The sequence below is a fragment of the Apteryx mantelli genome, chromosome 5 (genome assembly GCF_036417845.1).
Source record: "Apteryx mantelli isolate bAptMan1 chromosome 5, bAptMan1.hap1, whole genome shotgun sequence".
Lineage (NCBI taxonomy): Eukaryota > Metazoa > Chordata > Aves > Apterygiformes > Apterygidae > Apteryx > Apteryx mantelli.
Window position 1 is genome coordinate 67110950 of NC_089982.1, and position 118376 is coordinate 67229325.

Consider the following 118376-nt stretch of genomic DNA (forward strand, 5'->3'; position numbering starts at 1 on the left):
TACATTCAATGCACGAGGATGGGCAAGATGAGTGTTCATGACAAAGTATAAAGCCATATACTGTCCTCAAAACAGTTAAAAGATATACTGTTTAAGAGTTTAAAAAAGCATTTTTAGAAACCTTGTATTTCCAAAATTCCTCATTACAGAAAATTCAAATCTTGTTAGAAAAGTAGAGTTCAATGTCCTTGTGCATTAAGCCATATTATGAAAATATGTAAGTGTTTTTCATCTTTATTTTTAAGAAATCTGTTCCTGCATTACTAGCAAATCTTCATGTAACCTATCCATGGAGCCAATACCCTCTTAATATGCAGTATACACAGTTACAAACAATTTTAAAAGTTATGTTACAAAATATACAGTACTTCCTTTTTACATTTTTATAGATAAACATTGCACAGTTTTCAAATATGTAATACATAACACAATCACATGAGCCTTTTTCTGTATAACTTATGAAAAAATCTGTACACTCAAATAATTATAAATAAAGCGTAAATATATTTAAGAGTATGGGGGAAAATACACCAGGGCCTGTTGTGCTGTCAAGTGTTAAACAAAAGCCTGTGTTGGAATCTGCCTAAAACAATAGCACAATATGGCCTGAAGCTCGTAAGCAGTCAGAGAGGAGAGTGAGAACTGAATATAGCATAGGGAAACGCTACAATGAGGAATCACAAAGTACTGATATGTCTGAATATAATTATGGCCCTGATTCTTTTTAAGACCTGCTTTTTCTCTGATGGTTTGATGAAAGTTGTTATCACTGTGCTTTATGGCTTTACTTCAAGATACAAAATAATATACAAGTTGTTTAAGAAATGATTAAAAGTAGATTAAAATGTTCCCTATTTCAATGGATGGTTAATGGAAGTATGAGATAACTTTGAAAGAATTCTGGATATTTTTTTCATGCCTGAAGAAACAGAGCATAGGAAATGCAAGCTGGCATTTAAAGAAACAGATTGTGAAAGCATCCAGAATTGTAAGAATAAAACTAAGAACAACTATTGAAGATAATAAAATTCCACTTAAAAAATCAGATACTGACAAAATTCTGTTTGAACTATATGAAGGAAAAGGAAATAATTTTAAAAAGAACAGTTTGGCATAACTCTGCTCTCTGCTACTAAACCCAAGGAGAGCAGAACTACACCAAAACTAAGTGCTTATGGAAATTCACTCTGGTTATAAAGCATTTTGTCACTGGCTCGCAACTATAGAAAAAGTCAGAATCTCAGTATGAATACAATTTACAAACAGATTTTAGGCAACTTAGTTTGCCAGTTTAAATGTCAGTTTAAAAAAGTAAATGCACTGATTTTCACTTCTAAAATGTACATATTTACCTGACAGCTGAATTCTGCCTACTGAATTCTAGAGCTTTGCAGAAAACAAACGACTATTCAGAAGTAACTGTATTCTAGCAGCACTGAGTGGCTATACTAAACTAAGGGTCTTGTCAGCATTTCCATTTTGAATTTCGTCTACAACTCAGCCATGTAAACTGTCTCTAAATGAAACTTGACTTATGTCCAATCACCTGATTTTTTTTCTGAAGTGGTTGGACCCCAGATATTATCTCATACTTACTCATGTCTAAGCTATTGAAGTCCAGCAGAAGTATTAATGCTGCTTTGAAATGCTCTTTTTCTGATGCTGAAATGACACATTTTGTCTTTCTGTGATTCAGAGCAGCCTCACAAGCACTTACTAAAACATTGGTAACAGTAAGATTTAAGTGCAGGTGACTTCCCAGCAAGTTGTATATGATTACACTACCTATGGATTTTCATTTGGGATTTGGATTGCTACACAAAATTGCTAGTAAAATTCACATTATCCCCAAGGAGGGTGGTTCAGAGCATACAATGAAGGTGCAGAGTGAACACTCCATTCTCTCCAGTAAATGTTACCACGTAGGCCCCATGCTTGCCACAATGCTGCTCTCCAGGTTCCCTCTTTTGCAGCTCCAAAGCCAGTCTCCACCACTACTCTCAAAGGCCATTTTGTGGCTCAGCGAAATGGAGCCACAGCTGCACACACATCTCTCAGCTTCAGCCCTGGTTTGGGTGGCTTTCTCCTCCTTCACTCCAGCCGCTGGACCCCATTCCTTCACTGTTCCTCCACCTGTGCCATGACGGGTCCTTTGGGGTTACATGGGGAACAGATTGGGGAGGACTATCTAGAGAAAGGAACGGCCACAGAACAGTGTCCCAAGTCCACCAAGCCCTTCAGCGGTCACCTGGTGTCTGCAAACCCAGTGTGTAGCCTTCAGCAGGCAAAGGGATCAGCAATTACATTTTGGCCTTCAGCTTGAGACAAAAGATGACTACTCCCATCCCCAGGGTTAAACGAGACAGAGAGGGCTCAAAATGGACTTATGCATACCTTCATGCCATAGCAGGACTCCCAGAGCTTCTGAAGGATGTCCCAGCATTTCTTTTTCATTCACACATAAAGAATAGATACTGTCCAAACTAGGACTACTATTTTCCTTTTGATCACTGCAAATAGGCAAATGAAAATATTTGGATTCTTTTTGTTTGTTTTTTTTTCTTTTCCAGAGCCTTATGGGTAACATAAAGTGACTTTTGCTGAATAATCAAACAGGTCAGGGAAGCTATTCAATAAGCATATTTTGGTTTTTTGGTTTTTTGTTTTATTTAAGTTTGAATTGCTCACCACTCCTTTCATCCCTCTGTTCATGGGACTACATAGGGTTTCTTTAGTTTGCTACTGATAGCATTGGATGAATGTACCACACAATGGATCCTCTATAAGCAAATCTGTCCCTAGCTTTTCACCTGATTTTCTGGGGACTCTGTCAAGCTTGTTTGACTCCATTCGTTGACGAGTGATATACCACTGGCTGCTGAAACCTAACAAAATGTTCACTCTGTCCTCAGTGCATTGTCCAAGCTGGTTTTCAAGAGCCTTATTGTCCTATGCTGTATCCCTGCTATTATGAGTTGATCCACTACTATAAGGCTGTGTTATTTGTGCCTGTTTTGTCAACACAAGCCGTAGGTGGTGCCCTTCTTACACCTCTTTCTTCATCAGCCATTGCAATGGTGTTTTCATAAACCTCCATAGTTTTTAGCTGCTTATCTTTGGCACCCTCCTGTTCTGTGTTGACTTTGCAGCACTTGCAGAAGCCACAACAGTGTTTCCCACAAAAGGAGAGCGTAGACATAATCATATTGTCCCAGGGCTCGAGGGAGTGCATCCAGACCGGTAGGAAATCCCAGTTTTGGAGCTTCTCAGGCAGTGAGTGTGGCTTCCTCGACTGCATAACGTTAATTACAACCACAGCAATACAGAGAGCAAGCAGGGGAAGGCAAACACCCAAAAGGACTGGCCAGCCTGCCAGGGACAGACCAAATACAAACAAAGGCAAAAGAAAGAAGCAGATGAGAAGATAAAATATAGCAAACCATCTGTACTTGGCTGTTATGTTTCCCAAGCTCTTGCTCATGCGGATTGGCAGCCGTGTAAAAGGCAGCGGGTAAAACAGAATAATCCCAGAGACATTGAAGAAAAAGTGGCACAGGGCAATCTGGAAACAAAAACATTAGAGAAGCTCAATAGCTGAAATGCCTTTAAAAACTCCTACCCACATAATAATAACTTCCAGCGGTACTAAGACTCCATAGTTTTCCTTCCCTTGCTCCTCTCTTTGTTTGTTCCCATCTTCAATGCTATTTCACTGCAAGGCCTTTCCTAGTATGGATCAAAGACTCAGCAATACATCCTCCATAGTACAGATCCACTGCCTGCAAACAGGACACAGCATTTGGAAAGAAGGCAAGCCTAGAGAGGACAACATATCTCCTGGGACTGCAGAAGTTTTAAAATGCATCTTTCAACTGCAAGAGAAGGAGTTCATCAGAAAGAAAGCTGACAAACCAAACAACTATGAGGAAACATGCCTGTTGTTAGTAAGGCATGAGAACTGTTTGTTACTGAGTTCTGCATCAATAAGTTTTCCACCAAAAGATGGGAAGTGTAAATGAGATATTGTGTTCAGGCCATTGAGAAATTGCTAACGATACAAACCTGGATTTTCCAAAAATGAGCTAAAAGTTTATATGGCACTGAGGATATTCTTGGGATGTGAGTTTTTCTGTGACTTTTAATAAACACCTGATTAATATACTTCAAAATTCTTTATAAAAAAATAAGTGTGAAGAGACACCTACTTCCTCAAGCTTTCAGAAGTCACTCAGGAAAAATAAGCATGTGTGAACAAAACAGTAAGTTCCCTGCTCCAATTATCTTATTTTCCTTCCATAATTGTTATCAAACTAAAGCAAACATGAAAGTATACAGTTTTGATTTTTAAAGTACATTATAAAAATAGCTACTTATCACAAAATCTGAGCTTGATCAAGATAATACTTTCTCATGATTACATCTGTTTTATCTTGCCTGAGGACAATAAAATCACTACTATAATTTTCTTTCTGCTTTTCCATGTATGTCAATAGCTTTCATTGAGGCTAGTAAAAAAAGTATGCACTCTATTCATAAAGAACACTAAATTATCTTCACTCTTTGATGTAGAGGGTTCATTCAAACATTGCCTTCTACCTGGAATGTTCTTTAGAGAAGATAAATGGGTGCCCAAGGCCAAGCTGCCTACTTTTCTGAGCCAACAAGGAATTCAAAGAAACCTACTCAGATTAGAATTACAGTGAGAAATTAGATGTTCCCATTCTCACTGAAACATCTTGCCATCTTGTAGGTTTACAATCTTCACCTAAATGACCAGAGTCCCTGTACACAGCACAAACAGCATTAGGATACTGAGAAGGGAACTTACAGAAATTAGCAACCCAAACAGAGGATTTACTAAGAGAGTTGTCAGAGATGTGGGCACTAAATTCTGCATTGCAAAGACCCCATGCTCAGGGGTCAAGTGGCCAACCTTGACCAATTTCTGAATGAATTCATTCAATTCAAGCCAAATTTATGAAAGTAAGATTTTGCTATATATCAACATTCTGGGAAGGTTTAATACAACCTTTTTGCTCTAGTTGTTAGAATCAGTGAGTTGTCATTAACAGTACACACAAAATCAAGCACAATATCCATGTTCCGATATGGGATATTTGCACTAGAGCTAATTTTATCAGGTTTTCATTCAGAAAGGTCACAATTTCTAAATGAAGTCAAGGAAGCATTGGTTTATACTGACCTGTAATGAATATTTTAATGTACTTCCTGGACTTGCTAAAGCTGCAAGTATAGCTGTTGTGGTTGTACCAATGTTAGCTCCTAAGGTAAGGGGATAAGAACGCTCGATGCTTATAACACCAATGCCTAGGAGAAAATAAAAAAGTTTGAGTGGTTCTGGAATGATAAAGAAGATAAAACACAAGGATAAAGAATACAATATTGACAGACAACTTACCAACAAGAGGTGTAATAGCAGATGTGAAAACAGAACTACTTTGGACAATGAAGGTCATACCAGCCCCTGCAAGCATAGCCAGGTATCCAGCTAGCCAAGTAAATGGAAATGGGAAATCTAAAAAAACAGAGGGAGGACGTTATCTTTAGAAGATATTTAGAAGATATAACATAGCAATGAAAACACTATTAAGCATTTAAAATGTAAATATATTGTTTGTATATTTTCTCATACACCAAGATTTTGGTTCACAGTTGGTTCTACTGCTCTAAACATACCCTGTTCTTTGTAGTCTCTCCCCAGACTTCCACCACTGGACACACTTTGACATGACTTTGGCTTGGCACACCTTTGTCCTCACCCAGTGTAGCATTTATGTTCTAATACAATTAAAAAATGGAAATGTTTCCATGGAGCTCAACACAATGGCTTCTAAGTGTCTGGAGTGTCTTAGTTTTGGCAACCATGCATTCGCTACATAAATCTGATCTTCAGAAAACACTGAAAACCCATCCTGCAAAAATCAGCTTATTTGTCCTAACTAGTTTCAGGTTGATCACCTCCTAAAAATTCACTTGTTACTCTTGCAAAAAAAGACTAAGCAAACTGCTTAGAGAAACTTGATGGTCTGCAGATTTATGAGTGAGCTAAGATGTCAGGACTTAATCAGCTGGGAAGACAAAGAGGAACACTGATTAGATCACAAATAAATAGTAGCTGGCAACTGATTACTTTCTACCCCTCTTTTCTGATTCAGTCAGTGATCTTTGCCCAGAACAAGAGAAGACAGAATGGGGACCACTTTGCTGCCTTCCCCATTTCTGTAAGCCCTCTCTTTTACCACACTCAGAATATGCCAGGACTGCTTTTCCCTGCTGCAGGTTCTAACCTCTCCCTTCATTCAAGGAGAATGAAGAAGAGGCAGCTGAGTGAAAAAAAGTGTTTGCACGAAATGATTCCAGTGTGGAAAATCACCTGAATAACATAGACACACATAGGAAGTACCACTATTCAGTCAAAAAAGGGCTCTTTTGGCTGCCCTATCTTACTGAAGAGTGTTAAAGAATGAAATAGAGCAAGTAAAGGAAATTAGACCATTAATCACTAAGAACTTTTTTTTTCAGCTTACTCTAGAGGAAACATCTAGGCCTTGTGCCAGAGCAGGCAATCACAGTCTCAGCACTTCAGCACTATCTTTTGAGGACGTGAACATTACATTTCTAACAGCTAATGATTATACATAAAGAAACAGAGCCTGGACTTTGGTCTCTGTTGCTGTTAATCTGCTCCCGTTCAGAAGCAAGCTGTTAACTAATAGATTTTAAAAAGAAAGGAAATAACATGCTAAGGAGAAGAAATGTTTGGAGAGGAGGGGTATATTTTGATTTAATACTGCTTTCCTCAAACTATGCTATAATATCTGCCAGCACACATGATACCAATAAATGTGCTCAGTGTCCTTGTCATTCCTGAACACAATCTTCAGGGAAAGCAGATAATTACCAGTGTTGATTGTCTTCTTGATAACGCTCGCCACCTGTCCTTTAAGCACAGAGTTTAATAGCTTAACGATCATCACCAAACAGGAGCACAGAACAAGCAGGGACAAAGCCAGAAGGATGAGACCAATGGCAAGATCAGGCAGGTTTGCTTCTGCAAAGAGATGCCGGCCTAAAAAAGAAAAGGAAAAGGAATCAGCCTTAGCCACAGTCCTGCTTCTGACCCCAAGCCCATCTGTGGTTTTCACGCACTCCCCTAAGAAAATGGGTCCAAAGCACACATGGCTCGAGGAGATGATGAAAGGAGTGAAAATGCTGCCTCCCTGGCTGCATAAAAGCTATGTCTGAGAGGGGCAACAGGGGCTCTTGTATAAATATAAAATTATAAAATATGCTTATAAAATACACAGTGGTCACATGCGTAGGACAGGCAGAAGCTGGGTGACCTCGCACAGCTTTGTGCAAGGCAGGGGAATACAAAGATGCGAGGAAATCTTGGTGCACTCCCAGCTGGGTTGGTGGATCAGCTCTTCCCCAGAGACAGCTGCGCACCTGCAAATGGCTGCTGAAAGTCCTCAACAGCACACATGGGGATAGAGATATCCAAGAAACCACTACAGCAAAATAACCATAGCACCAAGTCACCTGAACAGCAAGAGCGACATGATACTGAAAACCTCATTTACTGACACCAGGGAGCATGGAAAGAGATCCATGTGCAGCTAGATACAGTGATGGTCCCAGTAACTCCAGCTGTATAACTATAACAGAGCACAGGCTACTCTGACTGCACCCACAGTTGTCCCACATATAAATATACAAGCGTATACCCGTGAAATGGTCTGTTAATACCATTAAAAAATTACATAACTCAGTAAAGACACTACCAAAGGAGAAGTAGTTCTACTACTTACATTTACTAATATAGTCCGTTTCAGATACATTTTTGATGGTCCACGTCAAGTTTCCTTCAGCCCAGCAAAGTTCAGGAGATGTGCAGTTTTCTGAAGGTGGAATTGTGACATTCTGCAAGGTCTAAAGATTGCCAGACAAAGCAGATAGTTCAGTCAGCTACATCCCCTCACTAAAAGCTCATGCAAAGTTCTCCTAGGTTTTTCCTGCAATCAAGCATTCATTAACTGAAGACAGATTTGTAAGCAGGAGTGTAACTTGATGGCAACACTTTAATGACAAGGCAAATTTTTTTGTGTTCTTAAAAAAATGGTAGTTCTGTTATTCAAGTCCACATAACATTTAAAGATCAAAATACCCCCTAAATCTGCTACCTCATAACAACCATAGCACCAAGTCATCAGTAGCTAAGAACCTCCATTACTGATGTCAAGATTCATGGAAAGAGATTCATGTTGGGTTGCAGCTGGAGGACAAGCGGCATTCCCGTTCCAACCACTGCTTTCCGGGGTTGAAGAGACTTCTACCTCTTCACTGTGTTCTTCTCTGCAGTTAATGGTCTAGTGAGGCCTGCACAGGACAGGGATTCCAAAGGCTACAATACTAGTCCAACCTCTCTTACAAGCTGGTTACAATGCCTTTCTTGCCTCAATTTTCCTACCTGTAGAAATGAAGGTGGTGCTACTGCTTTCCTTTCTAAATCTTAAATGATATTTAAAAGCCAATTACAATTATTATGATTAGCATTAGTAGAACTGAGGCAAACCTGAGTTCCCATTCATACCACAAAATGCTCTTGCTAATAAGAGCCCTAGCTCACAGCCCAGACACATGATGTTATGACACTGGGTCCATAAGTCCTTACACGGATTAAGAAACCAGGGAACAGTTTGCTGACTGGACTGCACTCCCATACAACAACGGTTACCAGCCAAATGTACTGTGGACCACACTGCTGAACAGGAGTTTTAAGGAGTTTTAAGATGAATTTCATTTATTCTCTTTTCCAGAAATGGGATAAAAGAAATCGTATTCTGTCTCTGGGCACTGCCTGCGGAGAGCCACATGCACTTTCCTCCTCTAGCTGATGCAGAATGATCCAAAACAGACAAATCCAGGTGCAGAACCAGTGTCCCCCACATCTTCAGTGAGGAGCATAGTCACTGGCCTACCCGAGCACCTCAGCCTTTACAAATAAAACACAAAATTGCTTCTTGCTGTCTTGAAATTCTTCCAGATACTTTAGTTTCAAAGCAAGTCAAAATGTTTATTCCTATACTAATAAAAAAAGGGGGGGGGCACAAATTTCTCCCTGTCATAAGTCTGTTCAATCACCCCACCAAGTTCAATTCAAAATTGTAGGAGTTTCATGTGTTCTTGTAATTTGTCTATGTGCATGGGCAGCAGTTACATAGCCACAGTACAAACACATACAGAAAAACTGTATTGCACCTACACTTTCTGTGCAGTTGCTTATCTTCTAAGAGCAGGGAGACTATAGAAGGAGCGAGGCTCAGACCTCACTGAGAGTTAGGCTACGCCTGCCCAGGCAGTGCAGCACAGAGGTAGCCAAAGTGCTAGCTGGGTAACTGCAAGCAGTACATCTGCGTAAGCACGCTGCTTCACCCGAGAGGAAATACTCAGCTCCTCAGCCGGGTAACCTGAGCAGAGCTCCATATTAGTGCAGCTCCACTCCTGGCACTCTCCCAAGCTAGTGTTTCACTGGCCATCCAGATCGTCATTCAATAGGAGTTGGGCTCCTCTAAAAACCCAAGCACTTAATTTTAATCTCTCAGCTGCATGCCCCTAAGTATCTTCTGTCTTGGGACTTTAGGAATTACTTTTATATGCATAATAACAAGTGGAACAGTCTCGTTAGCGATCCAAGGGCTATTTAATGCTCTAATTGTTAGTTAGCAGAAGAACACAAACCAAACACTTAGCTCCATAGTCTACCAAAATATTCATTAATGTCAATCTGAGCGACAGATGCCTTCAAGCTACAGTGTTGCTTGGGTGAAGAGCAACAGGATTTAGCACCACAGAAGCTTTGCCTGAGGGCAGTTTTCCAAGAAAGATGAAATAACCAAGCGCCAGCAGATCACCCTAACACACATAAACCTAAAGCTGGTTAGATCAGATAGATAAATAGTGGGTGAAAAAAGGTTTTATTGTGACCATATTGCAGAATTTTTCCACTTTCAGGGAGTCAGTAGGAGTATCAGGGTTTAAAGGCATTTGGATTTGAAAGGAATGAAAGACTTTGTTCCAAACTGCCAGTTCTGATAAGCAAGGGGCTGCACGGTAATAAAAGCAACCAGGTCATGCTCACCATTGGCATGACATGCTTCGTTTAAGTGGAGCAAAAACTATATTAAATTGTTTTCATTCTTTTTCTGCTGCAAAAGAAATGCTCATTTAAAAATCTAATTTCACAATCCTATAATAAGGACTGTCAACTACAGATCAGTAATATATTTCCTGAGGAGCCTAACAACTAATTTAACATAATACTCACCGTATTGGTTTCAGTTACGCACCAAATCTTTACCAGGCTTTTGTTTTTTGCGGCTTCATCATTTGTAGCAATTGCATTTATTACTGATTTATCAAGCTAAAGGAGGGGGAAAAAAAGAATCATTATTCTAACTTGCATCACGTATTTCTGTTCACCTCTACTCAAATAACTCCCTTTGGAAGCAAGATGCCTGCTCAACCATGCCAGGTCTGCATGACCATCTCTGATGCTGGACCTGCTACCCAACAGGGAGGGGATTTACTCACGGAGAAAGGTACAGCTCTGCACACACGAACACTCATACCCTGCCTCAGTCTCCTCAGATCACCTACCCCCTCATCTTACCCATCCTATTGAATAAACTACACTGACACATCTGTCTAACTATAAGTTTTTACTGTCATTTTAGGAGCTGTGAGCTCCTCTGGTCTCCAGCTGCCCCTCCAGACTGGTGTGTTTCCAAAAATTTCTGTGTCACCTCTTCAAGGCCTGTGCAGATCTTCTTGATGTGTTAGGGTGTCTCAAATATCTGCCAGTGTCTAGGCAACAGGTTGCCATCCCATGTGTTTGCCTTCAGTCTGCCTCCCCAGTCCTCCTAGTTAGGCTTATCATCATTAAGGTGAAATTTGGGGGAAACAGAAACAGGAAATATTGAGCTGTGGCTTTATGAAATGTGAATAAAAGAAAGATTCTATCTGCTAATGAGCTTTAACCCCAAGGACCCAGAGAAGTTTGACCAGTCGTAACAACCAAATAAGCAGCTTCAAATGAAGTGAGAGAAAGCCTACCTCAATGATGAGCTTTGTAAAAGGGTCTGTGATAACTTTTAGTAGCTCAGGGGCATCATCACCACTTTCAAGATGAAAAGACTCAACTATAACATTGGTGAGATGGTAAAGATAACCTGAAACAACTTCAATGGGCAGCAATGCAAACACAGCAAGCCAGTTAAAGAAATCATGGATTGTAGCTCCAGCAAAGGCCCTGCAAGAAGAAATAAAAAAACAGAGCTGCTTTTAATTAAGCAACATATGCACAACATCAGTTAGGATGAAACCACAGGGGTGAGAAAGAAGCCCATTTCAAGGTGGGAATTATTTAATTTCTAGGGTCACAGAAGAAGAGAGCTGCTTTGTTACAGAGCACTAATTTTTTTGCACAAGGGGCCCAAGTCAAGGGACTGAAACAAGACAAGCTAGAAAAGACAAAACAAAGTAACAGAAGACTGCCAAGACTACCTGACTGAAGAAAGAAGTCATTGTACAGCCTCCATTCGTTTTGCCTCTCACCCCTTCTTGTTGCATATTTAATGCTTAACTGGGAGTTGCCCCAGGAGCTGTTCTCCCTGGCTCATGCAGGAAGATGCTCTTTGTAGCCCTCTCACGTGTTCCTGCAAACCGTTACTGTACATGTCCCTCCCAGCTTCCTTTCCATAGCCTGAACAGGCACAGCTGTTTCCTCAGGGGCAATCTTTCCCCTGTTCTTAACAGCTTCTTAGGGTCCTCTTAGTTCTGTGCAATCTGCCTGTATTTGTTTTACAATGTAACACCTGAAATCAAGTGCTGTGAAGGAAGAGGAAACATTCCTTGAAATGCTAATCCTGTAACTTTGGCTCCCCATGACAAATTGCTTGAGGGGGAACGTTCAGAGCAGGCCAGCAGAATTGACAATGCTACCACAGAGAAAATATTTTAATCATTAATGGTAGTCAGCTTTTTTTTCCCTTTTTTTGCTGCCCGGATACTAATAGGCTACTTTGACACTGCAATTTAAGTGTCAAAGGCTAGCAAAATGAAAGATTCAGGACAGTAAAACTCAGAGAAATATGCTTTTGGCTAGGTGTATTTCATATGTCTGGTTGTGTCATGAATAACAAGGTACCAAAGTTTCATATCGCTCCCAAGTTTACTGCCTATCTCCAGTAGGCTATAAGCTCTCTCAGTACTAATGTCAAGTGACAATCTAAAAGTTGTCACCGTATATATTTGATAGTGGAAATATTAATTTCCCTACGCTTATCAGATCTTGCTTACTATGCACTTCAAAAACCTTGAAATTTCAGGGTCTCTCTTAAGGACAGTAGACAACAGGTCAAAATTAGTGTAATATTAACTTTCTGCACAACCCTCCCATAACAAAGCAATAATGAAAGGTAGGTGGAACAGTGGGAGCAGTTTGAAAATTTGCCTTTCTGTGAGATCATATTAAAAAAGGCAGACTTACAAAAACACAAACCTTTTAAAGGAACCCAGTATGCTTTTCTTCAATTATATGAAGCCATATATTTATACAGTATTACACTTTGACTATAATGACACATATGTGAGGAATGATGACAGCTTAGAACTTGCTATCCTTTCAAAGCTGACAGTTTATAAAGCAGAATATTACAGAAATGCCGTCATTTTTTTCTGATGGCAAAGCAAAATAGGACCTGTTTTTTACCTTCATTGAGGTAAGTGGTAAAATGCTAAATGACTTAAATTTGCTGTATTAATAGGTCATTAAAGCTGCTTTAGAAGTTTGCTTGCAACTTTTCTAACCAGACATTCAAATTTTGGACAACAGAATGGCTGTATGGCTGTAATAGTGACAGGAAATATAGAAGAAAAACTGTTAAGGAGGAAGAAAATAAACTTTTCAGAGCTAAACTTTAAGTACAGTACCTTCTAAATTCATTCCTGTCCCCAGCTTGCATGAGTGCCACGATTGTGTTTGTTACCGAAGTGCCAATATTCGCCCCCATTATGATAGGAATAGCCGATCGAACTGTCAGCACTAGAAAGCAGAAAATGAAACACTGAATGAAAGAATCAGAGCATCAGCAAACTATTTGATCCAGTGAAAATTAACATCTATTAATGTCATAGGGACCATGATTTCCCTTGACACCAGTGGGATTAGGCACTCCGATCCAGATATGTTTGCTTTAATCAAGCCCCTTGGGAATGCAGCACCAGCCTGGTGACCCTCACTGAATCTGCAGCACATGGTTGTCTCCTTTCACTGCATGGTAAGGGGCCAGATTAAGAGAAAGTCTCTTCTTTCCCAGGCATTATCCTACTTACTGCAGGATTTTGAAATGATGCCACAAAAACAAATGACGTTCAGTAGCTGGTATTCAGTATCTGAATATGAGGAACATATTCAGATACTTCAAAAGCTAATGCATTCAATGCCAAAGGATCCAATGCTTTTCATTACAGTTATGGACACCTTTTTCTGCAGGGCTTTTTTTTTTTTTTCTAATTTAATATCAGAGCAACAGCTGTGAAAATCTTTCGTGCAGTCCTGACTCTTATACCCAAAGTTTCTACAGTTTCAAGAAAGATAGGGGTGCACCCTGCACTGAGATTTATGGGTAATTTCTAGTAAGATACCGTAACTAGACTTACACGTGGAGGACACCATGCTGACCACAATAGATGAAGAAGTGCTGGAGCTCTGGACCATAACGGTCACCAGAACCCCAATCACCAGTCCTGCAACTGGATTAGACAACACGGAGTCATCTTGAAAAATGTCCCCAGCTGCTTTACCTATGAAAATATATTCTTAGAGTCAGGGAAGTGCCAGGTAAAGGAATTAGCAGAGCATTTGATTAAAGAACATTCAACCATTTAAAATGATAGGTATGTGGCCATGCTCGCCAGCTGAAAGATGGGACAAGGTGAGGTGGCCCAGGGATCCTAATTCAGGTCCTGAACTCCCAGCTTCTCAGATAACAGAGAATATTTTATATTCTTTCATTTCAGCAACTGAAAAAGCTCTGGTGAGCTCTGCAGAGAACTGTATATAACCATCTCCATCAAAGGAAAGACTATAGAATAAAAAAACACACGAACAGAGATTCAAATGCTATTACTGCCTTAATGTTTTTGGTTACTACCAAAAACTATTTTATTAATTCTGAGTAATTCAGTGCCCACTTCTGTTTCTGTAGTTTTCTGTGGTGCTAAAAATCCAGAATAACTACACAGAAACCCACGTATTTCTCTGATCACCACCTCTGAATCCATGAGCAGAATTTCACTCTTGGAGATAGGTAAATGTAAAAAATACACTTCAGTAGTTTTCATTTTCAAAGGATTTTTGAGGCATTTCAGTGCTGAATGCTTTGATCAAGGATACAATTTTCTTATTTCTTCCTGTTGAAATGAATTTCACATGAGACAGATTTATGCACAGGTGTATTTGTGTGAACTGTCACTAAAGTATCAGGAACTTCCTAAGAAGTCCAGGCCAATAATCCCTAACATCATCAACACTTTGGAATTTGAGAAACAAAGGCCCCTTTCAAGGAAGGTCAATCTTCAATCATAAATGCTTCCTTCTGAATCTATATCTGCATGTATAAATGTATTAAGTACATTCTTGAAGATGGAAGCTTCAAATCTGGTCACTCAGATGAGGTTTACTGTCTCATTCATAGCTTATTCTCGATATTTTAGAAGTATTTTCATACCTCCTACCAGTTGAAAAGCAGAGCTCAGCACATCCAGGGAACACACGAATAAGTAGAGTAATCCAAGCAAGAGAATAAACTTCCCTATCCCGTACAATACACGAATGATTTTCCCTTTTCTATCCAGTTCTGCAAAACAAATAAGTTATACATAAAAATGTGTTTGATGTATCCGGTGTTCTCACTGGAACTGTTTAGCACTCAAGCAGAGACTATGGAGTCAAGGACAGTGTTGTGACCCTAGTGTGTGATTAAATCCAAAAGAATGTTCTTCTTAATCAAATTTTAACTAATGAACCATTATAGTTAAAAGCTTTTGATATAATACAAAGGCTTTATGAAATCTGAGATTGATCCTTGGTTTTACCCATCTATCCTAACTCAGTAAAGAAGAACTAATAGGAGCCTGAAAATAAGATCCCATTACTTTTGGATTGTTTTCTGTATATTTTCTCATGCTTTAAGTACAGTAAGCAGCATGATTTCCAGATTCTTCTCATCTGAGCAAATATAATATTTTACCAGTGGGGACACTGGCACAAAGAATGTAAAGGCTACATCTGAAAACCTGAATGCTCAGATCAGAAATTCAGTTCTCCAAAATCTATCACTTCAGAAAAATAATTTAGACAAACAGAGCAGAAGTGATGGAAAAAAAATGTAGCTTGTATACTGAGAAATGGCTACCTGACCACTTGACCCCAGTGTCCTGCAGTTCTGGCAGAGCCCATGGGTCTTCTTCTTCTGGCCTTGCCTCATCTATCAAGGCTATTGTGGAAAATGCAGGTTGAATTTCCCCTTTGTTTCCAAGGGAAGCTACATTGCCTGATGAAATAGAACACAAAAAAAAGAATTAATTATCTTCAACCTTCCCCCAAAAGCCCCAAACTTGTATATCCCTGTAACTCACAGGTGAGCACACACTACCTTTATGATTTTCTCCTTCTTTTGCAGGCATGTTCTGGTTTTGTTTGGAAGAATCCCCTATATAGTTATTGGTTTCAGGCTTTTCCACCTCAGGCCAAGGAGCCATGATCTGTGACTAACAAAGTAGCGCTCATTAACATGTGTCTGCAGTCAAAATATTCAACTCACAACAAGGTATGTAAGAAACATGATTGTCTCAAAGAGAAAAAGAGATGGAAATGGGGTGGAAACAATTTGTCCTTGAACACAGTTTTTTTATTACTCATTACGAATTATTCCTTTATTTGTGAAATTGCTATCTCTATTTTTTATGGAATCACACAGTTGATTTATTTGTGCAATTTACACAATTTTTAGAAATTATTTCCATCTCATGCTTGTATTTTTGTTTAATTTTAACTGTCATGAAAGCAAAGATACCACTGCTTTCCAAACCTTAAGTATTTCATTAATTAATTTTATCTTCTTTCAGCAAAAACTCAGAGGACTCTTTTACTTTTTCCATCCTCTGGTTTTAACTGACCTCTTGTACCAAACTAGGAATTCAATATACAGACCCTAGCAAAGAAAGTTAGAAAATTCTTCCCTAAAGCCTTGCCTGATCTGGGCCATGCATGCTAAAAATAATCTTCTTGTTACTTTTACTGGTTCATTTTCATGGTAACATAAAGGGGAATGTGACCCTAGACAAGATGAAGGAAGTCCCCAGAATTTCAACTACCTATTGCCCTGGATCCATGCTGAACAGCTGGACAAGAGTGTGATTAAAAGGGAAATGGCCATTTGCCAGTCTGACAAAAACTTCCATAGTTGATGCTGTAAGCGAAGCTGAAATAGCAGCAGCACCAATGGGAAACTTCTGGCTCACCCATTCAGTGCAGGTTCTCTGTCTGAACCTCTTCCTTCCTGAGGCTTTTTGAGCACATTTGGCAGGTTGGGCACTACATGCATCATAATATTATTCAATAATAATGTAAAATTATAAATCATGTGGCCAAATCTTGCTGGCCTAATAAAAGCACAGGTAAAAGCACACATAACAAATCTAGCCCAGGCACAGGCAGAGGAGGTAGCTATTTCTTGAACCAAAACCTGGAAGAGCCATAATATTTACTTGGCCCATGTTGGGAGCTAGAGGGAGGGATGTGAAAGGGGAGCAAGGAGACCACGGGTAGCTGTGGCAATGTCGTATTTCCACTCTGGACTGTTAACCTTTAGGGCAGGCTTGTAAGGTGGTTTGCTCAGCCAACAAGACCAAAAATTCAGGGGAAGGGATTGGAGAATGGAACCCTACCCAGAAAAGCCTCACCCTCAGGTGTGTCTGGCAGTACACAAGCTGGATTGTGCTGCTGGCACAGTTTTAGCCTCTCCTGCGGCCACCCCATCTAGCACTGGAGGGGCTGAACCAATGAGAGAATTTGTGTCCAGCCTCCAAGAGTCAGGATTAGAGTGGGTATCATGCTCCTGTAAACAAGGTTCAACTACGTTTAGCAGCCATTGTAAGGAAGTGTAAATAATCATTCATCTAATCATGATCCTTTATGTGGCTGAGTTGAAAATGTTTTGTCCCTGCCCACATCAATAGCCACAAGTCCTACTCTTGTGTTCAGCTTTAGCTGGGAGACGTGCCACAGACAAACACTCATGTCTTACTGTAACAAAGCATGCTATTAATTTATGGTCCTCCACTGAGAAAAGGATTTCTCCCTTTCCACACTAGTAGGAAAAAGTATTTTGGAATACCATTAGCAAAAACTGTGCTTTTACACACTCATTATCACAAGATCCATAGCAACTCCTAAGATACACAGAGGAAGATCTCAAAATAGATGGAAGAAAATTACTCTTACTTGTTTCAACAAGGTTTTCCATTTGCTTTGAGCAAATTCTTATATTTTCATCTGTGCCAGAACAACCTCCAAGCCCCACCCGTACCAGAACACCACAGTCTTGTTAAACACATTGCATTTACATATGTTCAGCATTTAAAGAGCTCCATATAAAAATAACTGCTCAGCATAAGTGCTTAAGTGAAAGGCAACCATGAAAATGCATTGGAAATTCAGGTATAAAGTTGCATTGGCAACATATTCCCACCATGGAGAGACATAGGATATACCGAACAATAGCAGCCTGAGAGATGCTAAAAGCTACTTTAACAGCTCTTCTGTTACATTTATATTCAGTGTGGAAATGAAGGATTCAGCCTCCATGATGACAGAATGGAAACTGAACTGATGCATTTGCTATAAAAAATGGAGCTTGAAATCTTCAGCAGAGAACTACCTCTATTTCTCCAAAATAAACTCCTCATTCTCCTCATTCAAGAATTTAGCAATGCATATTTTCATAATAAGCATCTCTCATATTCCTGAGGTGCTCAGGATCCCACAGGTACGTCATGTATTATTATTGTTTTTGTTTTACATGATTAAGTACACTAGAATGAGAGTTGAGCACCTCTATGAAGGAAGCAGATGTTCTTTATAAGCACATTTAAAAAACTATTTACGTGAGTCCTAATCAACCTCTGTTTTGGCAAGGTAGACTTGAACACCAGAGGTCCTAACTGTATTTGCCTTGTGTATATGGGCTTGCAGTGGTATTACAATTCTATGTGACTGGTATCAAGGACTGATGAAAACAGAATCACATAGATCCTTGAGGCATTACCAAAACTGTCAACTTACTTCAGATCCCAACTCTTGTTAAATGAAACAGCTGAGGAGATAACTTACAGCCACCTGATACTCTGGTTGTTAAGAGTCCCCAGCTACTTACTGTTAATTAATCTTCATGCTACAAAGATAATCTACATTCTGCAATTTTTCCCTCAGAGAACTTTTTCTTGCCCCAAAGACAGACATCTATATCTTGAGGAAAATATTCAGAAGAAAATTGGGATGCTGCAGCAGAGCAGAACAGTGGGATGACAAAGCTAACTGCATCAATTCCTGGCCCCTTGTATGAGCTGCAGCTTTGGAAAGGCTAATGTCAGACACACACAGTGTAAAACACCAACATCACTTTACACAAGATCTAAGTGACTATGCAAAAGGCAAGAGGAGAGGGAACCAAGACCATGGCCCTAGCAGTGGTTTACTTCTGAGCACTGCGGACATAACTACACTGCGAAGGAACATGTTAGAGAATGGGTGCAGGATGGGCTGGTGACTGCCCACACCACAATGAGGAGCTGGCTTCAGCGGGATGCACCAGTCTGGGTCCAAACGGCCCACGGCCACAACTGCTGGATGAGGTGCCCAGAGCAATGAGCCCTGTCTATTCCCGTGCCAGCTTGGGTGTCTCTGCGCCGCTCTTCCCACGCCCGCATTTGCTGGCAGGGAGCCATGCGGGATGCCTGCACTGGGGCGTAGTTGGGTAGCTCGAGTCCAGATAATCACTGGCACTTTGAGCATCCACCTGTTTAGACATGCTGAAATGGGAGCTACTTCCTTCTGAAAGTGGCAGGTCAAAATATTCTATGCATATTGCAAAGGACTGAAAGCTAACGCCTGTGCAAACGGTAATCCAGCCTGCTTCAACGACTCTCACAGCAAAGTCCCTAGCACCATCCCGCACTGTGTGCTCCTTTCATTGTAAGTATTGTCTTTCCTCTCCTTTGGAAAATGCTAACTACCTGTGACATCCTTGCTAACTAGAAAAGAAACTGAAGCCTCCTGCTCCTAAGAGGGAGAGAATAAGAAATCAATGGAATTCAAGCTATGGAATAAAATGTGAGATATAGAGTCAAAGACAAAGTGGGCTCTCATGATTTTTATAGCCATGTTCATTCTCTCACTGCAACATTCTTCGGAGCTGAACTCCCTGGTGAATTATCTGAGCAACGCTAGGTGTCATCCAGTTATCCTGTACTGCGTTCCTGAGTGACTCACTGAACTGTTACAACATTTTCTCTGTTGCAGGGCTAGACTTCCAGTGCTTTTCAATTTTATATCAGAAACAACTGTAAATCTACTAACTTTGCTGGACTTAGTACAAAGAATATAAGCCGCCGTTTGCATGTGTCTGCACAGTATTGTTTGTACCTCTCCACCCGTGACAGCTCACTGAAAGGGCAAGTTGTGCCTGAAATATGCAGTATGAAGCAGTAAGCCTTAAAGAAATCTAACTTCTAGGGGAACAGACAAAGTGAAATCAAGATGAAATGAAATTTCTGGAGAAAATAGCAGTATTTTCAAATACAACTAGCCATAACTGCAAAAAACACCAGCGTGACCATACATGCAGCTGGAATTTTTTTCCAGGTTGCTCAAGCAGTCCTGAATCAAGTTTCGGTTTCAGCCAGACTTCTCTCTCTCCCTCTCTCTTTCTCCTCTCTCGCAGAGTTTCTACACATACACATCTCTTTCTTGTCATTCACCACTGTGCTACAGACTTTTTATGTTAAAAAGGGATTTATCAACTAATCTGATATCCAACTGTACAAATTGGTAAATATAAATATTTATCATGCACACTTTATAGGAGTAAATACATAGCTACATAGCATTCCTTCTTACACACACTTTGAAGAAATGTTGATTTTTTTCCCCTCAAAATGCATCATTTCAAACATAGAAGCAAACTATGTAGCGATGAGAAGGAAGAGATTCTTAGCCGGCACAAATTAAATTAGTTCCTTTACATCAGTTGATAATTTTGCCCAAGAACCTGTTCCTTTGCAGCCACAAAGCCCCAGGTGCAACTGAACAGGTAACAAGTTAAATAAATGCCAGCCATGATTCAGTCTTGCTAGGAGCAAGTCTTGTCTTTGCTCTGGCACCAACCACTTCCTTGGGGTTCTTTCTCTGAATAAGTTAGCATGCTTACCCAGGATGCAAACATCCAACTAATGTTGTGGTAAAGGAAAAAATAGCTTTATGAAAACTAAGAAAATAAGCATTGTACTCACTGTTTATTCGTTCTGATCCCTGAGACTTCTTTCTCACAAGCCTGAATCTAACACATAGCAAAACTAAAAACATAGATAAAACAAACAAACAAAGAAAACACATTTCTAAGCTAGCGCAGACAGAAGACAAATCCCAAACATTAATTCTTGCAGTCATGAATAAGCAAAGCACCAGACACTGCCTCTTTAAGAGCCAAAACCAAAACTATGTCAATAAACTACTTGAAATGTCTAGTAGGTACTTAAATAAAACAAGAATTACAGTTTTTAGAAGAAAACAAAAAAGTTCCCACTAACAAAGAAATAAAATAAATCAGACATCTACCCCATCCCTAACATAAAACACATAGTAAAGAATCTAGAGAGGAAAAAGTAATGACATTAAAAAGACTTACTGATCTAATGGAAGAGCTGCTAATAAAAGTTACTGAGATACCGGTTGATTCCTGTCTACTGTCACATTAGTTGAGCTAACCACATTAGACTAATGTATTCCTTTTAACACAGTGTATCAAACTGAATTAGCATAAGAAAATGTTTCCATCGAGAATAGCCTGACACTGCAATAGTGCTGCACATAGACATTACATACTATATATGCTAACACATGAACTGGCAGTATTTCCTTCCAATAATGTTTCATTAATCATATCCTAGACATTTTCCAGTATCCAATACCACTGAATACTATGACTTAAAATCTCGCTGCTTTCTAATCCAAACACTAGTTAAAACAATACTTTCTTATGTTATAGGCAGTTATTTTATCTCTGGCTACTAATATGTTTATTTCCTCTGTAGTTAGCTATAAAAATAAATCTAGTTATTGTAATCTAGTTTTTGTAAATCCAGTCTTTGTAAAAAAAAAACAAAATAACAACTAATGCAGTATGTTTTTTTATAAAATCCTTAAAATGTAAATGCAGTAGAAAACACAAGCTGAAAATGCTGACAGCTGGTTGACACTTCACATGCCACTCCAGCTCCTCGCATTAGCTCTCTCTGCTGCCATTTCTAGAGCTGCAAAAGCCAAGCTCTTGATTTATAACCTAACCAAGTTTTTAAAAAAAAGCAGACAAACAAACTTTGTTTTAGTTGCTTTTACTTACCGCTTCTTTCTTCCTAGGCAATAGAGTGAATGGATCAGCTGGGCAGCCACTGAAACCTGCAATATATATAGACAGGTGTTGAGCAAAGTTTGCTTTCATCACTACATACTAACATTCCTATTTTACAGTCCAGAGGCACTGCCTACCTGCAGCTTAATGATCACAATCAACCTTTTTTTTAGCAGAAGTGGGCAGCAACCAAGAGTGATAAAACTATGGGCTGTTTCACACTTATCACGTTCTAGGAAATGTCCCATCAGCATTAAAGAAGAGTTGCTAATGTGTTCATGTGAGTGCTATGGAACGGTTTGTTCCAGCCTAAAAAAATGCAGTCCACCTGATCATTCAATAATCTTTTTTTTCCCCAATAATAAGTTTCAAAAAATATTTTGCAATCTCAAAAGTCTGTCAAAAGGCTGTGAAGAAGATGCAATACTGTTATTTGTCTGTTCAAGTGTCTATTAATCTGCCTAATAAGAGAAGTGAAGGAGAATCAGATAAAAAGCGGTGTAAGTAGGAAACACGTAAGAACTTCTTTCAGACCAGAGGATGGAGTTTCATTCTTATCAGTGCTCAGTGTTTACAATTAAGGAGAGCTCATTAGCATTTTGGCTGTGGTTCTCCTCCTAAATGAGATTTAAAGAGCACCTTTGGTAATTGCATTCAGAATGCTAACAAGGAAGAGAACTATCTGGTAAATAGATAGGTTATTCAATAAATCCATATGATATTACAGATTAGACCCCCCCAAAAAAGTTGCTAGTGCTGCTGACTAGTCTACTGATGAGCTTAATGGGGCATTTGGGGAACTGCAGTAGGCACTGTGACTTTATTCTCTTTGAACTTTTACTGTTTCAACATGCAGTTTATACCTAGAAAATGAGCTGCAAAACAGCAGCTTAATCAGCAGTTCTGCTTCACCTGCATGCATGCAGACATATCTCCCAGTGACTTAGTGACCCAGTAACTTAGTGAGAAAAAGAAAATTGTAGCTTTTTGCACCTTTCCGCATGCAGAGACACCCCACTCCAGGAGCTGAGTCAGAAGTTACTCTGCACCTTCAGCAGCAGCAGCAGCAGGGTTTGCCAACCGCTTGTTGTGAAGCCTCTGCAAGTCCGTCCACAGGCGCACAGCGTGGCAACGGAGTCGACTACAGTGGAGTTGCTGGTGTATAACCAAACGCCGGTTATTAGCCTTCTTACGGGCGACGGTGGACCCCGAGGACAAAAGCATCAGACCTGACTCGCTGCCCCCAGCCGCAGTTTGCGGAGGGCTGGCTATTGAAAGGGAATCAAATCTTCTTCTGTGTGAAGCTGAGAAGGGTTTGAAGTGGAAAGTAGTGACAGAAAATGGACCCTAAGCCCACCATGGTGATTTACAGGGTCAGTTTTCTTAACAAAAGGGTACTTTTACATTACATAGAAAAATAGTAGTTTTAATTGACGCCCTACCTGTAGGAAATCAGATGAAGCTTTTACCTGGGAATCCTTGTGTTTCTCTGAGCTGTGGTTTATCCTCTTCTGAGTCACTGTTTGTGAAATCCAGCTCCGACGGTGAGAAGGTTATGGGACGTGCATGTTCTAGGCACACGGTTACGGTTCAGCTAGTGCGCCGTGACATCTTACACAGTATTTTTATTCCAATACACTTCATTCCATTTGCTGAGCACAATCCTATGCACTGACCATATTAATGTTTTAGGAATGGAACAACCCCCAAACAGAACCATCCTGTTCCCCCCCCAAAAAGCGTTGGGAAAGAGAAACCAGTCACTTACGCAGAGGCAGGCAATCTAGGGTCTGTGTTCAGCAGGCTGGGGCAGTCCTTCTGCGGAGTCATTCGGGAGAGTCACCACAAGCAGCCTGCAACGCTCGTTCCCTGGCCACAAGGGATGGAGGCGGCCCTTGCCCAGGACCAGGGCAGATGAGGCTGAAGTTCTCCCCAAGGCAGCGAGGCAAGCGGAGCTGTAGCCCAGAGTGCTGGCTTGTCATTCTTCATGAATAGGAAAAGACTCAAAAGATGGTGCTATTAAGGAAGAATAACCCAGTGTTGCCCCTGCCCCCTTCCCTGGATAGGGAACATTTAATAAAACAAAACAAGCAAGCATATTTCAAGGGTCATGATTTCCTATCACAAAGTTGCTGGATTACTCTGCAGCTACTTTGAGTCAGTCTATATCAGCCTAAAACCCATCGGAGATAGTCTAGGATTTAGCAGGAGATGCAGTCACAGAAAATGTCTCAACCAGAGTGAGAAAAAATTCCTGGCATTTGTAAATTCTGTGAGAGGTGAACTCTGTCCAGTCGCTGTTACATGCTGCAAGAAGTGATAGCACAGACAAGAAATATCTCTCCTTAAAGATCTCTGTGCTACAAAATGCTACAAGCTCCCTTACAGCTTGCCCACACTATTGGGAGACTTGCTGTTGAAAGTGTCAGCCCCATTCATCTCTGAGAACCAGACCCTGTTACAGTAAATCAAAGGTATCTCATACACAATTAAAATCAAAATAATCAAAGGCAAATAAAAGAAATGGCCATCTATCCTACAAAGGTACAAGATCAGCCCAAGATATGTATTCATTAACAGTAATATTCACACGATCAAGTTTGTTTTTTTAGTAGACACAGCTTCAAAAGACAGCATGCATTAGCAAGACATTCAGCTGAGGTCAGGAGAGAAATTATTTCGCTTACATTATTTTATTCCCTTACATTAATTTAAGTTTCAGTGTTCCACAAATCCAAGGAATGCACAGCTAATCAATTGCTTTCTGTGTTCTCAAGGTGTTGAAACCAAAAAACAACTACAGAGCTTTTACTGAAGAGCCTGTGTTTGGAAATTACGTTGCCCATTTTAACTTGTTTATAAACCTTGACCAAGATCTAGTTGTCTGCATCTGTGAACTGCATGCATGTGGTTTAAACTGGCCTTTTTTTCTTCTAAATATGTAACGCCACAAAGCACTGATCGTAAAAGAAAGAGATGGTGCTGATTTCAGTATGATTTACAGCTAGAACAGTAATTTGGTTAAAGACTTACCTCTAATCAGCTGAAAACATCTTCCGTTGTTCAATTACCTGGAAGAATTTAGGCCCTAGTTTTCGCTATCATCTGCAAAGTATACTACGTTGAAACATTTTAACAATACAGTTTACTAATGAAAAAGCCCAGTCAGATATGTTTGGTGGATATTAAATTCCACACTGATATACATCTGGGTATGTAGTAAGTAAAAGTGTTTTATTTCAACTTCCTATTCATCCCGTGTTTTGCTGCTAACATATATCAGTACCCATCCGAGGGTTCATCCAAACATACAGGAGTGGTCCTTCGAGCTGCACGCCACAGGCACAGGGGGCACATGGGCTCGGCGCGGTGGGCAGAAATCAGCCTAGGCCGGGGGCGAGGCACCAAACGTTCCCGTCCCACTTGCAGGGAAGCGGCCAACAACAGACAAAAAGACATAGACTAAAATGTGGCACGTGTAAAATAGCACCAGCACTAGTCTGAATTTGCTTTCAGTCAGAATGCCAAAAAAATATGAATTATATCACTCACTTTGAGAACTAAAGTCCAGATACAATTTTGAAATTTTTTTTATCATGACAGCTCTAAACTTTTATTGTTTGTCCTGAATATTTAAAAGATTTAAGAAATGTCCATTAAGAAAACAACAACCCTAAAACAAAGATATTGCTAATTCTTTAGGATAAGAAATATTTAATCACAAAAGAAACCCAATATTCTTCCCCTCTTGCTAACCTTCTCTTACTTTTTTAATAGTCTCTCCCCTTACCGCAGCCCCCTTGCTTCCCCCCTGCTCCTGCTCACGCTCTCAGCCAATCTCCTATTCCACATCCATCAGTGGCCTCCCACTTTGGACACGTATTAATGAATGCAAATAGCATTGTCCCAATAAACAAGTAATGGGGAGGAGGAAGAAGAGAAGAAGTGAAGGGAAATGTGAGAGGTCCTAAATAAGTAACAATATTTACACTCTTATATAAACCTTAATTTACAGTTCCCAAAATGCTTCAGGAAAGTAGGTATTGTTAACTCCTTTGTTATTCAAAGACTGTTCAAAGACAATTTTTTTTAAAAATACATTGTTTTCCTCCTACACAGCTTGTCAGCCCTCAGCTGACCCTGGACACTGTGCTGTCGGTTGCTGGATGAGCAAGTATAATTATCAGCCAGCCAGCTGAGCGTGTTTACACTGAAGATGAGACTCATCTCACATTTCCAAAGTGCTGACTCCTGCACAGGAGCTGCATGGCCAGCCACCTTCCCCATGCTGCTTACAGAGCTTCTTGGCGTTCACAGTAGCCCCACTTAAAAGCGCCTTCTACCTAGAAGACTATTTGGAGAATGAGGAATTTTGCCAAAATAAATGATCTCTCACAAAACATACTACTCTTTCAAAGGGCAAGTATGCATTAATTCTGTATAGAATTGTATGTTTCAAATAAAGTATTAAACACCTCAAATTCTAGTTTAAACATTCCAAATTATTTTATCAGTGACAACGTTTGTTACTTACTGTAGCAAAATCCTTGGTTATCTCTTTATTCTAAATTTTCACTCCTGAAATAGCTTTTAGATAACTCTAAGTGAGTTATCTAAAGGTGACTTATTGCTATAAGGTGAGAGGATACATCTCTTTTCATTAAACTTACTTTCCATACAACTAATTATCTAACATGCTAATTCAGTACATATCTTTAAATTAAATTGGTAAAATTAACAGCAAAACTGAACTATTTAAGAATCTCAAATAGAGCAATTTTCCTTAAAATACAGTTCAAGAGCAATTACTTATGATTACTATCTAATATTTCTGTCAGAATAATCACTAAGGGACCTCAGCTCAAGTCATTCAAAGAAAATAAGAGAAGTTTGATCCTTACGGTACTTTAAAGATTTTTTTAATATATAGTAACCAGATGGCTTAAAACTTTTGTCTCTTTTACTCAGAAGAGAAACAAGTTGACAAAACTCTAAATCGGTACTTGACTACTACATTAGGACTGTGGCTGAGCAAGTGATTTTGAGAGACTTACTGTTCTGCACATGTATAAAAGATGTATGTTGTTCTATCAAGTGTACATCAGTTTCCATTTTAAAATGAAACGGTGTATATATTTCATTTCTGTAAGGTTATCTTCTTGAAACAGATGCTTTTGATATTAACGGAAAGACTGCACGAGTGCAAGGACAGACCTTTCTGGAGCAAGCACTACAGTAATTTTCTTATTGCATTAAACAAACTAGCTTTGCTGCATACTTGCGAGACCTTGCAATCAGAAGACCTCCCTGTGCCACACATATTGAAGAAATTTTCTCCTTCTGTCCTAGGAGCTTCTCCCAGTCGTAGCTATTCCATACAGACTGTTTTGTCTAAATCTTATTATCAGCTATGAAATCTGTGGATAGTTCTGGAGGATTGTGTTCTAGTAAAGACAGCACAGAAAATGGTCCAGGAACCAAACGCCCGTCTCCTTGCAGTTTAAATTGGATGCTGGTCTTCAGCCCTCATAACAAATTACACAGGGAGAACTTTAATGCTTTTTGCTTTTTTAATAGAATTCTGTTCCAGCAAACTTTCTGTAGACTTTAGACGCCAGTCCTAAAGAGGTATGTAATAAGTGACTTCCCTGGAGAAAGAAAACCACCTCCATGGCATTGCTTCTTGTTTGAAAACAAAAGTCTTCCACAGCCACACAATTACAGTTCCCATTGACTTAGAAGAACTTTTATATATCTACAGATATAGATATAGATAAACATATATATATATGGATCTAAGTTATTATATGGACCAAGGCACATATGCAGTAGCTGCTTTTTAATTGTTTACAGTTTATCCTTTTAAATAAATGTTTTTGGTTTTGGTTTTGGTTTAAGAGGTAATTAAAGGAGCAGTGGGACAAATATTTGCTTTTCCAGAAGTTAACCGTAAGATAAATACAAACCAAATCTTAACAGGAGTAAAACACCTAATATTTCATCACTGCCCTTAAACTTAGCCAATATATGGGCTTATCCCTGCCTATTGCCATTAAAAAAAAGAGAAACTCATGTCAGTCAAGTATTTTTATTGCAGTCATATTTTCTTACAAGGAAAATATGTAACATCCTGTTTCCTTTAAAGGGGGGACACATGAGGCAGAAATTAAAGGAGACCCTTAGGGCTCAGTGCTGGCAGAAAGAAGCTTTGAGCTGTGAGACAGGGAAAAATAACCAAGCAATTTAAAATCAAATCGGAAGAAGATATTCTCTGTTCTGTTCTTACAGCTGAATTCACGGACCAGGAATATGAGCATTCTTTGTAAATACATAGGGTTATTTCAAGGGTAGCTGACTTCATGATTAACGTTTTTTCCTAAAGCAATCAGTTCCAAACTTCAGTTAATCACTTAAGTCAAAAGTGATAATAGAACAGAGACGATCTTCTTCCTTTAAAAGGTGCAAGTTGTTAACTGTCAAAATGATTATAAATAATTTCCCTGCACAGGAAAATATAACTTCACGTCTCTAAAACAGATCAATTGGCAAACCTCTGGACATATAGTTTGGTTGCTCTCTATTCTCTAAAGCCTCCTCAAAAGCCAAAGTTAGGCCTCGATCTTATGTTTATTTATGAGCATAACATTCATGGCATAACATGACCTAATTAGGTTGCTGATATGAGTCTTGCTTGGCCTCTCTATAACTCAGCAGGAGCATAGTCTTAAGAACCCATTATTCAGCTGCTTCGCTTTCATTAAAATTGTTGCAGTGTCAAAAAACGACAGTATCACAAAAATGAGACTTCCATTACATTTAAATTAAGTGTTTCTTTGTTTAAGTAATAAGCATAAATTAGTGCAGGTGAGAAGACAAGAATTGCTTCTTAATTGTAGTGGAAGGACTTTTTTTTTTTACCTGAAGGTAACAAGTGACATTTTACATATATTAAGATTTAAACAGGTGTCTCTGTTACAGACGATGTGTAACTCAAGACTTACAGAGTTGTAAAGCTGTAACTTTATGCTAATATCAATAAATTATGTAAAGCCCATCTACAAATATGTTGCGTGCTGGCCTTGATCCCCAAACCTTGATCTGATTGGTCTGCTCCTCTTTTTTGTCAGCTTTTGCTCAGAATCTCTCCTAAACTGTTTCTAAATTAAGGAAATGTGACTTATCCACCTTTTCTTCCATTAGTCACATCAAGGTTATTCATATGTTATGTAAAAGGTTAGTGTTGTATTTCATCATTATGCGAGTTAAACACTTCTTTACAGCTTACTTATTTTGAAAACATTACTGAATAAAACAAGAGGACAAAATATATAGCTTATTATATTCAGGGCTATTTCAAAACAGCTATTTTGGAGTAACTATTCTAGATGATTTTTCCGTACACTGAAACACTCAAACAGATTTAACTGATCTGTGTTTTCACTGAAACAGTGTCAGGAATAACAATTAAGACTTTTTTCAGTCCAAATGTGCTACTATCAACAGGACACTTGAATGAGCAAGGGACTAAAGCCTATCCGAGGCACCTCCTGACCACTGCAGGTTGGCAAGACGAAGGGTGCTGGTGGGGGGCAAGAAGGAGCATTCGTGCTCTTTGTGGCAGGTTGCGGCCCCCGACGTACCGAAGAGAATGCAAAATTCCTGGTCCTGCAAAGGAGTTTAACAAACGCTCTAACAGTTACACCAAGGACCAGGGACGAGAAGCGTTAGGTTCTCGATGAAGGCTGCGGGGAATATGACACCTTGAGAAACACACTGACATTTCTCAGAGACAAATAAATAATATAACTAAGTAGAAGAGCATGGAGGAATGCTGAGGAGAACTGGACAACAGTGAACTGGCGTTCACAGTGTGACGGTAAACACCAAACAAGCATACAAGGCTAGATCCAGCTCCTTTTCTTCCCCTTTTGCTCACTGTAAGTGGTCCATGTAAATTTTATCAGTTGCAGTTTTTCTTTCAGGCGTCGGATATATGTTAAGCACTTGACTGCAAAGATGAAGCACTCTTACTTAGTAGGATATTAGAGAGATGGAGATAGCAAACTGTCCCAGCAAAGTTTAGCATGAGGATGGACAAACAGCATGTACAACCCATTTATTTGTAATGAAGAACATTATCATGTCTCTTTTAGCAACTTACTGGTATTTCCTCTGGAAATTCATTGCTTCTTGCTTTATTAGTCCTACTGTTTTCTGACAGGTATAATAGCTACTATTCAGGCAGATTCAGTTGGTGTTTAGCACTTTAAAGATTAAAGCAGTCTGTAAATGGTATTAATGCAAAGACAGCATGATTTATTCTGGAGGGATATAAAACAGTTTCCAGTATCTTTGATGTATTTTGTAAAGAAAATACGTAAGGATTATTATATAATACATATTATCTGTTTTTATATAGTGCCTTTCACATTAAAGGGAATTAATCTGTTACAGCATGTTGAACATAACATTAGGAGATATACAAATGGTTAAAAGCAGTCCCTGGTGAAGGGCAAGTTAATGTTACCTGGGATATTGCACCATACATGAAATACCAGAATTTCTCTATTTTGCAATCTTTATATCAAAATTCCTAGATTTCAGATGGGCCTGAGTTTAAAATTGTTCATTGAAGAGGAGTTCATTTCTGAGTACTTTCTGTTTTTGAAAATGCTTTCTTAAAAGAAGCAGTTTAGTGACTGTTTTATCTGTGCCATTAAGCATAAGGACACTCAGATGGCCGGTCTGAGAAAGCTGAGAAAGTTTCAACTGAGCTGTTCAAAATGAGCTGCCTCTCAGTCAGGCAGAAATACCTGGTCATACCTACTCAGGGAATTGCTCCTCCTAACTCTTTCTGTGGACACTTGCTAACTCAGTCATGCTGCCTTGGTTTGAAACAACATTTAGGTTTATACAAGCTCTAAGGAAACAACAGAAACCTTCCTTCCCCAGCCACAGCCTTCGTCTTGACGCTCTGTTTTGAGCTGGATCTTCCACACCACCATCAGGGCAAAATGTCCCTCCACTAAACTCCTTCCTTCTCCTACAGCCAGGCAGGCAGCGGTGCCTCACCATGTTGGAAAGCAACCTCATCACATCAATCTACAGCCCAAATAGCTTCATTCATTACAGCTAGGAACAAAAGATGTATCTTGAACAATGTGCTGAGATCATTGCCACCATGATACTCTGCTTGTTCATGATACTGTGACCATACAGCACAGGCACTGCCGCCAGCACTGCTCCTCTCCCGACGCCTGCACGCGTCAGCCAGACCCCGACCCTTGCAGCAGGATGGTGGGGCAGGCTCACTGCTTTGCAGACTGCGACCTGGGAAGAGCCTAGGGAAGGGACCTGCAGACAGGACATCCCAGCGGGTAGTGGTGAGAGCTGCTCAGTCCCAGGGACATAGCCAGGCGGTGAGATCATCCCTGGTGACCTCTGCAGCAGCACCTAGGTGAGACCGCAGGAGACGGGAGGAAGCCTCCAGAGCCTGTGAGCAAGGCGGCAGGGAGAGAGAGGCCTGGGTGTACAGCATGAGGCACGCTGCTAACGGCACCTCTCCGCTGCGTTTTTGTGACTGGCTCTGAACAGGGAGCAGACCATGAGGCTCACGCCACTGCAGGTGCCACCTCAGAAGAGGCCAGCGACTTGAACTGGCCATACATGGTGGGCAGCTACTGCTCCATGGGATCCAGGAACAATCCCGCACATTGGGGCTGCTCATCTTATTTTAAGGTGTCCCATCACAATGTGCAAGCAGAGAAGTGCCCACTGCAGCAGTGCGTGCCTCCCTTCCTTGGCTGAGCAGGAATGCAGGTGGCCTGCCAGGGCGTCCTGGGGGGCTGCGGGTGCCCCGGGGAGAGGGACCTCGGCAGCAAAGAGGAAACTTGCACCTTAGCAATGGCCAGGAGAGAAGAGTGGCCAAACAGCTACAGCTACTTCCCCTCCAAGATAACCAGTGAGCCCCATAAACTGAAAGTCTGACAGTTTTGTTGCTGTTTCCAAGGCCATGCATGCAAGGAGGGAGGGAAGGGGGACAAGGAGTGTTGTATTCACAGCACGTGCATGCAGTTGTTAATGGCGTGCTATGATCGGTTCCTTGCTTCTGGCCACCACCGAGGCCAGCTGTGCTGTCATTGAAACGCAGAAATATTCCCAGCTGGGGCCAAGCTGCTAATGAACAGGATGAGACATACAGATCTCTGCCCTGAAGAGTTTACAACTTGCCAAAAGGAAAAAAAATTCATAGATTCGGAGGTTCATAACATAACATGTTGATGCTTTGTCTAATCCACAGATGCTAGTGAGATAATAAAACCATTCACAGCTAAAAAAAATCGTATTCAGGGAGGGGGGGCTTTGGATTCCAGGTATTGCTAGAAATGTTTGTAAAATATAGTTCCACCTTTTTTTTTTCCTCCTGTTCTGCATTAGGATAATCTGGATGCTAAGGCCACTTTTGCCACAGTATTAGCTGTGGAAGATGGAACAGAGCTAAATAAGGAATTTTAGCCTTGGCTTAAAATTCAGTAAGTTGAAAAGTGGCTTTAGAGCTACTAATGGGTTGAAGGAAAGAGGAATCCTCCAGTGCAGCAGAAGAGCAGGTGACAGGTATTAGCTACGTCAGATACTCTATCTGGTCTTATTTCTCCAGCCATTGCAAACAGCTTCCTGCTAAAATTCTTGCCTTTCCTCCCTTTTGTATTTTATATTGTGCTTAGACTCATTTATACTATCACAGTCCTCCATTTTTTTGGTACGATATTCTGATCCAGGTCAATACTGTTTGACTGACATATTTCCTTTGAACAGCTCTTCACCAGCCTCACAGTTCTCACACTAATACTTCTTCTCTAGACTTAAATATTATTTCCTTTCTGGGAATATACTCAAAGTTTCACTGGAACTGAAATTCCTGATAAGGAATTCAGCAGGCCTAGAAAATAAGTTTTATGCAAAAAATTGTGGGTTACCACAGCTTACCTGCATTTGACCTTATTGTAATGATTCTTGCCTTAAAAATTGTTTTGAAGCCTTGCAGACTACCAGATACCAGTGTATGTTTGATCGCTGTTTGCCCCCTCCTTACATGCTTAACAGGCTACATTTATTATTTCCGCTCAAGCTGTACCCCACTTGGACTGACAGATTTTTAAAACATTTGACACATAATTCCCCATGCCCATTTTTTAAAGAACTTCAGCTCAGAAATAATCCAGTCTTCCCAGTGCACCTCAGACTTTGGTTCCTTTTCAACTGTGATCAATATATTTCCACACCTCTAACCCTAACAGGTATCCTGCATTTTCCCCCATGAATTGTCTTGTCTTTTTCTTTCCCCCTCCCCAAGAGGAACTGTTGACCTTGTGAGCAACAGAAGACAGATACAAACTCAAGTGGTGAAACCTTAACTTTCTGTGTCTTTCAAAGAAAGGAAGAAACCATTTGAGCAGTATTTTACAGATATGTTTACCTAAAACCCATCACAGAGTAGATCCTCTCTGTGCTATGTGTATAAATAAACACATGATCTGCTATTTAAAGACAAAACATACACTTATTTCCACAGCCAGAAGAGAGTTGTACTGAGGATCCATTCTGTTTTACACTTGTGAAATAGAGTCCAGAAGCTCTCATATAAAAACAAAACAAATTAAGCCTCTAAACTTTTTTAGTTCCCTTCTCAAATTCTCTTTCTTTAGGTAGATCCTGGAGGCACGAAATGCCTTATAAAGCTTGTCATCACCTAAGCTGCTGTTACAACTAGTAATAATATACAAGAGAACACTGTATCTAGGATCAGCATTTCCTGTACTGCAAATGCATGCAGTGGAAACTCTTGTTCACCAAAAAGTAGTCGCATACAAAGCAGTGTGCCCAAGATGCCCAAAAAAACAAAATGAAGCATGCTTTCAGTAATTACAGTAAATTATACTTTCTTACCTGACAGCAGAAAAATATTATTTACAGTGTGTCGTGTACTGCAGCTGGTGTAGTCTTCATCTGGTGCCAAGTCACATAGCTCGTGCCTCTGAAAAGCACCTGCTCATTCAATATTACTCATCTCAGCCGAAGACACAAGCAAAGAGGGCCAGAGCAGGATAGCTGCTAAATTTGCAGCGGCACGTCTCCTATCCCCACCCTGAGATAAAAAGGCCAGGACAGAGGCAGCCTCCGAGGAGCAGGAAATCACTCCTCACTCCCTGCACACAAAACAGGAACTGGAAAGGCTCATAGGAAATTCCTTACACCTTTACGGGGAGCTTGGTCTATCTTGCTGGTGCAATTCGAGCCTTTCCCAACAGGGGAACCATTGGGTAGGAGACCAGGTGCTGCAGATCTCAGGGTCTCTGGAGAAGCAGGTCACCTCCTGTACTGAAGCTGTGCCACCCTCCACTTCTAGGTCCTTTCCATTAATTTCTGTTTTCTCACATTTGATTCAAAACAGTTTGTATAATTTGTTATCTACATTTTGGAGAAGGCCCAACATAGTAAACACTGACTTATGTTCAACAATAACATACGTATGGATAATCAGGAACTTGGAATGGAAATCAGACAAGTCAAGCCACTCAGTGTAGCTTGACGAAGCAACAAAATACTCCAGTGTCTCATTGACCACATATTTGGGTTTTTGTCAGTTGAGTACCTCAAGAGAAATAGCAGCAGACTGCTCAAGTTTCCTTTCTGAAGCACTGCCTAAAACCCCAAGGAGTTAGGAAAGGAGGTTAGAGCTGGAGGTGTTTGAGACCTTCCCATTCTTGGGGAATGCTGATTTGTCAAAACTCTTTGTGGAGTTTATAATTTTTTTTAATAATAAAACTTCTGAAGGAAAGACTTCTTGGTCTGGGAGTGGGATTGCTGTCCAAACAAGAGGAAGGGTTTGTGGAACATGAGCCTAGAAAGTTTAGTTCACGAGTAACTATGAATAAGGCCTGACTGCATATCCTCTTCCAGCCACAGCCATGCCATGCAAACATGTGTGGACAGTGTCTTTTGAAGAGCAATTGCTGAGGTCAAGAGCTATTTCAGCTCATTTGCACTAAAAAAGATCAGGATTTGATCACCTGAACAATTCAGTCAGCTGAGCTGGCTCTCTGGCAAGGGCCTGACACTGAACCTCCTTTAGATAGCACAGTTGCCTACATACAAAGAAAAATGACCAAAATTTTCAATGGCAATGAGCATATCAAGTTTTGCATGTTTAGCACCAAGTATTAGCACTAATTGTCTTACTGAGAAGGGCTACTAAGGAAACATAATAAAATTAGAAATGTGTATCTTACATTCCCCCAGTGGCCAAAAAATAGAGAAAACAATAGCCTATTTTTTCTCGCCCACATTAGATGCATATCACTCTTACATACAAAAAGAATTGAGGGCCTGGGTGTGAAAGTAATTTTGTATCCTAGTAACACCAAAACCCAGAGGAAGTTCAGCAAATCAACAAAACATTTATAGGCAAACAAAACATAAAGGCCATAAATGTGAAAAGTTTGTAAAGTTAGAAGTTCAAAAAGGAGAAGGACAAAAAAAGGTAATGGATATAGAGAATGATTAAAAGACCACATGGAGAAAGTAGTTAAATATAAAGCTAAACCAGAATTGTATATACAATGTGTTTAAAAAAAAAAAAGTACAAAACATGGTTTCCAATTTCGGTCTTTTCCTTAAACACATCTCTTCTGTTGACTCATAGGAGCAATTTGAGGACAACACTTTTAGAAGATACTCCCTTAAAAACACTTCCCCCACCTTGTTGATTGCCGTGTCTTCCAGATACATAAGGAGACTATAAGATAATTCCACCTTTCTTTGATCTTTCATTCACTCATGTTAAAATTCCCTCTTCTCAGCCTACATAGGAGTATATAGGCAACACCACTGCTTTACATTCATTTGATGCAGATGTTTAAATCTGATTAGATCTAACAGTGACCGTTTACATGAATACCAAGGGATTGCCAAGAAGAGGTAAAAGGTACATGTGATGAATATCATCAAAGAACTCAAAGAGAGATCTGTAAAGTGAGATGACATTATCACAAGCTGCCATTCCCAGTGATCTTAACCAACAAGAAAGTACATGACCTTGATAGCACTAACGCTGACTTTTTCGGTTAGAAAAATAGAGCTTCTCTGTAAATCCTTTCTTCCTACCAGAGAATAAGAAAAGGAAGATCGTTCTAACACTTATCCAAATGCCAGGCAATGAGACAAAGTAAAATCAACTCTTGAAAATTTGAAAAAGGTTGAGAGAGAAAGATGGCAGGCTTTCAGCCAGTCTTTTCAAGACCTTTAGCAGTTTACACTCTCTAGAACAGAAATAAAGGACATGGTTCTTTTTTTACACAGGAACACATGCTGAATGTCCACTTTAAAACTAGGATTTTAATTGTAGGCTATAGCTACTGGTCTGTAATCACTTTCCGTAATGAAATGGATACAAGCATGATAGTCTTTATCGTACCATAGTGGGGTTTTTTTTGTTTTTTTTTTTAAGTGTAAAGGAATGAGGAGATTCTTGACATTACATACAACTTTCTGTCAGAAAGGAGTAGGAGATCTGGTTCTACTGCCACATCTGCCAGGGCCTTGCATAATTCTTACAAATTCCTGACCTTTGTGTTTTACTTGCCTCCACAAGAGACCTCCCTTCCTTTCAACCTATGAATAAAGAAAGCTATAAAATCATTAAGTATTATCGCTATCATTCTCTTATTATGAGATGTGCCATGCTTATGCCTTTCATCCAACAGCTCAGAGCTGAGATATATCTACATGCACAATAGGCAGCCCTAGGAGTGTCGATCTACTGCCAAACCTGCTCCAAACCTGAAACGGCATAACCTAAGCAGTGCTGCAGGGAGGACATTATAATCAGTCTAGGTGTAGTGCCCTCCTAAAGCAGCAATACTCCTTGGGTGGCCTGTGCTGCAGCCGTGTTAGGGTATTGTAGCACACTCGCCTAACTTGAAGAGTTCAACCACAATGCTGCATAACACTTTGTAAACACGAGCAGTTGTGACTGGGTGAAGAAAGACTGAGTGTTGACTTTTGAGTTAAAGAGGTCAGAAACAAAATATCATGGGATATTTAGATGTAATAAACACTCAGTAACTCAAATTTATGTCTAGCCCACAAAAAGGAAACATAAATAACAGTGCTCCAAACCTAATGGTATGCAAAGCATGACAAAGGAGAGATTCCCATTGCTCAACTGTAGATTGTACATGCTATACCAACCTCAGCTTTGCCTCTGGTGACAAACAGCTTGCACGATTGAAGGTGATTACAAGGCAACACTATGGTTGCAAGCCAACAAAAAATAAAGGCTAAACTGAATGCTTCTTATTGGCAAAGAGGTGCCATGCAGAAAAAAATGGCTAAGCCCATAAAATATTAGAAATATAGCACTGCAGAAGTAGTTAAGAAACTCTTCTTTCCCTTTTAAGTAACAGGAGTGTTACATTTCCATACAGCTAAGATCCAAAAGAAAGCCAAACCTAACCAACGTGGCTTGACTAAGTAAGAAAGTCAAGTAAGAAAAAGACTTGGTTTAAAATAAGTACTCCCTAGAATATGTGTTTCTAACTCCAATGTTTTCATCTTTCCTAAGTAGTAGGACTTTTTAAATTAATATGTATATATGTATATGTATGTATGTACGTGTGTATGTAATAGCCTCATGGTGTGGCAGCCTTCAGTTAAATATAAAGAGGGGTCCATCCTTACAAGTTCCATTAGTTCAAGCTTGTAGCTTGTATTTCTGTAGTGTATTTATTTCTGGTGTTACCAAAAGAAGCCAAGGGAGGCTGCGCCAGCCTTCTCAGGGAGTTAGGCCTATTGCTTTGGATCTATGTGTATGTACGCTGCAAACTGCTTTTATAACTACTGTTAAAATTTAACACCTCTCTTAAAGCAATTTCAGTTATTCCAGAAGTAACATTAAGATTTTAAATAGATGCTTTTACCAACAAATAGATGCTTTTACACCATAGTGCTGATTCAGAAACACTAATCTACGTAGACCTAGATACAACAATTTGTTACTCTACCTGTAAACCTATAAAACAGCACCACTGTGCAATACTTGACCTCAATCCCCAAAATATTCTTTAGCCTATTTACTCACATCCAAAAATCTGATCACTGATTTCTATCAGACTTGCATTACACTCATAACTACACTGAACTATACCCAGTTCCCAAAATCATAAACAAACTATACAACTCTTCCCATTGATTTAGGTGGCAGGGCAGTGTTGACAGCTTCTGGATGAGCAAGTGCTAGTCAATGTTTGATGGAAACTTCAGAGAATTCAACACAACCACAAGACTCATTTGCATCCACAAATGCAGGAAGGAAATGGGCAGGTGTCATATATCTGTGGTGTTCTGTGTCAGTAATAATTGACGCCAGACCCCTTTGTTTCATCCAAGTTCATTGCATTAACAGCTTCATCCCGCTCATAATTTTCATGCAGACTCACTCCCTGACTTCCACAGAACTAGTCTTACATCTAAAGCAAGCAGAACTGTAACAAAAATTTGCTTCATGAGATTATAGTAAAAGTGCCCAGGAGCACATCCCAAGCAAGCAAAATTCAGAAACACTAAGTGACACAGCCACATCAGGGGTAAGCACTGTCTGAACTACCAGGTCTTATGTGAGAGGATGCAGCATTTCTCTAAATCAACTACCATAGTTTGGGATCACAGCACATAGTCCTGCGCAAAGCCACTGTTTATGGATAGACAAGCTGAGACTGGCACTTCTTCAAGTCTTTCTGTACCATCTTTCAGTGTCTGCCAATGATCTGTCCTCTATGAATTTGAAGCCCAAATCCCACTGACATCTAATGAGACTGTTTTCTACATTCCCAGCTAACACGCTGAAGTGTTCTACAAACCTTTATGTATAGCCTGGTGTGCAACAAGCGCTCCTCTTCTGGCCAAAACAGTCAAGTCACAGGCACACATAAGCAACAACAGTATCCCTGGTTTCAGGGTACTTCTTAATTGTCTCTTATTCTCATAACTATTAGTATGATTCATCACCAAAAGCTGTCATTTCTCTGAGTATAATAATAAGAAAAAAACAGAAAAACAGTATAATAGTAATACACATATAGCATAATAAAAATACTTGCGTTTCAAGAAAAGCTGTCATTATAAGAAGAGGACTGCAAGCTGTGAGGTACAGCTCCCCACACCATGATCCCGTGCCTCTGCTGAACGGGCAGTGGGACTCCCGAATCACACCTTCCAGTTGTGCAGTTTCCAGAGCAACATACAGGATGCTCACAGTTAGCTGGCTTTCCCCAGAAGAGGCTCACCCTCTGGGGCAACAGTGATGTTTAAAACCTAGGCTTCACCATGCTGGTTGTACACTCCTCTCACTCATCACTCCTGGCAGCCTGCAGGAAAAATCTGCTACTCTCACAGGATCATTTGTTTTGCACCAGCCAGAGATGTGAAAAAATGTACTGCTAATATTCATGACCTCTGGTAACTCCAGGTAACACACTGGCCTACACGGCTGCACAAGAACCCTGCAGAACATCCCTGTCTTCTTCTGTGGCCCTACAGCCCTGATAATCTCTTGGTCAACTTTTTGCCAAACACAGGTAATACCTTCCTTCAGAATGCTAGTGTAATAAAAGACAAAGAAAAATGTAAGATACCTTCTTTATTAATCTGGGGTTTTCACAAAGAGCTATTTATTTTGCTCTTACTTATATTTTATCCCCTGTGATGAAAGTCTAGTAGCCAGCAGTGGAGCTGAAATAAGACACAAATAAGTTAGTAGAAAAGCGATGCTAATGGTATCTTGTATTTCACAGAATGGGAGGAAAGTCTAAAAGAGGTCTGCCAGGAATTTTTTTTTAAACATCAATTCTATTTTTCTTGTATTTTGCAGTATCTGAGTGACCAAATGCCTGCAGCTGGGGAGGCAGTGAACTGCAGAAGAGAAAAGAGACAAGCTGAGAAGTCTAGATATTTTCTGGCCTTTGAAAATGTCAAATTCTGCTGACTAAGCCTCTTGAACATTTAGCGTTGCTTCATTCCTGCCAGGTATCACAGAAGACAGCCTTACAATCCAGTAAAAAAAAATGTCAAGCAGTTTGCTTGAAAAGCTCTTTTGCATTTCAGACAAAGCTAGCTCAGCTGCAAACCTATCTTTCAAAGTTTCATTTGATTACAAATAACAACCGCAATCAAACACCAACCAAGCCTGAAGAGTCAAATACTCAGCATTCCCAGCTTCTCTCCTAGTTTTCTTTAGCTTTGTAGTCATGATTATTCTTTACTATTTTTAGCACGAACAATGTGCTTTTCTTCATACAAAGAAAACAAGCAGAGTTCCTAAAATTAAAAAGAAAGTCAAATAAACAATAGAGCATCCCAAAATACAGACACTCCAATTTCTAGATATGGTCGGGAACACTCAAGAGCGTTAAACCTAGCTCTAGGAAAATATGCACTGCAAAAGAATAAGGCCAAGTAAATAAATAATCCCCCCTGTGAAGCTTGCAAGTACTATGCTGTGACCTGACATGCAGGCACAGACTAGGCTAATAGGACCTAACAGTCCCAATTCCCAGGCCAGTGATCAAAGATGTGTTTCCCAATTAGTAACGCAGGCTCACCGCCCACTGACTTCTCAAGGAAAAGCTGAACCCCGTGCATTTGCAACCAAAAAGAAGAAAACAGTAACTAGAGAGATGGCTGTGGATAAAATAGCCTTTGCAAGAGCCTGCTCATAGAACAACAAATGAAAGGCTGTGTTTTAAAGCAGCATAATTTTCAGAACTGCAGCTGTCCACAACATTAATTAATTTGTCATTTGTTCAGATTGTCTAATGAACAGGCCTTATTTTGGAGAGTCTGCCTCTGAAAGTTGAGTGCCGCCTTCAGCTTGCATCAGTCGATACTGGTTTGTACAGCACAGTGGTGCATTGCAGGTCAGAGGGGCCAGTAAAGGGCTGGATTTTTATGTCCTCACTAGCAGTAAGTAGCACCTTTCTCACAGCATTAGTCCTTTTTAAATCAGCTGGCCTATAGAAAAGTTTACTCAACATAAATGTCAGCGTTTAACCCCAAAATTACTTAACAGCCATAATGCATTCTTGGTTTATACGTCTGGAACAGTTTCAGAAAGACAAAAGGAGAGGTTCTCCTAATAACACAGAAAGAAAGATGAGGCAAAGCATATTTAGGTGATTTGCTGCAGGCTAGAGAGAAAAACAACGGCACTTGCAGTAGTTTCCTACCAGGTTAGAGACTATTACCCACTCTGCCTTCTCTTCTGAGCCAGAGATTGCAGGTACCATACCTTGTTGTTTGTATTGTGATGCTTAATTTTATTTAACACCTGAGAACACGTACTCTATCCTTAAAACACGCTCCAGAAAATTTAGAAAATTTAAAAACAGCAACTGAGGAAAATTTTTGCATAGATATAATGAAGGAATATTATTTATTAGTCTCCTCTGATATACATAATTGCAGTTTCAAAATTTGACCAAATGATTCTCTCTCAAACCCATGACTTTAGAGTAAGTTGAAGCATCCAGTTTAGAAAAAATATTCAGTCTTGGCTTAAAGACACCAGATGATGGGAAAACCAATACACCCCTGAATTGTTTCCAAGGTAAATGATCCTCACAGTTAAAAAATGTGAACTGTATTCCAAATCTATGTCCTTCCTTAGGATTCTGAATACTTTTCTTTATGCAATAAAATTAAATAATATGCGGTCTTTTCAAGTCCTAGTTTGAGGATACTTAAAGTCACATCTGCCAAACTTAATAATTCCCATGGGAATTAAAAAAAAAGGGGGGGGGAATTTTAAGGACAGAGCAAGTAATTTTTCTAAGATTTTTTTTTAGTTCAGGACTGACTATTGTAAGCAAATCCATGCACAAACCACTTTTTGTTTTCTCTGGCATGTTTATAAATAAAAGCTCTGGCATGTTTATAAATAGAAGTTAAAATTAAATGAGTTTAAAATTATAGATGGATATTTAATGGTTATGGTTATAGATATCCAATAAGCATTCAATGAGTTTAAAATTGTAAATGGATATTCACAGATGAGAAATAAAGATTATGCTATAATGTGGAGGAAAAAACATTGCAAAAATTAGACAATAATTTCTAGGTCTATTTGATTTGTTCTGTGATTTCTCTTCTATTATTTGCTTCATACATTCCTACTACCAGACTTTTTCCATGTCAAGTAGAATTTTAATTAATCTTGGTCATGTATTTACATTAACAACTACAACAGCAATGACTGAAAATTGGCCCATAGCTGGTAACATTTTAATTCATCTCCGCCAGGTATTTGCATTTGAAGCTGCATCATCAGCACCTGGGAAGTGGGACCTGCTGAGGCTAGCGATGCTGCCTGTTGGTCGATGGACTTGGTACATTTTCAGATTAACAGGCAGCCTAATCACCCAAATCTCATTCACGTTCAGGTCTATTCACCAAGCCCCAACCATAGTGTCAGCAGAGATGCACCAAAAGGCGGCATTATGCGTAGCTTCCCACCGCAGCGCCTTCCAGAGAGCAGAGGAGTACTGTGGCCACGCAGATAGCGCAGCTGCTGATAGACTTGCTGCCTAATAAGAGATGTCTCTAAATCCACAGGCGACAATCAAGCATCTTTCCTGATTACTACATTTGCTTTCCTTTGTTCTTCTCTATATAAAAGTATTTATGGAAATAAAAAGAAATGTGAGAGCAATGCTAACGAGAGCCGGATCACGCTCAGAGGCCCCAGAGGAGCTGCCTCCCCCGGGCCCGTGCACGAGGGTGCTGCACGCCGGAGGCCTGCAGGTGCTGCAGCTCCGCTCTGCGGGCACAGCCCCAGGCGGGTAACTGGCTGTCCTGCACTCTGCCCACCACGACCTGGGCACCTCCAGCTGCTGCAGTGGGGGAGACCCACAAATCACCACCACCAGCGCTGGACCACTTCCGATCCCTGTGGCAGGAGAGCAGGTGGAGGCTCTGTAAAGCAGGTTCCCATATTGCAAGTGCTACAGTACTGGGAAGGGTGCAGCATGCCCGCGAAATTTTGTGAAAGGTTGGCAACTCGAGAAGCAGGATTTCTCAAACTCTTTACTATTACATCTGTACTTACTAAACCAAAGGATATTGGGCCACACCCTTTTTCATACTACGTAACATTCAGATATAACGCAACCTTTAATTTCATGAAACCTGTCTTGCCAAAATTTGTAATAACCTTGATCTAGCATTCTCTCCTTCCTTCCTTTGACACAGGCACTTGCACCCTTCTGCTTCAGATGTTGCCTTTCTTTTGCCTCACTGTCTGCTTTCTGTTTTTTCATTTAATTCTCTTACAGTTCCTATGAGAGGTAATTGCCTTCCCAAGTGCTCTTCAGCTCTCCTCCACTTTCTATCAGTGTCCTACTGGTCTTTGATCTTGGTTTCTTTCTCTTCAGCCTCCAAAATTCCTCCTAAGAATTTCAATTGCAGATATAAATTATAGGTACCATTCCCATGGCACTGAACTGCTAAGGGGAGAGAAGGTCTTATTAATAAGAAAAAGCTGGACACATTAGCAAAATAAAAACTTTGCCTTGCGTTATATAGCTTCTCAAATGTTTTGATGAAGTGATGGATTTTGTATATGTGTTTCCCAAAACTTTATTTACAGTATAAAAAAAATGGATAAAGCCAGTTACTACAGAGCTGAGTTCGTTCATGATCAGTCTTACAAGATGCACTTCAATTTGAGGGAAAACCTCCCTTGATACTGTTATGTTATGTAATAAAGGCTCATGCAAGTAAACAGGGAGCAGCATAAATTTTACATATGCAAGCTTATCATTGCCATATTCTGACTTCTGAGTAATTACCACAGGCTTTTAACTTTCTCAGTTAATTCTTCAAGAAACACATACACAGGTTACCTACAGAGACTATTAGTGTGTTATGAGCATGGGAATAGAAAATTATGACTGTTGTGAGACAAATCCTGGTCCTGCTGAAACAAGTGTCAAAATCTCTACTGACAACTCCAGCTAGTTTTTCATCTTCATGTATAAAATCAATGTAGTCTGCTTCTGAAGAAAAAGTTTAATAGAATTGGCATGCTTTGCACTGAATGAGTACTGCTCTGCTTCCAGTAACCATAAACATTCCCAAAGAGAGCAGAACAACACTGAAATCCTTAAAAATGCCAAAAGTAAAAAGTAGTAGCAGGTTTTATACATAATATTAGTGGAGCTTGCTCCAACTCAGTACAGTTCTAGACTGCGTGCTCCAGCGTTACAAAGCACATGACAGCCCCAGTGGCTGGAACAATGCCAGCCCTGCTGCTCCCATGCAGGTGGAACCAGCACTGGAGCTAGGAACAAGGAAACCTGGGTCTCCTACGCCTCTGGCGGCCTTGGTGCCACTGCCCAGCACAGTGGGAGGACTTTCGACCTGAGAACAGGCGTGCAGAAACAACAGACTGGGAGAGGGAACAGATTAGAGTCTAGCAAAAATAGATCTAATAGTGAGGAGATGCAATCATGGCTGGTCACCAGAGTTGGCTAGATAAGAAGACTTGGGTCTAGAAATTAATGAGTGGTCTAGGATGAGTAAGAAGGGAGGCAGACCTGAGGAGGAGTATGGGTAACTCCACAGAGAGTGTGGGGCAGAGCCAGGGAATACGGATGCTTTGAGTGGAGGAGGAGACTGGGGAAGGACATGTCGCCTGAGAGGATTAGAAAGAGGGCAGTTAAAAGGGAATAGGAAGCAGCCAGGCAAACAAAATGGAGAAAGTTATTGGGGCACTGACAGAGATGGGACAAGGGGTGCCCCAGAAAGGAGAGCAGTGGCTGGGGAGGTGGAGCAGGTTGCAGGGAAGAAGCTGAAAAGAGCATTCATAGTAATACACACAGTGAGCTCAGAGGGACATCTGGGACTGGCTGGAGAAGGAGACTAGTAGAAGATACCTAAAGAGAGAAAGCAGTCAGGGTGCACAAGTAACAGGGCTTGGTCAGGCTCAGACTGGAGAGGAGGGGACAGAAGCGGCCAGCTTGGGGAGAGACAGGAGATGAAAGAGCAGTAACGTCTGTGCCACCAAGAGCACAATTCCCTCCAACCCCTGGGCTGCAAACCAATGCTCAGGAGCCTCTTCAGCCTTTTTCTGTGTCCAAGCTACAGTGCCACTTTCCATTTTAAACAGCAGCATACTGTTGCTCTGAATGGGAGTGCCTGCAGGAATCAGGAGTTCAAATCATGTTATTAACCACCACATAGCCCAGGAGCAGTTGCAGATCTGTTAGAAGAAACTTGGGGTTATTTTTATATCACTTTCTGATCTTTGAGTTTGTGATGGTTTTTAACCTAAGTAATGGTGTTTACTATACTAACATTTATTATAGCAAATGAGAGCACAGAACTTGATAAATAAATCGTAAACAAGAACAATCAATAATATCTAATAATTAATCTAGCCTAGCTAAGGAAGCTGTATTACATGCATTTCAGGAGATGGTTTGTTATAAGAATGTCAGACAGTTGACTTCTACAAAGAAATTTTTTTCTCATTATTTTAATCTTAGAAAAATAATACAATTACAATCAAATCTGTTTATTACTTTTGTTAATGCAGTAAAGAATTACAGCACAGTTAGAGTGGGAAAGCACTTCTAAATCACTGTTTATTGACTAAGACATGGTCAAGCTCAGCACAGAGCATCTGAAACTGGACAATTAAACATTTTTCTGGTGACTTTGTTGATGGTCTTTCTGACCTGGCCACCAACAGCTATCAGCAGTTAGCTAAAGGCTAAGAACATAGTGGAGGGGAAAGAGGATTGGTCTATGCAACCTGGTGACAGCCTTGGATCAGTTTACATCAACAGTGAAGACTGACCCCTTAGTCAGATTATATCAGCTCAATGTATACCTGTATTCCAATAACTCTTATTTGTGTTTGAGAGAGCAGGTGTCATACAAAACTGTTTCATGTAGGAAAAAAATAGTCTTTTTAAGACCATACAATGATAACTTGAGGGCCGAATTTTGCTGTTATTCTTGTGATATATAACTTATATCTAGCAGGTAATTAGGAACACAGTGTTCACAACAAAGTGATTTATTTTTTTGGATGTGAATTGCAGTTCTTCTTTCTATGCCTATACTTACACATATATGCACAAATATTCTTTGTGAAAGACAACTGACAGCTGCACTTCCAGATTGTCCAATCTTCCAGGAAGGACAACTACAAACTGAACCTGCAACAGCCATAAAAAGCACCTACTCACTAACCTACAATTATATGCTTAAGCCAAAACCAAATGAGAATCATGCATTTTCCTGAAACAAGGCATTCATTTCACACCCTGATCTGTCCCCTGTAAAATTGCAAGTGTATTTCCTACAGCATCTTCATGGACTTTTCATGCCTCCTTTACTTACCATAATATTTAGTATGCTTTTCCTCGAGTAAAGGCCCTCAGATGGTGGTTTAAGGTTTTCCCCACAGCAGCAGGAAGTCATTCTCCTGCCTGTCCTTTGCAGAAAAGGCACTGTTTTTTCTCTACCCAGAACAGCCCCCCCTCTATGTTGTCCTTTGCAGTATGAGTGAGAACCTCTTCAGGACTGATGTTCTCCAGGCTCACCAGACCATAATGCTCTTACAGGGGCATCTGAATACATCATTTTATTCACACCTGCAACCTCCAAAGTTTGTTGGTATCATCCTGAGAGCCCTTGTTCCCAACAGTACCAAACAACCTTAATGACAAAATAAACATAAGCTTATTTAGTATGATTTCAGGTCAGGGTAGGAGAATGAAAACAAAAGGTTACAAGTGTCACAAAAGTAGAACACAACCCCGGTTGATATTTAACTGGATACCTTCTGAGATGCTTTGCCTCTCTTGCGTCAGAGTTCCCAGCCATATCCCATTAGCCAGAGCCAGGAATGCAGGTTTTTCAGCATCACCATTGTCTTCCAGGCACGGGCCAAGTTCTGAAATAGTCTAAGGCAAGTTAGAGGTGGAGGGAAGGATGCGCCCCATCTTCTCCTCCCTCTGTCAATTCTACAATTAATGTTAAAATTGCGTTTTTTGGTTAGTCCCTTCTGCCCAGTATAAATAGCTTTAATATTGATAAAGCTTCTTGACTATTAGATTGTATGTCAACTGCCACTGTTCCTTTACTGTCTTTAGCCGGTAGGCAAGTTTCTATTGTTGCTTTCTGAACAGGAAGAAACTCCCCAGATGATACCGTATGTCTACTTTATGACTGTTAACTTGTGCCTGTGTTTTATCATCACACTGGATTATCTGAAGAGTAAACCTAGGCCTCATCTGGTAGATACTTTTATGTTCTAAGGGCCTGATCTTCTCATCTAATGGCAAAAATCCCAGCGTCCTAGATATATGGCTTCATCCTACACTATTACTTATCTCATGGCAGTTACAGGTTCAAAACATTAATAAAATTATTTGGAAGATTTTATGTTTAACTCCATGTCTTCCACTGACTAAATTTTTAGCCCCTTTCTTTTCTTTATCCCTGCAATATTGTAAAAGTTTTCATAGCAAACCACTAAAAAAAATCACTTTCTTTCCAAGGGAACTAGCTGGCTTAGGATCTATATTTCCAGCAGCAGTTTGTTGCAACAGCAAACCAACCAACAGAAATTCAGCTCCCTTCCTGAGACATCCCTCGGTATAGTCAAGTTCCTTTGGACTGAGACCTCTGAGCACAGGATAGTGCATAGCTGCTTTCTCTCCAGAAGAGCCAGGAGCAGAAAAATTGTTCTCAATTACTCATCCTGCTCCTATTTGCAGCCCTCTATTCTTCAGAAACAAAGCTCTCTACCCTTTAGGTAGGACCCGGCCATTGTCCTTCCTACACACTTGAAGGTCCTGCTCTTCTCAGGTACCCAAGCTGCTGAAATCAAATCAGGTCTAATCAGGATCCTGGAGCATTGGCCCAGCCACAGGAATCGGAACACGATTTTGCACTTGCGCCATCAGTTTGACATGTAGCAGAATGTTGCTAACACATCCTGAGAAAGGTTGGCCATTTCTTGACACTGTTACAGAGTCTAAGGAACCAAAGACACCTCTCAGTATTTTGAGTCTGCTTTATAATTAACAGCAATTGTTTTTCAGCCTACACTTACACCCACATGTAGGTATTTATGAGCAACCCAAAATCAGAGATAAACACTTAGTTTTAGTCATGAATTCAAAGTGGATCAATAGTGCTTTGCAATTCTGGAAAATCACCCCTAAAAGAAATGACTCATACAGATTGTGGTGTTTGGAGCTCCACGTCCAAAGGATGCATTGATTATTTTTGTCAACTACAGGAGGAACTAAGAAGGCTACATACACACTTGGCTGCTCTTAAAAACACAGAGTAAACTATACAAAACATGTGGAAGGGATTTAAGCATTGCATTGACTAGAATGTTCTTGTTGCAACAAAAAAAAAAAGCATATAACCTTAATTCAAGATAAAATACCCTGGGTCAGAAGTCCCCTTCACTTTTGTTCTCTGACATTCCATATACCCAGGTGGACAACGATCCTCACTAGTGCCCCTAAAGGCTTACTTACAGTGATGTGGGGAAGAGGAGAACAACACATCTCTAAACTGTATCTTTGAAGTCTTGTGCCTCCAATACATGAGGCCCATTGCTACAGACAGAGCTGAACACAACAGTAGTTTCTTTCAGCTGTAGGTTATATTCTTGTTCATGCAGTGCGGAGCCAGCCTTTTACTACCACTGACCTGTCTGCAAGTTAGCAGGCTCAGCACATCCTGCTCTGTGCAGTAGGTATTGCTTCCTGCACTAAAACCTAAAAACTCTGTAGGTATTACTTCTGCATCTGTAGACTGGTTCTAAGTCATAGCTAAGCTCCAGTGTGAAAATGAAACCTCTCCTAGTCAAAAGTGGCCCAAAATGTCTTCACTCTATTGGCTCAATCTGTGCTGTTTTAGGTTCTGTTTTGCTTGGGCCTGCCTTAAGATCTCCTCACAAGGCTTAGATGAATGGGCCATTAAAAGGAACTACTCTTCTAATGGATAGTTGACAGAGGAAGAGACTACCAAGTATTTTACTGCTTCATCAATAGTTAGAGCAGGGGTCCTGAAGATTTTTTCACCTCTATAAAATCAGTTATTTTGGTCTATTTACCCAACATGTATACATTACTTGGGTGCATATGCAATGTTTCTGCTCGCTTTCCTAACTTTTGCTTTAGCACCTGCTTCCTCCACTTCTGCACTTCAGAGAAGTTGCAGAGTTCAAGAACTTAAATATTAGCAAAACTATGTATTCTATGGAAGTATCAGAGGATCTGAAGATATTCACCTAAGAAACATTATATGTCTTACTGTGCAACCTCCTCTAGGGAATAGTCTTCCTCCACCTCCTCTTCCGGGACCACTTCAGGAGATGAATCAACTCATAACTTGTCTGACATCCCTAATTATTACATAGTGTTATCATTCAAGGATGCTGCCAGATACAGAAGAGGGTGTAGTCTCCGCATAAACATGCCTTCCTGCTCTCAAATCAAAGACCTTGCTTTAATTAGAGTCATCTAATTGATTCAGGTCCAAATGAAGCTTCACAGGCAAGGGCAAATCCAGATGAGACATCATAAATAAGCAATACAAATTGCTCATTCATCCTATAATTATTAGATGTTTTCAAAACAAGCCTTGCAAAGAGGCTGAGGTCCCCTATTGTTTTTATCAGGAAGGGAAGAAAAATCTTCTTTAATCACCTTATTTTGAAATATATTTACATAGAAGATGATTAAATGAATAAATGCAATAATCTAAAGGGTTTAGAAAGCAATTAAGACAAATTTACAAATCATTTAGAACAGCTACAGCTATCAGAATGATGGGCAATCGAATCTTTCCCCTTGAAACACTCCTGGCAATATCTGCATTAGCTCTAGCGCACAGTACACTATTTTTCTGCAAGTCTTTTCAGGCATCTTCTGAAAAAAATATTGAGATAGCAACCAAACAACAGAATTGGACATGAATTTAGGGAATTAGGAATTAATGCAACTTCCAGCAGCAACTCTGCCAGCTGAACCCATACAGAGGTAGAATCATTCCCCCCTCTAGCTTTGATGATTTCAGACAGCGAGGGGCTTTTATTACTTAAAGCGAGTCTGCTTTTTCCAGCTATATTAGTTGGTCTGATAAAATATATTAATTTCTCCCTATAAATACTTCCTTATAGATTATCATGGACTATATCAAAACTACTACTAAAACAACTGATTATGATAGACTTGTACACTAAAGAGTTGTTCTAGAACAAACTGCAAAGAAGGATTAAACCTGTATTTCTGAAGTGCCAATAATAGGGCCACATCATTTGAGACCGCACAAATGAAGACAACAAGGATTTACAGCAGATGAAGTTGTTAGTAAGTGATGTACTTTTCCCCAAAGTGCTTTTGGTATGAACTCCTGTTGCAGATCAATGCATGGGGCAAGATTACTGACTCCAGCTGACCCATGCATTTTCGTATCAGAGGGTTTCAATCCATAATGGCTAGGTCAATAAAGGAAGTTTAACAAGTTCTCCTGCAGATCATTAAACGGAAGACGTTGGCATTTGAAGTGTGCCTCTGGAAACGAAAAAAATTGCTTAGAGGCTCCCAGAAATAAATGTTTACTTAAGATGAAGACAAATGGGAATTCAACTGCAGTTCTTTCACAGTTAGAGAACAATGAAACCCGTAAATATTTTCCACTCATTTAATTTAAAAATAAATCCACCTATTCTGTGTTCTCATTATTTTCTGTATTTGCTTTCAGTCCTTACTATTGCAAGCAATTTGACTAGTACTCAGTACTCAGAAGTACTCAGAAACTGACTTTTAAGAAACTACTATAGAGACACCACTTTGAACTTACAGCAGTAAATATACACACTGAAAGCATATTGGACAAGTGTAATTTAAACAAGCAGAGGGAAAAAAAAAAGGAAAAAAACTGTTCTGTGTAGTCCCAATATATATGTAATAAAATTAAGGTACAGAGCTGGCTTCTTAAGGCCCATATTATTCACTCCAGTCACGCTTCCTCCCAACTCTAAGTCTCCTCAGTAGCACACTGTTCTACCTCCCTTTCCCAAAGAAGATTCCTGAAATCAAACTTTGCAGAATATTTCCTTTTTTTCCTCCTTGTTTCATAAAAAGCAGTAGATCTCATGGTTTCTTCATCTTAAATGGCTTCTTCTACTCAAAGAGAAAAATGCTTGTCGTCTTCTGTGGTTGGACTCTCTCAATTTTAATCATTCCAGATCTAGTCCTAACTTGGTCAAACAACTGAACAGATCCACTATTAGTTAATACAGACCAGCCAAGAAGGCATGGCGGTATTCCTTTAGCACAGTATCACAAATGGTCAGAAATGGGAAAGCGCAGGTTTAATCAGAAACGTTAAGTAACAAATAAGGTTCAGTTGAAAGAGCAATGAGGTAAAGGGAAAAGACTGATATCAAAACTCTTGCAAGGTTTCTGTCCTGTGGTACAAAGTTAAAGTTTGACCTACAGAAAGTAATGAATGAGCCACCCAGAACACCAAAATAGTTTTAGTGCTTCATGTAATAAAACACGTGAATTATCTAATAATCAGAAAGCAGTACTACCAAACTTCTGGGACTTTCTTCCCACACACATTTTCTTCTTTTCCTCTGTGAATTTTATCTGGCCATTTTTCTGCATTTTCTGGATGTTAGGTAACTCCTCCTCCAACTGGGCCACCAAGTACCCAGAAATTCTTGATAAATGGCCACTCTGCATATACAAACCAACTCTAAATTCATGCACAGCAACTGCTGTAGACAAGGTGAGTCAGACCTACTAGGCATATGCTGCACACAAGCTGTGCACCTGCAGCAAGCCCATCACGAGCAGGATGTGAAAGGGAAATGAAAAATGAAGGATTTATTTATTCAGTACATGCAGTAAGCAGGTCAGAGTCTGACAATTTTTCATCCTGAGGCAGTAAAAATAATCATGCCTTTCACCAAAATCTGCACCAGTCTGCTGGAAGCACACATCAGGCCCACATATGTTCCAGATGTGCTCACAACAGTAGAAGCATGTGCCTACATGCTTTCATCCCACCTGAGGAAGAAATTCCTGACTGGGACCCAGATTTTCAGAGGCACCTACCTGCTGCACAGAACCTCCAGCAGTCACACAAAACATCCTGTTAGTCCTGGTGAACCCTGAAATAACTAGAACCAATCTAGATTTACTTCATCCAACAAAACTTGAATATTACTTTTTTCCACATATTCTTTATGTGCTCATTAGAATTATATTAAAAAGAAAGTTCAGATTGTTCTTTCACCAAAAACAGTTCTACTTGATATAAAGTTATGAAGACGTGGATACCTAAACAAGGTACTGTAAGGTCAGTCAGGGTGTGGATATATGGCACGTTAGGCATTCCACAAAAATTGCCCTTGAGCATGTCCTTGTCACACGGTGCCAGTGGGCTGACTCCACTCTCACTGCAGGGTAGCTACCTCACGGGTGCTACCAAATGAGAGTGTGCTGGCAGTCACCAGCCAGCATTAGAAGTCAGATTCTTATAAATCCAAACCCGTCCACTACTATGTAGTGGCTTGTTTGTGGACCTATATACAATGTTCCTGACTGGAAAATGAATTTAGGCATTTAGCTTTCAGATTGGCACAAAGCAGGACTATGTCAGAAAAGAAATCCTAGACAAAGACACAGCACAGGCTTCCTTAAACACAGCCCCACGTGCCCATGTGAACTTCTTGAGCTACCCAGTGCTAAGTTAATAACAGAGAGCCTTATTAGCATGCAGAAAGAGTAGAGGTATTGGGAGACACCAAAAAGGTAAACCCCATTTTAGTTCACATTCTTCTGGGTAGTTAAGAAACTTCACCTAGGAGGGAAAAAAAAAAAAGGAGGTATTACATATTTGGCACTACATTGGTATTACCAGCATTTGACAGCAACACTTTGAAAATAAACCTTTCATTATGTCCACACATGATTTACAGATATACTCCTTCAAATAGAAATACTGTACTGTTAATTCTAAGATAAATCCTTTAGTTCAGATCTGATTTACAGTGCATTTCCTTCAAATAAAGACGACACATATTTCCATTTGCTTTCTGCCAGAATCTTTATTTTTAGATACAGAACAAATTTATACTCCTACCACTCCTATATAGCAAAAAGTGCACCTTAGCAAGCACTGACACATTCCATTACATAAATAAATCCTGCAAAATTGCTGACAAAATTATATCACCCTTGATAAGAACAGAATGCGTTTGGACCTCCTACTTGATGGGAGTGTGCTAAAGAAAACGGCTTAACTTTTTGTCATTTTCATATATTGCTCTGATACAGAACAACCTTCAGCCGCCGTTGAGTTGGGGTTACTTTAGAGCTCTTTCCTAGCTCCCATTTTCTAGGCACAAAGTCTCATGTCATCAACTTTGCCCAATACTGTCTCCACCTATGTGTCTCCCATTTCCTCCTACACTTGCCTCCCACTCTTCACACTCTGCCCAAAATTACAGATGACTGTCCCTTTTGGATTCCTTATCCACTCCCAGCTCTGGGCCTTCCTTTATCCCACCCATACTAGTAAAAACAACCCCTCAGCTGATGTCTACCAGATATTTTCCCTCATCATCAGAGAACTCCTGTTCTGAAAAACATTCCACAGTTAAGGATTATACATCATTTCATGTTTTCTCCATATCCTGGTACAGTGCTTTGTGTCTGACCTTTGCCTGGCATATGTTTGGCAACATATTTACCATACAGATAAATATTTTATTAGTTAAAGTGCTAAAATGGTTTTCTTGGTTTGCTTTTCTTTTACTCCAAGTGCCAGAGTTGGTTTTAGTTTTTCAATAAATGCGAGAACGTTTGCCACACCCACACGCATTGTGCTTTTCCCCTTTCCCACTCCCTATCTCAATATCAACTCTAACAGAATTTCTCCTAATTGAAAAAAGTTTTTCTATCTCATCTCTGTAATGGCCTGTGTTTTATTATTTTATGAAGTGATGATATGGGGGAGGAAAAAAAAAAATAAAAAAAACAGATGTATTTGAATACATACTGTGAGAGGAACACATTTTCAACTCTTCCTGAAACTGAATAGCTTGTTACCTGAAGTGTGGAAATCAACTGAAAAGAATTTAATTTACTGATTTCACTCTCCAAAAGGTCCCTGTAGCACATTAATTTCAGAGCGCAGGGGAGATCAGGAAACTCAGAAATACTGTGCATCAGGAATCTGTAATACTCCCTCAACCAAACTTCTGGGAAAGAATAAAGTAGGAAAAAGTTTTTCTTCTATTATCTAAATGATTTTGAGTTATTTGAAACTATGAATATTTGTCTGAATATTTACATTACTGAACAAATGTTAGGTAGACTCCATCCAAACAGTGAAGCAACTTTGAGCAATGAGTAACAGAAAAAGTGCCTCCCTTACATACTTACTTCAGTAAATGACTTAAAGCAAGCCCATAATCCGGTATTGCAAAGAGAAATGAAAAACACTGGGAGGATCACAATATTTGGATGAAAAACTCTTTCACCATAATGTAGATAATGTCTGTGTAGGAAGAGAGATTTTGTACTCACTTAAATTTCTCATGGATGTTCTCCCTTATCTATTCTGAGCACTTCTGAGTTATTTTCTGCTTTGACAAAACAAAACTATTTTTAGAGAATTTCTCAACTCCGGAAAAAAATGTTTTCAAATAACACTTGGAAAGCTTACTAGAACGAACGTTTCCCATTTTATTTAAACCCAATAAACTGACAAAACAAGATCCTGGAAATAATTAAATACCCAAAATTCTGGTTGAATAGGAAGTCCTTTGAGAACACAGATGCAGTCTCCCTTACATTAATCATCAGTTCCTTCAAAATCATCTATTATAGAACTGCAAGTGCTAAAAACTAAGCATTAGATTAAGAGCTTTGTCAAGGACAGCATTATACAACTTTGTCCTTGAGTTCAGATGAGTTAAAATTGGAGAACATGAGAATGTGGATAAAATCAGAACTCAGCTGTACCTGCAATCAAAAGTCAAAGTTAGTTAAGGAAACTAGTAAGATTGCATACTATTTACTTCTTTTTGCCATATGACATTCTCTGTTTTCTGCAGTGATCTAACTTGAAACAAGAGTGTTGTGTAAGCAGCAACACACAGCTCTTCGCAAAATCACGACGGCTTTTTCAAAGCCAGTGCTTGAAATTTTTACAGGCTACTTACGGCAAACACATTCCCTGACATGTCTCAAAACAGACCTTCAACTATCATGGAGCTACAGCAGCTTTGTCTGCGCCACATTTTCAGTAGGACTCTAGATGAAGAGAACTGAGATTTTCTAAGAACTTGAGGCTTTCCCTTTGTAAAACAAGCTAACAAAAAAAAAAAAAAACACGAGCTATGATCTAAAGTGCTAACAACAATGTATGGTGTTTAGGAACATTACTGTAAATTACTACAAAGTTTACACTGGTGTAAATAGAGATATTGTTGAAGCACTGATACACAACACTAGTGACTCAAACTGTATTTGGCAAAGACACCAAACTTTTTTTTTTAAATCTCTGTCTTGGGAGAAGGATCTTCAGCAAATAACTTCAATTGACATCACTTCCAAATGCAGACACCTCAGTGACATAATACCATGGAGTTTTACTTTATCCCCAAGTCTTGCATACTCTTGTGAATCTCAATTGAGCAGTCAAAAAGGTTGTCATCCCTGTATGCTCATTACCATTCTTAGACTGCAGACAACAGAAAAGTTCCTGTGAATGCTTGTGAGCAAAGTCATACAGAGCAGCTTACACTGCTTAGAAAGTGGTATAAGCAACACTGTCTTTGCAAAGGATCAGGTACAGAGCAGTCACAAATCTCATTCCAGAAGTGATGGTAGCAAACAAGAGTGCAATAATGAAGAGCTTGGAGAGGTAATATAGTTGTCAAAGCAATCGTGTCCAACCTTGAGTGTTATCCCCCCAAAACAGGTGGGAACAGTGTTATCCCCCCAACATACCAGTGTTACTCTGTGTAGTACCCAGAAGTCTCTTGTTCAATTCCCACCTCAGTCCAGTCATACTTACGTTCTGAGAGCTGACATAGCTCACAGTAAACACCCCAGAAATCCCTTTTCAGGATTGTTAGAGCTTTGAATTTATTCACCTCCTTGAAATCAGTTTTCAAAACAGGTTTGTCATGAAATCACATGATAAAACCAACACACATCCTTGCTATAAATCCTTATAACTGGATCACAAATAAAACTACAATGAGTGACACACAAAATAATTTGAGACAAAAAGAGACATTCATTTAACTGCTCCACAAAGTTCCTCTTGTTTTCTACTTTAAGCATCCTAAGACCAAAATCGCAAGACATCCAGAGGTAAAATAAACTATCATCATAGCTAAGAATAGTCAAATCAGGGCAGGAGTTTGGACCTTGCAGAACATTCATCAGGTACTGGTTTTGCCAAAGTCAAGCTGATTCAGTCTGAATTTGCATGTTCTCCTTGAAGCTCTGTGAAAGGAGGCAAGAATAAGTTTCTCATTTAAACCTTTCTCTGCTCTTAGCTTACTGCCTTCTTTTAAAATATTGCTGCTTGAATGCAAACAGGCTTCCAAACCAGGGCACAAAGATTGCAGAAAAAGAAGCATCTGTCCAGTTTCAAGCTGCGGAAGGAGACTTACTCCGCTAGGTCCAGGAGTGGTGTTCAGTGGTGGTCTAGGAGTGGTGATCCCAGCATGAGAAAGAATTAAGAAGAGTGTGGACAGGCTTCTGTTAAAAGCACTTGCACCTGTGTGCAGTGGGTTAGTGACATGCAACTTCTCAGATGATCAAAATACTATATTCAGGAACAGTTTGAAGTTCCAACAGCTCCCTTGTGATTTCAGGCTGTTGCTAGCACAGCCCGCCCTCTACAAGGCAGAGGACAGAGGATTAGCCATAGCTACAGCAAAGTCCCACCCATGAACCAGAGCTTAGGACCACATCATGTATGGTGAACAACAAATGAACAGGAACACCACAATCTGAAGGATACAAGCTGTTCATTTATAATCAGCTTCACCTTGAACGAGCTGTAACATAACATGGCCTGACAAGAGCAAGCAATGCCACTTCCAGCCAGATGACTGCACTGAAAACTATTCTTCCTATATACCATACGCATTGTATATACTTTGCATAGTAGGACAGGGACACAATCACAGCAAGTCGAATTAACCTTGCTGATGTTTTCCTGAAAGTGACTCGCTACAAATCAGACTATCCCATTCTAGGGATTCAAATTCAATTCAGATTACAAATTTAACTCAGTGTTAACTGACCTGCATGTGCTATTGTCACTAGTACGTACAGGTTAGCATGTCTGAAGGACATTATGTAATTTAAAAATACATCATTTTTAACACAAGCAGGAAAACTAAAACTGGAAGTTTTGGTCTGTTACAGAGCCTTAAAACTGAAAGTCTCTAGTTGCAACACAGGGAAAAAGAATAAAAAAACAGTCAATAAAAATTCTGGGGAAATGGAAGGTGTAAATTTCACCTTCATTCATTCAAAAAAAAACCCCAAACAATAAGCAGCAGGCATGCACTTCTTTTGAATTCTGCCTCCTTTCACTTTGAGACCACCTGAATCCAACATGCCAATGGGGACTTTGGCACAGCTTCACTTAGATAAGAGAGACTGACACCCTTTGCAGTCAGGCTTCTTGATGGGTTTTGTTCTACAAAATATGTAATGGGTGCTTTCATTCAATGGCTCCAAAATGTTCTAAGCACATTTTTCTTGGATTGATTTACTACCCTTTTTTGACTCTTACCAACTGTAAAGATTTGCTGCTTTCTGCTCATGTTAATGTTCTGAACTGAAGCAGATGAGGATGTTGATTGACATCATCTAAGCTTTTGCTGTCATAGCCTATAAGTATCAAGCTAAGAGGGTGGAGCAGAGGCAAAGACTCTTCCCTCTGTGGAAGATCTCCTTTGACCAGGACTTTAGAACCAAGGAATGATCCCGTGTCAGTCTTGCTGGGTTCAGGACAGGGTGGTACAGGACTTTGGCAAGAGGTGAGATTGTGCCAGTAAAATGTCAATACACTCAACCATGACAGATAAGGTTGTTTCTTCATTCAGGATTGAATGATCAAGCTTCAGATCAAGGAATTATCAGCAATTGAGAAAGATAAAGTGTATTAGGGAGGCAGGGGGAAAAAAAAAAGAAACAGTAAACCTCTTCACTCACATCCAGCTGCAATTTGTTCAAAATCCCTTACGCTTTGGTCCTCTCAGTGTAGCTCCTCCCTGAAAACCAACTCAAGCCAACTCTCTTAACAATGTTATTCCTCCTGAGCTAGATATCAGTTCCCTTGATTGAAATCAGGTCCTACTTTCTCTCAACCTTCAGTAACTTCTCCAAAATGTAGACTTCATCTCTATAAGAGGATATCACATCAGGTATTCCACATGTGATCATTTAAATACTCCTGACAACTACAGTGATTCTTTAAATGGAAAAATATTCATTCTATTTTTTTAAAAATTATTTTAACATTTTCGTGGTTAGAAAAAGAAAGAAAACAAGATACCATGTAATAAGCTGCATATTTGTGGATCACCGGCAAAAGTCCTTGAACATAAATCCTTGATGATGACTTCTCAGGTGTCAGGCAACTACTTTTTTTTTTTTTCTTCTTTCAGTTCTTAGGCTAGCTTTAGAACAACTAGCCAGTCACTCTTTCTGAATACAGTGGAACATTCCCTCAGCAAGAAGAACAGAGCATTAATGTGGATGAGGGAGAACCAGGAGCAATTCAGTTTATCAGCAAGACAAACATCTTTTCCATATATCAACATATTTTTAGTTTCTAAAGCATGTCACAGGAGGGTTATCAAAAACTGTTGCAGGTGCAAAGACAAGCAAATCAGGTCCTAATATGCAGGAGCAACAAATCAACTTTGAATCTCTATGATAAGCATTAAAGAAGAGACATTGCTGTTTTAGGCAGACATTTTAAAGACATGCAGGTATGCCTGTACCTTGACCCTGGCCTGGATGTAGTGCTTGCAGAGGAGCACAGACCCTGTGTGAAATAACTGGCAAGTGCGGGCCTAGTGACACAGATTTCAGGTTAGCAGCTGTTTTTATCAGAAGGCAGAGACCAACTGCAGGCCTTATCTACTAAGCAGGGAGCTTCAGCTTAGAAAGTAGAAGTGAAATGTGTAAATAGGAACTGAAAGCCTTAGTCACTTGTTACCTGTAAGGCAATGTTTTAGGAACATCCATCTTTTTTTAATTCCAAGTGATGCACTTGCTTCTACTGTTTTATGTATTTTCTCAGGTTTTTATGTATTTTTACTGTAGTCTGGACACTGATACACAGTATGAGGATTTTTTTCCTCCATGTATTTTAGGTCACGATATCACTGACTCAGCACAACCACAAAATCTCCAATCTCTGTCAGAAATTCTTGAGAGAAAACAGATCAAGAAATAGGTCAGACCTAGTAAAACCAAAATAACCTACTACGATTGCCATAAAGATAGTGGGAATTTAAGGGCAAATTCTGCTTTCAATTACAGCCAGGAATCTCCATAGATATTTTATAGGGATAATCAAAGGTGGAATTTGGCTTAGAGAAAGCTGCTTTTAAGCTGCATTCAAACATAAAGATAATACATATATATCAGAAAAATCAAAAAACCCCTAAACTCTGGACTGATATTTTATTTTTAGTCAGTCACAATGATCTCACCAGAGGCATCGCAAACAAGCTTTACATCCAGATCTTGTTTCTTTCAGTGTCGTTTCATGCTCTCTTTAGCCTGAGTGCCACCCTTTCAATCTTCCACAACCACCTGGCTACATCCATCCCCCTTGATTAGGTAGGAAATAAAGGCAACACAGCAGCAACAACATTGCCAACCTTAAAGCCAGCCAGTACATCAAGAGAAGCCAATTTCATTTTAAAACAAAGCTGATTCCGCTCATTCACACTTACACTCTCATACCAATATACTCACAAGCACCAGGATGCATGGGTACAAGTAGTCTGTGCAACATTCAGGCACCAAGACTCTTGAATTCAGGAGGTCTTTAAGAGACACCAGCTATTGAGTTCTTATGACTCCTGGGTTCATCTTAGGTTGGCAGCCATGTACGGATTTTGGATAGGTTTTTTTGTACCTTTTAGGAGCTGTCCATGATCAGTTTTCTCCATCCTGCTCTGGCTCTGAAAATCAAAATTTGCTCGTTTGCTCAGGTCTTTTGCCTCCTGAGCTGATGTCCTGCATACCTGCATGTAGATGCAAGCTAGGATTTTGATGACCTGCTAATCTAGGTGATATCAGCGCATGCCATTCTTATAGCCCTTCTGCTGCTGTTTGTTCCTTCTGGTACCTCCACACCCAGACATTCCCATTCATACCAATCTTAACACTTCCATTACAATTCTCCAAAATGTCAGTAATCACTAATCATGAAAAAGAACTAAGAAAATGATAACCCTCTGCAGAACAAAGCAGAGAAATTGTTTCATTGCACAGAAGAACTGCACAGTGTTTGAAGGCAAGAAGTGAACAAACTACATTTAGCCAACAGTTTGTCTTCTGATAATAGTGTCTTTAATAGTCTTCTATTAAGACTGTTGCATGTCTTGGTATCTCTCTCAAATCATTACTATACATTGAAACATGCTCTAGAAAACAGACCAATTTAAAAGAAATGTATTTCTAGGTACCACAATAACAGCACTAAAAAAAAAAAAAAACAAAAAAACCCCCGAACTCTGACCTGCCTTACTCACTAGTTCATATTCTAACGTAATTTTTAAAATAAAATAATTAGAAATCAGCACAAACATTATGCTATTTTTCATGCAGCTGATCAAAATAACACCTCAAAATTAATACACACTGTCTGGAAACCACAGCGCCCTGTGATGCCTTCCATCTTACTTCTGCTTTCCAATATTCTAAACACTAGCTAAGTAGTGGGAGCGCTGAGCTCCATATAGTTGACTGCAAGGGAGGGGACATTGCAAACATGTATTTCTAAAAGAGAAAACAAAAAACTTGATCCATTTGCTTCTAGTCTAGTAGGTCTCCACTACAGAGGGAATATAGTTAATTCAGCATATAGAGAAATAAAGTTTATTGTTCTTAAGATTATTGCAACATTTTAAAGCACTGCTCTTTGTGCTATCCTAAGGAAACCATGCATTACCTCAATGGTCTATTAAAAAAAAAAAAAAAAGGCAACCAGATGAACAAATTCCTTACCTTTGGCCCTACATTTCTTATCTGTAGTGGTTGACAAGGTAAGAGAATGATTTTCAGTGCATCTTAGGACAAGTCTGTATCTTAATTACAGAATTTATGAGTTGTCTTGGGAATGACTGGGAACAAAATCAGTCTCTGAAGACTCTTTAATAACTCATTTAAGTTAAAAAAGTACAGGGAAAAATGGTTGTGCCTGTAAGAATCTGTATAAGTATCACTACAGAGAGAGAGGGTGTTTTTTTCAAATCTTATTTTCTGGTCAGTTTAGAAGACCTTGAACCTCACTTTCCCTGGTGAGGGCTAGCACATGCCCCAATCTCCAGGCTGTAGAATCAAACACTTTTTAGCCAAGTGAAAAAATAATTTGTTTGTTCAAAGTGGAACAGCTTCAATGATTAAGAGAATTGCAACACATATCTAACATGCAACAGCTCTACCTGGGTGGGACAACTCCTGCTGTATGACAATCAGATTACAGGTCTGAAATTAGGGTCTTTCATTTCCTATACTAGGGCATAAGAGTTTTTCCCTTTACCTTTTAAAAGAATAGACTCACACTAGGAGGTAGGGCTGATAAGATACTTTACTTGACCCACTAGGTTAAGCATGGGAACTGCATAAAACCACCCAAGATATCTGATTCACTGTGGCAAACGTGATTACTACTTTTGTCACAGAGCTGCAGGCAGAGCCATAAAAAAGGCAGCTAGGAGCAGTAGCTGTGTAATACCCCCTGGGAAAAAATGCTGAAACACCCACATTTACAACCCTTTAGAACTTACTTCAACTCTGGACTTTGCTAGCAACAATGGTCTCCAGACTGTTTTGTTATCAGCTCAACAAGCAACAGTACCACAAACAGATCACAGCATGCCCACACTGGGAAGCAAAGCAGTACTAACAGGTGAGGGACTGAGGCAGAAACTAAGTGATGTGGCAAGTTTGCAAGCCACGGAGAACAGGCAGAAAAGGCATGGTCAGGAAAAGGGATCACACAAGGTAAATAGTAGAAAATAAAAGAAAAACAGCTCAACTTCTTTATAAAGCTAGAAATACCACATACAAAAAGAGGCAGATATTAAAAAAAGAGGCAGCAGTAGTGGCTTGATAGACCCAAAGGTTAGTAGTACAAAGAGTGGACTGTGAGCACATTTGCTGAGAATATAAAAGTACTTTTAACTACAAAAGGAAGAATGAGAACTCATTTATAGCAGAGAAAGGTTGAATGAACAAAAGGCCTTCAATTGGTGTAAAAATGAAGGAAGAAAACAAGATCAAAGTGGCAAGTGAGATCACTGGGTCCAGAAAGCACTAAAATCCTCAAAAACTTCTCAGGATCAAGTATTTATCATCCTTTCAAAAACAGATGCATAAGCAAGTTACCGAAATTTACAATGACAGAAATTTGGTAGCAAAGTAAAAATAATTAAAGCTTGACAGAAGGAATCAGCAATGCATTGAAAAGTACTTATCTAAACTGATGCATTTGTATTGTGTCACTGGGAAAAGGAGAAACTGCATATGTACTTAATGAAGCCTGAAACAAAACTCCTGCTCACTCAAGTATGTCCAAGACAGGGCCAGAAAGGTGCAAAGAACAACCATAAGGAGCTTCCTGAAGGGCATGCCACTGTGGCATGGAACACAGCTGCTATCACCATAAATTCAGAAGCAATTACAGGCAGGACAGATCGCAACATTTCCATATACCTATGGACTAAAATTACTTAGCAGACAGCACAGCAAAATATTGTTTCCAAGCACTCAAGTGTGGCAATTTTTAAAGTTAGATTAGTGGCAAAAGCTTCCTGGAAGAACACAAGGCCAGGCTTAAGCTGAGTTGGTTCTGTAATAGCAGCAATCGCTCAGCAAGAATAACCACTTTACACAGAAAATCCACAGCACTTTTGAGGGGGCATTTCTGCCTTTCCTGTCCTACAGCTTTCTTGTGGCCTTCAACCATCAGCATCTGTTAGACAAGAGTACTGAATAGCCAGCAACTTTCAAGGAGGCTGGTAAGAAAGGGGAAAAATAAGAAGTCTCTCTCAAACCAAACAGGTGGGGGGTTTTTTTGGTTTTTGTTTTGTTTTGTTTTTTTATAAAGGTCTCTCCCAAGAAACAGTCCAAAAAAAGTCAACTTTTTTAAAAAGTTTCTTAAAAATGGCATATTTCAAAACAAGAACAAAAGGATGAGTATAGTATTTGATCTTTGCAATGCTACATAGCAATTTCAGAAGAGTATTTATTTTTGAAGTGTACAATGGAGCATGAGTGTAAAACCTGGTTTCTTCTTCACAAATACAAGGTTCACTCGCTGTCCAGAAGGAAGATCATGCATTTAGCAGCTTTGTTCATTCAAAGAGCTGAGGTACAGTTAACACTTGGCCAGCTAATAGGCAAGAGAAAAACATTTTAGGTTTCTAAACACAGTTTCCAGCTTTTACTGGACAAAACATAAGTTAGTAAGGAACACAAATACACTGAAGCCTATGGGAGAATACAGTGCCACATCAGAATAGAAAAATACACTCTGTTGTAACTTTTCATTACAAAAATATCAGAGAGACAGACTTTCAAGAATAATCTCACAGAAACATAGGCAGGTTGAGACACACACACATATTTGACAAAACTTACACACAAAAACGTTGCACAGAGGACCAAAGACCTTCACAGGTTGAACAAACATTATGTTACTGTGAACACAAATGTAACCAAAAATAGTTTTAGAAGTATGTATTTAAGTAACAATTGCTAAATTTTGGTGTCTAACTAGTCTTATGCTGATCTGCAGGCTTGTTGTTGGCAATACACACACTTAAATTTTGGCTCTACAGGTAGTTTCTGCACTCATTCATTAGAATACAAAGTCTGAGAGGGAAATAATTTGGTCCTTAAAACATGGGATATTGTTGTTAAAAGTTCATTTTATCTTAAGATCAGTATTAAGGACTAAACAGGTTGGCTATGAAAATTTCTTTTGTTATTTCCTTTTATCCCCACCTACACAAAATTGCAAATGCAGAAGCTCTGGAAGAAACCACATCAGTTAATGTGCCCTCCCCCCCCCCCCCCAAAAAAAAAAAGTACAACAAACATACTGTAGAACACAGATGGTCTTAGCTGAGGAGCCATACAGTATTCTGACACACACACACACATCACATTAATATTGCTGAGTATGTACAGCATACACCATCTAAGCGGCCTGAAGTTAGATTTCAGCTTTGTCCCTTTACCGGTATCAAAGCCTATGTCAAGGATCCAGGCTTAGTTCCTGTTCCTCAGTTTCCCCAGGTAGCTCTTCAGCAGACGCACCACACACACTGTCTTGGTTGTCTGTAGACTGATTCAGCTCTTCAGGTTCCCCAGCTGCAATCTGAGTTGTTTCTTCTTCTTCTTCTTCTTCTTCTTCCTCTTCAGCCTCCCCATCATCTTCTACATCCATCTCAAACACCCTCACATGACGGAGATTTGAACTTAGCTATAGAAATATTAAGAATCTCCATTAACAAACCAATCAAACAAAATCCCCCAACCTCTCCCACCCCCACAACCCCAAACCAATACCAATTTACATGTTGGTCAATGGCTTTAAAAATAGCCTTTATCAAAATGTTTGTTTTCTTTGAAAGGGAGCTATCAAGAAAATCAGCATCTGTTTTATTGCTCTGCAGGTTGAAGAGTAATGCAAATAAAGCTATTAATTTTGGTTAAAGTTTTTTACTTTGTGTTATGAGAGGTATGATTGCACCCTGACACACTTATAATAGATTATGAGAAAATAATCTGTTTGAAAAAAACATTCTTGATAAATCTCATTAAATTAATAAAAACAGGTTATTACTCTCTCCAACCATAGCACATATTTCTTTTAATTATTCACAGGCTTGTTGACAGATACTGTACTTACCACACAGGAAACTTTTCTAATACCATTTACAGCAACATATTGAGCTTTCATATTCTCCAGCACTCTCCACTGATTCTCCAAAAAGACTGTCCGTGTGGATATCTCAGCACTTTGCTCATCCAGCCTGGACATAACAAGAACAGAAGCACAAAACTAGTGCATCAGAAACAGCTCTAGTACTAAAAAAATCTCAGCTGGCCTAATTTTTTTTGGTCTATGTTTTATTATAGCATATGCAACAAGCAGATAAGCATTTAAAACCATAACAGCTCTGCTGCAGATATTCTAGAGCAAAGGATCCAGCTGGGGAGACACAGCATGTTTCAACTAAGGTAAAAGGCTACAACAAAAGAGAATAGAGTTTAGAGCTTCATCTTCCCCCCTCATAGGTAACTTCCTCTACAGCAAGAGGATGAGGCTGGGCTTCCTTCAAACTTCTCCTCTACAAGAAGGATTTCAGAACAAAGTGCTGAAGGCAATGCCTCCACATACACGTAAGTTTGGCCTCCATGACCTTTCACAGATGCATCATCCCCATTCACTCCGACTCATCAGGGCTGTGTATGAAGGGACTCCTTATCTATCGCAGTGGCTGGAATTAGTTTGAACTTGTTTTAAATACTGTTTATTCTTCAATACACAATTTCTTTGTGACTTAAAAAAATATTTATGGTCCAGTATGGCTCTTTATTTTGAGGTAAGATATATCTTAAGCCATCCACTAGAGAGGTGTAATGGGAAAAAAGAAAAAGTAAGTGAAACTCGGTGACTACAGCTTGGAATCACAGATTGAATTACAGTGGCCTTTTTTTTTTTCCTATGCACTTTCGCCCAGATGCTCTCCTCTCCATGTTACCATATACCAAGATAGCAAGAGGCACCAATTTGGATGTTTCAATGCTAAGCTGACAATAGTTGTGAGTGCAACTACCAGGAGAATGAGGAAGAAATATCTGTGTGTATTTATTAGGAGACACAGGCACATGAGCAGATATGCTGAAAACATACTGAGTATTCTGACCAGAAAAGTTAACATCCTCTTATGAAAACAAGTAAGATTTCTGCTTCTACAGGATATCCTCAGAATTGGTCCTCCCATTTCATTAAAGAAGATTCAAATACACAGGTGGTATTGTCTCAAAAACAAAACAAACAACAACAAAAAAACCCATGAAACCAACTGTTTAGGAAGCTTCAACAAAATTTAAAACCCCACCCTATCCCCACAACCGAAAAAACATTTTGGGTCTTTAAAATATTTATACACACAGAGCACAAGTAACTGTATACAATGAAAATATTTGATTAATCTGCTTTTCAGCTCTGCATTTTGAGACTCAGTGAAAGTTTTTCAAATACCTTTTAGTAGAATCCCAGATGAATTCCCTTTCTTGGTCCTCATCAGTGTACACTGAAGATAAAGGCAACTGAGCCAAGATTCTCTCCTTCCCCTCTTGTTCCACACTCTCCTTCAGAACTACAGTTACTGTCTCATCATCATAGAAATGTGCATCTAAACAACTGTAGCACCTATGGGAAAATAAAGCAGTGTTTACTTTTTGGAAAGCTTCAAAGAATAAAAGTGAACACAGAACTGAAATATTTTTAAGTTGTGTAGTATTAATGTTACAAAGTATTGAGTAGTTAACTGCGAGCTTTATTGTAAATGGTAAAAATCTGAGTCCTGCAGCTAAGACACTGAAAGACAGCCAGAACCACTGCAGACTATGCAACATTTTAGGAACCAAAAACTTTTCACATTTCACCTGAAATGGGAAGAAATAAGAACGCTAAAAAGCAGTAAACACAAACCCCAAGGAACACTTAGAAACACAACTGAAGGCACAGAGGGCAACCACATCTGGCCTTTCTACATTAAAAGGATAAGCTGGTCTGACGTCTTCTAATATGCTTTCATTCAGGCATCTCAACTCTCATTCTGTCTTACTTTAAGAACATTACAGATATAAGAGCTGTTTCCAGATAGCTTTGTTTTTGACTTTAAAACTATAGTTTACTTTACCTTCATTTCAAGTAAAAAATAAGGCTCCCACAATCCTGGAACTTCATGTACCTGTGCCCTTTCTTATAGACTGACTCACTCAGACACTACAAGCTAGTCCAGCAACTGTAGTAGTAATTTGCCGGATAAAAGTCAAACTGTAATACCTGAGAAGTTAACTTCATGTAATAAACACTGGAAAATAGGGCCTTCAATTTAGCAAGCTGCAATTCTGGAATGAAAATCAACTAGATATACTGACCTTGAGTCTGAGCTTTCATTTATATTGTTGTTCAAGAAGTTTCCAAACTCTACAGCAATAAGTCCATTACTGACAGACCTAAAAGCAGAGTGATCATTCATTACCTGGGTAATTATTTTTTTTTTTCCACTCATAGAAAATCCAAAGAACTCTGATGGCAGCTATGGAAAGAGATGGTGCAGCCTGTCTAGACTTTACACAATACATGGCTACATCTCAAAACAATGTAACTGGTGGAAGGAACCTTTTTGTTTTCTTCTTCCCCCAGCAAAATATGACTAATAAACTCAAACGGGAAACTGCATCTGGCTTGTGTTCTTTGCTGAACTCCTGGCTTAATTGTCCTAGTCTCAGGTCTGTTAAGTTACTTATTATCCAAGTCAACAGAAAACACCAGTTCAGACCGTTTTAGATACTAATGGGGGAAGAAACTGGATAGAAACTACATCATGAGGCTGTAATTTTGTCATCAGAGGCTCTCAGCTGAAAACAGAGGATAGTTTCACCATGTGTTTTCTTCAGCAGTAAAACTACTTTAAAAATTCTCACCCCATCACAGTTCATCATCTCTTCAAATGAAGTGACCCAGATTATAAAACAAATCTTTTAGAGAGGAGTTTCTGATGTTTTTTAAACCCAACACATTTCAGTGATCCCACTGACAGAATACAACTTTAGCAGTTGTATCAAAACAACTGAAAGTGACAAACCGCAACTTGGGTGCAGAAACTCCTGACTGCACAAAACTACACCCAAAAGAGATGTTTCACCTACAAGTCAACCCTCCCATTTTTCATTAGTGCATTAAATTACAGGCTGCAAGGGGTTAACAAAAGAATAATACTTACAGGAAGACAAACCAACATTGGAAGTTTGGTTCCTTACACATTTTGTTATCACTCAAGAAAGTAATTCTGTGAGGAGCAAAACTAATGGAGCCCGATTTTTTATCCTAAGCCTACAAACAACTTGAGTCTTGTGATTAGATTCTCGGAGTCTAATAAAACACAAACTCCTACTGCATTTTCCTATCACACTTCCTAAAGTCCTCCTCATTTATGGCAACCAAAGAGGGACTGTGCTCATGCTGCTTATCCCTTTTTACAGAAGGATTCAAATTTTAATTGGCTCTATACATGCATGTACTAAGGCTCACAAACACTGTCCCTCCCTCCTCCCATTTTTTACCTGGAAGTATCCGTATATCTCCTCAAAATGTATACTTTAGAAACAGAACTTTCTAACATGGTGAAGAGAACATAATGGATATTGGAGGTTTTGTCATTCCACCTATATTGTGAGGGGAGGAAATGAAAAGTTAGACCAAATTATAATAATTGATACATGAAATGCAATAAAAGTATAGCAACATACTTACAGAAATGGTAATTTAAATAACTGCGGTGTGGAATCTTCACTGAAAAGGAAAACAAAACCACTTTATAAAATACTACCACAATCTTGTGCAACTCAGCTTTAAAAATAATGCAAAAAATACCTTTGAGAAGTTTTGTAAAGAGACATGCAGACTGCTTGATGCACCGACTTTCCAATTACATCCTATCAAATATAATGAAAACAAGTCAAAAAAATACAGGAAGCTACTCACAGTTATACACCTTTTTAAGGCAAAAAAAAAAAAAAAAAGGCAAAGTAAAACCCAAATACATTTGAAGGAGAAATCCACCAGTATCTATGCTGGAATAAACATCCCCACTGCAAACACTACTATCACTTGATACACTTGTTTTGCATTTGTTCAGAATATATAGACTAATATATTGCCAACTAATACAGCTATATAATATATAGTGTATACATCAAGCTAATTCATATTCAAATAGATTCCATTAATGTACAGGGTCAGATAAGACAGCAAATGAGAAAAAATCTCCCACTATTCTCTCCCTAGCCAAAGGCTTGAGACACCCAGCAATGGGGAAGCTAGGCTGTGTGCTGCCACCTAAGTTGCAGGCACTCAAAGGCAAAGATTAAAGTTTAAGTCTCCCTAGGCATCTTCAGTTGAGTGCTACCCCAAAAGAAAGCTATCATTTGTAAAGACTGAACTTACAGCTGGTTTTTGTAAGCACTGATCAATGATCTCTTCCATTTGTCTTTTGACAAAATGCAGTGATTTCTCAGGGTAATAGGGAAACAACAATGGGCTTTCTGTAAACAGATAAATAAAGTTAATTTTAAAAACGCATGTACCTCTGTAAAAAATATACTGCACTGTTAAACTGACAAACTGGAACGAGCTCAGTGGAGGGGTGCTAAGATGGTCTGGGGGCGGAGCACATTCTTTATGAGGAGAAGTTGAGGGGCGGCACTGGTTCAGCCTAGAGAAGAGAGGACTAAGGAGAGGGAGCCAGCTGGTCTCTTCAGCTACCAAAAGAGGAGTTACTGAAGACAGAGCAAAGTCCTTCACAAAGGTGCACAGTGAGAGGAGAAGTTGCAACAGTCATAAGCTGCAGTGAGGGAACTTCCAAATGGGTATAAAGAAAAACATTTTCACAAGGAGTGGTGAGGCACTGGAGCAGCGTGCCCAGATAGGCTGCGGGGTCTCTATCCTTGCAGGCATCCAGGACTCGATTGCATGTGGCTTTGAGCAACCTGGCCTAACTTTTGAAGTTAGCCCTGCTTTGAACCTCCAGATCTTTTTATTATTCCTCGATTATTAATTCAAGCTCAGGTAACTAACTGTAATACAATATGAAATGAGGCAAATGAGAAATGGAGGCCGGCTTGCCCCTTCAGCATTCCTTCATTGCCCATTCAAAATTATAAATATTTGGTAATTATTGAGATGTTTGTTTGTCTTGCTCTCTTCTTAGAACTGTAAGATTTATAGAGCAAGACAAACATTTCAATAATTACCAAATTAATACCAACAAAAACATTTAGAGCAATCTCTCTACAAACAATCACGGATCTTGGATGGTAACAGAAGTGACTAGTCAAATAGTCTACATATATTTAATTATCTAAAGTATCAAAAATATTTTAAAAGTATGTTTAAAATACATTTTCTAGAGACTTCTTTGTCAAATGGAAGAAAGTGCAACAGTTTCCCCTCTTTTTATTTAATTGTTAACAGACAGAAAAAGGCAGCCATGGCAAATTCTCTCTTGTTATTACAAGACAGCTCATGCTGTAGAATTTTTATAGTCTGTAGTTTCTATGGTTAAAACAAGAATCATTCTCAGCATCAGTTTGTTATTGTCTCTTACTTCCTTTTCAACTCTTATTAAACAAAACAGTGTAAGAGCATTGTAGAATCTTAAAGAATCCCAAAGAGAATTAATTTGGAAGCTTCCCCCAGGTATGACCTAAGTGTACTTATTACTTCCTTGGAGTGGAATTAAAGTCTCCTAAAATAGACATCTTCCTGGGATTCCTTTGAAACCAACATTTCTGATACTTATTCATAAAAAGTAGGAAACTCCTAATATCCAGAAAATGGTAACTGACTGAACAAGCAACTACATGAAAACTCTGTAAAATATTCTACTCAGATAAAGACCCATAACCAACACTATAGAAATAACTCGTTAGTGTGAAAAACAGATTATTCTTCTAAATTTTTTAAGGTCTACATGTTTCTTTGATTCACTGTATAAAGCACAGGTTACCTTTAAGATGAGTACTATTTTTAAGAAAGTTAAACCACTGATTTCCCTCTGTATTAGGTGGTGATACAAGGTCATCATCTTCATCTTTCAAGTACTAGAAAAGAAACAGACATTCATAAGATCACATCTTAAGAATAAGGGTTATCAGAACTCACCCCCAACACTGTCCCTCACAAGTCTGTTAAGCATCTCCCCTTAATATAATGTCCTATTCTTAATATCAAATCCTCCACCTCTTCTAGAAACTAGTAAGAAAATAAATTGTATATAGTGATATTTCCATGTGAAATCAATCTTAAAATGAAGTTTGAGCACACATGTTTTGAAATCCAGTGATTAACGGCATAAAGACAAGCAGATTTCAGTTTTACACTAACATTGTTAGTCGCAAAATAATTTCACCCCCTTCTTAAAATACAGCATACATAAGGTAAAATCACAAAATATGTTTTAAACACTCCTTTTCTTATTAACAGTGGAAAATAACTAATACTTTCCTCTATCATTACTGGAATGTGCAACACATAGCAAAAGGGAGAGAGAAGAAAGTGGCACAGCTTTAAAAATTTTTTCATCTAAGAGTTTTTGCATTTATTCTCTTTTCCATTTATTCCCTAGTTCTTTACCTGGCCAACCCTCTCCACATTGAAGTATTTTCCTTTACGATTATAGAGCTCCGGTGCCTGAAAAATAAACACAAACAAAAGCAAAATTCAAACCCAAAGTTCAATGACAAGTAGAGTGCAAAAAAAGAGATTCAATTATTTTCCCTAAGGTTTTCCAGGTTCAATTATCAGCAGCAAAAATACAGTCAGATGCTGTACTTGGTACTCAGCAAACCAATACAGCTTACCTCATTGAAGTGTTCAGTAAGAAAATCAGCAACAAATGTGATATCTTTTTGAGTCATCTACAAGAAAAAAAAAGATGAGAAAGCCAAAGGATAAGAAAGTTCAAACAGCATGAAATGCATGTTCTCCAGGCTGAACAAGCCCAGCTCCCTCAGCATCTCCTCACAGGGCAAGTGCTCCAGCCCCCTGACTATCTTGACAGCCCCCTGCTGAACTTGCTTCAGTTTATTCATGTTTGTCTTGTACTGGGGGGGGGCCCAAACTGGACAAAGTATTCTAGATGTGATCTAACGAGTGCTGAGTAAAGAAGGATAATCCCCTCAATCTATCGGCCCTGCTCCTGTTAGGGCAGCCTAGGAGGCTCTTGGCCTTTTTTGCCACGAGGGCACGCTGCTGCCTCTTGCCCAGCTTGCCATCCACCAACACCCCCAAGTCCTTTTCAGTAGAGCTGCTCCTCAGCCAGTCAGGCCCCAGCCTGTGTCATTGCAGGGTCTCCTTCCTTCCTGGGACAGAACTTGGCATTTATCCATGTTGAATTTCAGCAGGTTCCTGTCAGCCCATTACTCCAGGCTGTCTAGGACACTGTGGATGGCAGCTCTGCCCTTGAGTGTATCAACTGCATCTCCCAGTTTGGTGTGGTCTGCAAATATGATGCAGGCGTATTCCATCTCCCCTTCCAGGTCATTGGAAAAGATATTAAAATCTCATTGCTGTTAACTTCAGTGAAGCAATGATTTCACTCTATTTGTGGGGAGAGGAGAGATTTGCGGGGAAGGAGGAGGAATGAAATTCTAGAATGTTTAGAAAGTGCAAGATGCAGCTTTGAAATGAGCAATCTGCTCTGACACACTAATGGTGGGGCTGATGTAAGAAGCAACATGCAAAAGCAGCAACACTAACTTGGGTCAGAGGAACCAAGGCAATTGTTGGAGGAGGAAGCACTAAAAGCAGGCTCACCATCCGGGGCCTTGATATTTTAAAAGATGGAATAAAAGAGAAGTCATTTAGGGCATATAAAGAGCCACTATGCAAGTATTTCACAGCTGTCACACATGTGTGCTTTCTAAAAAGAGTAATACTAACAAAGAAAACAGAGAAAGTAATGCATGTGAAACAGTGTATTAGTATGAATCTGAGGCCATCAACTTTCCCAAAGAAACAATAGAGACATTATCGTTTAAGTTTTGGAACCAAAAATAAGCCTTTAATCCTGCCCTCGAAGTCCAGAAGAATATAAAAATATATCACCGTATATCAACAATGTTACTATTACCTTGTTCAGCTCGGGAAGCACGTGATCTTCCGACATCCTCAACATGGCTGAGGGAAAAATGATATCCTTACTTTATTAATAGTTTTTCTTCCCTAATATTCTCAGTTTTCCATGGCTGTGTGTAAAGACACTGCTGATAATATTAGAAAGACTTATTTTTCAGAAACAAAAGAGTCTAGAATGAAGGATTACAAATTGAGACTGTAATTAAGGTTCACCTGTCCCACTAATTTACAATACAGATCTTCATAGTTTTATTTTTTATCCTTTTTATCTGCAATCCATCCTCTACAAGATTGAGATTAAATTATTATTAAAAGGGTTCATAAGGATTTATGTTCCTACTAAGAACAGTAAAATGAAAATCTATAATACACTTACATTGTGCATGGCAATATTCATGTGTTAAGAGAATTGCAGAAAAGTCATTTTAATCAGTGAGGCTTAGATACACAGTTCTCTGTTTAGTTTCAACAGAGGCAAAGAGTGATTATTTAAAGTGTTAATGTTATGATAGAGAACTCCTATGGTTCTGCTTTCTGCAATTTTAAAATTAAAGCTGTTATATTCCAGTTTGTAGGTGCTAACACTGCATTTCTGGTGCTTTAACAGTGACTGATAAGACTTAGGTTTTTGTAAAACAGTTCTAAAAAACAAATTAAAATGATAAACATTCATAACCACCTTATAAAAATAAGGCTAAAATATAAAGTTCCCCACTTCTTTCTAATGTTTAATCTGTAGCTACTCAGCTACAATCTGAGGTGACTATAAACTGCGTAAGAACATTCAGAGCATGTTTATACCTGTGCATAACTTAACTGCTAACTAGGTGTTTATGGGAAAAAACAGCAAGAGTGGCAGAGTAAAGACCAGTTAGACCATACTTCAAAATTTGCGGAAACCACAGTCCTTTCATTTCTCCAAGTTAGGACCAGCAAACTGGTCACGAAGCAGAAAACAATTTGGAATAACATATTACAGGATAAGCATATAAAATACCTACATGTATTCTGAACTCTGTGTACATAAATTTAATCGAGACCTATCAATATTTAATATATAGATCATAAATTTATAACCATTCTTGCGCCAAACATAACCTTTTATATGTCCAAGAATTTTATATGATAACAATAGACAGTTATACCTCAGATTGGCTTAACTACTTGTCACAATACAAATGTGTTTGTTTACGATACAAAACAGATACTGTACACTAACTATGTAATAAAGCTTACCAACATACAGCCATCGAAAAAAAGCTTTGAAGTTTTTCATACTACTGTCGATAACCCTGTACAAGAAACAAGAAAAGAAACTACCTCATCTATACATCACAAGCTGCCCCAGCTTTAAGTTCCACCTTTAGTACAGACAGACCTGCAAGCATTAGGAATTTTTTAAAAATGCTTAATGCATGCCTCACAGTAGGACTATTCTTGGGGTGTGATTCTATGAGATGCAATGAGACAAGATTTGCTCTCCCATCTTCCTCTCCTCCCAGCTACATGCTTCCCCATATATACATGACTTAGACTTTTTTTTCTTCTTTTTTTTTTTTTTTTTTAATTCTCCAGGCCTTATACTTACTGAAGCAACTCATTTGCTTTCAGGATGAAAGAACCAACAGCAGTAATAGCATCTACAAAGAGAGCAAACCATTATTATTAAGCTTTCAAAAGTAAAATCAGAGTGGGTAAATAGCACGCACACACCACTGTACCTTCAATTCCAGATGCATCTAATCCCAGACACTCATATTTTTGTTTCCATAAAGCCATTCCTTTCAATTCACTCAAGTGGTATAACAGTGCCTCAGAGCCACTAGGAAGGTAGAGCAAAGAAGTAAAGTCTTTTAGTCAGCCCTTTGGAAACTCATTATTTCATTGCACACTACGTTTTTATTAAATGGGTTAAGTGGGAAGCTTTATAAGGTGGTCTGGCATATAAAAGCTATTTATGGATGAGAAAGTATTACTTCACAGAAAAGTAAACATTGTCCTAATGATTTTAACCACCACCCAAAGTCGATGTGAATGTTTTGCATGTATCCTACACAAATACTAGCCAGTGATACAGAGTTGGTATTTCATAGAGTTCACTCGAAGTATGTTCAATAATCCTCCAGCATCCAAAATTAAATTAGCACATTTTGTATCACCACAGTCTCCACACCAACACACCTACATACACAGAACCACTGATATAGCATAAGTTATTTCAGTCAAGCATATAATATGCCAATTTATCTCTAATTCATTGGATATCTTGTGACCTACCTCTGCAGATGACTTATGACCAACTTTTGTATACTGGAGTAGGAAGACTCTATGGACTGACCAAGTTTTTTTAAACCCTATTAAAAAAGAAATGTTAACACATGTTAATGGAACACAATATTAATTAAAAGATATTGAAATACATGATTTGAAGATTTCAAAAACATTAACATACCTTTACTGTCAGCTGGTTCATTAATAGCGCCTGAAGTTCCAGACTAAGGGGGGGTTGGAGGGGAGAAGAGAACCAAATATGCTTTCATTTTGTATTTCAATTTCAAATGCAAACGCATACTCAGATAAAACAATAGTAACTACCTTGCTTTGCCCCATAACAACAGCTGCATAAACTCATCCTGAACAGAAGTAGTTGTATTCTTTTCCTGCCAGTCAAAATGATTGAAATAGATTGGTAAAGAGATTAAATTCAATCTACCAAATAATCTCGCATTGGTATATAGGGGAAAAAAAAAAAATCCTCGAATGCTGAAATCAGACTACTGATCACTGGAAACTCAAAGACTAAGAGTCAAGTAATTTAAAAGTTATTTTCAATTATATTCCCTACTAAAAATTCTAAGCAATTTAGCATCACCAAGAATCTATGTTAAAAAAAAAAAATTACTAGTTTAAATTAACTTCTAGCCATGATCAATGATCACAACACGTAAGCCAATCCAATAGCATCTTAATCATGGCTCCGTTATACATACTCTATTGAACCAAGCTGCAAGCGCTGGTGGACTGCCACTCTATTTATAGTAGCCAGTCTATCAGTGACTGAACTACAAAGAACACAACTTTAAATAGAAAACGACTGATCAATAACTGTGCAAGTTGGAAACTATCATTTTGAAAAACTTGGAATAAATGAAATATAGGAATATCACAATATGATCATGCTTTATTATACTCAGGTATCTTCAGCTTCAAAGCACTTGACATGCAATAGCTTCTGGGTTGCCTCTGAACTTAGAGATTGTTATCCGGAGGCATTAAACTTACATATTTCATATTTTAATGCTGTTTAAACAGCAACAACAGAACTACTGCAAAAAACGTATTTCTACAATACCTGTACAAACTTTGTTAGCCGTGAGTCCATCTGCATCAATATTTCTTCCCAGGCTTCACACATGCATGTCAATGATAACTTTATATACTGTAATACAGATACAAACATTAGTGTTATTACTTTCCCCCAGCTTCAATACACATTCAAGAACAGGATGTTACAATACAAGGAGGAGATACACTATACGTATTATCAAATTTCCAAGTCAGAGCTCTACATTAACTTAAAACCAACTTAAGTTCCCTACTAGATAACATTTATTTTACTTGCGTTAAGAATACAGAAGCCTGTCAGAACTGTGATATTAAAAAGATTTCAAAACAAAATTGTACCTGTAACAGAGTTGAAATGTGCGTAAATTTCCGGGCCATTCGAGTTACTTCAGGTAAGTAACTTGATAAGAGACTAGTGTCCAGCTATAACAAACAAAACAAATAACAGTTAACAGATGATTTGTCTCAGAAGAAATTTTAGACTACCGAAATGGAAAGACAGATGGGGAGGAACCCACAAAAAGCTGCCTTTTCTCATTTCCTTAAAGTCGATTTTAAAAGGGAAATACATTCTAAGTCAAAGGAGCACAAATAATTTTGATACATCAACAAAAACTCCTGATAAAGATTCTTCATTTTGGAATTCTAATAATAATAATTTTAAGAATGGCTGTTCTGGATAGCCTTGATAATCTACAGCATTGCTGCTATGTCTTTGTGTGCAGAATGAAGAAAATCTGAATAAATATAAACAAAATTGAATAAATTAATGTTATATTTAAAGTAGTATTTTAAAAGAATGCCTCAGAGCTTCATCTCCATCAGTCTCATCAGTGAGACTGCAAGTTAATGTGATAAACTGAAAAGCTAAATTGAAGTGAATTTTAGAAAGACTGAAAATAGAAGTTTGTGGTTATCCTGCAAATAATGGGAAAACAATAAAGTTACTTGAAAGTAATTAAACTACAGCTTTTTTACTCTTAAAGAACATTTTAAACTTATTTTACTTGCCTGAAAATATGTCATCTCTGCTTCACTGTCCGGAGAGTCTTGTATCTCTGTAATAACTGATAGTGATTTCAAATCACCAGACAAACATAAGCCACAACAGGAACCTGGCACCTGAAGGATTCAAGTTTAAAAGTTAATGAAATATTGCATTATACAATAAATACAATGATGTATTTACTGCGCTAGCATATTTACCTACAAAGGCAGCTGCATTCAATTACATGTAAAAATCAAAATGAAATTTTCAATTACTGTACAGAAACTAAAGCACCCTTGTTACTGTGGATTAGTGCTGAAGCAGCTTGTTTCATTTGAAACAAGACCTTAAGCTATCCAGTCAGAGCTGCAGTGTTTTTCCAACAATAAACAAACACACAAACCAAGACCAACAAGCATTCCTTTCTTGAAACTTCAGCAAACCAGTTTCACTTATGTGTAAGCATACATCTATTGCTTTATTCAATTCAGCTGTACTTTGGTATATGTTGAAGAAAAATCTATGGGAAGGAAACGAACATACCCCAGTTACCATAGCAATTTTGAACATTCCGTAAGCATAAATCTCAATAAATCCTGAGCTGCCACCAACAACAAGAGCATTGAGCCTATAAAAAGAGAAGAATATGTGCTGATGAGCATACCAAAAAAAAAATTGTGAACTTTTCTCTCTAGACTATCAAAAGTCACACCTGTCTGTCAATTTCTAAGGCATACAAATATAATCCTTAATACTTAAAATGCAAGCCCATTAGTAAAGATACCCTAACGAATCATTGAAACAAAATAAATACTGCACTGTCTATGACCTAAGAAATTAAAGAACTACCAACAATTAGCAGCTTAGATTTCATTAATATGACCTGCCACTAATATACACAAAAAGCATTATCAGTTATTAAATGAATTGATAGAATGGGGAAAAAATAACAGACAAAATTCAGGCACAAAAGTCCTTCTTCACTAACTTTAGTCCTTACAGAAGGAAAAAGTAACTGTTTCTAGCAACAGCCCACTTTCCAACACAGGCCACAAAGCATTCTTACAAAGCTGCTTTTGCATTCTACTGAATCTATCCTAATTATGTGCAGAAAGAGTTTGTGGCAGGCACTCTTCAGCTCAGCCTCAAAGGCAATATCATTTAAAACAGATGTAGCAGCTAAAACAGATGTCAGAGATAACAGCATTAGAGACAGAAACAATGAACAGGACCTGGGACAGAGATCTGTGTTTTGCTCACTTCTTAAAGCCAACTTACTACAGTAACTTGGAAAAAAAGCTTCTCTGTGCCCTCTCCCTTTGTTTCTACATTTAAAACACGAAACTTTGGACAGGGAGGTTGTCTATTGCTGTCTTAGGGCAATACACCTTCAACCACACATATTTGCATACATTACAGTGAACAGTAACACTCTCCAACATAAAAGAAATACCAATGTTTTACACATCCCTGTATAAACATAAAAAAATTAACTGCAATTTCTGCCTATTACACAGGTAACTATGTCAAAAGAGAATGTTTCCATTAAAACAAATATAGAACTTAGCAAAGCGGTATCTGGAAAGCTTTTGGTTTGTTTAACTGGATGGCTGAAAGAGCACAGAACCAGGAAAGCTCCTACAACTAATAAACACACAGCTGCCCTATCTTTTCTCCTAGTAAGGAAGTCCTGCTATAAGAAGAGATGTCAAGTCTTAAAAAGGAATAACTGGTGACAGTACAGAGATGTAGATTTTGAAATGAGGAGTATGATTCTCAGTGGCAGGTCTGCAAGGGACAGTAAAAGAAAGCAAATGGAAACACAAACACAGAAGTTAAGTGTCCTCCTCTAGGTTGCCCAGCAAGTGCTTGGCAAAGCTAATCCCCATCTGCTAAACTAAATCTCATCCAACTGCTCCTCATGTGTTTCCTAGTGAAAGATCCTTAGTTATTTTAAAGTAACCTTAATACAGCCAATTTCAGTTTTTGTGTCACATTTAGCTTTGTCACACTCATGCAAACCCACAGAAATTCCCTGTCTGTAATAACAAAAATCCACAATGTTTCCACGATCAGCTGAAGTAACACATACAACATTCCCTTCAAATGCAGACCAAGAAATCTTCTTCTAAGGAAAAGAATCTATGGCAGCAACAGCAGCTGCTGATAGTGTGCCAGACAATCCTTCTAAATTGAGAGGGGAAAAAAAAGTGGAAACTGATGAAGACTTTTTTTAATATATTCTTTTGACTTCATCTTTGTACATGAAAAAAGAAGGCATTCCACATCCTTTCTCCAGAACCATGAACAACCAGTTACTAATAACTTAAAAGTAAAATTATTCATTATTTTACAATTAAAAATAAGAAAAAAAAACACCAGAATTTACCTTACATCGCCCAGAAGCTTCATAATCTCATCTGACTTTTCTTCACTGAAAACAAAAAAAAATATGATTGGGGTTTATGTAGCTTGTCTCAATAACAGAAAGCAAAAAAAACAGAAAGAGATAAAAAACGACACTTTCTCACCTGAAGATTTTCGCAGTGGTGCTATAACTGAAAATAAAATAATTTTTCTCAGTAACAATGTACAGACATGCAATCCAAAGCATTTGTACAGCATTAAAGATTAATAACCAAAACAATGACAACAAATGACAAATTAGATCTTCATAGTATAATGCTTACTTTTTTGGTAGTGCAGGTAATTTAGGCAAAAGGAGATTTGACTCATCCTCAGCATTGTAAAAGGAAGTGAGAACACTGAAAAAGAAGTATGATTGTTTTTACAATCAAAGTTGCAAAAAAGGAGAAGAAAAATTCTTTCTACCTTCGAAGTTACAGCAGAGACTCAAATGGTCACATATGTTAGAGTTGCAAATCTCAGAGGCTAATCTCTTATGTACCCTTTAATAATTTAATTTATAAAATGAACAAACTAATAAAAGGAGTCTGATAATCTAGTTTTATTTTCACCAAAGGAGAATATACAGTTTTTATTTGCTGGCTCAATAGCTTGCCACCAAATCCTCCATAAATTATCTGTAACGCAGATACGACTGAGGGTCTCTGTTTAAACTCAACCCTGCCCCCATTGTACCTGCACCTCAAAAAAACTTCAATTCAAAGACACATGTTACAGTATGAGGAAGACTAAAGCACAGTACTTAACACCACAGCTTAGACATGCTGGAAGGATGAGATTCCCTCCAAGAAGATAAATCTGTCCCCATGAAGAGAAAAATGCTAGACTGATATAAGATGTATTTATTTTCTTAGTACTTTTAGATTTGTACTTTAAGGAAGAGAGAATCCCCAAGTCAGACCGCCCCAACCCCCTCACTTTTTAAAATAAATGTTTAATTATTGTCTTGCACTGCAATAAGGCACATACCAGAGGGTTTTGTGAGATCACAGAAAAGGGGACCACGGTGCCCTAGAGCTCACAAGTGCTGCAAGAATTGTGTAATGACACACACTTGCAGTCACCAGCAGCACTCTGACATCCTGAAGCAACTGTATCCGTGGCAGAACCGCCAATGGGGCAGGATATAATAACAAAGGCACACTGTGAAAGGAGTAAGCACCCTACTAGGGCACTGAAAACACAGATGAAGTAAGATTTAAATATAATACTCTCCCTGGTTAACAAAATAGATGAATATAACAACATTATTACAATTAGTTTAATAAATTAATACATTAGTTGATATTAAGGTAAACTGAATCAGGAGGCAGGCTGTACAACAATACCTCAAGCTAACACTAGATTAAGGAAGCTCTTAATATGTGGGTGCTCAAGGTCTTGCTGAAATATTTTTGTATAACCTAAAAGAACCACAAGACTAAGATTTCAGCACTACAAATAAGCATATAAAAATGTCTATTCTAACAAAAAGGAAAATTTTAACAAAGAGGTGAGAAAATGATACAGCTATGTAATATTGTATTCTTTTGTTTAACCACTTGTAACATACTAACTATAGATTATCAGTAAGATAATACTACATAGCCTATGTTTACCTATAGAGGTTTTCAGCCCTACCTGCTTTCTTCAGTTACTTCCATCCAATGCATGTAAGTAATAGAAGAGTCCACTGAGAAGGAGTGCAAGCTTTCAGGTTTTTCTACATCACACAGAATAATCCGCTTGGTATCAGTAAGGCCAAAAGCCAAAACTAGAGAAGGAAAAGTATAATATATAAATAACCAACATGCAAAACTTTGTATTTACTTTATGCTGGACTAGAAAACAACATTCCTTCAAAGCCTACTACTGGACAGAATAGTTGTGCCTAGTAGTCTCCTTGTCTTTTATATACCGTACTTCCAAACTCTCACTTGAAACCTACTTACCAGAATGAAGGTTTGAATTCCTATCATATTTTTAAGTAACGTATTTAAGTCAAAAGTCTGATCCCACAATTATTTATCTGCATGTTGAACTGAAGTACACACTTCTAACTACAGTTCTGATAAAGCACAGGCATTAGTTTTTGCAAATTTGAGGCTAAAATATATTTAAAGACTATTCAATAGCAGTTTTCATTTTATTACAACAAAGTACAATTTAAGACTTGCTGAGCAACATTTGCATCACCACCTTTTTCAGCTTTATTCATCTATAAAAACATACAGCAGGCATCTGTTACTGCATCTACGTAATCACAGGCAACCAGCTTAAAAAAAATTTTCTTAAACTCCAACTTAAAACTAAACAGGCAGTTTTTACCCACATCTCATGTCAGAATATTGTTCCCATTCTCACCCTTCTAATGGGCCAAAAAAACCCCACCTAGTTTCCAACATATACTTATTAAGCTATTAATTTCAACATTATCTCTATTAATAAGACATTACTGTCTTTACAGACCTTATTCTATCACAAAAAGAGCTTTTTTTTCCTTCTCTAGCATAATATTAGAGAACAATTTTCACCTCTAATATTTAGCCTAAGCTAAAGAAGTCAAGCTATTCAGTCTGTCCTGATCTTTCTCTATTCTCCAAATGAATTTTGTAGTTCACATGAAAATATTCTGCCTACTTAGGAAATGGAAGCTTTGCTATATCTTGGAAAGCAATATTCTTGGACATAAATTCACTTTGCCAATGTTTTCTTGCAATTGCCTTCAATATCCCTAATCCTTCCCTATAACTTCGAATAAACCTACATAAAATTAAGCTACCCTTTTCTTTAAATACAGTTTACTTGAAGATTTCCTTCAGAGATAAGAGGTATCATCACCACAACTTGCACTGATTTCCCAACAGGATTTTTATTGCAACGCGTCACCTCATATACTTCACATTACTTTTGCCATCTGGTCTCCAAGCAAGAGCTGTCACTTCTTTTCCTGTATTTTCATTTGGAGGCAAACTCCAAACTCGCTGGAAGTTTGCAAGGCGATGAAGTAAAACCTGAAAAGCAAACACACGTAAGATTAAAAATAATAATAATAATAGCCTGTAAATCAATTCAAGATGCAAATTTTTACTTTTCTTTAATAAGTCCTACATCTCAGGTGTCATCTTCTCCTCTAGGAGACGATTCATTCCTACGCCATTTTACAGGACACTGCTTGCTCTGCAGCATAAAATACAAGCCGTGCCCCGCACGGAGCCAGCGGGGCTCCCTGCGCTTCTCCAGCGAGCACGGCCTGGAAGCACGGCGGCTCCTCTCCATGCGGGATCACAGCCAGCCTTCCAGGAGAAAAGAAATACTGGAAAACTGAAGTAATTGAAAAAGGGGCACTTAAATTGCGCGAATGTAGGCACTGAGAGTCCCGCTGGTGAACGCGCTCGCTAATTACACAGGCGGCAGGAACAACAGGCACTAACAGCTCGACGAGACCGTTGCCGTGGCCGCACGCTTGGCCAGGCTCCCCGGGCCGAGGCGGTACGGCAACAGCAAAGCGCCCCAACGCCTGCACGAAACGGCGGCGTTTCCCCGCCGCCCCGGGCCGCGCTCACCTCCCCCGCGCGGTTGGCCAGGGCGATGAGGTCGCGCTTGGGGGACCAGGCCATGAAGACGACCTCCTGCGGCAGCTGCTTCTCCCCGACCTGCCGGAAGGCCGGCATGGCGCCGCCGCCGCCCTCCCTCGCTGCCTCCCCCCTCTCCGGGCGCCCCCGGCCCCGCGGCGACCCGCCGCCGCCGCCGCCGCCGCCAGCCGCGCGCTCTCCGCTCCCGGCTTCCGGCGGCGGCGCGCCCCGGCCCCGCCCCTCCACGGCCCGCCCCGCCCCGCGGGCGGCGGCAGCAGGCGCGGCGGCGGGCGGCGGCCCTGCGCGCTGCCGGCCCCGGCACTGCCAGCCCCCATTTCCCCTTTCCCACAGGCGCCCGTGGCCGCCGGCTTCATCTCTGCAGTAGGTCTCACCTCTGTGGTAGCAGCGCCAGCCCCAAAATATTAAAACTCATGAGTTTTTAATCTAAATTGTTAAGCTAGTTTAAAAATAAAGCATACTTACAGGGCTTTCTGTTCTGCTTGCTAAACGTCTGAAGTACTTTCAGTTTCTTTCCTCAGACTTTTTTCCACTGTAAGCATTTGGAGAAAAAACTCAAACGCAGACCCGTACCGCGAGAAGCACGGAACTACCCATGAGAAGGGGTGCTAAGAACTGGTGCCTTCCCGTCACCCCACCTCGCCTGCTCCCTCGCTCCGAGTTCCCCAGGACCCACCACGAAACCACAGCATCCAGTACCTGCTACCCAGTTTAGTATTTCTGACCTCTCCGCAATATTCCTCTTTTGACTTCAGACTCCAGCTCAATCGGACAAATAGCTAATCCTAGGCACACAACATTGTCACATTAGGCAAATACATGGTAAGAGAGCTGTTTATATTGCATTTTTTTCAGTAATGATGTAAAACATAAAAGAATTGTCACTTTTAATTCAATCAGGTTTTATTTTGAACATTAATATTAATAGAAAATGGAATCAAAGCGGGCTACAAAAAAATCTTCTGCATAACAATGTATCAATAAGGAAGGCTGCATTTCTTTTTCTTATTCTTCATTCTTTTCCTGGAGAATATTGCATGCTTCATAGCTGATCTTTTACAGATCCCCATCTTTACCTTCTTTGGAGTTTTCTGCCTTTTCTTTTTGTCAGTTCTGTAAAGCAAGCAAGAAATGCACAGATTAAAGCAGACAACGTACATCTGCATTTGCTCATAATTTAATCTGTCCATATAAGTATATGAACTCAGAAGTACTGTCACAAAAAGTACAAGGGACATTCCATTTTACAAGGAATTCATGACGCAAATGGATTGTTTTTTGTCTCTGACAAAAGACGTATTTCATAACAGAAAACACTAATTTTAACAAATAAAATGTACATATATACACATACAGCAACATTTTAGCTCTACTACTCTATAACCAGAACTCAGAGTAATGTCATAGCAGGACACAAGCGATACACCTGTAGTCCAGTACCACCTGGCAGGTACCTGGCGAATCTCCTGAAGCCGATCCAACAGGTTAACTATCTGAATCTCACTATGCAACAGAGGTACATCTTTTGGGAGGCGAGACTTATTTCTACTGCTCCATCCATTCAAGTCAAGAATTACAAACAAACCAATGCATTCTGGACAGGAAGTTAAAAAAGTACTAATAAAAGTACTTAACATGCTCCTCATTAATAAAATCTTACAGGCTGGAGATTTAGGCCCTACTACAGAGGGCACCTGAAGTACCAGATGGAACAGTAAAAGACACTACAATGAGCAAAACAGACAGGAATCAAGAAAAACAAAGTAGTGACTGCTCTCTCTGCCCTTTGGTGAGGAATTAAGGAGCTAAAAGTGTTTCATTACTTTAGATTAATTTTGAATCTTGACAGAGTTATCTCCTATGCACCATTCACCAAGTGTTGAATCCATACAAATCCATTTTGAAAGAAAAGCCACTATTTTTACAGTTAAGGAATTAGGACACATAGTAAGTGACCTGCCTAAATCATGCTGCTTTTTATCATATGTTCCTCCAGTTGACATAGTTCCCACAGAACCTCCACAATGATGCAGCAAATGGACAACAGTGAAAGCTGGTATCAGCATACAAAGCCTAAAATTCTCTCTTCCTACAACCATTTTCATGGAATAAGAATCACCTCCCATATCTGAAAGGTATCTTCAATTACATTAACGCAATATCAAACTTACTGGCAAGCTGTTTTAGTGACGGACAGACTGGGACAGGTACTGCGTTTGTGACCCGCTTTGCCACAAACAAAACAGCCAGCTTCAGTCCTCTCACAAGCGTGTTCTTGAAGAGCACAGCAGTTGCAATTGTTACAGTGAAACCAAGCTGTAAAATGCATAATAGAATTTTGATCTTGAAAAGGCTTATAATGATCATTTTGAAACCAAGCTTTAAATAACATATAGCAATTGCCTACATGTTTATAAACTTCTCATTAAGAAGTTTACAAAATCAGGAAATTCCTATACAGCAAATCAAAATACACAACCTGTTTCTTAACAAATGTACATGGAATTTACTATGCCTTGACTTAACAGGAATTTATCACATTTCCACATAGTGGAAACCTACCCAATCAAGTTATTTACTGACAATTTGTGTAAAACAGTTTTTTCTCCCTTTATTCTCTGTGTTCTGAATGATTACATTTTATTTCTTCTATAGTATATTTTCTGGTTTGTCAGCTCAGTTTCTCTGGATTATAGCTTAAACAGTAAGTGTACTTTCCCTTAGAAAAGTATTTTTCTGTACTTACAGGGTTTTACACATTTGTTGCAAAGAGCACAATGCTTCCATCGTCTACCATCCTACAAATAAAAGATGAATAAATGCATTGTTTTTCTCTTTAAAAAACACCCAAACAGATACAAACATTGATTCTGTCTTAAAACTGAGCTAGTGATACATGTTCCCATTTATTTACAGAAGCGACATATACATTGTAGGGAGTTTAAAAACAGAAGTCTCGAGAATCTGTGACAACCACAGCAGAATGGCTACATTTTGAAGTCAGCAAGTTCTTCAACTTCCCAAGCATAACAAAAAAGGTATGCATCAACAACAACAACAAAAAAAGAATAAAATATATCACAAGGGGCAAGCAGCAAGCTTTTGCAGCCCTCCTTCCAAACCAAAGCAGTCAGGAAACAGGAATTAATTCCCAGGGAGTTATGAATGATGTTCTGTGAAGTAAATAAAAAGATGCCTGAATTGAATTGCCTAGGGTTTTCCAACAAAATCAATACCAGAATAGGTTTTTACCAGGGCAAAAATTACAGTATTTGACTACTGCTAAAATTGCCATCCAGAAAGAAGTCAAAATACTTACTTTTGATGTACATGAATTGCATATCTCACAATGTTGGTTACCAGAGCTAACGTATCGCTGACATATAGTGCAAAACCTGAAAAAAATAAAGTTACAAATATATTGGTCCAGTATTTGCTCAAGAAACTACATAAATGAGTTTTCTACAATCTCAACAGTAAAAGGAAGGATTGCAAAATCACTTTGCTAAATGAAAGATAATGTTTTTGACTCATACAACTACTTAGGCCCAGAGCCTCGTAATCATTTAGACACCTGAAGTACCAAATAGCAAAGTTTAGGTGCTTGAATTCAAATCAGCAATATATATTATCAGCAGCAAATCCAACAGGGAAAAAAGAAAAAAAAAGGTACTTGATTGCCATTGGTAAAATTCCCCTGTTCCCAAAACTTCTCTTAGTGCTCATGTTCTGAACTACTGTCTCAACCAAGCTGATTATCAGGGATAGCTGTAAATCTCCATCTCCCACAGGCATGCACATTATTTCCTCTGGGCTAGTTGAAAAATCCCATCATTCCACACTAGCTAATGTAAAACTCTTAGGTGCCCAACTCTCCTACACCTTGTTTATAAAATACAGGAGCTTAGCCTGAGACAGTAAAAATTGCTATTGAGCCTTACATCCAAAAAATTAGGCAATAGCAATACCAAACATCACCATCCCCAAATCATTTTGAGATTTTATGCCCCAATTAAAAACACACTCTCATAGTCACTTGAGTGTAAAGACATCTTACCTATAACCCTCTTCAACAGGGAGTACAATCATACTTGGGGTGATGTTGGTAAAGATACGAACAGGAGACTGCCTACGACCTGTCTTGCCATGTTTATAAAGTGCATGATTATCATAGTCTACCTATAAAATAAGGATGGGGGAGGGGGAGAAAAAAAAGTCTTAAACTGAATGCTAAGCATGGACAGAACTTTTTCATATTTACTCTCTTTACAGATTTTTTATGAAATTCTCATTTTTATATAAAAGACTAACCGCTAGTTAGAGTACAAATTTTACAGCAAGTGTTTGGTCTCATTTATTTTTAAATTTGTGCAATCAAAATAGCAGGCTAGACTCCAGAAATCCAGTTTCGAACACTACAATTACCATATTTTATTTTTCCCTTTTTACTCTTTTGCACTATATATCTGAGATATTGCAGTTGTTTTATATTAGTGAGGTGTTTGTTCTGCTAAAGAGTAACCCAGGTTAAAAAAAATAGAACTATATTGTTTGTTCTGTCTGGCAGTACAAGAGTTGTTATGCATCTTAACCTATCTCAAAATAATTAGAAGAGCCACAAATCCAATTAGTGCTGCTTCTTCCACCACTGCACTCAGAGACCCTGGTACAAAAATTCTCCTCTCTGAACACTAGCAGGAATGCAGAGTCTATGGCCTAACACAGGTTTCCAATTTTCTTCTACAAATTTCCATTCTATGAGATACAGATAGGTTTTCTGGAACACCTGCATCAAACTTAAGGCAGAAACAAATTAAACTACACCTGAAGATAGAACTCCCTTTACTTCCTGACATATGTAACAGGAAGTGGCTTTAATATTAACAGTACAGGATATACTTCCAGTAATAACTAACACAGAAACCACAGAATGATTCAGTTAATATGTTATGATGGTTAAGTCCTTAACAACTTCATTTTTTACACAATTCTAAAAAATTTCCACTGTTACAGTTCCAGTCTAATCCCAGCAGTTTTGGGGATGAAACACCTTAAACTTTTTTTGACCAGGACTGGGCATTACCACCAGGCTAACAGCATTTCAACATTTGGGAAAAATAAAACACTTTTCTTCAAGTTCTCAGCTCAGCAATAATATGCACTTGTTGAAATTACTGCAAGTTTTGTCACATCAAAAACATTTTAGAATAAACAAGTGAATAGACAAAAGACAGGTGAGAAAATTAAAGGTAAGTAATAACTGTGTCACACTGCTACAGTTTATCTAAGGTATGACTAATACAAATACAAAATCCAGAGTTTACATAATGAGCAGCATCACAGGGTTTGCAGTGCCTCCCATACAGGGGAATTAAAGTTGAAGAAGAATGACCATCTACAGACAAGCAGATCTATGATCCACCTCCATTTTCTTGTTTGCACTGCACACCACAAATTAGCAAATTCACTGGCCTTCCTCATACTGATAATCCCCTCACACTGAAGCTTGGGAAATTCACTGGCCTTAGTCGTACCTGATAATCCATCATACTGAAACTTGGGAAAAACTCAAGAATGCGAGACTCAAAGAAGTATGGAAATATCCAGAACATGGGCATCTCTTGGTTGTTATGACCTAGAAATGAAGAGACTCAGATGTACTTTAAAGAAAGACAGAGTACATGAAGCATGAAGAGTTTACTGTAATTGTTCTGAATGCATGAATGTGTGCATGCACGTCATGCTGGTCATAAGAACAAGTTCCTTTAGGGTGACAGAATGTTGTTGCCATATTCTATTTATACTGAGTGGTAAATTAACTCGGACCATTTGTTTCACCTGCCTAGGTTGGTAAGAAATGGTACTGATTGATAGCTTGTTCTTCTCCCCCTTTAAAGTCCATGTTAATTGTGAAGTGGATTTTAATAGAGAATTAAAGAATTAGGTATTATTTAACTAAGAGTATCAGGAGGGTAAATCAAATATATGGTATTTCATCTTTAGAAATTGTAATACATGTGTTAACACTCACTAGAATATCAAGAATTAGGGACTTTTAAATAAGTACTTTTTCTTAAGGTGATGTTACAAGCTCAACCCACCTATCTGCTTGTAATACCTTCTTTTTTTGTCTGCCTCCACATTGCCATCAGCTTTTTAAAACTAAAAGCCAGTGCTTCCACTAATCCTCCAAATGGGGGATCAGTCACCATAATGACTCTTTCACCTTTGTCTTGATGAAAGAATTGCCTGCAAGTTTCATGTGCAGCCTGTAAGAGACAGAAATTAGTTTCCAGAAATGTAGATTCAAGAACTGTAAATAGACTGTATTTGGCAATAAAAGGATTATTTTAGTAGTTACAACTTTGAAGAAGTAGGTTATTTCTTCTTGTGTAGGTGAATGTAGGATTTCAGAAAAAACAAAACAAAACAACCCACACACTAGAACTGCAGCACTGAAAACAACTGCCCTATTCAGTTAGAGCTGATGTATCAAGCACAGATATAGTTCAAGCTTTCCAAAATAATCTTCTCCTAAGGGCCCTAAATTTAACTTGTTAAAAAAAGAGGTTGCTTATAGCAAGAAACCAGAGCTCAGGTTTAGAATACACTTGATTCATATCTTTTCACTTTAGTTTTATTCCATAAAACATTATGAAAGTAATGGGAGAACTTTCAGTCCACCGAACACTGATTCAATCCATACTGGTTATAAAAAATACACTGTGCTCAAATTCTAGCAATTCAACCTTGATTCCATTATTTAAAAAAATAATTTAAAAAGCTACATAATTACCATCATCCCAATTTAGCTTGCAGTGTTCCCTCTTCTATTACTTCAACTTTATTGCAGTCCAAAAATAGATTTTTCTTCTACAATATTAATGTTCTGAAGCGCTACAATTTAATTGTTTAAATGATACAGTGCCATCACAGCTGTCAACTTTTCACATCTTGAAAAGAAAACTAGCATACTATCATGCAGATGAACACAGTCTTTCATTTTAATTGAATAATATAGAATCTGAATACAGTGATGGATTAAAAAGATTCAAAGATAAGGCTTTCAGACCAGCCTTCAGTTTCCTTTTAGATGATTTTTTTCTGTTTTTAAGAACCTATTTGAAACCAGGTTTTAGAATAGAAAAATCTGAAAGTTATCTAAAAAGTGTGAACATTATCACAATAAGTATGTTTACACAAGTTAGTGATGGCTTAATAATAATGGCAGGGGAAGAGCAAACAGCAATTGAGTAAATTACTGGGATAAGTGTTTTGAAAAGAATGTTTGGAATTGAATTACACTATGATTTTCCATAAACACGTAAATAAATGTGCTATTGCAGTTGCAGATTTCCTAATAAACTCAAAATCAAGTACTCAGTATGCCATTTACAAAGAAAGTAGAAATTCAATACTTTTTACTCATGACACTAATTCAACCTCATTTTTTAATCAGCAAAGTTAACACATTTTAACCTTGCTTGCCTGCAATAAAGCAGGAATACCTCTTCCCTCCCACATCAAGCACCAATGAACAAGTCCTGTGGCACCCACTGGGCTTGTAAAGGCAAAAGTGGGCAGAATTAAACAATTAATTCTGTTGTAGGAGCAACAAGAATAGTACTGTTGATGATTTATGTCATGACAGCTGTTTCCTACTAGATTAGCCACGACTTTCTTACAAAATTCTTCATTAACAACATGCAGTTCCTATGAAATAGTCAAGAAATATTTGGCCTTACCTCTCCACCAAAGAAATAATGATTAAACATGTTATAGTGACAGAATTCATCCTCTGTATAAAACTGTGAATATCTGTAAAGTAAATTTTTAAAGTAATAGAAAAATAGAAACAACTTCTTGTCTGCTCTAAAGGGCATTTATAGTTAAAACAAGTTAAAGTGGGTTCTGATTACTGACAATACATACTAACACTGGAAACCACAAAGTATAAATATTTTTCTCATACATTGGCTGTCATGGATGAATATGTGTGGAAAGGGAGATGCAGAGTGAGTAAAGTGAAAAAAAGCACCAATTTATCTTTAAAAATAAGAACAGAAAACTTTGTACATATTCTTCAGACAGATATATGCTTAGAAAACCTACCTGAAATCAATATCTAGCAGAAGACTTCTAACGCTGAAGTCTTCTTCTTGTGATGCTTTTGATTGGATCATTTCATGAAGCCTAAATTATAATTGAAGCAAAGAAATTTAACACAATCATAAGCTTCAGAAAATATCTTGCAAGACACAAATGCCTGATACTTTTTTAAAATTAAAACCAGATACAGAAAAAAGAATAACCAGAATTTTGATGATATCAACATGACTCCATTTGTCTAATATTCAGAGTTATAAACATAGTGAAGACTATTCGATCCACATGAAGAACAGAAATCAAAGAAACTCACTGCCACTTTTGCAAGAAACAAAGCAGGACATTTTAATTAGCAGAGTTCTGTTAAATTGCAGTGCAGATACAGTCTTCTTGTATAGCTTATGAAATCAAGATCCCACTAGCTGCTTGGATAATCCCAAATAATTAAAGCTTAGTGAACTTATTGAGGGAGAAAATCCTTTTAAATAAATTTCAGATTATTTTAATATTAGTAAGCTGCACAGTTTTGAGGCAGAAATATCATTTGGAAAATATAACAATCCCCACTAAATACCTGGGTGTTCCAACAGAAAGCACTCGTCTGAATCCTAAAGCAATAATAAGGTCCAGCAGGAACTGGCAACTTCTGTCTGCAAACAAATACTGTGCATTTGTTTTCTTATTCTCCAGTGGATACAGAAGTTGACTGGGACTTTTTAACTGGGCAGTGGAGATATCACATAAGACCTGGTGACCATAGTGTTTTTCCCATTCATCTGGCAATAGCAATTGCTGGCATTCCTGACAAAACTTCCTCTTTGATAGTGGCAGAAGAAGAAAGTTCTCATATCTTTAAATACAAAAGACAATAAGGAACAAATTTTGAAAAGCCCTCTATAAAATATGAACCCCTCCTTCACATCTTTTATAAGAATTTGAACATTTAAAAGGCAGGCAGTTTTAGCTGCTGTTACAAAAATCCACCAACTATAAGTGAATGAAATAATATTTATGAAAAAACATTCAAAGGACACTTTGAAAAAGCCTACCCTGACAGCAAGTAACATGCCACCCAAATGTGTTGAGACTCCCCATAAAATTACTGGATTACAGAGTGAAGGCTCTATATCCACTACCAGCAAGCAGTCCTGTACGCTTATACACAAAACTCAGATTATTTGTTACTGTATTACCTTTGCTTGTTTGCACAATGTTAAATTATAGCCTGTCATTTTTGCACAGTTCACTGAAAATAAAAAAATTTTTTTTAATTAAGTAATAAGTAATTAAGAAATTTTTTGAACTCAAACTGCTACTGGCCTCCTGTTAGTACATTATGAGCAACAATATAAGAAGAAATACACATACAAAAAAAGATATAATTCCCAGGTTGAAAATACCATGACCTAATTGGATGTTTCATGTTATTTTCCCATTGCAGTCAACCAGTTCTCATTTTCCCAAGTCCCTTTGGCATATTTTCATATTTAAAAAAAAACCTGAAACATGGTATCTACATTCACAATACCTAAACTTACATTAGCCTGTTTTTAACTGAAGAAAATATGTTTAGCAACAATACCTTTCCACATTCTGTCTGTGAGTAAAAGCAGGCTGATGATTTCTATTATATTCTTCACGTGCTGCAAGCCTAGTTTCTGACACCTGTAAAATTTATATATATACACACACGGTTACAAAACAGATACAGCTCTGTGTTGCAGATTAAATCTCAACATTAAACTAGAAAGGTGCAAAGGTCTCATGCTTCAGGTGGTCTGCTCAGAAAAATTCTCACAGTCCTTTGATTCTTGAATCACAAGAATAAGCGTGACTGCAGCGTAGCAGCACACTACATAACACAAGCCTCTCATTCTGAATTCAAACTATGCAAAATAATAATAAATTAAATAATGTAATTCTTCCACCACAAGAATACTTTGGGAAAAAACTCGAAATGATGAAAAGAGAGAGATGTACTTGCTACTGATGCATGCCAGCGGTTGCATTCCCTCTAAAGAGCAACAAGCTGATCCTGCATGACTGATGACAGTAGAAGTGTTGCCAGTCTTTTGAGTGCATTTATTTCAAAAGCATGACAGCTCTTCTCCAAGCCTTTTATTTTGTTTCCATAAGACAGACTTATTTGTTTCATTATTAACAGATGTTCAAGATATTTGCACAAAACGTAAGGACCCACTTGTTTAAAGGGGAAGACAATGAAACTCAAAGTAACAAAATACCTTATTATACAAATTATGCCCATAACAAAATTTCACCAGGAATACTATTTCAGTCTATACAAACCAGTGAATAACCACCTTGTTTTGACTTTAGAGAACCTATCAATAATAACTAACACATATAGAGATGAAAGGTTTAAGAGCCTGATTAAATTCCCAAGCCAACCTGCTGAGATCAATAACTAAAACGCAATATACTCATTTAGGAAACAGAAGTAGTAACACAAAACGTAGGCGGCAATGGCAAACTTTCCATGAATACATTTCAGTCCCAAACTTGTTATCCTGCAATAATCTGACTAAAGTTCTTTAGATGATGAGAAAGTGCTGCAGACATTGAGACTATCGAGTATCAGGCTGATCCCTGCCATCTCACTATTTTTTTTATGTCCCATTGCCTGCCTAAATCCACCAGGTGTTCTCCATTTTAGCCATGTAAAATAGGAAACTCTTGGGATAAGAATCACCTTTTTGTGATAGCATAGTATTAGCCAAGCTTTTAACTTGAATTCTTAAGTGTCTTGGTAATACAGTAACAAATACCAGTTTTGCTCAAAACATACACGGCTTTCTTTGAAAGTTGTATTTCAGATAGGTTTTCCAGGCATAAATAAGTGCCCCACTACATAAATACAAAATATCAGACAAAGCTTGTAAGACAGCAATTGCCACAGCTTTCCAGACTCCCCCACCAAACAAACAAACAAACAAAAAAAAACCTCTTTTCAATTTTCTGTTAAAGAGAGAAGAAAATCCCAACTATTTATATTTACCGCAGTGTTGGGCAGTGCTCTCTTACCTTCTCATCTTCCCACTGGAAAAAGTTACAGTCTTTCCTATCCCTACAAGCTGAACAAGCATAAAACCTTCTTCCCTCTTCTTCTCCTTGGTTCATCTTTGCAAAGAGAAGAGCAGGACCTAAAGGACAAGCGTAATTGCAGCATGATGCACTGGGCAGCTACAGCTTTATTTTAACAGCCCCAGCGCAAGTGTCAGACTCCCGGAATCAAGCGCGGACAACGGTCGGCGTAAAGCAAAACGCGTGTTTCAGGGGAGGCTGCGAAAGCAGCTGCAGACGCTCAGGCGCAGGGGCACCGGGGAGGCTCCCGCCCGGGCCCTGCGGGCGCCGCGGGCAGCGCCGGCAGAGCCCTCCGCTCGGCCCCGGCCCGGCTCACCGTGCGGGCAGCTGGGAGCGCCGGGGGCCGCGCCGAGCAGGGCCAGCCCGCCCGCACCCGCCCGCTCCTGCCGCGGGCCCGCCGCCACGCCGCGCAACCCCTGCGGGGCACTAGCACCGAGGGCCGCCATGTCACCGCCGCCGTCCCGGCAGCCCTCGCCAAGGGGCGCGGCGGGGCGCGGCGGCCCGTGCCGTGGCAGAGCGCGGCGCGGCGCCACCCGGCGGGGCGGCGGGAGCGCTGCAGCCCGCCCGTGCCCGGACCCCGCAGGGCCGCGGCGCCGGAGCCGGGCGGGGCAGAGCAAGGGGCGGGGCGTGTGGCCCCGGGGGCGGGGCTTTGCGGCTTCCCGCCTCACAGACGCCGGGCAGGTGCCCACGGCTGCACCCTTCAAAGGCACAAAACGAGGAATAAACCAACCCCCTCTTTCCCCCGAGTCAGCGAAACACAGCCCAAACGCGGGCCGCCGGGCAAAAAGCTGTGGGAAGAGGCAGGGGGAAGGGAAGCCCCCGCTTCTCAGAGATGAGTTCTTGCGCACAAACCTCACCTTTTCACTACCTCAGGTATGCTGCTGTTGTTCATAAAGCCATTAAAGTTCATATTCTAGCTTTAAACAAGTTTAAGCAGCAGCACATCAGTTTCCATTCTCCACCTTTGTAGGAATCACAACTATATTCCAGAGTAATTCTAGAAAAGCAGAACATTGCAGTCACTATGTCACCTGTTGCTGTTAAAAAGTGGTTTTATGGGTTTCTAAGTATTTAAATAAAGCCTAACGCTACAGGGCCTAGGAATACCTTAGTTGAACTACTTAAAAAAATAACTCCCCCTCAAACCAAAACGTTGCAGAAGGGACAGGATTTTGAATTTCTTCTGCCACTCCTTGCTCTTAACTAAGTGCAGCTTGGCCTGCTGAGCAAACAAGGTTTACACATACATTTTGTCTATTCGACAACTTCCACTAAAATTACCGGCTGGGTTCTGAAGTTAGCCTAATGAACAAAGCAGGAGAAAGCCCTGCCAAGGGCAGCGCCGTGGGACCCTCCCCCGGAGGAGAAGCCCCAGGGGGAGCAGGGCCGGGACGGGACCGGGGCAAGCGTGCCGGGGAGTCGCCCGCCCACGCCGCTCCTGCGCCTGCTGCCTTTACTCGCATGCCCTGGGATTAAAAAAGGTAAACTCATCAGTATAATCCAGGTGCAGCAGTAACGCCCAGGAGCTGGGTCTTGGGAAGGACGTGGCGAAGCAAGAGAACCAGATGAGGGTTTTACGTGCGCAACCCATAGCGTATACCTGAATCGAGTGCTGCTCACCGTTCAAACGCAAAAAAGGGCTTTTATTCCTGTTTCGCCATCCACATCACCAAAAGCCACACAAAGGCTTTCAAGAAACTCAGTCTTGATCTCTCTCAAGATCTCAAAGCAGGGAGAATGCTTCCGGCCACCATGAGAGTCCTCCATGAAGAGCAGTAAGACGCTGATGGGAAGAGAAGCCTGATGCCGTGCAGCGCAGAGCACACAGCGAGCTAACCCAGACACCCACGACTGCCAGATGCTAATGTTAGTGTGCAGTGCCACACACTGCTATACACTTGGTACTACAGAGAAAAGCAAAACTAGTAAAGAAAAAAAAAGAGTAAAAAAAAAAAAGCAAAATTAAGGACTACCTTCTGCAGAACAAATAAAACATGAGTCTAAAATCTATGCATTCTAGATTATGACATTTATTGTCTTCAGGAGGCAGGTCTGATGCATAAACACCTGTGAATTTTAATAAACTGCTCAGATCATAAAGTTTCCATGGTTTGTTTTTTAAGGTGGTCATTTCAGTCTTATTTTAAACCCCACAGTACAGTAAGTTTTACATTTAAGGCTTAAACATTTCAGTTAATCAAGTGAATTGCTGACATGCTACATTAATATTTACATCCACTCAAAATTATATAAAATACAAGCATTTTATTATTTGAGTTCAACAGTATTGCTTAGAATTACAAAATACAGCAATGTCTGAAATACTGAAGGTTTCATAAAAGCAGCAATTTTTCTCCCATTCCTGTTTTTGTCCAGAAGATTACTAAAATAAAAATATTTACCATGTTACATAAGCCACCGATTTGGAAAAGTGACCAGCAAGTCTTAAACACATGAATATAAAAGCAAATATAAATTGGCAGATGAGCATGACACCGCTAAGGGTCCAACAATAAGTGTGTGTCCTATGTATTACACTTGTTTTCTCTGGTCAAAAATAATGGTGTATTTGGATAGGAATTTAGAAGGCAGGCTGGCTTAGTGATGAACACATTAGTGCTTCCGTCAATAACAGTAAAGAACCACTTTGGTGACCACTGATGAACACACTGTTTAATTATACACGTTTATATGCAAACAGCAAATCAGACTTGTAACAACGTGTAATTCTTTTGCAATGGGTCTATAGAGAAATATCACAATTTTCCATACCTGTATTTAAATACACAAGTTAAAAAAAACTACAGAGGAAATTTCATCATCTGAAATATACACCTAGTTTATTTAGTCACCGTAGGAACTGTATGTATTTACCAGGGGGCAGGATTTTGCCATAATTTAAACTACAAAACTTATTTTTGATCCCCACTTTGAGGAAAAAAACAAAAAACAACAAAACCCCCCCCACACACACATTTGGACCATATCTTCCCCACATTCTGTTACTTGGGTGTCAAGGACTGATTTTTTTTATTTTTTTTTTAATGCATGACTTCCCCCTCCCCTCAAGTAACTAGCCTATGAAAACCTATAAATAGCTTAGATATCAGAACAAAATTACATGGAAAAGCATTTTCACAACCAAAGATAACATTCTGCGCTTCTTTTTAAAGAGCTTATAAAAAGAAGTTAATAGGGAATAGGTTCTCATCTTTATATTAAATGAACAGAATTTCTATTGTATTCAAAAGCAGTATTTCAGCATATGCAAACTGTGCATCTTCCCTTTATTATTATTATTCAGAATACATTAATCTAGCCTATAAAAAATACAATATAGACAAGTTCTTCTCATTCCCTGACATAAGAATTCACAATTTTGACACAAAAATTGTAAACTTTTGATTACATTCAAAATATATTTCTTAAGTTCTGAGGTGTCGGCAGTCTGAGCTCTTGGTATACAGCAGAATTACTTTATTACAGAGCCTTTACACAAAAAGTAGCTTACGAAATTAGAGACATTTACTTTTCTCATATATTTTTGTTGCTACCAGGAGGAAAAGAAAGGCTTTCTGCTATAAAAGGTTTGTGTGAACGTATTACTCAGATGAACAATTCGGCCCTGACTTCCAGTGCTACTTCGCTCCACAATCACACGTGGCATCTGAACAAGCTGAAGAGGACTCCTTCCATCCTTTAATGCCTGAGTAAGGTTTAGTATCTAAAAGAATAAAAGGGAAAGGGGTGCACAAATTAAACTGGAGTTAATAGGTTTGCAAAGTTAGATGCCACTTTTAAAATCAATTCTGTAGAAAGAGATTGCATTGACAAATAATTTAAGAAAGATATTCTACTGCAAGTAGAACTATTTTATTTGGTAACACTATGACATCCTACTGTCACTTAATTATCCTTCTTTTCTTGATTATTTTAAGCAAGTTTCCTCTCAAATTTTGGAAAAGTGTGATAAAAAAATCTGAGAGCATTTTCAAATTTGACACATCTCTTAAATACATCGCATCTTGGAAGAAAAAGCCTTACAGAAAAGCAATCACCACATATTAACTTTGGGTCTACTGGGAATTTAACTACAAAATACTTCTTCATATCAGAACATATGAAGCCATATTACTAAACCCAGTGCTAAGGTCGAAATTCAGCTTTCACCTCCCCTGAGTCTATGCTACTTCAAGAACTTCAGTGCCCACTAACTCCCCTGATGTTCAATGTTACCCTTACTGAAAACGACGGCAAGTATTCAATTTAGTTTTACAGACATATCAGCATTATCCTTAATCTCAACCATTTTTTTCCACTGCACAATGCCCCCTTCTTCCTTAGCAACTTACTGCTCCCTGTTTATTCTGCACTTACATGGCTGAACAACCCTGATAGGCAATATCCTCTGCATAGTTTACTGCTGCTTGGCTCTTCTGACAACTCTACTTTACATTTACATTATCCAAGGCAATCTTTTGCAGACATGTGCTAGCTTGTGGATTAGTCTGCATGTTCTTGAGGTAATTGGTTTTCTTGTTGGTTTGAAGCTCTCCCTGAGAATTTTTCCCTACTTTGCAAAAATATGCTTCTAACTAGTTTTGGCACCTGTGATTTAAAGATCTTCCCCTTTACACGCAAGACATACTGTTCTTTAGCCTCCTTATCTTTATCAACTAGATACTTAATTCTTTTAATTCTTAAGGTTTTCATTTTTAAGGATTTATTTACAGACTTAGTTTTGGCTGTCCTGCTAATCTTAACTGAATGAATCCATAATCATGTGAACCAAAGTTATCTAGCTCTTCTATAATGCCTTTGAAATTTGCTTTGGTTTTACAACAAAAGCAAGTCTAAAATTATTAATAAAAAGCATCATTTTTTGATGAGGAAAGATCTATTAGCAGTCGCATCCAGGAGTAGTTAGTTGTCAGCACTTTTTCCTCTAATCCATGCCTGAGAACCTAACATCTCCTGCAATGACACACATTCTTGCACCGCTAGAAAGAAATTTTACTAAGCACTCTATCCAAATCCACGGGGGGGGGTGCCAAAGAAAGGGTCCAGATTTAACCTTTACAGTGGGGAAATGAATTCAGACATCCTTAGCCAGATGCCTCTTAAAAGAGAAGCTTTTGATTTCTCTTGATTATATAGATTAGGATTTTTCCTGAAGCTTTTTGTTAAATAATAAATTCCCTGCAGCAAATTACTTTATCACAAAAAAGCTACTTAGCACAGATCAAGCTGAATGAATACAAGTGACCTTCCAGTGACTGCACACCAAACTTCTCAGAAAAGTTATTTCAGAAACCAGTCCTGGTAATTCAATTTAACAAATAAGCTTTGCTGGCTTTTAGCCAGCACACATACCTAATGTTAATTGGGATTCTGTTTGACTAAGCAGAGCAGCAGTTTTGTGCAAAGCATTTCTTGGTACAGGAAACTTTACAGGAAAAAAAAGGTCAGATTAAGCCACTATAGGAATTGTGAATGGCTTTAAACTATCCATGTTGAAATTATGAATACAGAAAAATCAGTTTCAGTAAGTTAAGGACAAAAGGGACTATTAAATCATCTAGCTCTATTCCTCTATATCACAAATTATTGTTTTTCGTCTAGTTAACTGCAATGAGTTAAATAATTTTTAGCTAAATCTTTTTTTCCAGTATATCACCAATCTTAAATTTTAGAAGAGCAAGGAGATAGAGAATCCTTTTCCCTTCCTTGCGTGAGCAGTTAAACACACACACAAACTGATAAATATTGCCAAATTTCTCATCTGAAAATACTTGGATTACTTTTTTAGTTATTGGTTCTTACTGTGACCATCACTGCTAGGAGGAATAAACTTTATTACCTAATATTTCTTCCTTGTAAGGGATATCCCAGTGATCAGGTTAACCCTCCAAAATAAAGTCACATTTGTTTTAATAACATAACCAAATCAGCCACCAAATTTTCCATTCAAGTTTATGTGACTCTTCTTCATTGTTCCTAATTTTTAAGATATCTAAGAATATATATAGGAAAAGAACTCTGCACTACTGACTGTAGAGGGGAACCTTCCCCCCCCCCAAAAACAATAAAACCCTACTTGAGAAAGTTTTCCTCTATAAAACCAAAAACCATTATAAGCTTTTTACTGCCTCAGTGATATGCAAATAAAAACAGCCTCTGAGTAAATTCAGTCTTCCCAGATGAAAATGCCCTCAAGTCACTTTCAATTTGAGTTGGCTGTTTTCTTTCAGAGATAAAAAAAAAAAAAAAAACTAAGAAGTGATGGTGTATTAAACAGATAAATAAAATTTTTAAAAGCCAGTCTTACCTGCCCTCTCATAACGGACATTTGATTTTCAAAAGTAGCCTTGTCAAATCCTTTATCAGTCTTTGTTAAAGAAAACAAAGAGTTATTATTATAGGAAATGACCAATTTGTTTTTAGCTATATACTTAGCATGCAAATTCATCAAGTTCACAATATGCATGGTCACATGTATCAACATTACAATAATTTCTGGAAGGTTCAAATAGTCATAGTATGACCCACAAAAAGGCCTATTTGTTGCAGCAAATACGCATATGTGGAAATGAAGGATTTACCATAATCATAGAAGTGAAAAACACCTGTAGATATGTCTTTTAAGCATTTCTAGGTAGGCTTGATACCATCATATGATGTTACACAACTCTGACTTGCAAAGCGTGCCTTTACAGCTAAATAAATACTTCCTCCTTCAGATTTATTAATCGGTTTCTGCTGTGATTATCGGACTATGTGGAACCATTTTGAACACAACTGAACCAAAGATGTAAATATTAGTGAACATTTTTCAGGATCTAGTCTTGCAATTACAGCTGCATTTTCATTACAAGTCTTAAATTTCCATTTCTATCAACCCTTGCCATTTGGATTATTGAACTTGGACATTAGAAACATTTGTGTATTTTATGAATTATCTCTACCAAAGCTTACAATTGTTTATGGAATGTTTCAAAATGGACAGTCCTTTGCATGTAAATACTGCAGCACAGTTTTAGTATCTTTAAAATAAGTTTGACAAAACTTTCACTTGGAAACTCATTCAATAACATAGTCAAGATTTTAGTGTCAAATTAGCACAATATATGTATGTAAAGTTATTGATATGAAATTTATGGAAGTACCTGAAGTTACATTAAATATGATTTTCTCAGGTTGCTACAGTTTTTGAAGTATATGCGTGCATGCACACACACATGTGAATATGTGTATCTATATACACACAGGCACATTAATAAGATTTTACAGAGATGTTATTAAAGTTAACTAGCTTTAATTGATTACATGAAACATAAGAGGTAATTGTGATTTTGGGTAAGCTGATTACTATCAATTAGTCACATTAGTGACAGCTTCCTCCAATTATAAACCCTTTCTGCCATGTCAGCATTACATCTAAAATAGCACAATATCATGACATACACAAGCTAAATTCATGAAAAGAATGAACCTCTAACCATTCCATTACAAATATTAGCAGTTTCAATAATGTTCATTTCAAAGAAGCAACGTATTCACCTTAAACAGTTCGTAAAGATCTTCACAGAGATCCTGTACGAAGTTCATGTCAGAAATACGAGGAAGAACTAAGTCTCTGGTCTCCTGAGAGAAAGGAACTTTTGCTTGAGAAAGCCAAGCCCAATGAAAGGGATCTAATAAAGAAAAACAGTTACATTTACAGATTAACAACAAGCAGAAATTAAATGTTTACTCTCAAATGTTTACTATGGATATAATGCTCTGGTGCCTACTAAACATTCGGGCACATTTTTTTTTTTTTTTTAAATATACATCATGTTACCCAGATACCTTTTTTGTCTACAGTTACAGAAGTAGCTTTAGAGCTTACTTAACCTTTTTTCCAAACAGCAAAGAACACATTCTAAGTAATAAATACTTAGTCGAAGCAATAAGTAAAAAAGGTGCATCAATTAAATACTGTAAATAGAAGTAAATGCTTTCTCCTATTTTGTAATACAGTTTCCCTTGGAGTAAAATAATGGCTACTATCAAATAAATCATTTTTCAGAAGTATGACTTATACTGAAGAATTAACAAAAGTAGCTACTATTTTTTAATAAATCTTTAGTTTATTAAGATGCCTTCTAAGCAGATTAATAATATCTATGGGGAAAAAATAAGCGTTTTTCTCAAAAACAAACAGTTTTTCAAGAGATAATTAAGAGCATTTAGTGTTAACATTGTATCATAGAATAATTTAGGTTAGAAGGGAACTTTGAAAGTCACCTAGTTTAGTTGAGAGAATACTCCATCCCATCATCCAGGTCATTAAAAACATTAAACTGTATCGGCCCCAGTACAGACCACTAAAGAACATCACTGGTAGCTGACCACCATTCAAACTTTCTAATACTGATCACAGCCCTTTGAGCGTGACAGCCCAGCCAGTTTTCCGCTCACCTTACAGGCGACTTTTCCAGTCCGTATCTCAATTTGACTACAAAGATTCTATGGAAGATCATCCTGGAGGCCTTGCTAATGTCAAGGAAAACAATAACTACTGCCCTCCCCTCATTCACTGAACTAGTCATCTCATAAAGAGCTATCTGGTTGGTCAAGCACAGTTTGTCCTTGGTAAATCCATGCATGAAGAACAAGAAGGTGATGGGGAAGCCAGCACTTGGACATGGCTTTCAAGAGGCTTTGCTCCACAATCTTCCTGGGGACTGAGGTTAGGCCAACCAGCCCATAGTTCTTCATATCCACTTCTTGCCCTTCTTGAAGATGGGCAATTAGCCATATTACCCAATTACCATAACCCTTCAGAGCTGATGAGAGCGCAACCTCACAACATCAGCCAGCTCAACCGTGTTTTGGACGCATCCCATCTGCTCCTATGAACTTCTGTATGTCCATTTTGCTCAAGTACACCCTTTCTTCTTCTACTTTGGATAATGGGACCATACAGAGATCTGAGTGGGGTAATTAATTAGCTTTTTGACAGCTAAACTAGCCCACGCTTAACTCAATACTGCTAGAATTACCTGATGGGCTAACAGTCCCCAGGTGAAGTAATTGCAAGCTGTGTCAGGCACTTCCCTCTAGACTATGTGTAGTCAGAGATGTGGTCAGAAGCAACTCCAATCTAGTTTTAGTAATAATGTCAATTTTTGGTCTGCTTAGGAATAATGCTAACTAAAGATTAGTTTCTACATATGGTAAAGATGAAGACATAAAAATAACATGAATCTTGTCTATTCATTATTCACTTACAGCAATACCTTTGAAATAGTTTTGATATTTGGTCATTAGAGTGACCAATTGGATATCCTTCCAGACCAATTGGATATCCTTCCACTCAAGTGATTTTCTACAACTGTAAGGGAAAAAACACATGCCTTGCTAAATTCTTCCAATTCCACCATCGGTGAGTATACACACAGTCATACTGTGTTTATGAACATCCATATATTATTATTATTTAATGTAAAAGGATAAAAAAGAACAAGGACTAAGTCACATATTCCATTGCAAAAATGGAATTTGTTGCTTATTTTCTGAAAAAAAAAATATGCCACTATTAAAAATTCAATACATACTTATAATGATGGTTTCTCACTACAGTAACCTAATCTAAGAATATTTATTTAGCAGTGACTCTCCCAAAAAGATGATTAATCACACTTACATGCTCTCCACTCATCAGGATGCTTAAAAGGAAATGCTAACCCGTTGTCAATTGCAGCAATTTTAATAATAGGTTCTTTAGTTACAGTCCATTGGATATCCTACAGAAAGAATATTTGCAAGTGAAATACACATGCATACAAAATAGCAAAATACATTAAAGATACTAAATATAGGGCTTTTTAGCCTCGTTGCTTAAAGTCAACTTAAGCATTACAAGGGAGTATCGAAATAAAACAGATTCAAGCACACAATTCTTACTCTAACATCAATGAAAAGGAGCCCTTCTCCAAATACAAATACAATATAAGGAGAGCACAGAAATAACTGAAGGAATGCATTTGAACAGATGATTTTATTATTCTAGACAAATCTAATAAAGAAAAAAGCTATAGAACAATAAAAATAACTTCCAGAACGATTTTATCCAGACCAGTCTAATTTGAACAGCTTGTCCATTCACCTAAAATAATTTTCAGTACCAGATTTCTTGACTGTGCAGCAGCATTAAAGCCATTCACTTCCTCCCACACAAGACCAAGTTATTACAAAAATAAAGTTTAAGAATAGTTTTTTTACCTTATCTGACAGATCAGTTTCATCATCTTGTTTTTCATACCTGACCAACCAGTTATCATTACCTCTGTCTTTCAAAAGGAAAATGCATGTCACAAGTTATTTACAAAGAATTAGTCATCTAAAAATGGCATACAACAATTTGTATTGTAAATTGAGAATTTACCAAAATAGTCAAAGCGTTCACAAACTTTTTTCTTCCCAAAATACATGCATTTTAGCTTTACTGAAAGATTTGTAGCAGCTGATTTACTGAAAAGATTGAAAATTTATTATGAGTTTAGTCACATATTACTTTTGGTTTCCCCCACTGGCTGAATACAGTAAAATATCCAGAAAGCTAAGAGAAACTACTTTGATTCATTTATACAGAAAGACTGGCTGTAGAGTGCACTTTTCCTGCAAAAAAGAACATCAGCAGCAGCCAGGATGACTTAAGTTTTATGCTTCTGTTTTAATGCTGGTGGGGAGAGGCCTTCGAAAATTGCAGATAACATGAGGTTTGAGGAAGAGGGGAAATGAACTCTTTGAAGATGGAGGGGAAACAAAAGGTCATCTTCAGTTTCTGACAAAGGCCATCTTCACCATTCAGAAGGAACTGAGGTGTCAAAGGCTTTCATAGGGTCTTCCAGATACATGATACCATGGATACATAGGTGCTTGTATGGTCTTAAGGTGCCCCCTTAAGTTTAGTTAAGCATCCACTTTCAGAACTTTTTCATGTTCTACCATGATTAGATGCATTAGATAAACGTGAATCATCATCCACATAGTGAATTCCTCCATTTTAACCATTTTCCTTACAATTTTAAGGAAGTCATAGGAAACAGTTTTGGACTTGTTCCAAAACAAAATGTTTTGGAACATTGGGTTCTATTTGACAGAGCTGACAGACCACAGCAGTGGCAAGAAAGTATTGCGTTCTTCTCATCAAGCTTACTACTTTCAGTCTGTTGCTAATAAAGAGATTATGGTGACTTATCTTCAGCTGGATTCCTTTCTAATAAGTGAATTTAAGAAAAGGAAAATAAGCTTGAGCTGGTATACCTGAAGAACAGTAAAGATGCCCACCTCTGAAAAAGCAGCAAAGGAAGTGTTTAGATAAAATGGCCTTTTGATCCTTGAGGAAACAAATCACCTACATAGTCAACAGAAGAATCCCAGCCTCCAAGTGAAGGAATGCAGGGGAACTGAAAGATGTAATCACAGTTCTGCTTCAGTGCCTGATTATAATAAATACAAACTCTTTTGCACTCATGCAAAACTGGGTTGTTGTTATTGTTGGGCTCCAGCTTAGCAGAAAGGAAGGGTAGCTGTGGTTTCTCTTATGGCCCCTGAAACCCCAGCATCCCTTGTATGTTCTTCTGAGTAAGGGACACAGACAGCTATAGCCTACTGACATACTTAAAAGAAAAACAAAGAGTATTTGTTTTCAACTTCCTACGTTGCTTAAAACTATCAAGTAACTGCCAAAAAGGGTTCCTTGGATCTTATCGTATATTGTAATATTTAATGTTTGAATTCAAAATAGATTTTGCAAGTTTATAAGCAATATTCTGGCCTTCAGTTGTGGGTGGAATGAAAGATGTGAAATGCAATAGAAAGCTTTCTCAGCAACTATCAGCCAGCACTGTTTGCCATTTCTGCCTCAAGAGAGTAGGTAGACACTAAGGGACACTGTAATGGATACCTGTATTTCTGATGACATAATCTAAGATAACCAATCTTTCAAACTGTGACTGAAATTCTTTCCTTGTATTCTCAGGTAAAGGATCAGTTTCAAACTTCCTGAGCCAGGAGTCAGCTTCCTTATATCCTTCAACAAACAGCTGGAAGGAGCCAACCTGAAACATTAAAAAAATGCATTTGGAAAATGCACTTATGTAGATCATTTAAGTAATTTTAATACTAACTGAAAAACTGATGATACTCTTTAAAAGTTCTGAATGCAAGAGATATGACACAGAGCCATTTGGCAAGGGCTACATAAAATAGTAAGATTACTAAGTGTTTTTTCTTTCACTCTAAATCCTTAAAAAAAAACCCTACAGATTCAAAACATTTATTTTTCTTTTTTAAAAATCATTGTTTAAGCACTCATTGAATTAACCAGGAACAAAACGCAGGCAAACAGCCCAACATGAATGAACATTCAGCATCATGCGCAATGTGTGGAATGAAGAAAAAACAACATTATTCCCTTTTTCATACAGGATTTTAGAAACACTTGGTTCAACAGTTCATAAGAAAATCACCAGAAAATTACAGGATAAAATACTCCTCTCAGAAGAACTTGTATGTTTCATTGTTGACAACAGCAGCTTTCTTTTTTTTTTTTTTCCAAGACAGACATTTTACATGAGAAAGGCTGAATTACATTTCCCAAGAGTCCAAGGAAAAAAAATGCAGATGGGAGAAGTTCCGTATTTGTTGGTAACATGGAAGGCACTCAGGAAGAAAATTTAAAAGTATGGTTTGCATTTGAGAAGTAAAACACACACAGGTGCACATGTGCAGAGATGTGGGTGAACAAGGCGCCTCCTGTGTGGAATAAGCATGCCGATACAAGCTTACATAACATATGCCACATGGATTGAAACTGTGGGGAAATGACACAAGTGGATTACCAAAGCTGTACATAAACTGTGTTTAAAAAGTTTAGGAGCAGTAAGATTTTGTGGCTACAACAAGGCATGTATAGCTCAGCAGGTGAGGTTTTAGTCAGCATAGTACTGCACACAATGTGAAAAGAAGGTGGGATGAACACAACAAAAGGATACCTTAAAGAAGGAAAAAAAGACATAGAAGGGAAAAAAAATTAGGAAAGTGAAATTACTAGATAATTGAATTGCAGGAGGAAAGTAATTACACAATATGAAAGTATGATACTGAAGGGAAAGACTAAATAGTCAAGGGGGGAGGGGGGAAAAGGCAGAACATTTTAAAGTATTACTTCTCCAGCAGAAAGCAAGATTGCAAATTGATACAAGTGGCTAGATTATAGAAGCAGTGTAAATGAAGGAATGACATCATAAATCAAGTAGTCAAAATTTGCTTAAGATCAGTCCTATCCATCAACCTTCAGTCATTCAGAGATAGTTTTTAATAAGCAAAGCTTTTCTTCTATCAAAAGAAGTTACCTATGAATATTGAATTTTTTTAGTCAATCATTTATGTAAAAAGAAGGAAATGCATAAACCACTTTTTTTTTTTTTAAACTTACCTTAGGAGGTAGTCCAATTCGATTAAATTTTTTAGCAACTTTTGGCACTTTCTCTAAAGCATATTTTTTTCCTCTTGACTTTGCACGATCTATTGCACTGTAGTTAAAGGTCTCACTGACAAGCCAGACAACCTTAAGATATAAAAGTTAAAACATAGCACAGAGCTGCTTATTTTAATTATAGCTTTACAGTAAATTTTATGCTCAGCTGTCAAAAACGCAAAAAAGAAGCATCATGCTTTTCTGTATAGACGAAATTTCACATGAAAAGATGAACACATGCTATTTTATGTATCTGGAACAGAAAATCTTGCTAAAATACTTATACCTGGGGATCTTTATATGCTGTTTTTTGCAATCTTCACGACCGTCACCAAAACATGAGGCATGAAAGTGCCAGAAAGTGCTAGAAACAGAAGTTACTCAAAGAAAAAAAAAGATTCAATTCAGATCTAAAACTTATTTTACAACAAAATCTCACAGTCAGACACTGGGCCAAACCACAGTGCTTTGGAACTTGCAATAGTTTAGAAATGATTTAGGGCTGATACACGATATATAAGGATGTCTTCACAACTACAATCCAGAGAAAGACAAACCTGTGGTTGTGTATTTTTCACATTCTAATAATTTATGCAATTTAATTTTACCTTAGTTTTAGGTACAACTCCTAGCCCCAGCTTGTCATCCACAAGATAGGCACCAGCTTCAGAGAGGTATCCCTGATTTGGAATGAGGCAGCCTCTGCCAAAGCAGCAAGGACAACAAATCTTGTGAAAATATTTGGTCCACTTTGGATTTAGATGTCCATAAGGCTCTTCAGATTTTGGTTTGAACACTCCAATGTTTTTCTAAGATACATAATATAAAATTTAAGTATGAATACTTGAGTTGCAAAATATTAATACTTTCAAATAACTAATTTTCAAAATGAATTTAAATATTATCCACTGCATTTTACATTTTGCTCTTTTCAGATGATGAAATAATAAAACTAGAAATAACAAAACAGCATTCCAAATAAATTTATCATTGAATGCTTGCCTAGAGGTAGCACAAATTCAAAATAAACTCTTCATAACAGAAAACCTAAAGTAGATCTAACATTTACTAGCTTTTCGAAATTAAAAAGGACCGTCATTTTACAATCTAAAAAGAGCTTTTAACAGTAGTTTCAAAAAGCAGCTTTCAGCCTCCCTGCTTGTTCATTGATTAGGTTTTCCAGACAAAGATGCAATGTTTCCAGGAAAGTGACAAATACACAGTGTGCCAACAACAAAATATATTACCTCTAATCTTTTCTATTTTATTGCTTTCAGATAAAATAAGTTAAAAAATAATTCTGCTATTATTTGATTGCAATTCCAGACAGCAGTGTCTTCTTCTACAGCTGCTGTAGATTCCTCAGATCAAAGTTGACAATGCTTCACATTATCAATCATAATTTACTTTGGAGAGATATAGTAAAGCTTAAAACTACTCCAGAGTATTGCATCCAATTTTGGGTAGTATACTTCAAGAAAGGTGTGAACTAACTGGAGAAAGTTGAAAAACAATGAGAATGATCAGAAAAATGCAAATAATGAAAGATTGTATGAACCGGGACTGTTTAGCCTAAGACTCAGTAAATGGGGACATAAAACCTTAGTAGGTTGCTATAAAGAAGAGAGGAACAACACATTCACTGCTAATGTGACAATAAATGATAGCCTTAAATCCCAGCAGATAAAATACAAGAAGAAAAATCCTTTTGAACTTTAAGAATAGCTCAACACCAGAATGCACTACTTGGTTGCAGAGTTTCCAAGACAGGACATCGCTAAGAACAGGTCAGTCAGACATTCATCAGGAATCACGTAAGATGATCCTGCTCTAACACAGAGGTAATAGAAGTGCCTCCTACACAATTCTGTATTTGCTAGCCACAAACCCCAGGATTGCTATTACACTAAAACATATAACCTTCTGATCATCTGCAACAAACTTTGGCATAACGCATGAAGTCCATGTAATGACATTCCTAAAGCTCAAATTTAGAAATGGTGTGTCTTCATTCCTTCTCTCAGGGCCATGATAAGTCAAATTCTTAGCTCATAAAGATTTAAAACAACTGTTTAGAAAGCATTTTCACATATTAGTTCTCTCCTGAATGCATATCAAAGCTGGAGCTCTCAATAAGCCAACATTGTCTGTAGTTGCACTACCAGTCTCATAGCTGTTTTACACCAAACAGGTAAGATAATAAGTCATGAATAAGGTTCCTGGCAATCCAAATATCATCATCCTTCAGTAAGCACTGGCTTACCTTGATTATGAAAAGGAAGAGACTTGTTCCTCTAGATTCTAGTAAGTTTTTGTCTGCTTTTAATCTTGCTTTCTCAAAACACACTAACTACAGAGAATTTCTTTTGTTCAGTTTCTAAATAGAGTACACAAGACATAAGACATCAATAGTACTGCCCATCTCATCCATCCATTTTGATTTATTTTCATCAACTACCAAGAGAAACAAATTATGAATCATCACTATTTGCATTCATCATACAAAATAAGTTTCCCATCAATAGGGGAAGGAAACAAAGTGACAATTCCTTTATATTTTCAGAGTGCTATTATCTGTGATTCTAAGGTTACACTCAAAATCATTATTAAGTTCTATGCAACAGCACAGTTACAATTCAATTTAGACCTATACAAAAGGTTTTTATGCTTACAGTAAATATTCCATTTAACATGACAATTTGGAATACTAACCAATGCTTGTTGAATGTATTACTAAATTGTCTTTTTTAAAGTTTTGTAACACCTTGGATGCTGGATTTATTTGGTATACTTCTTTAGTCAAAGTTCCAATGTTAGGTTTAGAATTGTTAAAAAGTTATTAAACTGAATCTACTGAATCACATGGAGCTGCTCTAAACAAAGCTAGCAGCTTTTAATTTCCCAGAAAATGAAGTAGTATATTTGGTAGTATATGCCAAACCATTAATTATCTCTTTTCTGAAACTCTCTTTGGATAATACTTCCTACAAACAGGCCATTTTTAAAAGGAGCTCAGCTCATTCCATTACACACCTGGGCCTTACTGTGATATACCATCACACCTAGTCTGGACAATCTAGAGAGTTTTCAAGGTTTCATTAAGTTAGAACCTTGCTAAATTTTGCAGAGCCATTGAAATTGAGGCCTGGAGTAGAACCAGGCAGCTCAGAACCAGACAACCTACCAGGCCAGCCTTAATTTTGCAAGTCAAAATTAATTGGCTCCATTGGCATTAACAGTTAGTCAACGGTTGAACTATCAAAAGCGTGCTGTAGAAGGGCTTGCATTTGTAACAGAAGTAATGTCTTTGACTTGGTTAACCAATGAGCAACAGACACAGAAACATTCATCACACCAGGAAGAGTACTGCTGAAGGACTGAACTGCTTCATATCAGTATACAACTGAGGCAAATAAATGTGCAAAGGTAATTTTATTTGGACAGCTTCAGTTTTATCTTTCTGATAGAACCAAACAGACCTAGACCTAACAGAAAGCTAGCTAAACTTAGCTAAACTTGTGGCTAAGCTTAGTATTAGTGCCAGTAAACACTTCAGAAGCTGACAAATAAGAAAACTAAGCATTTCTTTAATAAGCTCTTTCTCAACATAAGGAGGGGGGAGATTACACAAGGAGAGCAGGAGAAAGAAAGCAAGTCACAAAACTGGTTTTAAGTGGAATGATGCAATACTCTGTAGCTGATCTCAAACAGGATGCAAGATCCATTCTACAAATAGGAGTTGCACTATTGACAAAACAAAGTTTTATTAAACCTTTAAAAGGAATAATCAATCTAGATAACCTCTAAATTTAGAACAAACAATAAAGAAAAATTAAAAGGAAGCAAGGAATTTAATATCAGTATTCCTGCAGTCCCTTGCTGGCAAATACATTCATATTTTGCAGTAAAATTATTTTTATGGTCTACCAAAAAAAAAACCCCTCTAGCTCCCCCCCCTTTTTAGCATACAATAAATTATTATCAAACAATTTATTTAAATGGTTTTCCATCTTTTAAACTGATTGTTGATAGAGTCTGATTCAGCAATAATGTGCTCACCCCCTTTGGATCCTTGACAAAGTAACTTCCACTGGATCCTTGAGAAATTCTGTCTGGAAAAACTCCACACTCTATAGCTTGTTCTGCTCTCAGAATAATTTCTGCAAATTCTGGATCATCCAAAAATATGTTCATATCAACAGTATGTCCTGTATTTCCTGAAAAATAAAAAAAAAAGCACTCTTCAGTGCAATTTACACTAAGAATTAATAACATAAGTAAATACGTAGAAAACCTATAAGTTTTTCTTGTTAATGCTGACTCAAGAGAAGGCTGAAAAATTCAACCTATTAAATCAGTGAAACCTGATTTCACCAAATGCCTAATAAATCTTTTGTTTAAAATAAAACTGCCAAATCTGCAACAACCAATTTGAGATCACCATTACAAAATTTCTGTATTGTTCAAAGAGATTTTTAAGATTTATTTACATACGGAAGCCTAAAAATAATTTAAAAAAAATTCAGAAACAAGCCTGTCAAAAAATACATGGGTGCACCAAAGCTTTTATGTACAACTTTTTTTTTAAAGCTAAAAGTATCCCTTTGTAGAGTCAGCTATCTGAAAGTACGTGTATGTTGTCCATCAAGCACTAAATATTAGAAGAGTATCATTTGGCTAACAGCTTTGCTAACATATTCATTATCTGCTTCTAGGACACAATGATGTTATTCAATAAACAATCTATTACATGGACCACTGACAAGTAGCATTAATACCCCAATTAAATACTGCATGCCATCATCATGCCAACATTAAAACACTATGAACTACTTACAGGATTTGTATGTATACTGACCAAAACATCAGCTCTTTGCAGATACTAAACACTTAGAAAAGAACTAGAAAACAGCTGCCAAGATTTCATACATTTACTGCTATTAAAACTCTTTGAAGTTATTTTACCCAACTTCTGAAATTGGAAATTTCAGTAACTTATTTTTAGGCTAGAATTATACCATATTCTTACTGAGAGCATTTTAACGGGTCTGTGCAGAAATTAGGGTTTATTTCTATATTCAGAAATAGCCACATTATTCTAAATTAAGTATTCACAGACAACGTTGCCTTGTTCCTATTTCAGCACTCTAGGAAATGCAAGCTAAAAGAACTTGCACATCCTTCTAGAAAGACAACTGACACACCAGAATTTATTCAGAAGAGTTATTCCTAAACAGTTTAGGCACAGACAAATCAAAAATTGCTCCTAATGCTTTACTGCTAACACTTTCTTGTAGCACAGGCCATTCTTTGAGGCTGTTTCCTGGACCACTACCACTTGCTTATTCATGAACCAACTGGACATAATAACATGTCTTTAAAACAAAAAAGCTAAAAAGCATAAAACATAGGAAAGCCTTAGCATAAGTTAGAAAGAGTTAAAACTAATGACAGCTCATTTTTGAGGACCAACAGCCCACTGGATCGGATGGGCTATCGTTTAAATTAAAAGCTTTTACTGAAATTATCAGGAACAATTAATAAATTGTTTTTGATTAAGCCTGCCACCAAAAGACAGGGAGAAACATCACAACATACAGCTGAGCTGTTACTGTGATATACCTTTGCATCAAGGAAAACAAAATTTAGGTTTTGTACTGTTACTGTCATGGAACATAATATCCATATTAAGATGCACATTCATCTTCCCAATGAGAGGCCCTACAGAGGAACTTTTTACCACAGGGACTGAAGTTGCCTATACAGAAGACAATTTTCTCAGAGGGCAGTTTTTAAGTCCTACGGGTTCATTCCAAAAGCTAAGGCCATCAGAAGCCTTGTTGTCTTGAGGAATATGTTCTTCAACCTCGTTTTTTCTAACTAAAATAATAATTGCAGGAGGAATGTCTTAAATTAAAAAACAAATAAAAAGGTTTAATATACTATGCTCAATTATTCCACTAAGGAAGAAGGGGGGGGGGGAGATATTCAGAACTTATTTGTTCATTGTTGCTCCTGTGCTACTAGAAAGCCTTCTGTTACTACAGTGATGTGGGCAGTGCAAAACCCTATGAGGTGAAAAACAAGGAAATATGCAGTTTTAAGAAGTTTCCCTTTAGTCTGTCAACAGCCTCCAAATGAAAATAAGCCATCTGAACTGACACTAGTATTTGCTGAACGTGACCAAGTTTTATGTTTTTCCTTCTTCAAAAAAGTTAATCAAGATTTCCATTAAAAAAAGTGTGCTACATCACCACTTATTTCCAGTACAATCTCTAAAACCTACAGTTATAACTGAGCAAAGTTTTTCTTGCAACTACTCTGAAAATCATCATTCTCAATAAGTTCCAATTTAGGAGACCAGAGTCTTCACTCTGGAGTATTAACAGGTATGTTTTGTTAAAAGCCCTGTCTCGTTAACACATTTTAAAAGCTTTTTGGAAACAAGACAGGAAAATGCTATTATTTTAGCACCATGTTCACATTACAGTGTCTGGTCTATCCTTAGGACTACTGCTTAAAAGGAGAGATCTTATTCTTAAATATTGAAGTATGCTAGAAGAGCTGCTAGCACAGCTTATTTTGCTCAAAAATTTTTGTAAGCTGTTCTTGCAAAAGAAACAGTTTTTTACGAGTCTCTAGCAATCAATCCTATGGTATAACTACACCAGCAAATGCTATTTAGTAAGACAAGTCCATAGGCTTACATCTATTTACAAAGCTACACACAATCAGAAAGGCTGAAAGCCTGAAGAAAAAAAAAGCGAACAGTAAAAACTGTGAAGATTATCATCTTGCCCATATCTTTAGAGTTAGGTAATGACCACGTTTATGCTTCTTTTCAAATCCATACCCAAGCACTTTAATTTCTGAATTTTTACATCACACATTTTCCCTCTTTGAGGAACAGAAAGCACACACATTTACCAAACCCCAAAATAAGCCAGCCTAGTACAAATGCAAAATTCAATATACGCAAAGATGCCAAGAAGCGAACAGACTGGATGAGGGAGCAGGAACAGCCCAAGCGTTACTGGCAGCATGTAGAGAAGGGGGACGCGAACAAGCGCTGCAAGAGGCGACGCTTCCAAACTTTTGTCAGGAGCGCGGGCAGCGCCGGGCAGCCCCGCCGTGGCCCGCAGCCCGCGAACGGTGCGAAGCCAGAGCTGAGAAACACCACAGAGATGGGGAAGAGACGACACAGCCCGGGAGGAAGGGGGGCGCGGGGCCGCAGGGGGCCCGGCCCGGCCGTACCCGCACCCGCGGCGGCGCGGGGCTCCTTGTCCCAGGCGGCGGCGGCGCCCGCCCGGCGGCGGCCGGCGGCCGGCGCCCGCAGCAGCGGCTCTTCCTCTCCCTCGCCGTCGGGCCCCGAGCCCTCCTCCTCCTCCTCCTCCTCGGGGCCTCGCTCTCCACACAGCCGCACCGCCCCGCCGGGGGCGCCTTTCGCCCCCGGCGGCCCCCGCCAGGCCGGCCCTGCCCGCAGCGCCGGCTCCGCCAGGAGCAGCAGCAGCCGCTCGTCGGGCTCCTCCGGGCCCGGCTCCGCCATGGGCGGCCGCGGCCGGGCGCCGAGCGAGCGCGGTGGGGGGGAGCCGTTGCCGCCGGCGGGCTCAGAGCCCCCCGCAGCGGCCCATGGCGCTCGTCGCTGCCGCTGCTGCCCGCCCCGCGGCCGCGGCGCCTGTCAGCGCCTGCGCATACGCGCTGCCGCCGGCGCCCCGCCCCCCGGCGCATACCTGCCTTAAAGAGGCCGCCGCGCGCAGGGCAACGCCCGCGGCAGGGCGCCCGCACCGCACCGCACCGCACCTGCCCCGCGTGAAGGAGGCTGACCTGCCCCGCCCCGGGCCCACGTGTCCGCTCCGGGTCTGCATCTGCCTCGGACCCCCCCAGAGCTACCACGTGGTGTTGGACAGCAGCTGACATCGGGCTGATGAGGTGTCCACAGGGGCTCCAAACTCTTTCCCAGGCCAGCTGGAAGCCTTGAGGTTAGGGCAGCAATTTGCAAAGGATGTCTGTCTCCTGGCAAAACTATGCTCGGGGATCAAAGAGTTTGAACAACGAAGCTTCTGTTCTAAGTCATCCGGAGGGGGAGGGAACATGCCGCCTGCATGAGCAGTGATGTAGCATCAGATAATGCTACAGTCAGCTGGTACTAGCCTGCAGAAGACTGAAGACAGCATAAGAGTGGTTTGATCTGCTCCGTGTTCCTCCAGGAAATCACAACTTCAAACCTCAGTAGGACACTACAATATTTTCACTGCTGGCCACTTAACAAAAACATCCCTGCAATTTCCTTTATTCCCAACCTGAAATTGGCTTGTCCCCATGGTCACCACTTGCCACTGTGCAGTTTTTCTCCCTCCCTACGCTTGATACAATGTTGTTCTGTGCTATGGCTGTAATTTCCAGAAGGAAGTAGAAAAACGGTGAGTGAGACCACTATGAATATAACTGTAATTATTTCCATGGTCCCACAGCCATCTTTGCATTCTTTAATCTGAAGAAGAATACATGTGTAACCCCTGCACACAGCACGACTTTGACTTGGATGCTTTCTCACAAGTTTCTCTATACAAGGGGATTTTCTCTCAGCATTCAAATTTACACTGAAGTATTCAAAGACTTCAGTGAAATATAGCAGAAAAATACATGCATGGAGCACTTCTTGTATAGAACTGAGATTCTGGATTGTACTGGGAGCAAGTCAATTCTCAGCTAAAATAGTAACTGCATATATTTATTATTCATTTTTCTCATAATTATTCATGATATAATTATTCATTTTGCACATTAGTTGGATCACTGAAAGAAAAGTTATTTGCTTAGTTATTGACAAAATAAAAGCTATTGCAACACTTGAGTTGTGTTTGTTTTGTCTCTGGTTACCTGTGAGCCAGTGGACTTTGGAACTAAGTTGTGTATCATTTACTTGTGTAGCTATTAATACTTATAACGTGATAAAATCTGTTCATACTTGCATTTCTCTTTTCAATTCTTTCCACTAAAAGTGAACACACTCAGTCAAATGTGACTCCAGTCCAAATGAATAGGCATTTTACACCTAGTAAACAAGTATATGAAGTTTACAGCAAATGGATCTAGTTTTCTGTACAGAAAATTACTGGATAGTAAAGCCTTTGTGAAGGAGGGCAAAAAGATCAGAGTAATATGGGAGAAGCCTAACATTTTGCCCAGGAGATCACTGAGGAAGACTGTATCTCCATTTATCTACATTAGTTATGAGCGACTGTGGCTGTCTCAATAACATTCTGTTAAACAGCTCATCCATGGGTTTCTAAAGTTTGAAAGTTCTTTCTTTAAACTAAACAAAAAATAACACATTAGTTCTTTCTTCTGTTTCAGAGATCCATCTACACATACCAGTGTATGTGTAGTTAATTATTAGTTTTGATCTTCTATTGTAATGTGAATTCTGCAATTTGTTCATATGCCTTAACCTACACAAGCCTTTACATTGCCTCAATCTTCAATAGTTCAGAGTTCAAACCCTACTATATCTCATAATTAAGCAAAATACACATCACTGTAATAGTTATTAACTTTAATTCAGAGTATTAGCTACCTGGATCAAACTTATTAACTGTTGTTTAAATAATGCATATAAGTTGGATCATTTTCTTCATGCTAACGCTTTTGTCTGTATCCTTCTCATCCACAGAGTCTACCTTGTCACCTCTCTATAGTGTGTATCTGAGCACTGTGTCTAAGCACTGGAATGGGAGAAGCAGAAAAGAAGAAAATTGAGTACATGCGCGTATGTGCTCCGAGTCAGTATGCTTTTAGCTTTAGCTGAGCGCCCTCTTGTGATATTTTCAGATAAAGAACAAGCTGAATAAATGCTCCATATTTCTAAGATAGTATTAATATAATTCCTCCTAAAAATCCAAATGCAACATGACTGGGGGGGGAGGGGCTAAGAAGGGGGGCAGTTTAATTTGAAAAGCTCTTCTGTGCTCAAAAGGCAACAAACTGTGTTAATTATAGTCTGAGCCAACAATTCACACAGGTGTGTAAGATTACTTTGCCAAGACACCTAACAGATCAAAATCAGGCTAATTAAAGCTACAGTTGACTAGAAGGACAGTCACTATGTACTTTTCTCATGCTATTTAACCATCTGAACTTAGAACTGTAAAATAGAAGAATCAGATAAGACTTCATAAAACAAAATCAGTTAACCAGGTATGGCT

At 38.7% G+C, this 118376-nt stretch overlaps 4 protein-coding genes across 10 annotated transcripts; all 4 read right to left on the reverse strand.

The window, feature by feature from the left end:
* Positions 1-2986: 2986 nt before the first annotated feature.
* Positions 2987-15855, reverse strand: SLC34A2 (solute carrier family 34 member 2). Its single transcript, XM_013959953.2, has 12 exons — positions 15741-15855; positions 15501-15638; positions 14814-14942; positions 13744-13887; positions 13015-13126; positions 11137-11332; positions 10349-10444; positions 7833-7953; positions 6923-7090; positions 5420-5536; positions 5204-5328; positions 2987-3562 (listed from the first exon to the last, which is right to left on the reverse strand). The coding sequence occupies exons 1-12, from the start codon at positions 15844-15846 to the stop codon at positions 2987-2989; spliced, it is 2028 nt and encodes a 675-aa protein (XP_013815407.2). The 5' UTR covers positions 15847-15855.
* A 43717-nt stretch (positions 15856-59572) lies between these two features.
* Positions 59573-83530, reverse strand: ANAPC4 (anaphase promoting complex subunit 4). 7 transcript variants are annotated; one of them, XM_067298166.1, is made up of 29 exons: positions 83406-83530; positions 82748-82853; positions 81481-81613; positions 80124-80198; positions 79965-79991; positions 79823-79867; positions 77977-78061; positions 77457-77567; positions 76785-76868; positions 76453-76539; positions 75696-75760; positions 75553-75595; positions 75378-75454; positions 74822-74922; positions 74689-74740; positions 74337-74392; positions 73096-73142; positions 71825-71881; positions 71598-71654; positions 70972-71065; positions 69411-69508; positions 68838-68899; positions 68718-68756; positions 68528-68629; positions 67340-67417; positions 66435-66605; positions 65076-65199; positions 64402-64646; positions 59573-60114 (listed from the first exon to the last, which is right to left on the reverse strand). In XM_067298166.1, the coding sequence occupies exons 1-28, from the start codon at positions 83511-83513 to the stop codon at positions 64419-64421; spliced, it is 2412 nt and encodes an 803-aa protein (XP_067154267.1). In that variant the 5' UTR covers positions 83514-83530; the 3' UTR covers positions 59573-60114; positions 64402-64418. The 7 variants fall into 7 exon arrangements, with proteins under 7 accessions (XP_067154267.1, XP_067154268.1, XP_067154266.1 ...); XM_067298167.1 differs by lacking the exon at positions 59573-60114 and adding an exon at positions 63387-63551 and having other exon boundaries at positions 64481-64646; XM_067298165.1 differs by lacking the exon at positions 59573-60114 and adding an exon at positions 63387-63551.
* A 780-nt stretch (positions 83531-84310) lies between these two features.
* Positions 84311-95086, reverse strand: ZCCHC4 (zinc finger CCHC-type containing 4). Its single transcript, XM_067297251.1, has 13 exons — positions 94957-95086; positions 94581-94699; positions 93121-93203; positions 92113-92388; positions 91545-91625; positions 91178-91250; positions 89551-89701; positions 88967-89067; positions 87490-87611; positions 86752-86827; positions 86179-86230; positions 85604-85748; positions 84311-84545 (listed from the first exon to the last, which is right to left on the reverse strand). Exons 1-13 carry the CDS (start codon positions 95084-95086, stop codon positions 84410-84412), a joined length of 1545 nt encoding a protein of 514 aa, XP_067153352.1. The 3' UTR covers positions 84311-84409.
* A 1560-nt stretch (positions 95087-96646) lies between these two features.
* PI4K2B (phosphatidylinositol 4-kinase type 2 beta) lies at positions 96647-115740 on the reverse strand. Its single transcript, XM_067298170.1, has 10 exons — positions 115426-115740; positions 112231-112388; positions 108780-108980; positions 108130-108261; positions 106597-106750; positions 104910-104977; positions 104332-104431; positions 102201-102334; positions 100969-101028; positions 96647-98364 (listed from the first exon to the last, which is right to left on the reverse strand). Exons 1-10 carry the CDS (start codon positions 115715-115717, stop codon positions 98191-98193), a joined length of 1473 nt encoding a protein of 490 aa, XP_067154271.1. The 5' UTR covers positions 115718-115740; the 3' UTR covers positions 96647-98190.
* Between the last annotated feature and the right edge of the window lie 2636 nt (positions 115741-118376).

Excerpts from the sequence above, each read along its gene's own strand:
- SLC34A2 (XM_013959953.2), bottom strand. The coding sequence starts at position 15,846 with ATGGCTCCTTGGCCTGAGGTGGAAAAGCCTGAAACCAATAACTATATA. Across the intron at positions 5,537-6,922 it reads CAAGAAGACAATCAACACTG|ATTTCCCATTTCCATTTACT; the intron begins GTAATTATCTGC and ends CTGTTTTTTTAG. Across the intron at positions 5,329-5,419 it reads TGCTATTACACCTCTTGTTG|GCATTGGTGTTATAAGCATC; the intron begins GTAAGTTGTCTG and ends ATTTTCTCCTAG.
- ANAPC4 (XM_067298166.1), bottom strand. The coding sequence starts at position 83,513 with ATGCCGGCCTTCCGGCAGGTCGGGGAGAAGCAGCTGCCGCAGGAGGTC. Across the intron at positions 75,596-75,695 it reads TTGTTATGGGGCAAAGCAAG|TCTGGAACTTCAGGCGCTAT; the intron begins GTAGTTACTATT and ends ACCCCCCCTTAG. Across the intron at positions 71,655-71,824 it reads TTACTGAACACTTCAATGAG|GCACCGGAGCTCTATAATCG; the intron begins GTAAGCTGTATT and ends TTTATTTTTCAG.
- ZCCHC4 (XM_067297251.1), bottom strand. The coding sequence starts at position 95,086 with ATGGCGGCCCTCGGTGCTAGTGCCCCGCAGGGGTTGCGCGGCGTGGCG. Across the intron at positions 89,702-91,177 it reads ATTATTTCTTTGGTGGAGAG|GCTGCACATGAAACTTGCAG; the intron begins GTAAGGCCAAAT and ends TGTCTCTTACAG. Across the intron at positions 85,749-86,178 it reads CAACAAATGTGTAAAACCCT|CTTGGTTTCACTGTAACAAT; the intron begins GTAAGTACAGAA and ends TGCATTTTACAG.
- PI4K2B (XM_067298170.1), bottom strand. The coding sequence starts at position 115,717 with ATGGCGGAGCCGGGCCCGGAGGAGCCCGACGAGCGGCTGCTGCTGCTC. Across the intron at positions 112,389-115,425 it reads CCGCGCCGCCGCGGGTGCGG|GAAATACAGGACATACTGTT; the intron begins GTACGGCCGGGC and ends TTTATTTTTCAG. Across the intron at positions 108,262-108,779 it reads GAGTTGTACCTAAAACTAAG|GTTGTCTGGCTTGTCAGTGA; the intron begins GTAAAATTAAAT and ends TTATATCTTAAG.